The sequence below is a fragment of the Oryctolagus cuniculus genome, chromosome 3 (assembly GCF_051225735.1).
Source record: "Oryctolagus cuniculus isolate XC-2025 breed Fujian yellow rabbit chromosome 3, ASM5122573v1, whole genome shotgun sequence".
Lineage (NCBI taxonomy): Eukaryota > Metazoa > Chordata > Mammalia > Lagomorpha > Leporidae > Oryctolagus > Oryctolagus cuniculus.
In genome coordinates this window covers 121,596,441-121,740,619 of record NC_142869.1, presented here as the reverse complement: position 1 = coordinate 121,740,619, position 144,179 = coordinate 121,596,441, and the positions used below count along the sequence as shown (strand labels likewise).

At 42.9% G+C, this 144,179-nt stretch overlaps 1 protein-coding gene, 1 long non-coding RNA gene and 1 pseudogene across 3 annotated transcripts; 1 reads left to right on the top strand and 2 right to left on the bottom strand.

The window, feature by feature from the left end:
• Nucleotides 1–54,992: 54,992 nt before the first annotated feature.
• Nucleotides 54,993–55,799, bottom strand: LOC100342544 (coiled-coil-helix-coiled-coil-helix domain-containing protein 2). The gene is given in 2 exon segments (XM_089328384.1): nucleotides 54,993–55,656; nucleotides 55,659–55,799. Coding segments are annotated over 2 exon segments (459 nt in total). The 5' UTR covers nucleotides 55,729–55,799; the 3' UTR covers nucleotides 54,993–55,267.
• Nucleotides 54,993–67,453, bottom strand: LOC149127484 (coiled-coil domain-containing protein 71L-like; annotated as a pseudogene). Its single transcript, XR_016231132.1, has 2 exons — nucleotides 67,301–67,453; nucleotides 54,993–65,544 (listed from the first exon to the last, which is right to left on the bottom strand). The product of XR_016231132.1 is annotated as a coiled-coil domain-containing protein 71L-like (transcript).
• A 2,978-nt stretch (nucleotides 67,454–70,431) lies between these two features.
• On the top strand, nucleotides 70,432–104,245 carry LOC138849018 (uncharacterized). The gene is made up of 2 exons (XR_016230895.1): nucleotides 70,432–72,630; nucleotides 104,029–104,245. It is a non-coding gene; the product is annotated as an uncharacterized LOC138849018 (long non-coding RNA).
• Nucleotides 104,246–144,179: the final 39,934 nt, after the last annotated feature.

Genomic DNA, 144,179 nt, shown 5'->3' with positions numbered 1-144,179 from the left:
TAAGACAGAAGACTGGGAGTTGCCCTAGGTGGGGACTACTAGAGGGTTGGCCTTCCTCCTGGGTCCACACAGATCTAACATGGTAAGCAGAAGCTCAGGTTGCATTATTGTCTCTGCCTTGCCCCTCAACTGGTTGTCCTTGTCCAGGGCATGACACACATACCCACATGGGACTATCTCATTCTAGATTCTTCTACTTTTTTACATATGATCAGTTTGCAACGCACAGATATCCTGTAACCTGCAACTCCATTTTCTTCTTGGCTTCATTTTTTTTTTTACATTAAATAGTTAATATAGAGAAGGTGTACATGGTGTGTATGTGTGCTTGCTGTGATCACACAGCCCACATCAGTGAGCCATGAACCTCCCCCAGAGCCAGCACATTATTAACATCTTTTTTTTAAACTTTTTCATATTTTTTTAACTTTTATTTAATGAATATAAATTTCCAAAGTATAGCTTATGTATTACAATGGCTTCCCCCCCATAACGTCCCTCCCACCCGCAACCCTCCCCTTTCCCACTCCCTCTCCCCTTCCATTCACATCAAGATTCATTTTTGATTCTCTTTATATACAGAAGATCAGTTTAGCATACATTAAGTAAAGATTTCAACAGTTTGCTCCCACACAGAAACGTAAAGTGAAAAATACTGTTTGAGTACTAGTTATAGCATTAAATCTCAATGTACAGCACACTAAGGACAGAGATCCTACATGAGGAGTAAGTGCACAGTGACTCCTGTTGTTGACTTAACAAATTGACACTCTTCTTTATGGCCTCAGTAATCCCCCTAGGCTCTTGTCATGAGCTGCCAAGGCTATGGAAACCTCCTGAGTTCACCGACTCTGACCATATTTAGACAAGGCCATGGTCAAAGTGGAAGTTCTCTCCTCCCTTCAGAGGAAGGTACCTCCTTCTTTGATGACCCATTCTTTCCACTGGGATCTCACTCGCGGAGATCTTTCATTTAGGTTTTTTTTTCCCCAGAGTGTCTTGGCTTTCCATGCCTGAAATACTCTCATGGGCTTTTCAGCCGGATCTGCATGCCTTAAGGGCTGATTCTGAGGCCAGAGTGCTGTTTAGTACATCTGCCATTCTATGGGTCTGCTGTGTATCTCACTTCCCATTATTAACATCTTTTTTTAAAAAATTGAATTTTTAAGGATAATGGTCCTACACGAGGAGCAAGTGAGAATTCATCGTAAAACTAGTCCTCAAGCAGTTCTTTATACTTTATGTGTCTGTGTGGGTGCAAACTGTTGAAATCTTTACATAGTGCAGAGTTGATGCTCTGTATATAAAGATAATTTAAAATGAATCTTAATGAATAATGGGATGGGAAAGGGAATAAGAGGTGGTTTGGGGTGGGAGGGTGGGTATGGGGGGGGAGAACTGCTATAATCCAAAAAGTTATACCTGTGAAATTTATATCTATTAATAATAGCTTTCTGTAAAAAATATGGAATTCTTACTGATTTTGTATATTTGAAAGGGAAAAGGGTCAGGGGAGAGAAATCGAAATCTGTTGTTAGCTGGTTTGCTCTCCAAGTGCTGCAACAGCCAGGGTTTGGTCAGGCTAAAACTGGGAGGCAGGAAGTCAGTTCAGGTCTCCCACAAGGATGGCAAGGACTTAGTCACTTGAGCCATCATGAGCTGCCTCCCCAGGTGTGCATTGGCAGTAAACTGGAATTGGGGGCAGAACCAGGACACTAGTAGTATTTTGCCTGATCCTCTAGTTTATGTCCTCATTGGATCCTCATTTATTTATTGCTGTAGCCTCCTACTTAGATTTCAGATCCCTGTATGCCCATCTCAATCATCAATTCATGAACACTGTCACCAAGAGTATAATCCTTTAACTCTCTGATTTAAACCCTTCTGTAGATTTCCATACCTTGGAGAAAAGCTTCTTACTGCTCAGTGTGATGGAGAAGTCTGTGTAGTTCTCACCCCCATGATTTGCCCAGCCCAATCCTCTGCTATTTCGTATTTCCCTAAACAGCTCACTTGCTATGTGCTCTGCTAGAGACACGGCCTCAGTGTCTTGCCAAGCCAATCCTTTCATAATTGACTGGGTTTCTTTCTCCATGTCTGCCTCCCTTCCTAGACTGCTAGTTCTTTGAAGACAGCAGCATAGCAGTGTTTCAAAAGATTGAATTGCCATGGTGAAGGAAGGAAGTTTATCTTAATGCCTTTTTGGCTGATTCCAAACCATTCTAAATTTTTATTTCAAATTCAACTGATCTTCTGGGCCATCACTCACTTTGGTGGCCTGTTAATATATATTTACTAATTATTTTGTCATGATGTAAACACAGCCTCTGGGTTACCTTGGGGGAAGTTCCTTCTTATGACCTGAACTGAACTAAAGCACTCAAAAATTTGTGTTGTTCCCCCTACCCCTATTCCAACATAATTAAATGATTGAGCCCAAAGGATTTGGTTGACACCACGGAAACTCAGTTTACATATGGCATTGTACAAGGGCACTCTTCTATTTTTTTAGGATTCATTTATTTATTTGAAAGGCAGAAAGAGAGGGAGAGGGAGAGTGTGTGTGTGAGAGAGAGAGAGAGAAAGACAGAGAGAGAGAGATTGAGAGAGATCTTTCATCCACTGATTCACTCCCCAAATGGCCACAACAGTCAGGGCTGGGCCAGAATGAAGCAAGGAATCAGGAACTTCATCTGGATCTCCCACGTGGTTGGCAAGGCCCAAAAGCTTGGGCCATCTTCCACTGCTCCCTCAGTGAGCTGGATTAGAGGCAGGGAAGATGAGAGGTGAACAGGTGCTTCAGTGTAGAATTTAGATATTGACAGCATCAGGTTAACCTGTGCCATGATGCTGGTCCTCAGGGCACACTTGAGGAAGGGCTTAGAAGTTTCCTTAGCACCCATGTGTTTATCATGTGTTGCCTTTTTATCTTTAGCTCCCTCCTTGTCAACAACCACCCAGATTCCTAGCACCCTATAGCTGCTGTTGGGGGTTCTCTGGGGATGCTAGCAGCTCTGTGCTCACAGGGAGTTTGACTTGTTAGATTTCACTTGTTAGATTCCTCTCTACACTCTGTACCTTTAAATCTGCCCTCCCTCCAGGGTCACCATTTATTACTGGATATCAGGAAAGAAGAAATCTCATTAAATGAATTCAATTAGTATAGGAATAACTGTTGTTTAACTTGCTTTATGGACTATCTCATGGGTATCTAAATTTTAAGAGGATACTGATTTCCCCACAGGAATGGAGCTTGGATGATGGACTGCATGTGGTAGCTTGTGCATGGTAATATGTTCTAATCACACCAAGTAATGCATATGCTCATTCCTTTACCCACGCATCAGCCTACCTTGAATGTCTAAATGCTCAGGTTGATCCTTTTGTAAAAAAAAGTGATAAGTTTTAGAAATATTATGTAGTGGTAAAATTAAACATACTTACAAAGAGTTCTGAAATCAACTTGGCTGAATCTTATCTGTGGATGACAGCCAGCAAAGCAAAATCCCAGCCCCTCTATGCCTTGTTCAACTTCCCAGAAACAGGATGTTTTTGACCTACCTTTCTACTTCTCCACCCATTTCCTACTGTGAGAAAGCTTGGTTAAGCAATGTGAGTTATTCTCTTTTCTCCAGTCTTAATGTATACCATGGTGGGAATGGATGTCTGAAAATTTTAGTGCATCCTTCAAAGTAACAAGTGTTTGTTGGAAATAAAATATTCTCAGGGCTGTGTTCAATGAGTAAGTCATGATTCCTGTCCTCACATAGCCTATTAGAGTCTCTCATGCCCAGATAGAAGGCAGAATGTGATAAATGTATCAGAGGTGCAAACAGCCTTCCTAAGCTCCAAGGGAAGATTAATTCTACATGGCGAATACTGAAAAGACTTTCCAGAAGGTGGCACCTGAAGAATAGCCATGGTTGCAGAAGGTAGAGTTGCTGGGCAAAGGCATTTCAGGCAAGGGAGGAATGTGTGCCAGAAGCAAAGGCAGAGAAGAGTGTATGCAGCAGGGTATGGCTGGCGGGTTGCAGGGTAGAGAGAGAGGCCAGGGCCAAGACCACTGCCGGTGGTTCTGACTGAGAAACACTCTCCGCACATGCACAACCTTTGTTCTCCTTAACAAAAGAATTCAACCTGCTCTTTTTTGCTGCTTAACATCTTTATAATTAAGCCACTTTCCTTTTCAACTGGCCTATTGTACAGCATATAAAAACCCTCTTGTTATCAATGAAAAGAAACATTTATCAAATTGCCTCACATTTTAATATTTCACCTTAAAGCTTTATGTTGTCCAATAAGTTTAACACTTCCTATAGTTTTAGATTGTACTGGACATTGGTAGTACATTTTTTAAAGATTTATTTATCTGGAAAGGAGAGAGAGAGACATAGAGAGAGATTGACCTTCCATCTGCTGGTTCATTCCACAATGGCCTTAGCCTGGGGTTAGTCCAGGCCAATGCCAGAAGCCTGGAGTTCCATCCAGGTCTCCCATGTGGGTGGCAGAGGCCCCAGTGCTTTCTCAGGCACATTAACAGAGAGCTGAATAGGAAGCAGAGCAGCTGGGACTCGAACAGGTACTCATATGGGATGTTGGCATTGTTAGCGGTAGCTCAGCTCATTGTGCCACAATGCCAGTCCCTGCTAATAAGTTTTAATAAATCATTACTGAGGGTGATAGTCTCTGATATTTTAGAGAGACAGACATTAAATAAGTAAACAAATAAGTAAATTATTCATAGATTGATAAATGGTCTATGCTTTTGCTGTTGCAAGAACAATTTGCAAATTTTCAGAGGCATAAAACAGTGACAATTATTACTCTTTTTTTAAAGATTTATTTATTTGAAAGGCAGAGTTACAGAGAAGCAGAGGCAGAGAGAGAGAGAGAGAGAGAGAGAGAGAGAGAGAGAGAGAGAGGTCTTCTATCCATTGGTTCACTCCCCAAATGACCGCAATGGCCAGAGCTGAGCTGATCCGAAGCCAGGAGCCAGGAGCCTCTTCTGGATCTCCTATGCAGGTGCAGGGGCCCAAGCACTTGGGCCTTCTTCTACTGATTTCCCAGGCCATAGCAGAGCTGGATCAGAGGTGAAACAGCTGAGACCCATATTGGCACCCATATGGAATGCTGGTACTGCAGGCAGCGGCTTTACCTGCTACACCGCAGTGCCAGCCCCACAACAATTATTTCTTGCTGTCAGATATGAGGTTGACTGTGGAGAGCCTGTTCATGCTGTGGATGGGTTCTTGTCTGTGCCATGTATTTGTCATTTCAGGGTGTCAGTTGCAATGGCAGTGATGGCCTTCAACAAGTTCTTCTTATAGTCAGGTGAGAATGTCAGGAATACAGGAGCTGTTGAGGTTTTCTATGCCCCTTCAAGTTCATTGTCACTACCAACCACATTTTAGCAGCCAAAGCAAGTCACATGATCAAGTCTCAAGTCAGTGGACTGGGAAAATACATATCTCTCAGAGTATTGTGGAAAAACAAGTCTCCATCTGTAAACAATCCAATCTACCTCTGCAAATAAAGTGCCTGATAGTCAGATCTGCAAGAGTATTGTGTATCATAAAGAAGATAAAAACAGGTAATGGGCTGGAGTTTTTCATGATAGAGTGAGAAACATCTTTTGATGAAGAGATCAAGGAAGAGGTGAATTTGGACTTGACATCTGAATGGTGAACAAGAGCAAGTCACATTGGGATTTGGGGAAAAGGCTTTCCAAACATTGGTAGCAATAAGTACAACAGCCCTATTGTGTGAATGTGGTGCAGGGGACCGAGCACTGGACTTGGAGTCGGAAGATCTCTCTTTATTCTGGTTTTGTTTCTTAGGATGTGTTTGGCCTAAGGCAAGTTCTTAACCATTCTGGGCCTTAGTTTCCATAATTCTAATAAATGAACAAATAAGTGAGTGAATGAAGAAATAAGGAATGGCAACCAAGTTATGTGATTTTTCAGATGATTAAATATGAAGCAAATTCTTACCAAGCAGAAGCAGTCTGCTAGGTTAGCCAGTTTTCTTTGATTTAATGTGGTCATTTATTGGCATTCTCAAAAAAGGTTTCATTTATAGGCAGTTCCATAAGTTGTGCATTCTGGAAGATGGTGCAGTAGTGGCAGTACTGGCTTACACATTCACCTCAACTCTTACATAAAATATCAGTGTTGTGACTCCCAATCTCCAAATGAGTGCTGTTTCTGAGAAATGCAGAAACTGCTAAGGCTAAAAGTTTTTCTAAGCATGGATTTATGATATACATTCTTGGGAGTCACCCTCTGATGCGCTGACATATATGCCTCTACTATGGAAAAAGGATAGGAGGCTATAAGCCTTATCAGTTCATATAGCAATTTTGGCTGTAATGGAGTGATTAAACCATTGTTTGGTGAAAACACCTTAACATCAAATTGAGTTGTCAACAATTTGCAGGTAATGTAGTGATTTTTTCAGGCATGGTTCTGGCATTTTCTGATAACATCAATATTTTATATCTAATTAATACCACTGCTATTTGGTGTTTCTAAGACATGAACTTCAATTGTGTCATAAATCCCAGATTAGGGAGAAAGGTGAAACTTTCTCGTCTCTGATGTTACTTTTTTCTGCTCTTTTCATCTCACTTGAACTGGTCTTTGTAGTTATACTGCTCGCATCCCTTATGATGATAGGTGCAGAAAATATCTCTCAAGTAAACTTAAAACTAGTTACAGTTGGTGTTTTATTTTATTTGAATGGTGGTCTTCTATGTTGGCCCAACTTTTACCTCATCCACAGGTTTTAAGTGAATTAGTCCAAGAAATATATTTCTCCACCTCTGAATTTAGAATGGTCCTACACTTGACAATTATCAGAAAGCAAGATATTCTTTTAGATTTGATTAGTTAGCTGATATTTTTGGAGAAATGGAACTTACTTTGTTTATTTTCCTCCCATTAAATGAGAAGATTTTGCTAATAAGGACATTTCCTCCACTTTCTCAGAACCCATTACAAACAGGAAAGTTGATAAAATCCAGTATTGTTGGCAGCATGCCATTCCTCTCCATCACTGTTTTACAAATGGAGGCAGTGGGATGTATACAATGGAATGGCCCCTGAATCTATGCTATTCTAGGAATCTAGGATGGTTCAAACCAAACAAAAACAGCAGAAACTGCGTACATACAGATACACACTACATCTTTCTTTTCAAGGCACTGTTTTATATTCATGCATTTATTATGAATCTTTTCATGCACCTCTGTCTTCACTGCCACTCAATACTTGATTTCAAAATTATTCTCCTTTCAGAACTCAAGGGGCTTCCATAGCCTTGGAAACTCATGACTGGTGCATAGGGAGATTACTGATGCCATAAACAGGAGTGTCAATTTGTAAAGTCAACAACAGGAGTCACTGTGCACTTACTCCTCATGTAGGATCTCTGTCCTTAATGTGCTGTACATTGAGGCTTAATGCTACAACGAGTACTCAAACAGTATATTTCACTTTGTGTTTCTATGGGGGTGCAAACTGTTGAAATCTTTACTTAATGTATACTAAACTGATCTTCTGTTAAAAAAAAAAAAGAAGAAGAAATTAGCAATTCCCAACTTGACTCTCACTGGGATTAAACATGACAATAGGTCTGAAAGAAAAAATTATTCTCCTTTCCTTTAAAAATCTGTTTTGTCCATGAGCATTCCCTTAACAACTATTTTTCTATCTTCATTTCACTTAGTGGCTGTCTTTACACGTGAATTTGTGGAGAAATTGTATTGAGTGTGTGCTTAGAAGAAAAGAAATCTGCTCTTCCTGTGAGTAGGTGCGGTAAAAGCCCCGTCAGTTTGCATACATTCCCTTAAATGTACCTGCAAAGGTTTTGATGCACTATTTCCAATTCAACAGCGGTCACTAGATAGAGAATGTGAGAACCACAGTAGAGAAAAGCAGAGTGTTATTTCAGAAGCAGGCAGTAAGTATGTGAATAAACAGGATTAGCAACAGCTTGAGTTCTCTTGTGTACTCCAGGAGCGAGCATCAATGGAACTCAGGAAGATTCCTATCACTCAGGAGTGCAGTATTTCTTTGGGCTGGAAAATGCCTTCTGTTGTACGTGCTCATTAGCATCACGGTCTTGAGCACCTGTCATGAAGCCCGAATGCAACTCTGAGTGCTGCCATGGGCCTCTCAGCACCTGCCAGGCATGGATCATTGATCTGAACCAAGCTTTCATTGCCTTTGAATTCCCACCTATCAGTTCAGCTCAGGAAGGGAAGTGATGCACACGGAGGCAAAGACAGTAAACAGTGTTTGGAGGAAGTGCTGAATCAGAAGTCCTGTCAGGGCTTTGTCTTCATCCAGTGTGAGGGACAAGGGCAGGCTCAGTGTGTGTGTGGGGGGTGTCCCTGAATTTCCCCATCCCTAAGCGAGCTGAGCTGCATGCACTCCCAGGGAGAATGGTGCTTCCTCTGGAGAGCCTGCCTGTCACTGCTGGCAGCAGTAACACCAATTAGTGTCAGTTTTAATGATGACTCTTGAGACCCAAAGGGGACCAGTGTTCTGGCTACTGAAAGAGGAGTTTGTTTTTTTCATTCAAATCAAAAGCAAAATGAAATTCTTCTTGAATCTGCAGTTGTGGATGGGGGTGGGGAGTGAGTTAGTCATTTGACTAACATCAACAATGTCAGCCATGCCTAGGAGTGACGGATACTTACTTTGGGGAAATGTTCTGGGCATATAGATGTCGGAGGTGTGAATATGCAGAGGTAAGAATGCTGCCCAGTGCACTCCCTTTCTATTTTGGCACCGATGATGAGGCACACCTGTAATCCACTTTCCAGGAGCAGTGATAGCTCCTGCTGAGCCATCAGCACTCCTTTTAGACAGAGTACTTGCATTTTCATATTGTTGATATGCAGCTTGCAGCCATTGGAAAAGAGGTTTTACATTTGCATCTGTGAACTGTGTCTGCTTAGAAAGTGGTTCTGAATCACTCAAGGGGCTGATGTGTTCTTAATACGGTCACATCCCCTTGGATAGGACGTGCTTGCCCTGGGTACCTTTCTTATTTGCCTTTCTTTCATTATCTTCTGTTAAGGGAAGGAATGAACTGTTCAAGTGACAAAAAAGGAGAGTGTTTTCATCGTCCAGCACAAATTCCTTGTTGATGTTGCCAATCTGCTGGTAGCACAGGGATGGTTACACTTGTTGCCTAACACAAAAATACATGTTTGCATGCAGTGATTCCATCCTGGGGCTAACAGATTCAAGCCATGAAACTAGTTTACCCTTGAAAGTCAAGCTGACACACAAAGCTGCCAAGGCATGAGAGGACCTGTGATATTTTCTTCTAGCCATAAGAGAATTCAAGATGTTATTCTGGGGGTGAGTGGAGTCACTGTGGAGGCTCTATCACTGCCCATTTCTCATTGTTTATAGAAATATTATATACTGGCAACCATATAGTCTATTTTTGCATTATAGAAACAGAATGGGTGACTTTTGGAGTCTGTTTAAAGCCTGAGTCCATCCATACTTAAGAGGGAGTCCAGCGGCCAGTGCTGTGTTGCAGTGGGTTAAACCATGGCCTATGGTGCCAGTACCCCATATGGGAGCCATTTCGAGTCCCGGCTTCACTTCTAATCCAGCTCCCTGTTAATGGCCTGGGAAAGCAGTGAAATATGGCCCAAGTTCTTGGACCACTGTACCCACGTGAGAGACCCAGAAGAAGCTCCTGGATCCTGGATCCTGGATCCTGGCTCCTGGCTTTGGCCTGGCCCAGCCTTGGCCACTGCAGCCATCTGGGGTGTGAGCTAGCAGATGGAAGATCTCTCTCTGTAACTCTTTCAAATAAATAAATAAATAAATCTTAAAAAAAGAGTTTAGGAATATTTCTGTTTTGTCACTAGGATATATTGTTCCCCTTTTTGAACATATGATCTGGTCTAACAGAGTTTGTTGGGCTGAATCTAGATGACACATTTCCACTATTTTCCTGGAGTGAGTCTCAGAGTTCTGCTGAAGGTGTGATTTGCATCTTAGAACAGAAATTTAAGGCATGAAATGAAAACCTTTAAAAAATCCTGCCCTACCAAAGCTCTCCTCATTTTAAAAAAAAAAGGATTTTTAAAAATCTTCCATCTACTGGTTCACTTCCCAGTGGCAGCAACAGTTGGGGCTTGTTCAGGCCAGAGCTGGAAGTCAGGAACTTGATTTGGGTCTCCCATGTGGGTGGCAGGGGCCTAAGCACTTGGTCCATCCTCCACTGCCTCTCTAGGGAAGTCGCGTGTCAGAGGTTGAAAGGGCTCCTTATGTAGATACAGGGTATGGGGGTTAAATGTTGAGGCAGGTCTGATCCTCACTGGTTGACCTTTAGGCACCCATGGGGACCTTGGCAAGGACTTTTCGTTCCTGGAAGTGCGGGTAGGGACTCTCCATTCCCGGAAGTGGGATCCTTCTCTCCTGCCAATCCCAAACTTTTGATGATAGAAAAGGGGGTGATGATGAGTCTCTCTGGCTACTTCCTGCTGATTGGGGATGTCATCTTCAGGGGCCCGCTGGGAGTTTCTTGGGGCTCCACAGGGACAGGAATGTATGGATGGAGAAGCATCTGGTTGACTGCTACTCTGGTGGCTTCCTGGATTCGATCTTTTATGAGCATGAGAGCACAAGGAATGATCATTACGATTATCCCTATAGTTATTATGGGTCCCAGGGTTGGGAGTAGCCAAGGGAGAAAAGAGGATAATAGATCCCATCCTTGTTGACCCTGGCACTCCTGTTGTCATTTGGCAATACGTTCCTTAAGTTGTTGTGCCATGTTTCTAACCACTCCAGATTTGTTAGTAAAAAAGCAGGAATGTTCCCCCAGAAATACGCATGTTCCCCCTTTTTCTGCTGGTAAGAGGTCTAATGACTATCTGTTTTGAAGGGCCACATCAGCCAAGACGTCAATCTGGTCTTGTAGTTTTATCATGGAGGCTGCAAGGCTGCAACATTTTGTAGCTCCGTATTCAAAGTGTTTGCCAGTTGCTGTATCTGGGTAGTACCATATGCCAGGCTAGCTACTCCTGTCCCCACCCCCATAAGAACACCTAGTGCTGCTAGAAAGGGAAGGATAATTATGTCCCTTTTAGCACAGGCATTTTGCAGCATCAGTATCAGGAGCAACTAGTTTTCCTGACTCCTTGTCTCTTTTCAATGATTCTTCCATAGTGACAAGATGTAATTTTATTTGGAGTATATCTTTGTCACTATTTGGTTTGGTTTGGTTTCATGGTCATTTTCTCTCATCTCCACTAACATAGCTCCATTGGAAGAGACTCCTGGTTTACTTCATTTACTGATGTTTCCATGGGGAAAACTAAAGTATATATGTGAAGCCGGAGCTCAGTAATACTTAAGACAGTTCAATTGTAGCCATATTTCTGTCTTACATAATAAGATACATAATACGGAGTTTCACAGAAATAGAGAATATCAGAAGACAACATTTACAGTCAGGAACAGTGAGGGGAAAAACAGTAATTTTCAAATGAGATGTCATTGAAAATAAGATGGGAAATGACACTTTTGTGGGCCTTAATTAGAAATACCCCTTTAAATTCTTTGTGAATAGATAGTAATGAAATTTGAGTTAGGGCAATAACTAGGAAGTGATAATTGGTTCTGATCATGAATGTTGTATTATCAAGTTTTTGTACACATTTAAAAGAAGTGATTTTTACAGTATCGAAGTTCATTGTCAAAGGCTACTCAGTAAAAGATGAGGATGATTGTGCTATGTTTGTGTCAAATTGGACTTTGCAAACAAATTTCTATGATTTTAAAAATACATTTATTTATTTATTTATTTATTGGAAAGGCAGAGTAAGAGAGAGGGAACCCTTCTATCTGTTGAATCTTTTCCCCAGATGGCTGGAACAAAGAGGTCTGAGCCAGGCTGAAGCCAGGAGCTAGGAACTCCATCTTGGTCTCCCATTTATGTGGCTTGGGCCATCTACAACTGCCTTCCTGTGCACTTTAGAAGGAGGCTTGATTGGAAGCAGAGTAGCTGGTGCTCAAACCAGTACTCCATTACACGATGTTGTGGTAGCTTAAGTTTCAGGCCATGTTGTTGGTCTCAAATTCCTGTGATATAAACCCCAGCTTTGTATGACTCCTGAAAATTGGCTATCCTTCCCATCCTATAGTTTTTTTCACTTCTGAAATTGGAATAATAATGCTGCAGGTGCTGTGTTTTCCTAAGGCTGCTTGCACACACAAGATAAGAGTCGGAGAACTCAGAGGGCTTCCATAGCCTTGGAAACTCATGACTGGAGCATAGGGAGATTACTGATGCCATAAACAGGAGTGTCAATTTGTAAAGTCAACAACAGGAGTCACTGTGCACTTACTCCTCATGTAGGATCTCTGTCCTTAATGTGCTGTACATTGAGACTTAATGCTATAACGAGTACTCAAACAGTATATTTCACTTTGTGTTTCTATGGGGGTGCAAACTGTTGAAATCTTTACTTAATGTATACTAAACTGATCTTCTGTTAAAAAAAAGAAGAAGAAGAAGAAGAAGAAGAAGAAGAAGAAGAAGAAGAAGAAGAAGAAATTATCAATTCCCAACTTGACTCTCACTGGGATTAAACATGACAATAGGACTGATCTGATTTCATCGTCATTTAAAATCTATTATTTTTCACTTTATGTTTCTGTGTGGGAGCAAACTGTTGAAATCTTTACTTAATGTATGCTAAACTGATCTTCTGTATATAAAGAGAATCGAAAATGAATCTTGATGTGAATGGAAGGGAGAGGGAGTGGGAAAGGGGAGGGTTGCGGGTGGGAGGGACGTTATGGGGGGGAAGCCATTGTAATCCATAAGCCATACTTTGGAAATTTATATTCATTAAATAAAAGTTAAAAAAAATAAAAAAAAAACCTTGTTAGATACCAACCCTTAATTCTAAAGGCAAATACTAGTAGGATTTCCAGTTTACCTGTTCATGATATTCATAATAGTTGAATCATATAATATGTACATGTTGTGTTTGACTTTTGAAATTGCAATGCTTTTGAAATTAGTCCATGAGCATGTGTTACTCAATTTTTTATTGTAAGCATCATGTCACTCTAGAAAACTAACAAAATTTGTTTCTCATGAAATGGCTTGCTTTAGTATTCTGGTATGGTGAAGAAGTCTTCAGAGTTATTTATATAACAGGCTTTCAGTGTGACACCTTTTTAAAATGTAAATGCATATTTTATTTGAAAGACACAGAGAGAGGGAGACAAAAGAGAAAAGGGAAGAGAGAGGTGAGAGGAAAGAGAGAGAGAAGAGGAGGGGAGGGGAAGAGTGGGATGGGGTGGGAAGGGGAAAGGGAAGGAAAAAGAAACAGAAAGGAAAGGAAAATATCTCCATCTGCTGGTTCACCTTCCACATTCCTGCAATAGGCAAGAATGGGCAACAGTAAAGCTAGAAGTCCAGAAATTCCTGAGCCTTCCTCATGGGTGGCAGAGGATTATGTCTTTGAGCCATCATCTGCTGAGTGTGCACCAGCAGGAAGCTGTAGTTAAACCAAATATCTGGGACTCTAGCCAGGCACTCCTATAAGTGATGTAGGTGTCCCAAGTGCTGACTTAACCACTTTGCCAAACTCCTGATCCTGACATATTTCTATATTACTTTTTATTAAATACATTAAAGTAGAAGTTTGAAATCATGGAACAGGTGTTTATTTAACTTTATAAGGAGCTGCGAAGCAGTTTTCTAAGCTATTATACGCTTTTTAAAATTGATCAACAGAGGGAAGCACCTGGCTCCTGGCTTCAGAGCAGTGCAGGGCGCCGGCCGCAACATGCCGGCCGTAGTGGACACTTGGGAGATGAACCAACGGAAAAGGAAGACCTTCCTCTCTGTCTCTCCCTCTCTCTCTCTCACTAACTCTGCCTGTCAAAAAATAAAATTAAAATTAAAAAATTAAAAATTAAAAAAATCGATCAGCAATATAAGAAAATATATGAGGATTCTAGTTAATCAGTATACATCACTACATTTAGTATGGCTAATATTTTTAGATTTGCTAACTTTAATGAATAGAAAATGGTATTTCCTTTTGTTTAAATTTGTGTCTCCCTGGTGAATATTGATGCAATTTTGCATTTATGTATTGGCCACTTTCTATCAAGTATCTGTCCAAGATATTTTCTCAATTTTAAATTGTGTTTTTAAAAAATACATTTTTGGGATATGAATCTCTTGTCAGGTATATGCAGTGCAGAAATTCTCCTTCTGTAAGATTTGCATATTAGTTTCTTAATGATATATTTTCATCAGGTAGAAGATTCTGACTTTAATTAGATTAGATTTGTTTAGTTTCTCAGTGTTTTCTTTTATGCTTAATGCCTTTTGCTTTCTGTATGAGTTTTACTTTTCCCTAGGATACAAATATATCACTTCATGGTCACATTGCATCTCGAATTTCTGCTTATGAATGGAATGAAATACACTCCATATTTATTTTTTCCATAATATATCTATTCATTACTAGAACATTTGTTGAAAGGGATTTGCTTTGAAGTCTATTTGACTGTATTTGTGAATTTTCTTTAAAAGAAAAGGTAATTAACTATAGTTATATGTGTTTGGGAAACTTTATTCCATTAATCTATGTATCCATTCTTATATAAATATCACAGTCTTGTACATAATTTAGAGATGCCCATAACTCACAGTATGAGTCCTTCAACTTATTTTGCTTGTTCTAGGCCCTTTTATTTCTTAGCATATTTTAATATTAGTTTGTAAAGTACTATTAAAAATCTACCATTTGGGAATGAAGCTGGAAATTAGCAACTCAGGAATCCCTAGAGCATATGCAAACACATGGAGACTAAACAACATGCTCCCAAATGAACGGTGGGATATAGAAGAAATCAGAATATAAATCAAAAACTTTCTGAAAGCAAATGAAGATAACAGCACAACATATCAAAACTTATGGGATACAGCAAAAGCATTGTTAAGAGGAAAGTTTGTAGCAATAGATGCCTACATCAAGAAATTGGAAAGGCACCCAAAAATGAGCTATCAAATCATCTCAAGGATCTAGAAAAACTACAGCAAACCAAACTCAAAACTAGTAGGAGAAGAAAAATAATTAAAATTAGAGAAGAAATCAACACAATCGAATCCAAAAAAATTACAAAAGATCAGCAAAATAGCTGGTTTTTTTGAAAAAATAAAATTGGCACACCATTGGCCCAACTAATTAAAAAAAGGAGAGAGAAGATGCAAATCAATAAATCAGAGATAAAAAAGTGAATGTGGCCGGCGCCGCGGCTCACTAGGCTAATCCTCCGCCTAGCGGCGCCGGCACACCGGGTTCTAGTCCCGGTCGGGGCGCCGGATTCTGTCCCGGTTGCCCCTCTTCCAGGCCAGCCCTCTGCTGTGGCCAGGGAGTGCAGTGGAGGATGGCCCAGGTGCTTGGGCCCTGCACCCCATGGGAGACCAGGAAAAGCACCTGGCTCCTGGCTCCTGCCATCGGATCAGCGCGGTGCGCCGGCTGCAGCGCGCTGGCCGCGGCGGCCATTGGAGGGTGAACCAACGGCAAAGGAAGACCTTTCTCTCTGTCTCTCTCTCTCTCACTGTCCACTCTGCCTGTCAAAAAAAAAAAATAAAAAAAAAAAAAAAGTGAATGTAATAACATACACCAAAGAAATAAAAAAAAATCATCATTAGTTACTACAAAGAGTTGTATGCCAGCAAACTGGGAAATCTATCAGATATGGATAGATTCCTGGACACATAAAACCTACCTAAATTGAACCATGAAGACATAGAAAACCTAAACAGACCCATAACCAAGTCAGAAATTAAATCAGTAATAAAGGCCCTCCCAACAAAGAAAAGCCCAGGACCGCATGCATTCACTGCTGAATTCTAACAGACATTTAAAGAACTAACTCCAATACTTCTCAAACTATACAAAACAATTGAAAGAGAGGGAATCCTCCCAAATTCTTTCTATGAAACCAGCATCACCTTAATTCCTAAATGAGATAAAGATGCAGCAGAGAAAAAGAATTACAAACCAATTTCCCTGATGAACATAGCTGCAAAAATTCTCAACAAAATTCTGGCCAATAGAATGCAACAACACATCAGAAAGATCATCCACCCAGAATAAGTGGGATTTATCCCTGGTATGCAGGGATGGTTCAATGTTCACAAATCAATCAATGTGATACACCACATTAACAAACTGCAGAAGAAAAACCATATGATTATCTCAATAGATGCAGAGAAAGCATTTGATAAAATACAACATCCTTTCATGATGAAAACTCTAAGCAAACTGGGTATAGAAGGAACATTCCTCAATACAATTAAGGCAATTGATGAAAAACCATGGCCAGCATCATATTGACTGGGGAAAATTTGGAAATATTTCCACTGAGATCTGGTACCAGACAGGGATGCCCATTCTCACCATTGCTGTTCAATATGGTACTGGAAATTTTAGCCAGAGCTGTTAGGCAAGAAAAAGAAATTAAAGGGATACAAATTGGGATGGAAGAAGTCAAACTATCCCTCTTTGTAGATGATATGATTCTTTATTTAGGGAATCCAAAGAACTCTATGAAGAGACTACTGGAACTCATAGAAGAGTTTGGCAAAGTAGCAAGATATAAATCAATGCACAAAAATCAACAGCTTTTGTATAGCCAACAATGTCATGGGTGATAAAGTACTTCTAAGATCAATCCCATTCACAATACTTACAAACAATCAAATGCCTTGGAATAAATTTAACCAAGGATGTTAAAGATCTCTATGATGAGAATTACCAAACCTAAAGGAAAGAAATAGAAGAAGATACCAAAAAATCGAAAAATCAGGCCGGTGCTGTGGCTCAATAGGCTAATCCTCCGCCTTGCGGTGCCAGCACACCGGGTTCTAGTCCCAGCCGGGGCGCCGGATTCTGCCCCGGTTGCCCCTCTTCTAGGCCAGCTCTCTGCTGTGGCCCAGGTGTGCAGTGGAGGATGGCCCAAGTGCTTGGGCCCTGCACCCCATGGGAGACCAGGAGAAGCACCTGGATCCTGCCTTAAGATCAGTGCGGTGCACCGGCCACAGCATGCCAGCCGTGGTGGCCATTGGAGGGTGAACCAATGGCAAAGGAAGACCTTTCTCTCTGTCTCTCTCACTGTCCACTCTGCCTGTCAAAAAAAAATTTTTTTAATGGAAAAATCTATGCTCATGGATTGGAAGAATGAATATCATCAAAATGTCCATTCTCCCAAAAGCAATTTATAGATTCAATGCAATACCTTCTAAATACCAAAGACATTCTTCTCAGATCTGGAAAAAATTATGCTGAAATTCATATGGCGGCACAGGAGACCTCAAATAGCTAAAGCAATACAGTACAACACAATCAAAAATTGAGGCATCACAATACCAGATTTCAAGACATATTACAGGGCATTTATAATCAAAACAGCATGGTAATGCTACAGAAAAAGATGGATAGACCATTGGAACAGAATAGAAACACCAGAAATCAATCCAAACATCGAGAGCCAACTTATATTTGATCAAGGATCTAAAACCAATTCCTGGAGCAAGGACAGTCTATTCAACAAATGGTACTGGGAAAACTGGATTTCCACATGCAGAAGCATGAAGCAAGACCCCTACCTTACACCTTACACAAAAATCTACACAACATGGATTGAAGATTTAAATCTACAACCCGAAACCATCAAATTATTAGAGAACATCGGAGAAACCCTGCAAGATATAGGCACAAGGAAATATTTCTTGGAAAAGACCCCAGAGGCATAGGTAGTCAAAGCCAGAATTAACAATTGTGATTACATCAAATTGAGAAGTTTCTGTACTACAAAAGAAACAGGAAAGTGAAGAGGCAACCAACAGAATGGGAAAAATATTTGCAAATTATGCAACTGATAAAGGATCAATAACCAGAATCTACAAAGAGATCAAGAAACTCCACAACCACAATACAAACAACCCACTTAAGATATGGGCCAAGGACCTTAATGGACATATTTCAAAAGAGGAAAAATCCAAACGGCCAACAGACATGTGAAAAAATGTTCAGGATCACTAGCCATCAGGGAAATGCAAATCAAAACCACAATGAGGTTTCACCTCACCTGTTAGAATGGCTTACATACAGAAATCAACTAATAACAGAAACTGGCAATGATATGGGAAAAGGGCACACTAAGCCACTGTTGGTAGGAATGCAAACTGGTAAAGCCACTATGGAAGACTCTAAACTAGAGATTCCTCAGAAACCTGAATATAGCCCTACCACATGAGCCAGCCATCCCACTCCTTGGAATTTACCCAAAGGAAATTAAATTGGCAAATAAAAGAGCTGTCTGCACCTCAATGTTTATTGCTGCTCATTTCACAATTGCTAAGACATGGAATCAATCTAAATACCTATCAACAAAAGACTGGATAAAGAAATTATGAGATATGTAGTCTATAGAATACTATACTGCAGTAAAAAAAATGAAATCCGGTCATTTGCACCAAATGGAGGAATTTAGAAAACATCATGGTGAGTGAAATAAGCCAGTCCCAAAGGGATAAATACCATATGTTCTCCCTGATCTTTGACAACTAACTGAGCACCTAAAAGGAAACCTGTAGTAGTGAAATGGACACTATGAGAAACAATTACTTGATCAGTCCTTGTCCTGACTGTTGAGAGACAACTTACCATTTTATTCCTTTAATAATTTTTATTCTACTTAATACCTCTGGTTGAACCCTGTAACTAACACACAATTATTCTTAGGCATTTAAAATTAACTGAAAAGTGATCCCCGTTAAATACAAAAGTGGGAATAAGATAGGGAGGAGATGTACAGTTTGGCACATGCTCACTTGGAGTTACCCCTAATGGTAGAGCTAGAAATGTGCCAGGGGATTCCAAATCAATCCCATTAAGGTGGCATGTACCAATGCCATCTTACTATTCAAAGTGATCAGTTTCAGTTCATAATTGATCACAATGATAGGATTAAGTGTCAAAGGGATCACATAAATAAGTCTGGTGTCTGCTAATAAGAACTGATAGAATTAAAAAGGAGGGAAGGATCCAACATGGGAAGCATGATACACAGCAGACTCAGAATCAGTCCGTAAGTCATTCAGATCTGGCTAAAAATACCATGAGAGCCTCTCATGCATTGAAAGCCAAGACACTGTGGCAAAAAAAAAAAAAAATGACCCAAATGAAACATCTCTGTGAGTGAGATCCCAGCAGAAAGAACGAGCCATCAAAGAAGGAGGTACCTTTCTCTGTAGTTAGGAGAGAACATCCACTTTGACTAGGGCCTTGTCTAAATAAGGTCAGAGTTTGTGAACTCAAGAGGCTTCCATAGCCCTGGCAGCTCATGACAAGAGCCTCGGGTCATTACTGACATCATAAATAATAGTGTCAATTGTTAAATAAACAATGGGATTCACTGTATACTTGCTCCCCATGTAGGATCTCTGCCTTAATGTGTTGTACTATGCAAATTAACAGTAAAACTATTACTCAAACAGTACTTTATACTTTGTGTATCTGTGTGGATGCAAACTGTTGAAATCTTTACTTAGTATATACCAAGTTGATCTTCTTTATATAAAGATAATTGAAAATGAATCTTGATAAAGAATGGGATGGGAGAGGGAGTGGGAGATGGGATGGTTGCAGGTGGGAGGGAGGTTATGGGGGGAAAAGCCACTATAATCCAAAAGTTGTACTTTCAAAATTTATATTTATTAAACAAAAGTGTTTTTAAAAAGTAAAAGAAATAATGTAATAAAATTGTCTAGAATTCAATTTGTTTTCAAATAGAATAACCCATTTGTGCCAAAAAACAGTTAGTGAAAATATGTACTCACCCAGACATGTTATTTTTTTAAAGGTCTATTTATTTGAAAGTCAGAGTTACACAGAGAGAGAGGAGTGGTAGAGAGAGAGAGAGTGAGTCTTCCGTCTGCTGGTTCACTCTCCAAATGGCCTCAATGGCTGGAGTTTCACCTATCTGAAGCCAAGAGACAGGCTCTTCCTCCGGGTCTCCCACATGGATACAGGGGCTCAAGCACTTGGGCCATCCACTGCTTTCCCAGACCATAGCAGAGAGCTGGATTGGAAGTGAAGCAGTCATGATTCGAACTGGTTCCCATATGGGATGCTGGCACTACAGGCAGTGGCTTTACCCACGACACCACAGCGCCAGTCCTGACATGTTATTTTCAAAAATCAGAATGTGAGATACATAAAAAATCTTACATACTTTCATCACAAAGGGGAAAAAATCACACATAAGGGGTCTTGAATAGAATGGCTTCCAACTTCTTAATGCCTACACTAGAAGAAGGAAGGCAAGAGATGAATTATTTAAAATTCCAAGTGAGAAATGTTTCCATTGTAGAACTCTATATACCAAGTTCTCAAAATATTGCTTCCTCTGGATTCTTTTTAAAGAATATACAAAAATCAAAAACAAAAACATACCTGCTCCAGTAAAATAAAAGAAAACCAAGCGTGGAAACAGCCGTGTGGCATAGCAGGTCAAGCAGCTGCCTGTAATGCCAGCATCCCATATGGGCACCAGTTCATGTTCTGGCTGCTCCACTTCCAATCCATCTCCCTGCTAATGGCCTGGGAAAAGCAGCAAAACATGGCTCAAGTACTTGGGCTCCTGCCACCCATGTGGGAAACCTTGATGAAGTTCTTGGCTTCTGGCTTTGGCCTGGCCCAGTGCTGGCCATTATGGACATCAGAGGAGTAAACCAGCTGATGGAAGATCTCTATCTGGCTGTCCTCTCTGTAACTCTGACTTTAAAAATAAATAAATCTTTTAAAAAAAGAATGGTTTATCTTCTGGGATGAATTTCTGGTTGAGTGTTTATCATAGAATTTATCTAGAGATATAAATAGGAACAAAATCATTCAAATCAAGAAAGAAAGAATCAAAAGAATCACAAGGTGATGGTGAAGGGAGGACCTTGAATAATATTTGGACTACTGGCCTTGAGAGCCACCAGTCTAAGTCAGGAATAGAGTTCTTTAAGACAATGAAATTAATAAAAAATAAAAATAACCAATATATTGAAGATCTTAAGAGAAAACTCACACATATAAATTCATGTTGAAATATAAATAAATTTGTTGAAAAAAATAAATTTCATGTTGAAATAATAAGTACACAGAAAATTATGCAAAGAAACCTGACAAATATTGACACAAAATGTACAGGAAAGGTGAAACCATTGTATCTTAGTACATAATTGCATTTCTCAGTCAAAATAATATAAATACAATATATAACCACTTACATGATATAATTGTATTGGAATGATGGATGTTTTTGGGGAGGTTTTGTGAGTGTGTGTGTGTGTGTGAGTGTACAGGTACTCAAGCAAGCAAACAATTCCTAGTACAAAGTCAGAGTGCCATAAATATTATTCAAGTGAATAGCACCTATTAACCCATATTTCAGGAACTATTTTGCTGGGTCTAATTCTAGCTCCACACTGAGACAGCAAATAAATTAACCAATTTGCAGCTTTTTGAGTATATTATTGCTCCATTATTCAGGCGGACTGTTAAAATATTAACTTCAATTATAGTGTAAACAATGCTACTGAGATCTCTCCTGGCCTGTTATAAAAAGGACCTAGTAAAGGTAAAGTGGTGTCCCTCCAGACCAGGATTTATAGCTTGGGGGTCTAGACCATAGGAGGCCTCCAGAAAGGTCATTGGACCCCCTAAAATTTAATCAAAAATTCTGTGTTTATGGATATTATTCTGGAAAGAGACCTCCTAACTTCTGTTAGATTGGGAAACAGATAAGTAACTCCCCTGCAATTTAAACACAATTTCTCAGGGCAATACTACTTTACATTTTGTCTCATGCCATTCTTTAGAGAAGCATAGAGCTCTTTACATATTTTATTCTCTAAAATCCTTGAAACATACAGAAACGGGAAAGCTACTATTCTAATTTTGAATTCAGAAATGCCAGTTCAATTATGTAATTTTTATTGATCAGGAGTAGAACAAAGACTGAAAGAAGAGTTGGGCCATATCCAAAAGCAGGTTAGATACATTATATACAGAACCCTTATGAATATTAGAGAAATACTGTTTGTTAATTTTATGGAAAATAAGTTTTAGCATTCAAATTACTATACAGAATGTAAAAATAAATTTTGGTTTAAGTATGTATGTTTTGAGATCATTATAAAATAATTGTGGGGCCAGCACTGTGGCGCAGCTAGTAAAGCCGCCACCTCCAGTGCTGGCATCTCATATGAGTGCCAGTTCAAGTCCTGGCTGTTCCACTTCCAATCCAGCTCTCTGCTATGGCCTGGGAAAGCAGTAGAAGATGGCCCAAGTGCTTGGGCCCCTGCACCCATGTGAGAGAACCCGAAGAATCTCCTGGCTCCTGGCTTTGGATCAGCGCAGCTCCAGCCATTGCAGCCATCTGGGGGAGTGAACCAGCAGATGGAAGACCTCTCTCTCTCTCTCTCTCTCTCTCTCTCTCTCTCTCTCTCTCTTTCTCTCTCTTTCTGCCTCTCCTATTCTCTGTGTGTAACTTGGACTTTAAAATAAGTAAATCTTTAAAAAAATAATTCTGTGAGTTCCATTCCTGCCTTTTGATTACTGAAACATAATTCAAAATCAGGAGCAATGGAGCAGGAGCCAATTACAGAGGTGCCTAATCTCTAGTTTGCTCAGTGCATGGGTCAGATATTCCATTAATAAAAATGTGTGGTGTTTAGGCACAATGGATTGGAATATCATAAATGTGAAGTGAATTTTGTTTTGAGCTTGAAACTTTGGTTAGCCTAAGTGCAAATGAATTCACTGGCATAAGATTAGACTGCACCTGAAAAACAGATAAAAAGGAAGTCAGTCGATTCAGTTGTGTGGTATTAAAATATGATAAAGTGTTTTTGAGATAGTGAGGAGGAATAAGCAAAGGTTGCTATTGAGACTATTCAAATAATCCTCAGAAAGTCACAATAAAAATGTATGTTTCTCTTTGGAACATTAAATAATCTATTAAAGAGATGTTTGTTTTGCCAAAACTCTATGCTTTGGGGGTCTGGAACACCCTTCAACACATCGACTTCTTGTCTACCTGTTTGGTTTCCTTAATTTGGAAATGATAAAATGTAAAGGAAAAATAATATTGTATAATATAGGAGGCATCTGGTTTCTCATTTGCTTTGGTAATATAATCTGGTCTTTGTAAGTAGAAGCACATCATTGAATATTACCACAGAAATGTATTTCTGAAGAATAATACTAGCAACAAAACCTTTTAAAAATATTTGGAAGGTGCTGGCGCTATTGCATAGCAGATTAAGCCACCTCCTGCAGTGTTGGCATCCCAGGTGGGCACTGTTCAAGTCCTGGCTGCTCTACTAGCAGCTCCTTGCTAATGTTCCTGGGAAAGCAGTGAAAGATAGCCCAATTCCTTGGGTCCTTTCACCTACATGGGAGACCTGGAAAAAGCTCCTGGCTCCTGGCTTCCACCTGGCCCAGCTCTAGCCATTACAGCCATTTAGGGAGTGAACCAATGGATGGAAGATTCTCTCTCTCTCTCTCTCTCTCTCTCTCTCTCTCTCTCTCTCTGCCTCTCCATCTCTGTAACTCTGCCTTTCAAGTAAATAATTTTTTAAAAACATTTTTGAGAGGCAGAGTTAGCAGTATCATCTGGTGCTTCACTCCCCTTTGGCTGGAGTTAGACCAGGTGCCAAGAACTCAGTCCAGGTCTCCCGCATAGGTGGTAGAGACCCAACTACTTGACCCAATGCTGCTGCCTCCTAGGGTCTGCATTAGCAGGATGCTGGAGTCAGGACCTGAAGCTGGGACTCAAACCCGGGTACTCTGACTTGGGACACAGGCACCTTAACTACTAGGCTGAACACTCACTCAAACGTGGGATTTAAATAGAATCTGTTCAGAGTTTGTTCATAAGCACTTCTAATCCCCTACCCCCCTTTTAACCTATTCTGTCAGTGCCCTTCTTTATTTAAAGGGTTGATAGTTTGAATAATGGATTATCTCATTTTCCTCCATTTGTTAGATTTCACCAGCAAAAAATCCTCTGGGTTTGGATTACTTTTATGGAGAAGTTTTTTAAAACAAACTCAGTTTCTTTAATAGAAATGAGACTATTGGGCTTTTCTTTTTGGTTTTGTATTGCTTTGGTATGCTGTATTTTTCAGACTTTCCATTACATCCCACTTGTCAGGTTTATTGGCACATAGTTGTTCATAACATTTTTATTGTCTTTTTGATGCCTGTGGGATCTTTAATGATAGCTATTATTCCTGTTTATGATCAATCCCTGAGTTAGGTATCATCTTTACCCCCTTCACAGGGGGGGAAAAAGGCCCCAATGGTGACTTGTATCACTCTTGACTCAAGATTTGCTATTACCTTCTAACACAGAATATACTTTGCTTTCCCGTGTGTGTGTTTACCTAAAATATCTCACAAAATTTTGACAAATGGCCAAAACCATCACTGGGGTGAAAAACAGCACTAAGGAAAATCCAGGTCATATAGGTCTTAGACTCTTGGCTGGAACAGTTTAGTTCAGTCATTAAAAAAACACCTGGAGATACCCAGATATGAAAAATTGTGGATCACAGCTGCTACATATTGCAGTACTTTAAAGACTTCTTTTCTTTTGGGAAGTAGTCATTTAGTGATGGACTGCTTGGCATCAGTGGCTGGTCAGAATGACTGTGGCACAGTCATGATGGTAAACACAACAGTAGAGGACCACCATCGGTTACTTCCCTCCATGGGCAAGCATGCCTCATTCCATCAAGACAGAGGACAGTACCTATCCCTCACCTCTTCAATCTGGACCTGATTTAGTGACTTAAGTGATGTTCTGGGGCTTCCAAGTTTAGATCATAGAAAGTTTTGCTTCTTCTGCCTGGGCATGTTGAGACACTCCCTCTTGGGGGAGACGTGACGCCATGGAAGCAGACTATTTTGAGCTCACCATGTTCTAGAGCCATGTAAAGATTGTCAATTGTCCTGAGCCTAGCCTTGCTGCTGGGAGGCAGCAAGGCTGGCTCAAGTGGTTGGGTTCCTGCCATTCACATGGGAGACCCAGTTTGAGTTCCAAGTTTCTTGTTTAAGTCTGACCTAGCCCCCAGCTGCTGGGAGCTTTCAGGGAGTGAACCAGTACATGAAAAAACATTTCTTCCATCTCTCTGTCTCTATGCTTTTCCAATCAAAATAAATAAGTTCATAGGAAATGGAATTAAAAGTTTTTTGGTGCCAAAACTTGAAATCCATGCATAGTTTTTGGTTTTTGTTTGTTTGTTTGTTTGTTTGTTTTTGCACAGGCAGAGTGGACGTGGACAGTGAGAGAGAAAGAGAGAAAGGTCTTCCTTTGCCGTTGGTTCACCCTCCAATGGCCGCTGCAGCCGGCGCACCACGCTGATCTGATGGCAGGAGCCAGGTACTTATCCTGGTCTCCCATGGGGTGCAGGGCCCAAACACTTGGGCCATCCTCCACTGCATTCCCTGGCCTGGAAGAGGGGCAACCAGGACAGAATCTGGCACCCCGACCGGGACTAGAACCCGGTGTGCCAGCGCCACAAGGCGGAGGATTAGCCTAGTGAGCCGCGGCACCGGCCTAGTTTTTTTATAATATTCATTTTCCATGAGCTTTTGAAGAACCTTCAAAAATTTTAAGAGATGCTTGATATTTGTGATCTATTCTATATGTGTAATTTAAAAAAAAAAAAAGATGTATTTTTCATCTATTTGAAAGGCAGAGTTACAGAGAGAGGAGAGACCGAAAGAGGAAGGAAGGTCTTCCAACTGCTGGATCACTCCCCACAACTGGCCCCCACAACAACTGGGGCCAGGCAGAATCTAGGAGCCAGGAACTTCTTCTAAGTCTCCCACATGGGTGCAGGGGCCCAAGCAATTGGGACATCTTCTGCTGCTTTCCTAGGCACATCAGCAGGGAGTTGGATCTCAAGTGGAGCAGCCAGGAATCGAACCACTGCCCACATGAAATGTCAGTGCTGCACGTGGTGGTTTAACCTGCTGTGCCACAGTGCTGGCTCCAGCATATGCAATTTCAAATCCTCCTTTTTTCATTTAACACAGAATGAGTAGTTTCACTTATTTTCCTTTATACTTGCAAACACGGTTCTGATTAGCTGGACTGTGAATTGAAAATTTTTAACTTTATTCTAAATATTTTACAAGAATGATGTTCATGTAATAGACAATATTTTAGCTACTGATGAATGCAACAGTAGCAGACTGTGTTGTGTTTCAGGCAGAATGAGAAGAGACTGCATGAATACAATGCTAATGTGAACCTAAGAAGAGAAACTCACGCTTGCCTCAGAATGCCTGTCTTTCACAGTTCATGCACCCTGGTCAACCTGCCATTGCTCACTTTCATGATACAAGGTCAGCAAATTTTATGACTAGCATTGAAGGAGAACTTCTATTTTGGAAAAGACCTAAAGCTCCTACAATCATTTGAGTTCCTCAGGTTGGTGCATACTAAGCCTGTACAATTTTTTTAAGAAAGTTTTTTAAACAGCCCACTGTTAAGAATGAGAAGACATTTTGGGACAGGCGCTGTGGTGTAGTAGGTAAAGCTACCACCTGAAGTGCCAGCACCCCATATTGGCACCAGTTCAAGTCCCAGCTGCTCCACTTACAATCCAGTTCTCTGCTATGGCCTGGGAAAGCAGTAGAAGATGGCCCAAGTCCTTGGACCCCTGCACCTGCATAGGAGAATTGGAGGAAGCTCCTGGCTCCTGGCTTCAGATTGGTGCAGCTCCGGGCATTGCGGCTAATTGGGGAGTGAACCAGCGAATGGAAGACCTCTCTATCTCTCTGCCTCTCCTCTCTCTGTCTAACTCTGACTTTCATATAAATAATAAAATAAATCTTAAAAATAAGATATTTTAATTTAAAAAAAAAAACTAGTTATTTTTAATTTACTTACAAGACAGAAAGCACACACGAGAGATATTCCATCTGCTGGTTCACTCACTCCCCAAATCCCTGCAACAGCACGGGCTGAGCCAAGTTGAAGCCAGGAACCAGAAATTCCATCTGGGTCTCCCATGTGAGTGGCAGGGGCGTGAGCACTTGCCCCATCGCTGGCTGCTTCCCAGGATGCATTAGCAGGAAGCTGGCTCAGAAACAGAGTAACCAGGACTCCAACAGGCTCTCCCTTACTCTGATAGGGGACACAGATGTCCCAAGCAGGGACTTAAGCATCTACACCCCAACTCCCATCTCAATGAGGGATTTTTGGATCTTGGCTGTTTGGCTGGGGTCCCCTGGTGGTCGCCACTGCAGCATCCCCCGAGGGCCTAATGGTCCACTCCCCACTTCCCACTCCGCGCCTTCACAGCAAAGTGAGGAGTCTCTGTTCCTTCCCTTTCTCTGTTTACATTGTGATCATTTCTTCCTGTTCCCCTTTTTCCTTCTTTCTCTGCCTCTTTCATATACCTCTCCCCACCCTATTTAATGCACCATATTTTATTAGTTACTTTTCACACGTATCCTGAGAAGCAGCTCAGCAGAATTATTTTTCTGAGTTTACATCTGAGGATAAAGAGGCAGAACAGAGCGGCTAGATAACTGTCACCAGGCCCGGGGTTGGGGGAGGGACACCTAGGGGAGCAGCCAGCAGGAACCTCAAAGCCCATTTGGCAGGCCCTCCCTCCCTTCCTGGGCCCCAGGTCCCTCCCTGATTGCCCAGTGCCCCGTAGTACCACTCCCTGTGCCACCAACACCAGCAGCCCCTCCGAGCAGCCTTGCCTCCCTTGAAACCATTGGCTTCCTTCACACCAAGCCCTCTCAGCCCCTCTCAGCCTTGCTCTGCGGGACCTCAGCCCTCTCTGCCACCATCGAGGGGCTCACATCAGCAGAAACCAGAAAAGCACGAGTCGCATTCATCCTAGGGCCCATGGAACCCCTCAAGCCAGCTTCATGAAGCTTCTCCTGCAGCTGGTGCCCACAAGTCAAGACACGGGGTTGACATTGGTTCTGCAGCATGGGCCAGTCTGCCTGAAACCCAGCAGGATGTAGAGCCCGCGTCCCGAGAGGCAGCAGTGCCATCACCCCCCTCCACCCCTGACGCCTTCAGACAACCAGGGCAATTCAGGTAAATCTGAGGGCAGAGCTCCCTGCAGCCTCCCCCAGCGTCTGCCCGGCCACCTCCTCGGTGTCTCTGGCTGCAGACTGGACTGCGGAGAATGCTGGAGTCTGCAGAGACTTCTGTGTGACCTTGCCCTGGGTCACTGAGCCTCTGAAGAAGAAAGGCCCCTTGCTCCCAGGACCCCGATGGAGGCCTGAGGGGTCAGACAGGTGAACAGTGAGAGACGGGTAACACTTGTAACCACCAGCAGCACACAGGAGGCTCCGTGCTCCCTACATCCTTGTAGACCCCAGAGTCAGAAGGCTTTAAAAATGGAAGGGGAGCAGGTGTTTAGCACAGTGACCACTTGGGGTGTCTGAGTTCAAGTACCAACTTTGCTCTCAATTCCAGCTTTCTGCTAACATACAACTGGGCAAGCAGTGGTAATGGCTCAAGTACTGGGGTCCCTGCCACCCACATGGGAGACCCGGACTGAGTTCCAGGCTCATGGCTTCAGCCTAGCCCAGACCCAACTGTTGGCAGGCATTTGGGGAGCGAACCAGCAGATCAAAAGATTCTTTTATCTCTGTATCTGTTGGTCCCTCTGCTTTCAAATCAAAACAAACCAAATAAAGCTTTTTAAAAAGAAAGCAAAATTTAAAGAAAATAAGGGAAAAAATTCGGAGAGCATCAGACACAACCGGAAGGCAAAGTTCTTTTCTGGGTGGCTGACTCTGAGACTGGGGCTGCATATTGTGAGTCAGCGCCTCTCCTCCCTGGAGTTCACGGCCATCCTCAGCTCTCCCAGGCTCAGCTTCGAGTGCCTCCTGGCCTCCCCAGGCTGGCTTGGGCCTCGCTTCTCCTCCAGCAGTGCCGGGGGCTTCCTTCAGCTACAACTCAAGGAGGCAGGTCTCACCACACCCATTTCACAGGGGAGGAAACTGAGGCTCTGGAAGGTGACTTTTTTTTTTAAGAATATTTACTTATTTGAAAGGCAGAGTTATGGGGTGGGGAGGAGGGAGAGAGACACAGAGAAGAGAGATCTTCCATCCGCTGGTTCACTTCCCCAGTGGCCCAATGGCAGGGGCTGGGCCAGCTCAAAGTCAGGAGCCTGGAACTCCATCCAAGTCTCCCATGGGGGTGCAGGGGCCCAAGCACTTGGGCCATCTTCCTCTGCTTTCCAAGGTGCATTAGCAAGAAGCTAGATCAAAGTGGAGCATCCAGGACTCAAACTGGAGCCCATATGGGATGCCTGCATTGCCAGCCACAGCTTAACCCGCTACACCACAGCACTGACCCCAGGAAGGTGACTTTTCTAATGTCACACAACCTCCCTTCTACCTCCAGTACCTCCCACCTTCCCTGTGCACATCTCCGTTGTTGCAATCTTCTCACCAGAGTGTGGCTGTTTAAGGAGGTTTTTGCATAAGTTCATGGAATACGGAATTAAAAGAGTACTTGGTGCAAAAAAAAAAATTGAAATTCATGCATATGAGGAATCTTCAGAAATTCATGCAAAATGTGAATTATAAAAAAGCTGCATGTGTTTCAAATTGTTTTGAACCAAAATAAACTTCAAATTTCATTTTCCACAGACTTTTGCAACTACTCTTGTACACCTGTCTCCCCGTGATGAGACTGCCCGACTCTCTGTACCTTTAAGGCAAAGCTGTCCCATCTTCAGCTCCAGTGCCTGCTCTACCTACCACTGCCTGAGGTTATCTGGAGGGAGTGCACAGGTGAAGGACAAGACAATGGTTCTATTTCCCAGAGCTGCAGGCCTCCAATATAGGACATTCGGGGCTACTAAATAAGACTAGGAAATCTCTGGTTTAACACCCCCCGCCCAAGCTAGCTTCCTCTAGCTCTTGATGGTTTTAAAATGCAATGCTTATTATTCAGACACATTGTTCCCAAAAGCTGTAGAAATGTATCACAAACTTCCTGAAAACCTGCAGCATAAGGGCACTCTCTCCTCTTCTTAGGGCCTGGGTTTTCCCATTTGCACAGTAGGAGGTCGACCTGGAGGGGTGCTTTTCAGACTGGCAGTCCTGATCCCTTCATTAGCAGGTTGTGAAAGGCAAGTGACCTGCATGGAATAGAAGACAGCTTGGGTCACACGTAACAAGAGAGAATACAGTGTTGTGAGGTTTTCATTTATTTTTTTTTTTAATTTGTAAAGGCAGAGTTATAGAAGAGGGGACAGAGATCTCCCATCTGCTGGTTCACTCCCCAAATGGCCACAACAGTCAAGACTGCGCCAGGCTGAAGCCAGGAGCGTAGAACCCCATCCAGTTCTCCCATATGAGGCCCAAGCATTTGGACCATCATCTACTGCCTTCCCAGGTGCAATAGCAGGAAGCTGGATCAGAAATGGATGGGGCAGGACTGGAAGGACATTGCAGGTGGGGGCTTAACCCGCTGTGCCACACCACCAGCCCCTGAAAAAAAATTTTAAGGTTTGTTTATTTACTTGAAAGTCAGAGTTACACAGAGAGAAGGAGCAGCAGAGAGGGGGAAAGAGAGTCTTCCATCTGCTGGTTCACTCCCCAATTGGCCACAATGGCTGAAGCTGTGCCAATCCAAAGCCGGAGCCAGGAGCTTCTTCCGGGTCTCCCATGTGGGTGCAGGGCCCCAAAGACTTGGGCCATCTTCTGCTGCTTTCCCAGGCTATAGCAGAGAGCTGGATCAGAAGTAGAGCAGCCGGGACTGGAACCAGCATCCATATGGGATGCCGGCACTGCAAGGTAGCGGCCCCACCAGCTACGTTGCAGCTCCGGCCCCTCGCCCTGAAATTTTAAATCGAATATGTGTCATGTTATATTTTGTTTTGTTATAACAATATGTATTTTTGTTATATATTTTTTAAGATTTATTTTATTTGAAGGGGGGAGAGAGAGATCCATCTTCTACCACTGGTTCACTCCCCAAATGGCCACAATGCCTGGGACTGGGCCAGGTCAAAGTCAGGAGCCTGGAACTCCATCTGGGTCTCCCATTTTCGTGGCAGAGTCCCAAGCATTGGCTCCACCATTGCTGCTTTCCCAGGTGCATTAGCAGACAGCTGGATGAGAAGCAAAGCAGCCAGACTCGAACTGACGCTCCAATATGGGATGCTGGCATTGTAAGCACTGAGAGCCCAGCTTGTACTCAGACTGGGGCTTCTAATGCAATGGGGTCCAGGTCTTCCTGCCATTTCCCCTTCCCCTGGGGAGTGCAATTCTTCCCAAGGTTTTGTTAGCCAGCGTTATCACACTGGGCAGCCTGCTAGGCACCTGGCAAAGAGGCACCTTTGGGTGCTTCTCCTGGCGGAGGGGAGGGAGCCTGGGACCATCTATAAAGTCACTGGGGCCTGTGCGCAGGACTTTGTAGTGTAAAACAATGGGCTGCTTCCCAGGCTGCAGGGGCTGTGTTTTCCTAAGGCTGCTTGCACACACAGAGGTTAATTTCTATCTTCCCACCTAGCACTCCCATCCCCTTGTCCCCTCCCTCTGCAAGGAATCAGTTACCTGGCTGCAGTGCACATCCGGGATAAACAACTCACAGGTGTTTATGGCTCCTGGGGCTTCCTTACCGGTGGGCTAAGTATTTAAAAGGAGGAAAGACCTATGGCTGCAGACCTCAAACCCGGGCTTCTCAAGCCGCAGGTTACAACCTATTAGTAGGTCATAAAAATCAGTTCAACGTTTCACGATTAAAAAAAAAAAAATCCAAACAGGACAGTGTTAGATGGCAACACCTGACAGGGATGTACATGGCTTGGTGGAACTTGGATGTGATGTAAAATGTACGTTTTTCTGAGGGCTGGGGTCTGTTCAAGATTTTTAAAAGTTGGGAAAAGACGGCCTTGCGCGCCGCGGCGTAAGCGCTCCGTGAGGACGGACCCAGGCTGCAGGTGAGGGCCCTGCTCCGGGGGCCGGAAGCTTCCGCAGAACAGTGCGCGGGGCGGCGGGCTCGCAGGTTTCTCCCCGCACCCCCTGCCACTGCCGGCCGCGCCCCGCCGCGGCGCGGTCAGGGGGCGCTGACTCACCCGCTGACTCAGCGCGGGGCGCGCTGCCAGCAGACGCGGCGGCCGGAGAGCGGCGGGGCGCCGGCGGCCGCAGGGGCGGGGCGGCGGGGCGGCCCTGGCGGATCCTGGCGGATCGTGGCCCTCCGCGGCGCCGGGAAACACCGAGGCCTCGCTACAGGGCCGGGGCCCGGGGGGACGGGCCCGGAAGCCGTGCTGCCCCCGGCCACCCAGACGGCCAGGATCCCCCGACTGGCTCTTCCTCCCCGCACCCCTGGCGGGTGACGCGCGGACACCACCGAGGACCAGGCACCGGCTTGGGGCAGGCCAGGAGCTGGGCTCGGCTCTTCCCCACACACTCCAGTCCCCAAACTCCAGCCCCCACCTCCCGCTGCTGCTTGGCCACCTCCTTCGGGAAGCCTTCCAGGAGGGCCTCTCCCTGGCCTGTCCCAGGGACACCTTGAACTTCGCTCCCTGCTCGTTTCCGGTCCGTCTTCATCCCCGGACTGCGCCTGTTGGAGGGCAGCGACAGGGTCCTCCCTGGCTCTGCCAAAGCCCCTGGGCGAAGAGAAGGTTCTGGAAGAAGTAGGACTTGTATCACAGTGTGGTCAGCTTGGAAGATCCAACCCAGGACACAGCCATACCAGATAGGGGGAAAATACAATATGTGAAAAATTCCTGCACACGTGTTTTTGTTACTTTAAAGTTTGTTTGTTTGTTTGTTTTATGTGAGAGACAGAGAGAGCTCCCATTGGCTGAGTCATGCCCCAAATGCCAGCACCGCAGGAGGGAACTTAGCACAGCCCCATCACTGGAGCCATCACCTGCTGCTTCCCAGGGTCCACATTAGCAGGAAGCTCAAGTCAGGAACAGGAGCTGACTGAGAACCCAGGTGCTCTGATGTAAGGTGCTGGTGCCTTGCCCTACCAAATGCCTGCCCCTTTTATTATTTTAATGTGGAAATATGAAAGTTTAGTTGAAATCATATATGTTCTGAGTACCTGTATTAACAGAAGAAAAATCTAGTTAGGTGCAGCGGGATAAGCTGTCACTTGGGATAGTTGGGACCCAGCTAATGTGCACCCTGGGAGGCAGCAGGTGATGGCCCAAGTATTTGAGTTCCTGCCACCCACATGGGAGACCCAGATGGAGTTCCTGGCTCCTGGCCTCAGCCTGGCCCATCCTGGGCTGTTGCAGGAAACTGGGGAGTGGTCTAGGGGATGGGAGAGCCCTGGGCCCCGGGCGCTCTCACTGACTCGCTCTCTTTCTCTCTCTCCCCCTCCCCGTCTGTTCCTCTCTTTGTGTCTCTGCCTTTCCAATAAATAAAGTTTTTAAAAAGGTCCATAAATGTAAGACTTTTGAAAGGAGACTGTAAATATAGTAGGACTAATTGAACAGATATTACTGGTATTTACTTTAAAGAAGTCACAATGATGGGACTGGTGTTGTAGTGTAGCAGAAAGCTCTGGCATCCCGTATGGGTGCCACTTGGAGTCCCAGCTGCTCCACTTCTGGCCCAGCTCCCTGCTAATGCACTTGGGAAAGCAGCAGAAGATGGCTCAAGTGCTTGGGCCCCTGCACCCATGTGGAAGACCCGAAAGAAGCTCCTGGCTTCGGCCTGGCCCAGTCCCTGCCGTTTTGGCCGTCTGAGGAGTGAATCAGTGGATGGAAGATGTCTCTCTCTCTCTCTCCTCTCTCTCTCTCTCTCTCTGTAACTCTTTCAAATAACAAATTTTTTTAAAAAAATTAAATTTGATAAAAATCACAATGACACTTGATAAAGGAGGATATTTTTACTCTAAGTCACTGTCTGCAGCCTTTGGGAAATTTCGAATGTAATGATCAAACTAAAAGTGCTCAAAGGTAAAACTTTTTAAAAATTTATTTATTATTTTGAAGGGCAGTTACAGAAGTGGAGAGAAAGGGAGAAGAGAGAGAGAGAGAGAGAGAGAGAGAGAGAGAGAGAGAGGTCTTCCATCGCTGGTTTGCTCCCCAAATGGCCGCAATGGCCAGAGTTGAGCTGATCTGAAGCCAGGAGCCAGGTGCCTTTCCTGGTCTCCCATGCGGGTGCAGGGCCCAAGCACTTGGGCCATCCTCCACTGCACTCCTGGGCCACAGCAGAGAGCTGGACTGGAAGAGGAGCAACCGGGACAGAATCTGGCTCCCCAACCTGGGGTGCCGGTGCCGCAGGCTAAGGATTAGCCAAGTGAGCTGCGGTACCAGGTCTATTTTTTTTTTTTTTTTGAAAGGCAGAGTTACAGAAGCAGACATAGAGAGAGAGAGAAAGAGAGAGAGAGAGAGAGAGATTCACTCCCCAAATGGCTGCAATGGCCGGAGTTGAGCCAATCCAAAGCCAGCAGCCAGGAGCTTCTTCCAGGTCTCCCACAAGGGTGCAGGGTCCCAAGGACTTGGGCCATCTTCTACTGCTTTCCGAGGCCATAGCAGAGAGCTGGATGGGAAGTGGAGCAGCTGGGTCTCGAACAGGGGTCTAGCTGCATCTTAACATGCCTTAACATGCCTCAGGGAGTCAGCACTGGGACTGAGCGAGAGTGCTAGAGAGCTTGGTTTTGCAGCAAAGCTCCTGCTGCCTCTGTAACTGTTAACCCACCCAGGAGAGCACAGCCCCCATGACCTCTTGACCTCCTCAAAGTTCTGTTTCCAAATGTCATTAACATATGACTTTGGTGTTTAAGTTTCCAGCACATGAATTCTTTTTTTTTTTTTTTTTTTTTTTTTTTTTTTTTTTTTTAAGATTGATTGATTGGAAAGGAAGAGTTTCAGGGAGATCTTCCATCCACTGGTTCACTCCCCAAATGGCCATAATGGCTGGGGCTGGGCCAGGTTGAAGCCAAGAGCCGGAAACTTCTTCCAGCTCTCCCATGTGGATGCAGCAGTCCCGAGCACTTGGGGCATCTTCTACCACTTTCCCAGGCTCATTAGCAGGGGCTGGATCAGAAATGGAGCATCGGGGCCAGTGCTGTGGTATAGCAGGTAAAGCCGCCGCCTCCAGTGCCAGCATCCCATATGCATGCCGGTTCGAGTCCCAGCGGCTCCACTTCCAATCCACCTCTCTGCTATGGCCTGGGAAAGCAGTAGAAGATGGCCCAAGTCCTTGGGGCTCTGCATCCATGTGGGAAACCTCAAAGAAGCTCCTGGCTCCTGGATTCAAATTGGTACAGCTCTAGCCATTGCGGCCAATGGAGGAATGAACCAGCGGATGGAAGATCTTGCTTTCTCTTTGTCTCTGTAACTCTGCATTCAAATAAATAAATAAATCTTTAAAAAAAAAAAGGAATGAAGCATCAGGGACTTGAATCCTCACTCATATGGGAAGCCAGCATCACAGGCAGGGTCACATGCAGCCGCCTAGCCTGCTGTGCCACAACCCCGGCCCCACAAATTCCAGGGCCAAGCATTCAAACCATGGCAGATTTGGGCCTCTTTCCTCCATTTTCATTCTCAACACCTTTCTCTAATAGAGGACATTTGTGTCTCACACGTTGAAAATATGATTTATTGGCAAGCTAACTTTCCCCAGTGGCAACATGGGCAGCCACCTTGTAGGCCTTTGTGTAAAGGAAGTCTTCTCTTCCGTTTCTGGAATATCAGAAATCTCATTGAGTGCTTTTGTGGGTTTTGAGGAAATGGAAAAGTGACCAAAAGCTTTAGTTCTGGGGCAGGCATTGTGGCTCGTCCCTTGCAACAGTAACATCCCACATTGGAGCCCAGTTCCAGTCCCGGCTGCTCCACTCCCAATCCAGCTCCCTGCTAATGCACCTGGGAAAGCAGCAGAAGAGTCCTTGTGCCCAAGTCCTTGTGCCCTGCACCCACATGGGAGACCCGGGTGGAGTTCTGGGTTCCTGGCTTCTGCATGACTCAGCCCTGGCTATTGCAGTCATTTGGGAAGTCACTCAGTGGATAGAAGTGCGCGCGCGCTCTCTCTCTCTGTCACTCTGCTTTTCAAACAAATAAGAAATTTTTTTATTGAAGTTTTAATTCTCCAAGCCTCTGTGTCACAGGGAAGTAATCATATCCCCTTGAGCAGCGTTGGGTACAAGGTGTGCAGGGTATTCAGCCATTAGCATCTCTTCATTTTCTTTGAGAAGGAGTTCACAAACTGGATGGAATTTGCAAAAAATTTCCTTTGCACACTCCACCGAATATGCAGACGGCCGAGCAAAGTCTCATCTATATTTGGACAAGACATCATCGTCATTATTTTGTTTGTGTGTGTGTGTGTGTGTGTTTCCTGAAGCTTCTTTAAAATTTTCATAGGAATTGAGAATCCGAAAGGCCACGTTTCACAGGACATCAGAGGCAGGGGAACGTGATCTGACGCAGCACTTTCTATGGGTTGGGGTGGGAAAGCCTGGCTGCTGGCTCCACCTTGTGAACCTACACAGCTGTCATCAGAATGTCTCCTTTTGTTCGCCCACAGACATGTCAGCCACAGCTCACGTTCACAGAACAATCAATGGAAGAAGAAATGGGCACAATGGTGCAAGTTCACGTGTGGGGTATGCCCAAGCTAAGTCAGTGGCTACTCTTTGCAACTGAGAATTTGTGATGCCTTCTGGGGAGACAAAAAGGCCCTTTGACTCACCTAGAGGTGCTTGCCTGTCCCCCTGGGGACCCATGAGACTCAGTCTGTACGGGTGCTTCTGCCAGCATGCCCGATCCATACTTCCCTGCATACATGTGTGTGTTATTTTGATTCTTTACTTCCCTAACCCAGCCGTTTGTGTTATTGCAGCTGTCATCACAATTGCACAGTTGTTTAACCTTCTACATGACCACGAGGTCTGGATCATGCTGGCATTGAGACTGTAATTGTTCTCATTTTCATCTTCTGGACTGTTAAAAAAAAGGGGGGGCCCGAGGCCAGCGTTGTGGTGCAGCAGGTGAAGTCATGGTTTGCAGTGCCTACATCCAATATCCAAATACAAGTTCAAGTGCTGGTTCAAGTCTTACCTGCTCTGCTTCCAACTCAGCTTCCTGTGAGTGTGCCTCAGAAGGCAATGAAGGACTTGGGTTCCTGCTACCCATGGAGGAGACTAGGATAGAATTTCTGGCTCCTGGTTTCAGTCTGGCCCAGAACTGGCAGTGGCACCTATTTGAGGAGTGAACCAGTGATGGAAGACCTCTGTTTCTCTGTTGCTCTGCCTTCCAAATAAATAAATCATTTTAAAAAATAGCCCCAGTATTCATTCACCATATTCAAATTAAACTAGTGCTCTCAAAGCGAGGCACACCTGCTACGTTATAGGTAGAGTGGGTGTTCATGCTAAAGACTACAATACATTTAAGCCACATCACTAGGATGGGATGGCAGAATAGATGACCCACTATTATGGCAAGTCAAGGTCACCATCATCAGTAACAGACTGAGGAAGATGCTCTGTCCATTTGGCACCGAAACCAGACTTGCTTTCAGCCCCTATTTTAGGGACTGCCTTATAGGCTTGGTACCGTTCCTCTAACCTTCTGTAGCCACCACTGAAAACCAAGATTTGTCTCAAACTGAGGAGTTTAACAGACGTCGGACCTTTGGTGCTAAAAATGGGACAGTTCAAGACAAACTGGGATGCTTGATCATCCTAGCACATTTGCAAAATCAATAAATAATGTCTCAGGGCCAGCACTGTGGCGGAGAAGGCTGAGCCTCCAGCTGTGGTGCCGGCATCCCTTATGAGTGCTGGTTAGTGTCCCGGCTGTTCCTCTTCTGATCCAGCTCTCTGCTAATGCACTTGGGAAGGCAGTGGAAGATGGCCCATGTGTTTGGGCCCCTGTACCTGTATGGCAGACCCAGGAAAAGCTCCTGGCTCTTGCCTTTGGCCTGGCCAAGCACTGGCCATTGTGGCCATGTGGGGAGTGAGCCAGCAGATAGAAGCTCTCTCTCTCCTCTCTATATATCTCTGCTTTTCAAATAAATAAATAAACCCTTAAAAAAAAGAAGTGCGTTGTATTTCTATATGTTAGTAGCACATGATTATAAACTCAAATCTTTAAAAGATTTGTAAAGTCATTTAAAATATAAAAGAAGTAGGGAAAATGTTATCAAAACATGTTCAAGACCTCTGCACTGAAAACTACCAAACATGGTTGGGAGCAGTGAACAAAGACACCTAAATAGATGGAGAGCCAGACCCTGGTATGGTGGGGAAGGCTCAGTGTGTCTCTGCTCCCCAAATTAACAGGACTCCACTCAGTCCTAATCAGCATCTCAGCAAGTTTTTTTTTTTTTTTTTTTGTAGAGATGGTTAGTCTGATTTTAAAATGTATATAGATGTGGAAGGGATGCAGAATAACCCCAAGAATTTTGCACAAGCAGAACAAAGTTGGAGGCCTATTTCACGACTTACTTGAGTCTCCTGATTACAGCTAGAGATGAAAAGACGATCATATTGGCATAAGGACCTGCCGAGGTTACCAGAACCAAAAAGCTCCCCGGTTAGTTTCATGCAGACACAGTCAATTAATTTTCCACCAAGTACCAAGGCCCGTCAGAGGGGGAAAGTGAAGTGCTGGGACAGCTTGACACCTGCATGGTTTTCTTCAGTGAATCTTGACTCCTACCTCACACCATATACAACATCAATAAATTCAAGATGAGGCAAAGATCTCAATTTAGGAGCTAAAACCATAAAGCATCCATAAGAAAACACAAGAAAAGATTCCTTGTGATGACCTTGGAGTAGGCAGAGGTTTGACAGGACACAGAAACATAAACTGTAAAAGAAAATGTTGCCAATTGGACTTCATTGAAGCATAAAGCATTTGCTCACCAAAAGAAACTGTTTAAGGATAAACTGTAGACTGGGAGAAAAAAATTTGCAAATTATTTGTCTGACAAAGGGTTTGTAACCAGAAAATATATATAGAAAGCCTCAAAACTCAGTAAATTTTAAAAACTTGAATTAAAAAAGGTTAAATAGACACTCCACCAAAGAAGATTCATGAATGCCATATTAGCACACAAAAAGAGGCTTGGCATCATTAGTGATGAGGGAGATGAAAATTAAAGCTACATACCTACTAAAATGGCTAAACATAAAAATAAATGACAACACCAAAAGTTGGTGGACGCAAAGCAACTTGAACCCTTAAGCAGGGGCCAGTGTTATGGCACAGGGGGTTATGCCTCTGCTGACAACACCAGCATCCCGTGTTGCTCACTTCTGATCCAGCTCCCTGCTAACGTGCCTGGGAAGGCAGCAGATGATGGCTCAAGTACCTGGGCCCCTGCCACCCATGGTTGGGGCACAGGTTGGCGTGGGTATGGTAGGGGAGCAGGATGGAGCTCCTGGATCTTGGCTTGTGGCCATTTGAGGAGTGAGCCAGCAGATGCAAGATCCCTCTTTTCCCTCTCTGCCTCTCTGCCTCTCCCTCTCTTTGTGTCGTTCTGCCTTTCAAATAAACAAACAAACAAACAAATGCAAATTTATTTGGGGGGAATGCAAAGTGGTCCAGCCACTCTGCACTTGATCTTAGCCAAAAGGCCAAGAAGCAATTCCAGCCACTCTGGAAAATAGTTTGGCTTCTTTTTTTTTTCTTTTTATAAAAGTAAACACATATTCACCATATGACTCAGCAATTTAGTTTCCTGATATTCACCCAAGAGAAATGAAAACATATGCCTACACAAAGACCTGTACAGGAGTGCTCCCACTGCTTTACTTAAGAATAGTCAAGAACTGGTGCGTGGGTGACAAACTGCGGTCCATCCACATAACCATACCTGCTCAGCAGTATTGATAAACTACTGATATATACACAGCAACGTGGCTGCATCTCAAAATCTTTATGCTGAGCCAAAGAAACCTTTTTACTAGCAGTAGTAGTATTTGAAAAGCAGTTACAGAGACAGAGAGAAAGAGAGAAATCTCCCCTCTGCTGGTTCACTCTCCAAATGGCCACGATGGTCTGGACTGGGCCAGGCTAAAGCCAGGAGCCTGGAACTCCACCCGGGTCTCCCACATGGGTGCCAGGGGTCCAGGTGTTCTGGCCATCTCCTGCTGCCTTCCCAGGCACATTAGCAGGGAGCTGGATGGGACATGGAAGAGTACGGGCTGGAACCATATGGCTATATGGGATGCTGACAGCCAAGGCGTGGACCCACCCTGCAGCACCACAGTGCCAGCCCCAGAAACCAGTCTTCGAATGCTGTCTATTGTAGAAGGCTATTTATCTGCCATCCTAGGAAGGCAAGCTCCAGGGACAGAATTCAGATCTGTGCTCGCCAGAGGCTGAGGGGAGCACCAAACGCCTGCCTTAAAGTTTTTTTTTTTTTAAGATTTATTTATTTATTTGAAAGTCAGAGTTACACAGAGAGAGGAGAGGCAGAGAGAGAGAGAGGAAGAGAGAGAGAGGGAGAGAGAGAGGTCTTCCATCCGCTGGTTCACTCCCCAGATGGCCTCAATGGCTGGAGCTGCACTGATCTGAAACCAGGAGCCAGGTGCTTCTTCCTGGTCTCCTTTGCGGGTGCAGGGGCCCAAGAACCTGGGCCATCTTCTACTGCTTTCCTAAGCCATAGCAGAGAGCTGGATCAGAAGTTGAGCAGCTGAGATTTGAACCAGTGCTCATATGGGATGCTGGCCCCACAGGCGCATGCTCAACCCACTGCGCCCCAGCCCCGGGACATAAGTGTCTTAACCACTAGGCTAACTAGACCCAGAAAATACTTAGGGTATGCGTGTGTGTGTATGTTTGATATGACATTTTAAAAAACTTTTATTTAATAAATATAAATTTCCAAAGTACAGCTTTTGGATTACAGTGGCTTTCCCCACCCCCATAACTTCCCTCCCACCCACAACCCTCCCATTTCCTGCTCCCTCTCCCATTCCATTCACATCAAGATTCATTTTCCATTATCTTTATATACAGAAGATCAATTTAGTATATATTAAGTAAAGATTTCAACAGTTTAATACAACATTTTTTTAAAGAGGGAGGGGCCAGGTCAAAGCTAGGAGCCAGTAGTTTTTATTTATTTATTTCATTTGACAGGTAGAGTTATAGACAGTGAAAGAGAGAGACAGAGAGAAAGGTCTTCCTTCTGTTGGTTCACTCCCCAAATGGCCACTACAGTGGCCGGTGCTGCACCGATCCGAAGCCAGGAGCCAGGAGCCAGGTGCTTCCTCTTGGCCTCCCATGTGGGTGCAGGGCTCAAGCACTTGGACCATCCTCCACTGCGCTCCTGGGCCACAACAGAGAGCTGGACTGGAAGAGGAGCAACCGGGACTAGAACCCGCGGTGCCGGCGCCACAGGCAGAGGATTAACCAAATGAGCCACGGCGCCAGTCGTTAATACAACATTTAACCCTCACAACTGCCACCTGAGAGGGATGCTATTACTGACCCCATTTGACAAATGTGGAAAATGAGGCTCAGGGAACTGTAAATAACCCGGTTGGGAAGCCACATGTACACTTAAATACACGGTAGCTCGATATCCCACCTCCACCCCGCAGCTCGCTGCCTGCGGCTTTGCCCACATGTGTATCTCCAAGTCCTCGGCCTGGGTTCTCATTCGCACCTGGCACCGCGGATGCCCACACACACCCCTCCTCTCCCCCTCCGCCCCTTGAGCCCTGGAGACTCCTGTCAGGCAAAGGTAATCCCACAGACCAGGCGGACCCGCGCCCTAGCACGTGAGGCTGCACCTATGACCCGTGCGGCGCCCCCTGCTGGAAACCTGTCGCAAGTGCGCGACACGCAGCCGCCTCCAGGCGAGACCCAGACTCGGGAACGCCGGGGTCTCCCCTGCTGTTGGCCCCGGAGCAGGCCACCGACACCACCCCGGCGGCTGCAGAGGAGCCGTCCCCACCTCCTCAGGGCGGCTGATCCCTTGGGTGCGCAGTAGTGCCCAGGCTCCTGCTTGTGCTCCGGTGAACCCGAGAACATCGGGCAGAGTCCGCCGTGCAGCTGCAGATCCATGTGTGGACTCTGTGGACTTGACACGGAAGTCACCGCCTGTGCTCTGCCCGGAGGGAGTGGCGTGCTGGGGGGTACCCAGGCGCTCCCCATTTCCCACTGGCACAATTCCCTCTCCTCTCCTCTCCTCTCCTCTCCTCTCCTCTCCTCTCCTCTCCTCTCCTCTCCTCTCCTCTCCTCTCCCCTCCCCTCCCCTCCCCTCCCCTCCCCTCCCCTCCTCTCCTCTCCTTTTCTTAAAATTTATTTGAAAGGCAGAACCACAGACTGGCACAGACAGAGAGAGAAAGAGAGAGAGAGAGAGAGGTCCCCCATCCACTGATTCCCAAATGGCCACAATGGCCGGAACTGTGCAGATCTGAAGCTAGGAGCCAGGAGCTCCTTCCGAGTCTCCCACACAGGTGCAGGGGCTCAAGGACATGGGCCATCTTGTGCTGCTTTCCTAGTCTATAGCAGAGAACTGGATCAGAAGTGGAGCAGTCAGGACTTGAACCGGCGCCCATATGGGATGCCGGCACTGCAGGTGGCAGCCTCACTCGCTACGCCACAGTGCTGGCTCCCACTGGCTCAAGTCTAAGCCCTCCCCTCCCCTACTGCATATCTGCGCTTGCCTCATTCCCTCTCCATCTGAGACATCCTTCCTGTTTTGCATCCATCTCGTCTGCTTGCCACCTCCTCCAGGCAGCCTCCCCTGGCCACCTCAGCCTATGCTGACTTCCCTCCCTATTGCTACCACCTGCCCCCCACGCTGTGGATCTGCCTTGTTCCTCTACAAGGGCTTTGCACCCCCTATACTCCAGAGGAGGCTTTGTCTTCATAGGAAGCAGCTGTTTGCCAGAAACACTGCTCCAGTCAATTTTAGGAAACTTAAGGGGAAAGGGGGTGTCTTAGTGCCCTTATGATTCCAAAGCAGGAATCTACCACTAATCACCAGGAGGCAGGAGCTACCCCCCGCTGCTCCCTGGGAACCCCGGCTTTCCATGGCCTTGTGCCCTGGGCTTTTCTGTGTGTGTGCATCCTCCCTCTTACCTGCTTTCCCTGATTAGACCCGACCCATCTGTGAAGGCCCTAGCTTCAGACTCCGGGGCCCACATGCAATGGGGTGTGAGGCCCTGCTTCTGGGGGTTGGAGAGAACACCTGCACGGTGCCCTGGGGCAGGGGACTTTCCTGTGCAGTGTGCAGGGCCCAGGCTCCACTCCAGGGTGCAAACTTAGAGAAGGAGAGGGTAGGGCAGGGGTGAAATGGGGGCATTTCCAGGACAGCCAGGTCCTGGGAAGAAACACACTTAAAAAAAGATTTATTTGTTTATTTATTTGAGAGGCATAGTTACAGACAGAGAGCGGGACAGGTAGAGAGAGAGAGAGAGAGAGAGAGAGAGGTCCTTCCATTCACTGGTTCACTCCCCAAATGGCCACAACAGCTGGAGCTGTGCCAATCTGAAGCCAGGAGCCAGGAGCTGCTTCTGGATCTCCCATGAGGGTGCAGGGGCCCAAGATTTGTGTCATCTTCTACTGCTTTCCCAGGCCACAGCAGAAAGGTAGATTGGAAGAGGAGCAGCCGGGACTCCAACTGGCGCACATATGGAACGCCGGCACCACAGGTGGTTTAGTGTACTGTGCCACAGCACAGGCCCCAAGAAACACAATCAAATTAAGCCGACAGTGGGGCACAGGCAGAGGCACTGAGCTGGAGCCCTGATCACTGCCGTTCTCCCTCCCAGCATCCCAGCTGTCAATCACAGCAGCCTTCCTGGGGTCCTGCTCCTTTTTCTCTCCCTTGTGCACAGAAGTGGCCGAGTGGGACCAGGAAGACCTGACCTCTCACCTGGATTGGCTCCCCGCCAGCTCGGTGAACCTGGGTGAGTAACACAGGATGACCACATCTTCATCCGGAAGGGAGAAGATCCAGTAATGGCTGCGTGTGTATCGGGTGGGGATTTGAGCCATGGAAGCTACGGTGCTATCGAGCACACAGCTGTGGTTACATAAATGTCAGAGTCTTTTTTTTCTTCTACAGTAGCACATAAAACAGGTGTGACCTAAGGTTAATGGCCTCCTAGTTTTGATGAAATATGGGACCATTCGCTGTTAAGCTGATTGTGGACCAACTGCAATATCTCTGTGAAGAATACTCCCCTCTAGGGCTGGCATTGTGATATAGCAGGTAAAGCCACCACCTGTGGGACCGGCATCCCATAGGGGCGCCAGTTCAAGTGCCAGCTGCTCCACTTCTCATCCAGCTCCCTGCTAATGTACCTGGGAAAGCAGCGGAAGATGGCCCAAGCGCTTGGGCCCCTGCCACCCATCTGAGAGACCCAGACACAGAAGAAACTCCTGGCTCCTGGCTTCGGATCGGCTCAGCTCTGGCCATTGCAGCCATCTGGGGAGTGAACTAGCAGATGGAAGACCTCTCTTTCTCTCTGTGTGTCTCTACCTCTCTCTGTAACTATGTCTTTCAAATAAATAAAAAATGAATCTTAAAAAAAAAGCACCAAGTCTTGGTGAGAACTTGGTTAATTGCAAATCGTGAAGTAATTGAATATGTCTACTGTGTGTTTTTAATGTTCTTTTATTCTTTAATGCAAAATAACTGTATAGCTACAGGAAAAAATGGTCAGTATCTACAGTCATTGATTCTTTTTATGCTCAAAGAAGGATCATTTTCATTTAAAAAATGTAGAGAAATGTTGTCATTAAAGATTCATTTCCTAAGGATATTTTAGAAATCACTACAAAACTCAAATGTATGCTATGCTTCTAAAAATTAGTTCATTCTGGGGCCAGCACTGTGGCATAGTAGGTTAGGCCTCCGCCTGCAACCCTGGCATCCCACATGGGTGCTAGTTCGAGCCCTTGACTGCTCCACCTCTGATCCAGCTCTCTGCAATTGCCTAGGAAAGCAGTAGAAGATGGCCTAAGTGCTTGGGCTCCTGCACCCTTATGGGGGACCTGGAAGAAGCTCCTGGCTCCTGTCTTCGGATCAGCCCAGCTCCATTGCAGCCATTTGGAGAGTGAACCAGTGGATGGAAGATCTCTCTCTGTCTCTCCCTCTCTCTGACTCCGCCTCTCAAATAAATAAATATTTTTTTAAAAAATTAATTCATTTTAATTTTAATTTTAGCTTTAAAGTGGTAATATCAAATTGTCCAATCATTGAAGAACATAAAAAGTATATGAACTGGCTCACACGTCTATAGATACTAAATAGGAACTGACTGAAATGACTACAATTTTCAGCCTTATTTTTAGCATGCGGGGCAATTTTCAAAGTATTTTTCTATTGCCTTGACAAAAGTCATTAACTAGACTACAGGCTTATAAATACAATGGCTTTTGAACACTAAATCATATATTTCCTAAAACTTGATGACATGATAAGGTCATAACAATGACATTTTATTTATGTAGGAGATTGTCATTGTAGGAAATTCACTCTAAAATAGGAGGAAGTCGATAGGGTATCATGCCAAAAATTTACCCTCAAATAGTTCTGGAAAAGTAAGGTATCTGTGTTTTGCTTGCATTTTTGCTATGAGTTTGAAGTGGTTTCAAGATAATAACCTACTTTCTCACATTAATAATTGTAGTGCATGATCCTCATGAACACTTCTCTCTCCTTGGCACCTGAAGGAACCAGATTTCTCCTTTCTGGGCAGAGAGAATAGAGCTTGCTTATTATCCCCTAGTTGCTTTTGCGGATACAGGCTTCAGCAATCATAAATCATGTAACACAATGGTTGAAGAAAGATTTCACTATATTATCCAAAAGTTGAAGAATAAAGCTTTCTGAGAACTAACTGAAAGCAAAGGAAGACCCAAGTGAGGTCACTGGCTTGTTTCTGACACAATACAACTTTTTAGGATTTCAAAATTAGGGAAGTTTCCTAAATCCCCATTTTTTTTAAAAAAAAGGTTTATTTATTTATTTCGAAAATCAGAGTTACAGTGAGAGAGAGAGAGGTCTTCTATCCACTGGATCACTCCCCAACTGGCTGCAAAAGCCAGAGCTGAGCTGATCTGAAGTCAGGAGCCAGGAGCTTCCTCCGAGTCTCCCATGTGGGTGCAGGAGCTCAAGGACTTGGGCCATCTTCTACTGCTATCCCAGGCCACAACAGGGAACTGGATTGGAAGTGGAGAAGCCGGGACTCAAACTGGTACCCATACACGGGTGCCAGCATGGCAGGAGGAGGTTTTACCCACTACACCACCCTAAATCCCTGTTTTAAAAGTATGCAAATGTTATGCTAATAAGCAAGCATTAAAACAAACAAGCTAAAGATTTCCTAAATCCAGATCTTCTACAAAAACAACTGTGTACTCTTTTTTTCTTTTTTTTTATCTTTTATTTAATGAATATAAATTTCCAAAGTACGACTCATGGGTTACAATGGCTTCCCCCCCCCATACCGTCCCTCCCACCCACAACCCTCCCCTTTCCCACTCCCTCTCCCCTTCCATTCAACTGTGTACTCTTAAAAATTATCTTGTAAGGATCACTGAGTTCAATTTCAAATATTAGTTGCAACAAACAATTCTTGAAAGAAAGTACAAAAATATCTAAATGTGAGCTAAGCAGATATGGCAGAAGGAATTCATTTCAGAATTACCTTTAATCATTTAGCAAAAGAGATGTATTTTGACATGATCTCTTCTCAGCTAACTTGTAAAGGAAAATGGAATTTTTTTCTTTTTTTATTTAATGAATATAAATTTCCAAAGTACAGCTTATGGATTACAATGGCTTCCCCCCCCATAACTTCCCTCCCACCCACAACACTCCCATCTCCCACTCCCACTCCCTCTCCCTCTCCCCTTCCATTCACATCAAGATTCATTTTCAATTCTCTTTATATACAGAAGATCAGTTTAGTATATATTCAGTAAAGATTTCAACAGTTTGCACCCACACAGAAACACAAAGTGAAAAATACTGTTTGAGTACTAGTTATAGCATTAACTCACAATGTACAGCACATTAAGGACAGAGATCCTACATGAGGAGTAAGTGCACAGTGACTCCTGTTGTTGACTTAACAAATTGACACTCTTGTTTATGGCATCAGTAATCACCCTAGGCTCTTGTCATGAGTTGCCAAGGCTATGGAAGCCTTTTGAGTTCGCTGACTTCGATCTTATTTAGACAAGGTCATAGACAAAGTGGAAGTTCTCTCCTCCCTTCAGAGAAAGGTACCTCTTTCTTTGATGACCTGTTTGAAAATGGAATTTTTATGAAATGCTCATTTTGGTTAAGAGATGAAACCCGTGAGAATCTAATGCAGAGTTCTGAAAAACCTAAAATTATTTTACTCTAATTTTTTTTGTCTTTCTTTGTTATTTTTTGGATAAATTAAGCTTAAAACAAGAAATAGCTTTGAAAAGTAGATACCATTTGCCTATTTGGGCTTCCATCTAGTGTTAAAATAATATATTACTCTTTTTTCTTCTGTATATTTTTGTGCTGGGAGCATGTCATTATTTTCAATATGACAGAGTTAGAAACTATGATTGTTACTCTGAGTTTTTGTGAGATCTTGTGATGTTCTGAAAAGATATTTCCAGAGCACTACACAAGACCTTATAAACTGCAATCACCAGGGGTAGGGCCTAGGAATCCAGGTTCAGAAGGCTGCAAGTGATTTCTTATATCAGACAAACATGGATTCAAGGAATATTACATCACTTTCACTCTGCATTTTAAAAATACAACTTCTGTTGCTCTGTGCAACTATCCTTAACTTGCCTTAATTATTTTACATTCTATTTTATAAACTTTGTTCAAAGTCCAAAGATTTAGTAAGAAATTCAGCAATACTTTTTACTGACTTGGTTTCATAAAGCCACAAAATATTAAAACAATTAACTTATCATAAAAAGACTCAAATTTTGAGATATTGAAGAGAACTCAAAATGAAATGAAGAATTCAATAGAATAAATAAAAAATGCAGTTGAGAACCATAAAAACAGAATCAGTGAGGCAGAAGAGAGAATATTGGACTTAGAAGACAGAGCACAGGAAAGTATAGAGTCAAACCAAAGAGAAGAAGAGGAAATTAGAAATCTAAAAAACACTGTTGGGAATCTACATGATACTATAAAAAAAAAAAAAACCCAACATTCAAGTTCTAGGAATTCTTGAAGGCATGGAGAGAAAGAAAAGATTAGAAGGCCTTTTTAGTGAAATACTAGCAGAAAACTTCCTGGCTTTGGAGAAAGACAGAGATGCCCAAGTACAGGAAGCACACAGAACTCCCAATACACATGACCAGAAAAGATCCTGGCCAAGACACATTGTAATCAAACTCACCACAGTGAAATATAAAGATCAGATTCTAAAATGTGCAAGAGAGAAATGCCAGATTACTTTCAGAGGATCTCCAGTTAGACTCACAGCTGACTTCTCATCAGAAACTCTGCAGGCTAGCAGAGAATGGCAAGATATAGCCCAAATCTTAAGATAAAAAAACTGTCATCCCAGAATATTATACCCTGCAAAGCTCTCTGTCGCTCCCCCTCTTCGTGGAGGAACGACACTGAACCCTGCGCTGTTCTTTCGTCTGCTCGGCCCTCCCCGGGTTTGCTGCTGGTTCTTCCCGGGTTTCGGCACCATTATGTCGCTCCCCCTCTTCGTGGAGGAATGACACAGGACCCTGCGCTGTTCTTTCGTCTGCTCGGCCTTCCCCGGGTTTGCTGCTGGTTCTTCCCGGGTTGGCTACTATCCCTTCCACCTCCGTGGAAGGGCAGTTCCCCCTGGCCACATTCCCCACTTCCGCAGGGGAGCGGCACACCGCCGGCTGGCTCTCTGGGGGGCTGCACAGGTGTTCCCCTTAGATGTTCCCCCTAGATGTTCCTGGTGCATGCCGTCTCTCTCCTCCTTTATAGTCCTCCTCCGCCAATCCTAACTCGGCTGCCCACACGCCGAGTATGCTGCTCTCCTCCAATCAATAGCAAGTCCTACAGTTTATTAGTTGAACTGGAGGCAGCTGTGTGGAAGCTGTTTACTTCTCTCCCAACGCCACATTGTGGGAGAGCAGATGCATAGAATAAGTCTTAATTCCAGTAACTCAGTCTAGTCCGGTTTGCTCCCCACAGATCCCCCTTTCTTTTTATTTTTGGCGTTGATACGCGCCTGTCTTCGGTGTCCCGCGGCACACACTCTGCTCTACTTGCTAGAGTTGCCACAGGCTCTTACAAGTCCTCTCAGGCAAACCGAATCCGGGTCCTCTCTTCGCCATGTTGTGAGGAGGTTTTTAGGCGCTGATGCGTGCCTGTGTTCGGTGCCCTGCAGCGCATGCTCTGCTCTGCTAGAACTGCCTGCAGGTGCTTACAAAACCTATCAGGCAAACCGAATCCAAGCCTTCTCATTGCCGTATTGTGGGGGAGACTTATTAGTGTTGGTTTGTGCCTATCTTCGGTGACCTGCAGCTCATGCTTTGGTCGAGCTGCTTGCTGGTGCTTACCGCCTTAAATCAGGCAGACCGAATCCAAGCCTCCTAATTGTTGCATTGTGGGGAAGCCTTACTGATGTTAATTCGTGCCTGTCTTCGGTGACCTGCGGCGCATAAGCTGCTAGCCGCCCAGGTGCTCATCGCCTCACTTAATCAGGCAGACCGAATCCAAGCTCTCACATTGCAGTGTTGTAGGGAGGCCTTTCTATTTCTCTATTTCTCTATCTCCGGGCATTCCTATTTCTCCCATTTTACTTCTGTCTGCCAACATTCCCATTTCTCTCATTTTACTTCTAAACTTTTGTTTCTCTTATCCCTGCGGCTTTCCGGCTGCGCCGCTTCAGCCCGCGCCTCTCTCATCTGCGCGGCTTTCCGGTGCCCGCCCCGAGGCTGCTTCTCGGCACCCGCCCCGAGGCTGCTTCCCGGCTCTGCGCGGCTTGGCTTCGTGCGCTCCGCGGTCTCCACGCCCTTCGCGTCTGCACCACGGCCTCGCGCCAGCCCCGTTCCCTATCTATTCACGCCCCGTGCTCTCTCTGCACGTGGCGGCTTCCGCGAGTAACACAGCGTAGCTTACGTGTCCGCCACTAGCATTCAATCTAAGTTCCCCGGGCTAGCCTGGCGAATTCAACCCAGCTTACATCTCCGCCCCACGATCTGGCTTCCCGTCCTTTGCTCCCCGGGCTAATCAGACGGATCCCAATCTGGCTTACGTTTCAGCTTCTGGTTTCAACTTTTCGCCCCCCATTCCCGGGCTAACTTGAGAATCCCAAAGTGGCTTTCGTGTCCGCCTTGGCCTGCCCCCCCGCGGCTTCAATTTCCCTAACATTTTTCTCTACCCGGTATGTTTCCCCAAGCTTTCCTCCAACAATACTCCTCCCTCATTTCTCCTGGCCTCTCCCCACAGTCCGCATCCGAGTCTGTTTGTTCTAGATTTCACTTTCGCTTTTGACCTTAGAGATTTCTCCCAGCTTCCCCCCGTAGTCCGTATCTGAGTCTATGCCTAGGCTTTCAACAGCTTCCTCCGGCACCTCTTTTCGTCCGGCTTTTCCCTAGGCTGTTTGCTAGTCTCTCTCTCTGGTATTTTCCTGCTTCTTCCCGTTTCTTCCCTCCTAAGTTTGCTATCCGTCCTAGGTTTCCTATCCGAGTCACGGCACCATTATGTCGCTCCCCCTCTTCGTGGAGGAACGACACTGAACCCTGCGCTGTTCTTTCGTCTGCTCGGCCCTCCCCGGGTTTGCTGCTGGTTCTTCCCGGGTTTCGGCACCATTATGTCGCTCCCCCTCTTCGTGGAGGAACGACACAGGACCCTGCGCTGTTCTTTCGTCTGCTCGGCCTTCCCCGGGTTTGCTGCTGGTTCTTCCCGGGTTGGCTACTATCCCTTCCACCTCCGTGGAAGGGCAGTTCCCCCTGGCCACATTCCCCACTTCTGCAGGGGAGCGGCACACCGCCGGCCGGCTCTCTGGGGGGCTGCACAGGTGTTCCCCTTAGATGTTCCCCCTAGATGTTCCTGGTGCATGCCGTCTCTCTCCTCCTTTATAGTCCTCCTCCGCCAATCCTAACTCGGCTGCCCACACGCCGAGTACGCTGCTCTCCTCCAATCAATAGCAAGTCCTACAGTTTATTAGTTGAACTGGAGGCAGCTGTGCGGAAGCTGTTTACTTCTCTCCCAACGCCACATTGTGGGAGAGCAGATGCATAGAATAAGTCTTAATTCCAGTAACTCAGTCTAGTCCGGTTTGCTCCCCACAGCTCTCATTTGTGAATGAAGGTGAAATAAAGACCTTTAATAACAAACAGAAATTGAAAGAATTTGTCACCACTCATCCAGCCCTGCAAATGATGCTTAAAGACGTGTTACACACAGAAACACGGAAACATGGTCATCAATACAAAAGAAGCTTTCTATAAAAAAAAAAAAAGTTAAAAAAAAAGACTATGCTGGCGCTGTGGCACAGCAGGTTAATGTCCTGGCCTGAAGTGCCGGTATCCAATATGGGCGCTGGTTCGAGACTCGTCTGCTCCACTTCTGATCCAGCTCTCTGCTATGGCCTGGAAAAGCAGTACAAGATGGTCCAAGTCCTTGGCCCCTTGCGCCCATGTGGGAGACCCAGGAGAAGCTCCTGGCTGCTGGCTCCAGATTGGCACAGCTCTGGCCATTGTGTCCAACTGGGGAGTGAACCATCAGATGGAAGTCTTCTCTCTCTCTCTCTCTCTCTCTCTCTCTGCCTCTCCTTCTCTCTCTGTGTAACTCTGACTTTCAAATAAATAAATAAATATTTTTTAAAAAGATTCAATTTTGGTACAAAAAATGATTTCAAATACCACTGACGATCTAGAAGCATCAAAGTTCAGTGAGAAATTGGCAGAGGGAGATTAAATAAAACACATGTATTCTCTTACTTTGGTTGACTTAACTAGGTATGTGCAAGTAGAAAAGTCAGCTAATCTCACAGAATCTCATTAAAATATTAAAAAAAATCAGCTGTTAAAAAAGGGATATAGACTGGATATTTTTAGGATCACCAGTGAATCTAAATGACAGTATGATTCTAAATATCATTAATAGGCAACAGAGAAACAGATGAGATTTGAGAAGCTACTAAAGCCATAATTGTCACATTAGAATGTTAGCCAAAAAAACTATGCAACTGAGAGAAATTCAATTATGAAATTTAAAATGAAGTAAATATAGTCACTGGACCCTGAAATAATTATTCCAGTATTTCCTAATGTCATGATGGTAAAATGGAATTAAAAGATAAATTTGGGGGGCAGACATTTGCAACACTTAAGATGCCACCAAGGATACCTGCATCCCATATCAGAGAGTGTCTAGGTACGCGTCTTGGCTCCACTTCTAATTTCAGATTCATGCCAGTGCACAGCTGGAAGGCAACAGGTGATGGTTCAAGTACTTGGGTTCCTGACACTCATATGAAGGACTCGGATTGAGCTTCTGGCCTCTTGGTTATGGCCTGACCCAGCACAGGCTGTTGTAGACATTTGGGGAGTGAAACAATAGGTGGAAGATGTGTGTGTGTGTGTGTGTGTGTGTGTGTGTGTCTCAGCCTTTCAAATAAGCAAAAAACAAATTTTTAAAATGTTGAAACACAAATTTACTTTGTTACAAAAAATTTGAAGCCATGAACAATTTCTCCATAATATACCTTTTCATAAACTTTGTGAAGTCCTCTCATATGCATGGCTTTCAAAAGTTTTTTCTCTCTTTTTCTAAAAAGATTTATTTATTTGGGAGGCAGATTTACAGAGAGAGAGGGAGAGACAGAGAGAGAGGTCCTCCATCTGCTGGTTCACTACCCAAATGGCCACAGAGCCCTGAGCTGGACCAATCCGAAGCCAGGAGCCAGGAGCCAGGAGCTTCTTCTGAGTTTTCCATGCAGGTGCAGGTGTCCAAGCTCTTGGGCCATCCTTCACTGCCTTCCCAGGGTATCAGCAGGGAGCTGGATTGGAAGTGGAGCAGCCGTGACTCTAGTGGCCATATGGCAAGCTGGCGCTGAAGATGGGAGCCCAACCTACTATGCCACAGCGCTGGTCCCTTAAAAGTTTTCACACCAAAATAAAATTGGATTTTAATTCTGTTTTCATAAACTTTTTGAAGTACTCTCATACTATTATTGCCACTCATACATCAAAATGAAGGTTAGGAAAACTCAAGTTTCATAATATTGGGACAAATACCCTATATGTTACTGATTTTTTGGTTCTTTCCTTCTTTCATTATACTTATGTACAATAAGTAAAAAGTTAAGAGTCCACTAATTAAGACGAACTACCTACTCGAAGGAAAAAGACCATAAATATCTTCTCTTCAGACTGAATTTAACAAAATTCATGTATTATGGAGAAGATTAGTTATTTAGAGTCAGGTTTCCTAGAAGCAACTTTCTTCTGTAGGATTCATAGATATCTCAGTGGTCAAAATAGATAGCATAGTGTAAATTGTGATTTGTGGGTTATAATCTAATAGGAAAATATGTTGAAATAATAAAGATGAAGGCACAATGCAAAAAAGGAAATAAAAGGTCAAGTTTATTAAAAGGAAATTGACATTTCTAAACACTTACCCATGAGTGAGAGAGAGGAGATTGAAAGAGACAGGGACAAGGGGGTACAGAGTGAGGGAGGAAATATTAATCACTGGAAAAGTATATTTAAGGTAAGAGTATTTCATTTTAAAAAAATTTTGAAACCAGTGCAAGTTAGGCAAGCAAGCCCACATGTAGTCCAATGTTTCAATATAAATTCCAAACACCCTGAATTGCATAGTTTCAGAAACATAATAGTTTATAAAATCATCTATATAAATCGTGAAATCTAAACCACAGTTCTACTTGATCTGTAAAAAATCAGAAATCATCAAATATAGCCAATATCAACATAAAAACAAAGAAGAAAACAGAGAAAAATTTTAAGGAACTTCTTGTATAAAATGCCTCCTGCTACCAATAATAAACATTTTCTGTGTGCATTCTCTTCCAACCACTTTGTTATGCTAGCTTTCTTTCCCAGGTTCTTTGATTTTTAATTAAAAAGCAAATGTCCTAGAAAGTAGATATCAATTAAAAAGCTACGTACCCCCCAATGTTAACCAATGGTCTGATCATACCTGGTGAACTGTAAGCATAGTTTCTAAATGTACCTGTTTGAAGACTGTGCAGTAACTACAGGAAGCCCACTTGGAAGGAACTGGCCAATATTATGCATCATAGGATGACCAATTGGAAGAGGTGTACGGCGACAACCAGGTTCTACATTAGTAACACAAAGGGTGTTTTGTAATTAATGGGAATTAATTGAGACCCAATCCTTCGTTTTCCATTCAGACATTAGAACTATATCAAGGAGTTAAGTCTAAAGTATGATTGGATGGCCCTTGAGAAATTATTCAATCTAAACATGTTTACTTATCAATAATATACCTATTTAAATTATGCTGCTTAAAAAGGAGCTGTAAGATATCTATGTAAGTAGCATAAAGATAACCTAATCACTCCATTAAAAGTATCTGGAGGTTTTTTTGTTTTGTTTTGTTTTTTTGTTTTTTTGGTTTTTTTTTTTAGTAAACATGTTGGTTTTTAATGATCTTCCTTTAAGTATTTCCACTTAAAACAATTATAAGCATATCCCAAATAAGAAAGAGTAGGTTGACAACATAGACATAAAGATAACCTTCCGTGATGACTGGGGGAAGTTATGATACCTGAAAGTCTATTTTCAACTCCTGGAAAGTAATGAAAGTAGTTGTGATCTTCATCAGGCAAAGTGTTGGGGCCTATTATGTGTCTAACGCTGCTCTGTGGAGTTTTAGGTAAGTCGATTTAGTCTTAAGGGGCTTCCAAAAAGTTGGGGGAGCTACAACAGATATAATTATGCCACCAAACCTTTACAATTGAGTTCTTTCATCCTATTGGTTTTTGTTTTTTTTTTTTGGAAGAAAATCACTTTATTCTACTCATAAACAATAACATTACAACAGCTTGTTCAAGGAGACCAAACATCTGTCCAGCCCCAAATTCAGTATCATCTCAATGAATTTCCACACAGCAAAGATGGCCTTTCTGGACTAAGGAAGCTCTTCAAAGCAGATGACAGGCTGACCAGGCGGCTTTACACTACCGATTACATCTGTATGCCAAAGTAACTTGGTCATGAGACCCCATTTTCCGCTTCATCCCGAGCTTCTTGATTAGACTAACCCGTTTGCAATTCTGCACTGTCTCAGGACTTCATTGAAACCCTCACAGAGCTTAACGTCACTCTGGTTCTGGGCACACTCCAGAAACTGCTTTATCTCGTAGGAGCAAGGGCCAAACTGCTGCTGCTGTGCTAACTGGGCTCCCTGGGGCTCCTGGTAAGTGATGTCCGGCCTCGAGGGCTCAGCACTGCTTCCTCCACTGAAGCCCCCAGTGATGGCGTGGCCCAGCGTGTGCCCAACAGCAGAGCCCACGGCCACGCCAGCTGCAGTGGTGGCCATCTGGGCCATGAGGCCTGGCTGTCGGGGTGCCGCGGCGGGTGAGCCGACTGCAGATGGTGGGGCTGCTGCTGGCGGCTGAGCTACTGGCGCTGGCCTCGGGCGGCTCTCATCTGAGGAGCCCGGCTGGCCGGAGGGGCCATGCGGGAGGTACGGCTGCGGCTTCCACGCGGCATCTTCACGGCCAAGCTACTCCGGCGTCTCCAAGGACGAAACTCTTCATCCTATTGGGTTTTATCCACACAATCTTTGTACCATCTCTCTATTGAGTGTGCCTGAGTGCCTTAGAACATTTTTGTCCCTTGACTGATTGGTTATATCAGCAGTTTGCTGCCACCTAGTGTTCAGGACAGAGTGTCACCTATAGAACCAGGCGTTGACGGAAGGAACCAGACACTACTTGTGAACACAGCACAGAAAAAGCAAATGCACATGGGTGGAATGATAATGGCGCCAAATTAATAAGTCCATCACATGATATGCAACTCTCATTAATATGCATCTTAAATAGGACTGCATAGAGGGCTGGGGTGAGGGGTGGAAAGAGTTCCAGTTCCAAATTAAACTAGAGAATAATCCTACACATTTTCAAGTGCCCGAGTTTCAAACCTTATTGAGTTAATGATGAGAATTCTCCTAGCTCCAATCCTACTCGATAGGTTCAATTACTGCGATCACAAAGAGCTTGGTATAATTTAAGAGGGATTTACGTAGAATTGGATCTACTCTTCTGGGATACTGTAGGATACTCATTTCATAAGGTAGATTTCTCCTTATATGTTAAACCTCTTCCATCTAATGCTTTGGCTTGGCCCCAGCTATACCTGGGTCATGTGTGACTTATGAAAGCCTAGTTTTTACCAGAATGTGACACACAGTGTTTGATATCTGCTTTCACTCTGAGCCTGTTCCACTTAGAGCTGTTTTCAAGGTCAGATTCATTTTTGGGAGCCCCATGCAGAGCTGTTACATAAAGTCTGATTGATAGGAGTGAAGGTGGGCAGAAGTTATCAAAATGTGAAAACCCAGTGTTTGAAGGGGAAGGAAAGTATTCTCATTAAAGGGGTGGGAGGGCAGAACTGCCTGTGCCCACTGGATGACTGGCTGGAAGCACCAACCTCCGCTGCAGAACCCAGGAGCTGAGCCTGACATCCTGGAGGACCCGTGACCTCTGCTGACCTTTTTAGAGCATACGAATGCCACTGGTCAGAAGAGGTCCTTGTTTAGCTGCCAATCTGGTGTGAAGCAAGGTCTTGGTTGTTCGTCACCCTTTTTGTCTCACTACAGTCGTAGAAACCGTGAAGGAGCGGCCTCAACCAAGAATGAGCTACCGTGTGAGGGTGAGCAATCAGTTCACCTCTCTGGGTAACCGTCCACATCTGTGCACTGGAAATGAAGACTGCTGGTTCAGCGTCTTCACTGGCACTGGTGAAACTTCGCGCCCAGGCCCGGGCAGCTCCACAGGGGCGTCCGCTCCCGGCCAGCCGAAGGCCACAAAAGGAGACGCGCCCGAGGCCTCCCACGCAGCCTCAGCTCAGCCTGCCCAGCCCTTGAGTTCTTTATAAGTAAGATATGCTACATGAAATGTATTTCTACCTCTCAATTTTCTACTAGGCATAAGGTGAAGCCAAAATAGTTGGATGGCAGAAAAAAATTCTAAAAATATAATCATTTATAAAGTATATATAGGCGGGGCTGGCGCTGTGGCTCACTTGGCTAATCCTCCGACTGTGGGGCCGGCATTCCATAAAGGTGCCAGGTTCTAGTCCCTGTTGCTCCTCTTCCAGTCCAGTTATCTGCTGTGGCCCGGGAAGGCAGTGGAGGATGGCCCAAGTGCTTGGGCACCTGCACCCGCATGGGAGGCCAGGAAGAAGCACCTGGCTCTTGGCTTCAGATCGGCATAGTTTCAGCTGTAGCGGCCATTTGAGGAGTGAACCAATGGAAGGAAGAACTTTCTCTCTCCCACTGTCTAACTCTACCTGTCAAAAAAAAAAAAAAAGTATATATAGGCTATTCAGTGATATCTATATAATGTCACTAGTCTTCTATTTGGAGAAGCAAGGTTTTCTTTTTAACAGAAAACCCTGTAAAATGTCTTTTTCAACTTCTGAAAATTTTAAAGTTTGAACATTTTGAAATATATTTTTCAAGGAGGTCGGAGTCATGTTTTATTTTTTATTTTCTTGCATAAACATCAGATAAATGTGAAGCAAAAATTGCTCCTGCAATGTCAAAGAACAAGGAAGAGGAGGAGGAAGGTAATACCCATATATTTTTTAAAAAAAGATTTATGTATTTATTTGAAAGGGAGAGTTACAGAGAGGCAGAGTCAGAGAGAGAGAGGGGTCTTCCATCCACTGGTTCACTCCCCAGATGGCTGCAATGGCTGGAACTGAGCCAATCTGAAGACAGCTTCTTCTGATTCTCCCACAGGGGGTGGGGGTGCAGGAGCCCAAGGACTTGGGCCATCTTCTACTGCTTTCCCAGGCCATAGCAGAGAGCGGGATAGGAAGTGCAGCAGCCAGGACTCGAACCGGTGCCCATGTGGCATGCCAGCACTGCAGGTGATGGCTTTACTTGCTATGCCACAGCACTGGCCCCACCCATCCAATAATATATGCTTCTCTTTGAGTAATTAGTGTTATGGCACATTGTTGAGCTAGCGTGATCCATTTTTTCCCTTGCCTCACATCACATTTGTGACACTATTTTACTTTGAAGAATTAATTTGAAGCCATCCATTTGAGTTGTAGTGGTCAGCATACCAGCTGGCAAAGTATGAGGTTCCCAAATCCCTGGCATTTTTGGCTAAAACATAGGGAAGTTTCCTGCCTGGGCTTCCTTGATGAGATGAGATGCTCTCTTGAGTCCCATTTTATGGTTTCACTTCTTGCTCTTTGGTAATTTGTAAGGTGCAACCAGAGCTTCTGAATGTTTCAGTTGCCTTTTGGCCTGTTATGTCCACTATGAAAACTGTGACTCACATTCCTAGGCATCAGCTAGTTTTCCTAGAGTGAAGTTATTTTCTACTCCTTTTAGATAAATCTTTTTTAATATAAAAGTTTTATTTTATTGTTTAAAAAAAAAAAAAACAGAGGAGGTAGGGAGAGGATGAGAAGAGAGATCTTCAACCTGCTGGTTTAGTCCCCAAATGGCTGCAGCAGCCAGGGCTGGGCCAAGCTAAAGGTGGAGCCAGGAGCTTCCTCCTAGTTTCTCAGATGGGTGACAGGGGCCCAAAGTACTTGGGCAATCCACTCCAGGGAGCTAGATTGGAAACTGGTGCTCTAACTAGCACTCTGATATGAGATGATTGCACGGTAAGTGGTGGCTTAACCACAATGCTGACCCCCCAATTGTTCTTATAAAAAATGTCTTATCTAAAACTACTTTAATTTGCATACCTTCTTCCATTTGGAAATAATTAAGTTCTATGGCTTGCCAGCAGCTCTGCTTATGTACAGTGGCCTGATAAAATACAAGATAGCAGTTACATTTCGGTTTCAGATAAACAAAGAATTACTTAGTGTGAATGGGTCCCATGCAATATTTGTTTTGTGTATTCTCTAAAATTTATTTATAGTTGATAAGTTAAAAAGGAAAGCACAGCCAGATTGTAACTTTTAATCATGCGCACATCAAACTGTCCAGGGAAACACTTCAGTTCCATTATAAACAATTGCTTTCTAATGCACTTAAGACATTAACAATCTATCAAAAGCACAGCAAAAAAGTAAATATAAGGCATTTATGTTCATTAAAAACCACCAATTAAAGAGTGCCGTGGCAATCCATTAAAAACCAACAACAACAACAAAAAACTTTTGAGTTCAAAATTGCTTAAAATTTTTAGATTCAACTATTTTTTGGAGTTTGTTTTTTTTTTTACTCAAGTGTTTCCTGAAAAATAGTACTATTATTTGCACACAGTAAATCAATAGGTGTCAGCCACCAGCTTAACATTTGTCCAGTAAAGTACTCAGACTCAAAGGAAATAAATACACCCCACTACCATGACACTTTGCACTATTAACATGAAGCCTGCCCCAACAATCATGTCACTGGTTTTAGTAATGTAAAAATAAGTTGCTGGTTGACAAGGAGGAGAAGGAGGAGTTAAATGACGTAAAGAATCTTATTTGAGGTGCCAGTCACATACAGGCACTCAAGAGTTAACATTAAATAAAAATACAATCATGGCAATAAATTCCATCCTAGCTCCCTTCTACTTGTGCCATGATTTAAGAGAGAATAAAGGTCTCAGGATTTCTTTAGCAAACTATGTCCAAGCTGAGCTACAGACTCACGGGAGAGGACAGGAAATGGATGCCTCACTGCAAAGGCCACTGTGCCAAGTTTCTGTTCACATTCTGCTCAGAAGTTCCCATAAAATACTCTTTCCTTTCCAGGTAAAATACTAGTCAACTACATCAGATGTTTCTTCACATTTTTGAAGCTGTCACACAGGTCTTGCTAAAGCAAACCTGGCAAAAACAAAGATTTCTTCTATCTTATTTTAAAAACCAGAAATGGCAAGTTTTTTATAGCCCAGATGAACCATATTGAATTCACAATGAGTAATCAGGTTCCAACTGAAATCAAACAGCCCAAATTATCCAAAAACGCACTTATGAGAGCTCAAGCACACAAAGTAACAAGGCATAAGTGGAAAGCACGTCGAGGCTGAGTTAAAATAAATGCATGGTGTCACTGGTTATGTTTCAGTTGTGTGCTGAGCAAAGTCAACCTCTCAGCTGAGCCTGATTTCAAAATGCTCTGGGAAACTATCTGGACAAACTACATGTTAAAATTACATTCTAATATGGCCATTGGATTTTTAAAATTATTATAAACCTATGTACAATAGTGAAGTGGTACAAACACTTTTTTTGTTCCAGCTGCTAGTTAGCTATAAAAATTAACAATATGTTTTTGGGAAGAAAGTCCTATGTATCTGAAGTACAACTGGCAATGGAAACTAACAAACCAAAAGAGTCTAAGCTCTCTATCACACAAGTATAATTTAACACTCTCCATCTTCTAAGTAATTACTCACTGTTTATCTACTCATGTGACAGTGTCTGTAGTAATGTGTCAAGTAGCAAGTAAGACTGAGGCTTACTGGGCAACTGGCATAAAGTCTCATATATATTTATAGATACATTTTTAAACAAAAGAACTCTGAAATTAATGTCACTACACTCTTATTATGGACTATTAAACTACAAGGGAAAAAACTGATTTCAGAAAGCTATGCCATGTGAATTCTAGGAACCCAAGAGCCAAAATTCCAACTCTGCGTATCCTCCTAAAAAGTTGCCAAGCAGAGCTAAACCTTCGCGTTGAGGATTTCACATGTCAAATTCCAGCCTGGGATAGATCATTCTAAAGCAGAACACTTACATTTGAAATAACAGTGGCACAGGCACACTACTTGACCCTTTAGGTATTGCAGTTAAAAGCTGGTTGTGGAACCACTAGCTAAGAACCATTAAGTCTTGCTGCCACCAATGACCAAAGGCACTTGGATAATCAAAAAGTCCACACTGGGCCACATGGTATCCACACTACTGTAACAGCATAAAGAAGGGTCAGTACTCTGTGGGGCTCAGCGGGCTTGATTCTGGTATCTTCAGCTGTCAAAGACCTAACAACTGCAAACACAATTACCAATGGGAAGACAAAAAAGGCAAACCCACAGGACAAAAATGTCAACTTTCGCGATGTATATAAAAGTGATGTTAGTCTGGGCATTTCTTGTTATCTGACAACAAGGAAACAAAGATCTCTCTTGCCCAAAGTTCACTTCAACCAGTGACTTGATACCAAGAAATGTCCCCCAGCCCCTCCTGTAGATCGTTAACAGCTGTGAGACTTGTAATGCGTATTCTCTTGATGGTTTTCATCACAATCTTTACACATATTCACCCCTCTTACACAGCTCCTGCTTTCAATTAAGTGTCCCAGAATTAAGATTCTTGGATTTATATGTTGGACCAAGACATGAGGTCAAATCACATCCAGTCGGATGCCAGTCAATCCTGTAACCAGCTCTGGTTCATCACAATTTATTCACTTTTCTTTATCACAAGCCATGTGGGGTTTCAATTCTTTTTTTTATTCTTCAATTAAAAGGAATTTTAACAAGTCAACTTTTCTTAAACAAACATTTTAGCATTCTACCATTCTCTTTAAGAGCTCAGTAAATATAAACATTAGCTTTTCACATAAAATATTTAAGAAACCCTTTATAAATGTTTACACAGTTGTACTTTGCATCTCTTTGTAATCACTGAACCCAGGAAATTTAAAGTCACACAAATCCTCGCAATATTCAGAGTCATAAGCTTGAACCTTTTTAAAAAAACTTTTATTTAGTAAATATAAATTTCCAAAGTACAGTTTATGGATTACAATGGCTTTCCCCCCCCCCCATAACTTCCCTCCCATGCAACCCTCCCCTCTCCCGCTCCCTCTCCCATTCCATGCACATCAAGATTCATTTTCAATTATCTTTACATACAGAAGATCAATTTAGTATATATTCAGTAAAGATTTCATCAGTAGGCACCCCCACAGAACATAAAGTGTAAAATACTGTTTGGGTACTAGTTATAGCATTAATTCACATTGAACAACACATTAAGGACAGAGATCCTACACGAGGAGTAAGTACACAGTGACTCCTGTTGTTGACTTAACAATTTGACACTCTTGTTTAAGGCGTCAGTAATCTCCCTAGGCTCTAGTCATGAGTTGCCAAGGCTATGGAAGCCTTTTGAGTTCGCCAACTTCGATCTTATTTAGAGAAGGTCATAGACAAAGTGGAAGTTCTATCCTCCCTTCAGAGAAAGGTACCTCCTTCTTTGATGGCCTGTTCTTTCTACTGGGATCTCACTGGGAGAGATCTTTCATTTAGGGTGGTTTTTTTTTTTTTTTTTTTTTTTTTTTTTTTTTTTTTTTTTTTTTTTTTTTTGCCAGAGAGAGTGTTTTGGCTTTCCATGCCTAAAATACTCTCATGGGCTCTTCAGCCAGATCTGAATGCCTTAAGGGCTGATTCTGAGGCCACAGTGCTGTTTAGGACATCTCCCATTCTATGAGTCTGCTGTGTATCCTGCTTCCCATGTTGGATTGTTCTCTCCCTTTTTGATTCTATCAGTTAGTATTAGCAGACACTAGTCTTATTTATGTGATCCCTTTGACTCTTAGACCTATCATTATGATCAATTGTGAACTGAAATTGATCACTTGGACTAGTGAGATGGCATTGGTACATGCCACCTTGATGGGATTGTATTGGAATCCCCTGGCCCATTTCTAACTCCATCACTTGGGGCAACTCAGCTTGAGCATGTGCCAAATTGTACAACTCCTTCCTCTCTTATTCCCACTCTTATATTTAACAGGGATCACTTTTCAGTTAAATTTAAACACCTAAGAATAACTGTGTGTTAATTAAAGAGTTCAACCAATAGTATTAAGTAGAACAAAAAATACTAAAAGGGATAAAGTATTAAGTTGTTCCTCGACAGTCAGGACAAGGGCTGATCAAGTCACTGTTTCTCATAGTGTCCATTTCACTTCAACAGGTTTCCTTTTTGGTGCTCGGTTAGTTGTCACTGATCAGGGAGAACATATGACATTTGTCCCTTTGGAACTGGCTTATTTCACTCAGCATGATGTGTTCCAGATTCCTTCATTTTGTTGCAAATGATCGGATTTCATTGTTTTTGACTGCTGTATAGTATTCAATAGAGTACATGTCCCATAATTTCTTTATTCAGTCTACTGTTGCTGGGCATTTAGGTTGATTCCAGGTCTTAGCTATTGTGAATTGAGCTTCAATAAACATTAAGGTGCAGACCGCTTTTTTGTTTGCCAATTTAAGCTCCTTTTGGTAAATTCCAAGGAGTGGGATGGCTGGGTTGTATGGTAGGGTTATATTCAGGTTTCTGAGGAATCTCCAGACTGACTTCCATAGTGGCTTGACCAGTTTGCATTCCCACCAACAGTGGGTTAGTGTCCCTTTTTCCCCACATCCTCACCAGCATCTGTTGGTAGATTTCTGATTGTGAGCCATTCTAACTGGGATGAGGTGAAACCTCATTTTGGTTTTGGTTTGCATTTCCCTGATTGCTAGTCATCCTGAACATTTTTTCATGTGTCTGTTGGCCATTTGGAACAGAATATAAACACCAGAAATCAATCCAAACATCTACAACCAACTTATATTTGATCAAGGATCCAAAACCAATCCTTGGAGTAAGGACAGTCTATTCAATAAATGGTGCTGGGAAAACTGGATCTCCACGTGCAGAAGCATGAAGCAAGACCCCTACCTTACACCTTACACAAAAATCCACTCAACATGGATTAAAGACCTAAATCTACGAACCGACACTATCAAATTATTAGAGAACATTGGAGAAACCCTGCAAGATATAGGCACAGGCAAAGACTTCTTGGTAAAGACCCCGGAAACACAGGCAGTCAAAGCCAAAATTAACATTTGGGATTGCATCAAATTGAGAAGTTTCTGTACTGCAAAAGAAACAGTCAGGAAAGTGAAGACAACCGACAGAATGGGAAAAAATATTTGCAAACTATGCAACAGATAAAGGGTTAATAACCAGACTCTACAAAGAGATCAAGAAACTCCACAACATCAATACAAACAACCCACTTAAGAGATGGGCTAAGCTTGAACCTTTTAAAAACATCCTTGGTCAAAGCTTTGGAAGCCGGTAAAAATTCAGAAACGAATGAGGATTCAGAACACCATGAGCACAAACTGGTGCAACATCACAAAGCATGTTTCATCCAGAAAGAGGGTTGACAGTCAGTCAAATAAATAAATAAATAAATAAAAATAAGGGGGTGTGTGTGAGGAAGGTGATGATGAGCAAGTAAATTCTAGCTTAAAAAAAGAAAGCATGAAATCAAATTCCTTTGGAGGGGAAAAAAAAAAAAAAAAGAGTGACTTCTTTGTAGGACTTCCAGACCAGTAAGGAAGAATCCATAAGGGAGCGAACAGATCAGCCCCTACAGTCCTGGAGACGTCTCAGTCTGGGGTTAGGAAGCAGAGGGGCCTCCCTGCTGGTCCAGCTGTCGCCCCCTCCGCAGGCCCGGTGCCCCAGGGAGTCCCTCCCAGACGGCGGCGACCCGTGCCTGCGGCGCAGGGCAGAGAACACCATCCGGTGACGACTTCTTAGCGTGTAACGCGCACTAGGGACAGGGTCCTGGCCGGATTTCTAAACACTCCACTGCCACCTGTCCACTCGTCCAGACGGAAGCTCCGCGCCCGGGTCCGGGGCCGGCAGGCGGCGCCCTCGGCACCGCTCCTCACGCCCGGGGCACCAGGCAGCGGCGGAGCCTCCCCACGGGTTCCAGGTTCCCTCGCAGGCCTTGGCGCGCCCGGTGCTGCGCCGCCGCCACCAGTCTGAGGTCGCCCCACACGTGGCCGCCGACGCGGTTGCTGGGGAAGGTGGTCAGCGTCGGGGTGGCCGCCCTCCAGATCTCCCCCGGCGTGCGGCCCCCGAAGCAGGGCCCGGGCGCCGCCGCGGGCTTGGCAGGCGAGGTCTCCTCAGCAGCCGCTGCGGCGGCTTCCTCCTCCGGCGGCGGCCGCCCGGGCTCCGCGGCGCCTCCTCCTGGCCGCTGCGCGCGGAGCCGGGCGGCACTGGCGGTTCGGGCACCGGGACCGGCAGAGAGTAGCTGTGGTCTTCCTTGCTGCGCAGGATGTGCAGGGACAACTGGTGCTTGGGGCTGCAGAGGAAACTCCAGAGCTCCGTGCTGCGGGGCGTGGACACCTTGAAGGCGTCGCCCAGCGACAGTTGCGATTGCAAGTACAACCACCAACCCCTCCAGCGCCTCCCCCGCCTCCAGCGCCACCCTCCTCCCGCCCTCAGGCCGCCACACAGGGCCGGCGCCGCCCCTCTGCAATAACTGTTTTTGCTAAACCCTATCCCTAATGTCTGTATAGACTGGATCGCTGCCTCCTTCAACTCTCACAGACTCTGCTAGTTCTGTTGTTATTGAACACATTTATTTCTCCTTGTGTTGTAGTGAGTGTGAACACCTGCCTCTTCTGTGAGTCAACAATCCCTTCGAAGGACGGACTTCCTAGCTCACTGTGGCGTACAGTCAGTGTTTGTCAATGCCGTGTGTTTATAGGAAATTCATTCTCATATTCTTCAATTTTTGTGCTCACCATTGCTTTCTGTATTCCACTCCTTTCTTAAAGGTTCAAGTTCCTTCTTCCTGAAGAAAATTCAGTATTTTTTTCAACATGAGGGTCTTTGAGAAATAAGTCTTCCCAGTCTTTGAGTATAAATGCCTTTCTTTGACCCAGAGTCCTGAGAGAATTTATCTGGGTGTGAAATTCTAGACTGACAGTTGCTAATCGTTGGATTTTTTTCCCCCTCAGCACCTCACTTCTTTAGCATCTTCTCATATTGATGGTTGTTAATTGTCACAAATCTGCTACCTGTCATATAGCTGTTCCTTCCCTGTATATGTGTGACTGTTTTCCTCTGGTGTCTTTTTAGGTTTTTCTGGTTTTATTTATTTATTATTTTTTATTTTTTCCCCCTCTGTATCACCACAGGCACAGCTTGAAGTACCAAAGTGTGGATTTATCTTTCTTTATTCTGCTTGGTTAGCTGACCCACACTTTGAGGGACGGGTACTTCCTTCAGTTATTTTCAGTACACTTTCTATTCTCCATTTTGTTCCACGGAAAACCTGTTAGAAAGATGTTAGAATTTCTCAGTCTATGACTTTTAACTGTTCCTTCACTTTTACTTTAAAAATTTTGCAAAATACACATGTTCTCCTCCTGTTTTAAGGCTTCCATCTTTTTCCTTGAGGTCTGAATATCACCTGATTTAGAACTTTTAAAAATTGTTCTAACTCCCTTCAGAATACTTAAGACAAGTTTTCCATGAAATCGTCTCCTACACTGTTGGCAGGAGTGCCGGCAGGAGGAGTGTGTGGTTCCAATTGCTGAGGTCTTCCCAGTTCTTCTTTTGCCCGATCCTTTAGAAATAGCCCAGCTCCCATGTTGCAGTTCCTTGTGTGGCAGCTCTGTGTGTTATAACCTCTCCTCTTCCTTTGGTTCACAGCTTCTCCTCTCTGCCAGGTTAGTCGAGGTGCATGGCAGCTCCTCTTCCCTGCTAGGTTCTCTGTTTCATAACCATGGAGTAGGAGGCACATGGACAAGGAAGACTGAGCAAAACAAAGGAAGTTCATTGAAATAGGCAGTGAGAGCTCCCAGCGAAACAGCAACTATCCCAGAAGTGTGCCAGCCAGGAATGCCTGACTTAGGATGTTTATGTCTCCAAATGAGGAAGTTTACCCAGTTGGTTAAGGTATATGCTAATGAGGATTTCTGTGTGAATCAATCAGTGAGTCAGCAGAGCCTGAATGTGATTGGTTTGGCCAGGAACCTATCAGCAGTGGCCTAACTTGGAGTTCATGTCATGGAGGGAAGTTAGAAGTGTGCTCAACCTGGAGTGGGCAGAATGTCCTAAACATACAACGTTTGAAGGTTATGTAATATATGTTTCTCCTGTCTGTCTGGGCTCCTGGGTGGTTATACCATCCATGCTTCTTCCTTTCCTTTCCAGGAGTTCCTGGAGTCCCAGTCAGCATTGCACGGGGTTTCTGAAGTGACTGGAATTTTTGAGAAAGGTTGTAATATTTGGAATGGAGCAAGTTGTCGGAGCTTCATCATCTCATTTCCCCTTCTTCTACATCCATTCCTTTTTCTCTGTCCTCCACGGACTTCTGACCCAAGGTGCTTTCCTGCTCATTGGTACTGAAAACAGTGACACTGTCCAGGTTAAGCTGACTCTGCGAGACCTGGTTTCTCAGGTAAAGGGAAAAGCTTGTCTTAAACAGTTGCATTCGCCCACAGAAGACTGTATTCTGGGATTTAGATCATCTTCTTAGGCGCTCATCACACATGCACAGTAGATAATTTTTCCCAGAATAGAATGCTTTTAATTTTCAAGTAGCAACATTTATTTTTCACAAAAGGGAATATTGTGTCACAGTGATCCAAAGAATGGCAATACAAAACATCTCCCAACAATGCAAAAGGTATAGATGTGATGCCAATACCTTCAGTTTCTCCCCCAATAATGAAAATGTTAGCTGAAACATTTTCACATGATGACTGCTTTTATAATTTCTTCTTCTAGAACAACTCGGAAAGCTTCGTCAAGGATGTGGGTTTTGTTTTTGTTTTTGTTTCTGCTTTTGCTGCCAAGTAGCTGCTCAACAATGGCTTGATATTTTTGCTGTGCAAGGCCTTGCTGATAAGTTTCAAAAAACCATGTCTGTGCTTGGAGCAAACTGAAGAGGGGTGGCGTCAGAGACCTCTTCATGGCTGTGCATGTCCACCACAGTGCTGTGGCACCTGCCAATCATAAGTGTGAATTTAAAAAAAAAAAAAACTAAACTTAGCATTCTATATTGGTTCAGACTAGCCTCTTACTTAAAATACTGTCACTGAAAATTCTGTGAACTTCTTTTCAGCTCTATTAATTTGATTTCAGTAGCATTAACCAAATTGAAATGATTTATTTGTATTCAGTTGATGTAACATAGAATCTTAGAGTCCTTGAGCTGGCATTGTGGTGGAGGAAATGAAGCTGACACCTGCAATACTGCATGCCATGAATGCAGGTTCAAGTCCCAGCTGCTCCAGTTCCAATCCAGCTCCCTGGTAATGCTCCTGGAAAAGCATCAGGGGATGGCCCGAGTGTTTGGGCCCCTGCCATCTACATGGGAGACTTGGATGGAGTTCCAGGCTCCTGGCTTTGGCCTGACCCAACCCTGGCCATTGCAGCCATTTGAGGGATGAACCAGAGGATGGAAGATCTCTCTCTCTCTCTCTAGCTCTGCCTTTAAAATAAATAAATAAATCTTTTTTTAAAGGAATCTTATAGTCCTTATTTGTCAGGAAGTCCGTCTAGCATACTTGCTAGGGCTTTGAAACCCCTTAGTCTCATCTAATGTAAATTCCTAATTTAGTGTTGATAATGTTGGTGCAAATAGAAGGAAAAATCTGATAACAAATGATGGTGTGTTTACATTTATGTAGCTGGCTAGGACTACATATGTTTTATTGACTGATGTATATTCATACCATGATGATCAGGTTGTTAAATGTGTACTTTTAATAGTAGTAGTGGGCAGTTGTTTTTTTTTTTTTTTTTAAGATTTGTCTCTATCCTATCTTTATTTGAGAGGTAGAGTTACAGAGAGTGAGAGGGAGAGACAGAGAGAAAGGTCTTCCTTCTGGTGGTTCACTCCCCAGATGCCCGAAACGGCCGGAGTTGTGCCAATCTGAAGCCAGAAGTCAGGTGCTTCTTCTTGGTCTTCCATGAGGCTGCAGGGGCCCAAGGACTTGGGCCATCTTCTACTGCTTTCCCAGGCCATAGCAGAGAGCTGGATTAGAAGAGGAGCAGCCGGGACTAGAACCGGCGCCCATATGGGATGCCAGCACCACAGGAAGAGGATTAACCTCATGCACCGTGGCTCCAGCCCCAAGTAGTGGGCGTTTTGCATATACTATTGTCGCTCCCCGTCTTCGTGGAGGAACGACACAGGACCCTGCGCTGTTCTTTCGTCTGCTCGGCCCTCCCCGGGTTTGCTGCTGGTTCTTCCCGGGTTGGCTACTGTCCCTTCCACCTCCGTGGAAGGGCAGTTCCCCCTGCCACATTCCCCACTTCCGCGGGGGAGCGGCACACCGCCGGCCGGCTCTCTCGGGGGCTGCACAGGTGTTCCCCTTAGATGTTCCTGGTGCATGCCCTCTCTCTCCTCCTTTATAGTCCTCTTCCGCCAATCCCAACTCTGCTACCCACACGCCGAGTATGCTGCTCTCCTCCAATCAGGAGCAGGTCCCACAGTTTATTGGTTGAACTGGAGGCAGCTGTGTAGAAGCTGTTTCCCTTCTCAAAGCCATATTGTGGGAAAGCAGATGCATAGAATAAGTCTTAATTCTAGTAACTTAGTCTAGTCCGAGTTGCTCCCAGTTGCTCCCCACAACTATTTCATTTAAACCTCCATAAAACCTTTTTTAAAAATTATTTATTTATTTATTTATTTATTGATAAGCAGAGTTAGACAGTGAGAGAGAGAGAGAGAGAGAGAGAGAGAGAGAGAGAGAGAGAGAGAGAGAGAAAGGTCTTCTTTTTTCTGTTGGTTCACCCCCAAGTGACCTCTGCCAGCGCATTGCAGTGGCAGTGTCACTTACCACACTCACACGTCCAAGGATTAGGCAAGGCATTTTTTAGGTGGCCATTATTCTGCCCACCACAGTGACTATTTCTCTAGAATTTTAGAGAATTAGCTTACACTAACATGATTATATTTATTTTGCATATAGCATCAAGGTTTTTGTTTTAAAAATAAAGAGACTGGAAATTCTTAGACATTATGAATCAGGTCATAAAGGTTCCTAGAATGAGGGATTAACTATGGATATAGAAGAAGGAAAGATCTAAAATAGATAAGGAAACCAGTAAACCCTATAAATGTAATATAAATGTAAACAATTATAAATGATACAGGAGCAATGCAGATGCCTATTTTACCTAGTTACCGAAGAATATAGTGTCAAACATCGACTGTAAAAAGCCATTCAAATATAGATATTTTCCTGAAGGCATTGTCTATTTATATGCAAGATAATCTATTCTGCACACTATTGGATTCATTTTGTTTGAAATTAAATAAAATTATTTTCCAACATGAAAAGAACCACAAAGGAGTTTAATTTCCCATTTTACCCAACTATTAATCAGAATAAAATTAATGAATAGTACAGACTTTCAGAGAGTCTACTGTTTTTTGGGTATTATGCTAGACCCTAAAGATACACATATAGTCCCATTACATTCCATGCCTGCAGGAAACTGGGAGACATATAAGCAAATAAATTATAATATTGTGCAGCAAGGGCAAAAGGCGAGGTGAGCACAGGTGGAAGGAATAATGTACGCTGTGAAGTAGCAAGGAAGATTTTCCTGGTGGAAGGATAGATAAATCTCCATGGGGGTAGGGTGGAAGGAAAGCTAAGCCAGCAGCATGAACTAAAGAAACAAGTGTGAAAAGCACAGGGTACTTGGGGAAGAGCAAGTCTGAGTGGAAGGTGAAGAATGAGGGGCAAGGACCCAGGAGGTCAGCAGGGTCAGAGCCTGTCAGGCCATATTGCTGATTCTATGGGAAGGAAGCAACAGCAAAAGCTTTTTGATCAGGGAAAACACATGAATGACTTGTAATTTCCAAAGATTATGTTGGCCGCACAGGGGAGACTAACCAGGTGGGAGGTTAGCTACAGGCTGGAAAACCAGCCTAAACTACAGCAGTGGCAATGACAAAGTAGTGCAAAGATGAGAGAGATTCTGCAGTAAGGCACATCACAGGGACTTCACACGTAATTCAATGTGTGGTTGTGGGGAAGAAAGGGGAAGGGGAAGCTAAGGAAATATTGAGAGTTACTTGAAAATCTTTGACATCGGAGGAAAATCTGGATAAATTAGAGAATGAAGGAAACCAAGGGGTAATGCTATGATTTGGCCTCTTCTTGCCCACACTTTGGTTATGCTCCTCTGAGAGTCTTCTTACCCACTTTGGCCCAGTATTATATGAATGAAATGCATAGTTTGTGTTTCTTAAATAAAAGGTTTCTAGAAAAAAAGTAAAATCAAAGTAAACCTTCTTAAAGTCCAGTTTTTGCAGGAATCCTGCCAAGTCATTTTAGAAAGAATCTCCCACCCTTGATAAGAAATCGCATGCATATGCTTTCAGCAAGAATCGTTTTGCGTTGGTTTATCAAGAATGTCCCGCACCACGGATGTCACGTTAGTAGCTTTCTACCTACTGAGCACTTGCTGTGCTGATGGACTGTGAATCCCAGCTTGTCTTTGTTGTATTGGATCTGAGGCTGATCGCCATCCCCTGTGGTGGTAGTCTTGCCATCTGTTCCAACACTTCCGAATTGGGTTCCTTTGCCATTTTAACAGGGGTCAGAAGCACTTTTTTCTTTACGGAGAGAAATCTCTCTCTCAAGATCTCCTTTAAGGTGTAATTTGGCCACACATCTTTCATTTGGCCGGCTTAGACACTGAGGGGGTTTGCCAGGCATTATGATGTACACAATTCAGCCACTTGTGCCACAAGACCCTAGCAAGCTGGCTCCCCAGCCTCGATTTCAAAAAACTTGTACTGACAGTCTAGCACCCACGATGTTTGGAAACTCATACATTTCCCTGCCTTGAGGACTTCACAGAAATCGCACGGGTGCGCGTGCGCGTGGTGGTGGGGGGTGTCTGATGTTTTGACACTCAGGAGAAGTTGTGGAATGCTGGTATAATCTTGAAGATGAAGACTAGCTAAAATTACTTTTCTACTTTCCTCACTTCAACATAATTGCAAGGTCACTTAAATAGAGAAGCTGTTGCAACTCTCTAAATTCACCGCTGTAGCTGAAAAGCTGCCCTTAACAACATGCAAAGGAATGGCATGGCTGTGTTGTAATAAAACCTTTTCTTGGCCATACTGAAGTCTGAATGTCATGTCATCGCCACGTATCCCCAAACATACTCCCCCCCTCCCCTTTTTTAACCACTGAAAAATGTGAACAATCAGTCTTAGCTCAGAGCTTTTCAGAAACACGCGGGGCTGGCTGATCTGGTCCACATAAAACGTCGGAAGTAATTTAAGCAAAGAGTATTAAGTGTGAAGCCACTTGTGACAGTCTGTGCTAACTTCCGACACGCTAAAAGGTGTGAGAGGGCTTTCGTGCCACATTTGGTCCGGATGGCCATGCCCAGGAGAGGCTGGGCGAGGTGTCGCTAGGAACCGGGACAGCAGCGTGGGGGACCCTGCTGTCCACCTCCCGGAGGGCCGTGCGTCACTTCCGCTGCGGGCGGGGCGGGGCCGAGTGGATGGTGCCCTGGCTCCAGCGCCCAGGTTTGTGTGGGAAGCTCAGCTGATGCGGGCCAGCTGGGGAGGACGTCAGTGCCTGGAAGAGTCGACCGCCGCTGCCACCAGTGACCGCGGCCTGCATCGCGGTTAGTGACCGTGAGAGGACAGGAGCGGGATGATGGGAGGCCAGCTGGTTGTTCTGGGCGCCTGTCTGGGGCCACTTCCAGAATAAGACGGTGGGGTGGAGAAGTGTCTGGCGTGGGGGAGGTCCCGGGACCGAGCTTGCGAGTCTGGGGCGGATGGGTGCGCAGTCCGTCGGCTCTCTTCTCGGGGGCTGTCGCTGCCCGAGACGCGCAGGCTGTCCGGGTTCCTCATGCTGCGCCCCGTGGCTCCTGCGCCAGCGCTGGCCCTCCCAGCCCAGTCCCTCCTGGAGTCGCCGTCAGAGCGGTTTCCCTGTTCTCCATCACTCTCAGCCGCGTCTGTGTGCGCCTGTGCTTCTGCTGCTTGGTGTTTTTATTCATCAGCGATTTCTTTTTGGCTCCGCCCACAATCGACTCTGTCCCTGCCTTAAGCGATTTAGGTGGGTTGAAGTGTGAGCGCTTTCAAAGGCGAAGCTGCAGGAATCAGGGAGTCGCCGTGCTTCCAGTCCTGGGTCGGTTCTGCCTGCGTGCTGGGAGGACCCTGGGACAAGGAGAGCTTGAAAAGCTTAGGTGTGGCGTGGGGACTGCCGCAGAATCCCATGCAGTTTCCGTTGACGTTTGTATCCAGGTTCTGTAGTCCTAACTTTTGAAACTTTTACAAGGACTCAAGTGTTTTTGCAATGGATCAAGAAAATAACGTTATGCCATATTAACATTGTACTAGTAACGCAGTATCATATGAAGAATTTTTATACCTGGGGATTTTAAAAAATATATACTCAGCACGGAACTGACAGCTTATGCCTTGGAAGGATGTCAGATCAAGCCCACTGTTGTCGTTTTGTAAAATCGCTTATGCAGACTAGTTGTCCTTTCAATAGAAGGTTATCCTACTTCATAATTTTTATTAATGAAATGTCTTTTTTTAAAAAGATTTATTTATTTCTTTGAAAGAGTTACAGAGAGAGGAGAGGCAGAGAGATAGAGAGAGGTCTTCTATCCTCTGTTTCACTCCCCAGTTGGCCGTAATGGCCGGAGCTGTGCTGATCAGGAGCCAGGAGCTTCCTCTGGGTCTCCACTGCAGGTGCAGGTGCCCAAGCACTTGGGCCATCTTCTACTGCTTTCCCAGGCCATAGCAGAGAGCTGGATCAGAAGAGGAGCAGCCGGGACTAGAACCGGCACCCATATGGGATGCCGGCACTTCAGGCCAGGGCGTTAACTCGCTGCGCCACAGCGCAAGCCCCAAAATGTCTTCTTAATGTTGATCCTGTTCTTCTATTTCTGTCTGAGATCTAAGTTAAAATCTTAGAAACACCATCCTTTGGTGAGTGAGGTGGAATGAAAGGAACAGTGCCTCTTAGTTTCCAAGTTCACTTGTTTCCCACGCAGAGTTGGTGCAAGAACAGTCTGTACTTCGGGTAGTTTCTCTCCAGTGAAGACAGGGATTGTGCAGAGGCTGGGCATTGCTTCACTTGGGTGGGATGTATATTTGTAAAAAGGTCAGAGTTAGAACACCTGGCCTTTGAGACCTCTCTGTCCAGAGATTTCTTAGCTCTAACTGCCTCTCCTGTCTCATGGGTCTTATTGTGTTCGTTATGCATTATTCTGGGAAGCAGCACCGTCCTGATTTGGTTTCCAGCGTGCCGACCTTCTGGCATATCTTCTCTCCTGTGCTGTAGTTTTCTTGGAAGGCTTTTCTCCTTTTGCCTAACTCTGGATCGTACTCAAAGCTCTATCCGTGTCCTCTATTAGTCAGCATCTTAACACAGGAAACCCAACGTCTGTGAATATCCTAAAATGTCATGGAAAATACAGTGTTTTTTTTTTTCCAAATAATCATTTTTCACCGAAGAGGTGCTTTTATCAGATGCCATGATCCCCAAATACTCAAGTGTTATTACTGCAAACTGTCCTTCCTTAAGTCCAGCCAGCCTTCCTCACTGTGTTGCTAACTTAACATGTAAATCCACATTCTGTTACATTGCCATTTAAGTGTCCCACCCTTACTTCTTCCTGGAAATCCAAAAGAAAATCTACTTTGCCTCTCCAATTAACTCCTTCCTGGATTCTTTATAGTCACAGGTGACATTCTCCCCATGTCTGATTCAAATCCTCCCAGTGGGCCCGTGCTGTGGCATAGAGGGTAAAGCCGCCGCCTGCAGTGCTGGCATCCCTTATGGGTGCTGGTTCCTGTCCTGGCTGCTCCACTTCTGATCAAGCTCTCTGCTATGCCCTGGGAAAGCAGTAGAAGATGGCCCAAGTCCTCGGGCACCTGTACCCATGTGGGAAGACCCGGAGGAAGCTCCTGTCTCCTGGCTTTAGATCAGATCGGCACAGCTCCAGCCTTTGTGGCCAGTGGATGGAGGATAGATTCTCTCTCTCTTTTTCTCCCTCTGGCTCTCTCTCTCTCTCCCTCCCTCCCCTTCTCTCTCTGTGTAACTCTAACTTTGAAATAAATGAATCTTAAAAAAAAAAAAAAAACAGATGAAACCTCACAGTTCTCATGTGCCCTCTCTTTCCTTACAGCATCCTTGGTTGCCTGCTTTCAAAATGTGCCTCAGTGTGGCCCTCCTCTCCAACTGGCCTGTTAATTCAGGTGCTTGTCACTTCTGTCCTGTGAAGTCATTAAGTGGCATCTTCTGGGAATTCATTCTTTCCATCCTCAACTGGGTCTCCACTGGCAATCCCCTTAATCTCTCAGGCTAAAATTCCATTCCTTTCCCTGCTGTTTGGGCCAACCTCTGCATTCTGTATATTCCTCCCTTGCATTTTTGACAGTTCTGTCTGTCTTGCTCTTCCTCTCAGTCCTTGGTGGTACCTCTTAACTATTCATTCTTCCCCGTATCTGTTTACAGTCTAACTTTGGTTGTGGCTGACTTTACTCTCAAAACACTTACCTTCCATTTACTTGTGTTGTGATTTGGGAGCAGTTAATCTCATTGATTTTGTTGATCCTCTCTATGTTTGAAAACTTTTGCTCAATAGTTGTAGTTTCTGAGAGAGGAATACTGAAGTCTCTCATCATCACCAAGAAATTCTCTAATCTCCCTGTAATAGTTTCCATTTTGGCCGCATACACTGTATTTCAGTGTATTTCACACTGTATTTCAGATCAATGGTACATTCATCATCAGTCATGATGGTTGCATCTCATTGGAAGGAAGCAATGTAAACATTTTACCACAGTCAAGGCTGACATTGTGCTGTCTTCTGCCTGAGCCTTGCACCCATTTCTCTGATTCTTCCCTCCCTTACTTCCCTTCATCCACCTTTTCATTCTTGCTCTTCCTGAGTATAGAAAGCTCATTTCTTGCTCTGAAGTGTTGATTGCTTTTTTTCTCTGTCTAGAATGCCTTTTATTTTCCCCTCAGATTCTTTTAATAATTTCCCTCCTTGGTTCATTCAAGTCTCCACCAAAATGTCAACTGATTTCTTCCTCTGACCACACGATCTAAAAAGCACTCTGGGTGCAGGCAGCTGGCATAGCAGTTAAACTGACCCTTGGGAAGGTTGCATCCCATACCATAGGTGTCTATGTTAGTCTCAGCTCTATTTCCAATTCCACCTTCCTGTTAATGCACGCCTGGGAAGCAAAAGGTGATGACCCAAGTTCTTTGTGTCCCTGCCACCCACAAGGGAGACCTGAATTGAGTTCTTGTCTCTCAACTTTAGTCTGCATGAGTTCTGGCCGAAGCCAGGAGCCAGGAGCTTCTTCTGGGTCTCCCACTCGAGTGCATGGGCCCAAGGACTTGGACCATCTTCTACTGTGTTCGCAGGCCATAGCAGAGAGCTGGATTGGAAATGGAGTATTGAGGACTTAAACTGGTGCCCATATGGGATGCTGGTACTGCTTGCAGCAGCTTTACCCGCTATGCCACAGCACTAGCCCCCTGTTCTTTTTATTTTTATATTAATGCCTTTCCCTTACATTTACATTAAAGAGCTTTTTACTTTTGGTTGACTATATAGGCCTAGTATGCCATTTTTCCCATTTATCTTCAACAGTTCTTGTCATTATAATTTTGCTGTGTCTAAGAACTAGCATGTGGCTCAAATTTTCATTTCTAAAATTTTTCTGTCCCTGTTTACTATTGGTACAGTTTTCTTTTTGTCTCCTTTATTTTGTTCCTTCTGTTATGTCTGTGAACATTTGGACTTACTTAATTTTTTTCTAGCAGTATATCTTGGTTACACATTTTCCTGCAAGGGTGTTTGCTGCTCCTCTCTCTAGGTGATGGTTCATTTCCTTGGGTGTTTTGTAACCATTGTGAGTTAATCTTCAGTGATGATTGCTTAGTGTGGGAGTCTTGCTTCCCTGGGCTTTGGAAGCTTCTTTGCATGGTCCTTTCAGTTGATTCTGTAAGGAGGCTCATGGGTCTTTGAACCAGAGAATGTTGTGACTACAGATCCAGGCCTGTGGTTTCTCTTGAACCTATGCATTTCCCCCTGCTGGTTTTGAGCATGACTTTTTATCCATGAGTACTTTGTATTTTTATCAAGTATTTCTGTGTGTAGGGTTGTATGGAGATAAAATAGAGGAAAGAATTAGTGAACTTGAAAATAGAGGACATTAAAATAAGCAGTTGGAGGAGGAAAAAAGAGTTGAGGAATGAATAAAGCTTATGGGAATGTAGAGACAGTAAATGACCAATACCTGAGTTATTGGGGGTTAAGAGGTCCTTAATATGGGAGGGAGAGGAGAACCACTAGATTCCTAAAGCTGTACCTATGACATTCATATTCATTAAATAAAAGCTTTCTTAAAAAACACAAAAAATAAAAAAAGAAAGTCCAAGGACTTGAAAGAATATTCAGAGGTAATGATGGAAAACTTCCTAAACTCAGAGAAGGATACACTGTCCAAGTATTCAATGTAATTTGTAGATACTGTACTAAGAACATAATAATATTCCCTTCCTCTCTCCTCCTATTTCTCTCCCACCCTCTTCCTTTCTCCATTTTAGTTTTTGAGATAACATATTTTGAAATTTCATTACAGAAAAAAGGCTTACTACTTCACAGAATAAGTTTAACAAATAAAAAGCAAACAGACCCTTGTTTAGTGTGAATATAGACAATGGCAATATACATTAATTGAATAGAAAAATGACCATTTTATCCATATATAGTAAGTTACAAAGTAATCACAGATCATGAAAACTACAGTAGTATAAAATTCTTAACTATTGGTTTGACAAAGGTATAAAACAAAGTTACAAAACTAATCTGCAGGCCGGCGCCGTGGCTCACTAGGCTAATCCTCCGCCTAGCGGCGCCGGCACACCTGGTTCTAGTCCCGGTCGGGGTGCCGGATTCTGTCCCAGTTGCCCCTCTTCCAGGCCAGCTCTCTGCTGTGGCCAGGGAGTGCAGTGGAGGATGGCCCAGGTGCTTGGGCCCTGCACCCCATGGGAGACCAGGAAAAGCACCTGGCTCCTGGCTCCTGGCTCCTGCCATCGCATCAGCGCGGTGCGCCAGCCGCAGCGCGCCAGCCGTGGCAGCCATTGGAGGGTGAACCAATGGCAAAAGGAAGACCTTTCTCTCTGTCTCTCTCTCTCACTGTCCACTCTGCCTGTCAAAAAAAAAAAAAAACAAAACTAATCTGCAGGGCTGGTGCGCCTGCAGTGCCGGCATCCCATATGGGTGCCAGTTCACGTCCCAGCTGCTTCTCTTCTGATCCAGCTCTGCTGTGGCCTGGGAAAGCAGTAGAAAATGGTCCAAGTGCTTGGACCCCTGCACCCATGTGGGAAACCCAGAAGCTCCTGGCCCCTGGTGTTGGATCAGCTCAGTTCCAGATGTTGCAGCCACCTGGGGAGTGAACCAGTAGATGGAAGACATTTCTCTCTGTCTCTCCCTCTCACTTTCTTTAACTCTACCTCTCAAGTAAATACAAACCTTAAAAAAAGCCTAAATTTCAGCAATACAGATACACACAGACATTTCTGGTTTTTTTTTTTTTTAATTTTAGCTCCCACATATATGGGAGAACATGCAGTATTTTTCTGGGAACCACATATTTTTATTTTTGCTTAAATATTTATTTATTTGAAAGTCAGAGTTACACACAGAGAGAAGGAGAGGCAGAGAGAGAGAGAGAGAGAGAGAGAGAGAGAGGAAGAGAGAGAGAGGTTTTCCATCCACTGGCTCACTCCCCAGGTGGCTGCAAAGGCCGGAAATGTGCAGGTCTGAAGCCAGGAGCCAGGAGCTTCCTCTGGGTCTCCCACGTGGGTGCAGAGGCCCAAGGATTTGGGTCATCTTCTACTGCTTTTCCAGGCCGTAGCAAAGAGCTGGATCAGAAGTGGAGCAACTGGGACCTGAACTGGCACCCATACAGGATGCTGGTACTGCTGGCGGTGGCTTTACCTCCTATGCCACTTCACTCAATAAGATGTCCTCTAGTTGCATCTATTTTACTGTAAATGGTAGAATTTTGTTCATTTTTATAGTTGAATAATATTCAATTGTTTATATATACCACATTTGCTTTATCCATTGATCTGCCAGCAACATTTGTTGAAGAGACTATCCTTACTGCAATAGATGGTTTGAGCATTTTTGTAAAAAATCAGTTGGTTATATGCATGTGGATTCATTTCTGGGCTTTTTCTGTTCTGCTCCATTGATTTATGCATGGTTTTTATGCCAGTATCAAGCTGTTTCTTTTGACAAATAGACCAGTAAAATGTAAACAATAGATTTTCTTAATTGATAAGAATAAAAGAGGTAGAAGTTTAAATAGTAAACTAGAATATGAAAATACGCACAGTATAATGCATAGTCCTATAAAAGAAAGTTAATGCCTTAAAGTGTCTTTTTGCAATCTGTAAGTTTGGCACTTTTTTTAAATTGTTACTTTTGGCTGGCACCGTGGCTCACTTGGTTAATCCTCCGCCTGCAATGCTGGCATCCCATATGGGCGCCAGGTTCTAGTCCTGGCTGCCCTCTTCCAGTCCAGCTCTCTGTTGTGGCCCGGGAGTGCAGTGGAGGATGGCCCAAGTGCTTGGGTCCCTGTACCTGCATGGGAGACCAGGAAGAAGCACCTGGCTCCTGGCTTCAGATCAGCATAGTGTCGGCTGTTTGGTGAGTGAACCAGCGGAAGGAAGACCTTTCTCTCTCACTGTCTGTAACTCTACCTGTCAAATAAATAAAAAAATTGTTACTTTTTATTCATGATTGTTGGGATTAATTCAGCAGTGACATTAATTAATTAATTAATTAATAAGACAAAGAGAGACTCAGACATTGGCAACAATTTTCCTAGGGATGGCCCCCAACATCCCTAGGACCTTGCACCAGGTACCACTTCCTAAACATTTCACCAGCTCCTAACAAAACTACCCTAGAGACCAAGCCTTTTTCACTTGGGCCTTTGGGGAACATTCAGCATTCAAACTATAGCACATATTCATCTGTCTCAAATAGTAGCATTGAAGAGATGGCACACAGATACTTTTCAGCTTACACAAAATACATCAACATGATTAAATTACATGAAACCTATGTATGTCCTTAGATATCATCTGTTAGAGTAAAGCACATACATCCTTCAAATAATAAAAATAAGAAAGGAATGGGAAGCACTGGCAAAGCCAGAAAGGGAAAGGAAGGTTCAGAAGGGAATAGAGGGGCATGGGGGGAACAGGTTAACATCTTCCTTTTTCCAGGTGGGGAATGCTTATTCAAAATAGGTTATATTAACTTACAAATAGTGAGGCACAAGTGTGTGAAGCATCACATTGTTATCATAAATAAACTGAGGTAGATATGTGCAATATTTATCCAGAAAAAATAGTCATATTTAATTTTTAAACTTTCCTTAGGGTTTATTTATTTGAAGGACAGGGAGCTGCAAAGGGAGACAGAGACAAAGAAGAATTCACCATCTGCTCATTACAACTGCTCAACAGCCAGGGCTAGGTCAGGCCAAAGCAGAAGCTAGGAATCCAATCCAGGTCTCTCACATAGGTTGTGAGGACCCAACTACTTGACCTATGACCTGCTGTCCCCCAGGTTGCATGGCAGCAGGAAGCTGTTAGAAGAGCAAAGCCAGGACTGGAGCCAAGGCACTGGGATATGGTACGCAGGTGTCCCAAGCAGCTTCTTCATTGCTCAACCAAATGCCTGCCTTAAAGTTAACATTTTCAAAATAGTAATGAATGAACAGGAGTAGAGGGATTTTTGGTTTACTCCAACAAGTTAACATCATTCAAGTCATTTATAAACAACAGAAATTTATTCCCAGAATTGGGGCTGGGAATCCCAAGATTAAGAAGCCATTGGATCCTGTGGTCTGTGAAGTCCCACTTCCTGATTTACAGACCGTGCCTGCTCAGGGTCTCCTCACAGAGCAGAGGTGAGTTTCCAGGGTCTATTTTACAAGGCATTATGTTGTGATCCTATTCATGAGGGTTCCCTCTAATGACCTACTCACTCCCAATGGCCCCACTTCTAATAGCCTGGGTACCAAACTGAGGCTTCAAGATTTTGAGTTTTTGGGTAACACAAACATTCAGCTCCTAGCAGCGAGATATTTAATTTCTCATACAGAATTAATCAAGTCAATCCCCCAATTAGTTGTTCATCATGCTAAGCTATATGGGATTATTTCACCTCTATTTTTACCATTGATAAATACTGTCATTCCCTAATGGAATTTTATTTATTTACTTAATTTATTTGAAAAAGGCAGAGAGAGAGAGAGAAAGAGAGAGAAAGAGATGCCCCATCTGATGATTTATACCCCAAAGCCTGCAACAGCCAAAGTTGAAGGCCAGGCTGAAGCCAGGAGTTGGACACTCAATCCAGGTGTCTCATGGGGGAAGCAGTGACTCAACTGCTCAAGACATGATATTCTGCCTCCCAGGGTCTGTACAAGAAGAATCCTGAAATCAGGGGCAGAGCTGGAAACCAAAGCCAGGCATTGTGACTTGGGATGTGGGCATCTCAAGTGGTAACTTAACCCTGGCATCAAATGCCTGCCCCAACATTGTCATTGTTTACATTGGCACCATTGAAAACAAAGGGTGCTGAGCATGAGCCATTGAGAACATCAATTTAAAAGGACTGCAGCACAACACTATGTGCCTTCTATATATATGGAAGCCACCTCTAGCTCAGCCTCTGTCAGTTTGCTTTTAGTTCAGCCTCTCCTTTCTTTATAGTCTCCATGGTAACAGGGTTAGTATTAATGAGCCAGTTAGCAAGATGCTCATTTACCCATAGAATTACTGAAAAATGGGCTGAAATATAGTGCCAAAAACCTGTGAGCCTAAACTGATAATAAAAGAAGACCATGAAAAGTAGAATAGGGAGGAAAAGAAAAATAGGACATGTAGGGCCAGCATCGTGGCATAGCTGATGAGGCCAGCATCTCAGTGTCTGTCACACTGGCATCCTATATGGGTGCCGGTTTGTGTCCCAGCAGCTCCACATCTGAGTCTTCTCCCTGCTGGTTGCCTGGGAAAAGCAGTGGGTAAAGTGGGTAAAGTCACTGCCTGAGGTGTTGGCATCCCAAATGATTGCCAGTTCAAGTCCTGGCTTCTCCACCTCTGATCCAGCTCCCTGCTGATGGCCTGGGAAAGCAGTGGAAGATGGTCCAAGTACTTGGACCTCTGTATCCACATGGGAGACCTGGAAGAAGCTCCTGGCCTTGAGACAGCCCAGCTCCATCCCTTGTGGCCATTTGGGGAGTGAACAAGCAGATGGAAGATCTCTCTCTCTCTGTGTGTGTGCATGTGTGTGTGTGTGTGTGTGTGTGTCCCTGTCTCTTTCTGCCTTTCAAAGAAGTAAATAAAAATTTTTTAAAAGGACAATTGATTAAAAATTCTCTAAGTGACTAAGAAATCTAACATCTTTGATTTTCCAGGTAATTGACCCCATTCAATGCTGATTGCATTAGTATTAGCATAAGCTTTCAGTTGAGTTCTTTTGCTTTGTTCACACATGTATTTTCCCATGTAGTATAAATCCTAAGGCAGCATGCTCCAGGAAACCTGTTGGAAATGAGTGCACGATGTGTCTTTTTTTTTTTTTTTTTTTTGACAAGCAGAGTGGACAGTGAGAGAGAGACAGGGAGAAAGGTCTTCATTTTGCCATTGGTTCACCCTCCAATGACCACCGAGGCCGGCGCACCACGCTGATCCGATGGCAGGAGCCAGGTGCTTCTTCTGGTCTCCCATGTGGGTGCAGGGCCCAAGCACTTGGGCCATCCTTCGCTGTACTCCAGGGCCACAGCAGAGAGCTGGCCTGGAAGAGGAGCAACTGGGACAGAATCAGGTGCCCCGACCGGGACTAGAACCCGGTGTGCCGGCACCGCAAGGCAGAGGATTAGCCTAATGAGCTGCGGCGCCAGCCTGTATTTAAGTCTTAAAATATTTCAATTCTTTTTCAGCCACACATTAGTTTATAATACATTTGTTAATTGTATATGAGTGAAAGTGGTTGTTGATCATGGAAGTGTGATTAAAAAGGGCAATTGCTTAACAGTTGAGTAGAAGAACTTTTAATGGCCAGTTTGGAGAAGGATTGTTCATCCTAGTAATAATTAAAATATCTTATCCTGATACTTTCTGGTAATATCCTTTTATTTCTAGTAAAACTGAAGAGGAAAACAAGACTTGAAAAATAATGACCTATAACCACTCTTTTCAATAAAGCTTTCAGCATCATGTATGTAGTATCGAAGATGAAATTCTGAGTTATGAACACTTTAGGGGTCAATCTCAGAAGGTTTAGTTTTAGACATGTCTACATGATTCTTTGTTGCTTATATTTTTTTACAATACACCAACAATGTTATATGATAAAGTATAGAAGTTTAAAAAGTTTTTTATATAAAATGGGGCAGGCATTGTGGTACTTGGGACACCTACAACACATATTGGAATGCTGGTTTGAGCCAAGCTACTTTTATTCCAACCCAGGTTCCTGCTAATGTACCCTGAGAGAGACCAGAAGACAGCTTATGTGCTTGGGCCCCTGCCACCCATGTGGGGATCCAGAATGGAGTTCTGAGCTTCTGGCTTCAGTCTGGCATAGCCTCAGATGTTGTGAATATTTTTATGGAGTGAATTAAAGTATAAATAGAAGATATTAGATAGAGAGAGAGAGCTTTCAAATAGATAAAAATAAGTAAACATTAAAAACATAAATGAGCATAAAATAAAATGAGTGATCAGAAAGTATCATCTCATAGTATAACTTCAAGAATCTCTCTTTCACACATCGGGGAGACTCTGCAGGACATTGGCATAGGTAAATACTTCTTGGAAAAGACCCCAGAAGCACAGGCAATCAAAGCAAAAATTGACAAATGGGATTACATGAAGCTGAGAAGCTTCTAAACTGCAAAACAAAAACTCAGCAAAATGAAGAGGCAACCAACAGAATGGGAAAAAATTTTTACAAACTATGTAATTTATAAAGGGTTAACATCCAGAATCTATAAAGAGCTCAAGAAATTCAAGAACAGTATAAACAATCCAGTTAAGAAATAGTCAAAGGAATTGAACAATTTTTCAAGAGAGAAAATTCAAATGGCCAACAGTTGGAAAAATGCTCAGGACCACTAGCCATTAGAGAAATGCAAACCAATACCACAATGAGGTTTCACCTCACTCCAGTTAGAATGGCTCTCATACAGAAATCAACAAACAAATGCTGACAAGCATGTGAGGAAAAAGGTACCTTGGTCCACTGTTGGTGGGAATGTATACTGATACAGCCACTGTGGAATACAGTGTGGAGGTACCTCAGTAATCTGAATATAGACCTACTATATGATCCAGCCATCCCACTCCTGGGAATTTACCCAAACCAAAAGAAATCAGCTTCTGAAAGAGTTATCTGTACACCCTCCACCCCCATTCATTGCAGCACAATTCACAATAGGTAAGATACGAAGTCAACTCAGATGTCCATCAGCTGTTGACTGGAATAATAAATTATGGTATATATACACTATGGAGTACTACTCAGCTGTAAAGAAAAAATGAAACTCTGTCTTTTGCAACAAGATGGTCTAAACTAGAAACCATTATACTTAGTGGAATAAGCCAGTTCTAAAAAGACAGATACCATATGTTTTCCCTGATCTGAGGTAACTAATAGAGTACCTAAAATGTAATATATTGCAGTGAAATAGACACTATGAGATTATATGATTGTATATAGCCCTTGTCTCTTCCTTTGAGGAACAGTGTTTTTTTCATAATTATCATTCATTTTTATTTTTTTCTTTTGATTTTTCTTCATACTATTTGTTGAAATCTTTTACTTAGTGTAGGGTTAACTATATGATCATTAACTAAACTGAAAATATATCTGTAAAATTAAGAGCGGGAATGTGAGCAGGAGGAAGAGGAAGAATTGTAGTGTGGGTGGGAGGAAGGGTAGGGGGAAAATGTCACTATGTGCTTAGATCTGTATATATGAAATTTGCATAACTTAAATAGAATTTAAAAAATAAGCTCTTTTCTATATATATTAATCACTTCTGTATCATAATCAAGAATGCCTTAGATTTGATTAAGTATCATATATTCAAAAATTACACTGAGATTTTAAGTGTTTTTGTTATATACTCATATTTAGTCTATGTTTACACTAATATTTTTCCAGTGTGCAAAATGAACTGAACAGACCAGAGCCAGGTAGCCTGTGACAGGGTGCACCAGGACCCAGACACAGATGAACAGAAGAACTGAGAGGTAAACTTCATGATCAAGGGGAAATGAGCATTCTTCATTGTTGGAAATGTAGAAAATTGATAGCAAGTTATGGTTGCTTCATGAAATATCTTGAGAGTCAAGTGAATATGGGGTCTGATGAAAACTTTTGGCAAGGAAGCAGAAAAAAAGTAACCAAGAATCTGTGGGGCAAAAGGAGAGAAGACAGAGACACACTTGCAACCAGCTGCCACCACACAGCCAGCTGCCAGCTCAAAGCAAGAAGAAATTGCCATGCACCCCACTGCTTGCAGTATTAGCCAAGGTGGAATTCCACAGTCACCCACTGACTATTACTTCAGCCTGGAGAGCTGACTGGGGTCTGAGCAACTGCCAAGCTTGGAGCAGGAAGTGACCTTGCTTTCCTCTTCTCCCCTCCCCACCCCTGCACAGTGCCCCTCTTTTCTGCTCCTACCAGCATCCTAGTCAGAGTCTGGGCAACGTGTGGAACAAAGGTCAGATCCCCTCCATCCCGCATCTGTAAGAGTGTTTGGGCATTAGCCCCAGAGCCACACTCGTGGACTATACGTGAGCAATGAGGATTCACTTTAAGCTGCTGGGGGCTATCATCAGGAACAGCCCATAAAAAAATCTGCTCCCACCCTGGGAGATCTGTGTAATGACCCCATTATACCCTGCAAAATCAGCACTGTAATAATTCAAATTCTAAATTTCTGGATGCCACTGGGATCGAACCATTGGACATAGGGAGGAACCTATCTGTATTCCACCTCTCTGGACTCATACCCTCCCTGGTAAAATCTAATGTATATCTTGTAGTCACTCTATAGTTCTGGAACAGGATTCCTTTCACATCCTCTAGTCCTAGGACTAGAGCTGTTGATATCATAAGCCACAGCATCAGCTGGATTCTCCAAGCAGGACTTGAGGAAGGGTGCATCTGTATGACATAGTCCTAGAGCCACAACATCTGGTACCACAAGTCCTGGCATCACTCAGGCTTGTCAATAGGACAAGAGTGCAGCCACCCTTGGTCCCCTCAGCAACATGAACAAGGCTCTGGTTATGACATTCACCAAAGAGAACAATACCAAATTCTCTGTGGGCCAAAGATACACACCCAAGGAAACCCTTATTTATCTGAAAGCCATACTTCTGTCCCAACACACAGCAGACTAGTCCACTGTGTCACTTATAGATGCAGTGACATTGAGTAAGACAAAAGAAATTACTCAGAAACTACACTCCTGGGCCCACCTAGAACCAAAGCCAAAGCAACAAGCCAAGTGATACCCTGTACTCCGGCTAAACTACAAGCTCTTTTCCAATAAAGCCTACTCCATAAAGAAGAGATGAACACTCCAGATGTGCAGAAATCAACCCAGGGACACAGGAGACATGAAGAAGCAAAGCAGTATGATGTCTCCAAAAGAACACAATACTCCTCTAGAATTAGATCCTGAATTGAAGGAGATCTGTGAAATGACAAATATAGAATTCAAAATAATGATTGTAAGGAAACTCAATGAGATGCAAAATAATACAGATAGGTTAAAGAAGTGAGGAAATCAATGAGTGACATGAATGCAAATATTACTAAGGAGATAGAAAGAACCCATTAAGAAGAACCAAATAGAAAGTTTGGAGATGAAATCTTCAATCAGTGAAATAAAAAATATAATTGAAAGCATTGACATCAGAATAGACCAAATGGGAGAAAGAATTTCTGACCTCAAGGAGAAGGATTTTGAAATAATCCAATCAGACAAAACAAAGAGAAAAGAACTACAAAGAAAGAAGAAAGGCTATGAGAAATATGGGATACCATTAAATGACCGAATATGCATTTTATAGGTAGTCCTGAAGAGACAAAAAGGAAAAAGATATGGAGAAATCACTAAATGAAATAATAGTTGAAAATTTCCCAGGTTTTGAGAGAGACATGAATATCCAGATACAAGAAGCAAAAAGAACAAGGCAACCGAAAAAGGTCTTCTCCAAAGCATGTTGTCAAAACATCAAAAGTTAAAGACAAGGAAAGAATCCTAACAACAGTAAGAGAAAAGCTTCAAGTTACATATAAAGGAAAAACCAATTAGATTAACACCAAACTTCTCAGTGTAAAACTCACATGCCAGAAAAGAGTGGGATGGCATATTCAAAGCCTTAAAAGAAAAAATAACTTTCAACCAAGAATATAATATCCAGAAAAGCTATTATGTAAAGATGAAGGAGAAATAGTGTTTTCCAGATAAGCAGAAGCTGAGAGAATTCACAACTAGACCAGTCTTACAAGAAATTCTGAAGGGTGACCTGCATTAGAAGTAAACAGGAGGGGCCAGTGCTGTGGTGTAGCAGGTAAAGCCACCAGCTGCTACATCATATGCTACTCCCATATGGGTGCCAGTTCAAGACCTGGCTGTTCCACTTCTGATCTGGCTCTCTGCTATGGCCTGGGAAAGCAGTAGAAGATGGCCCAAATCCTTGGGCTCTAGCACCTGTGTGGGAGAACTGGAAGAAGTTCCTGTCTCCTGGCTTCAGATCAGCGCAGCTCCAGCTGTTGCAGTCATTTGGGGGAGTGAACCAGTGGAAGACTTCTCTCTCTCTCTTTAGTGTAGACCTAAAATATCTATACTACCTCTGCCTCTCTGTAACTCTTTACTTTAAAATAAGTAAATAAATATTTTTAAACAAACAAAAAAAGCAGTAAACAAGAGACACATGTTACCACCAAATTCATTTCCAAAGCAGGTAGAATCATCCAATCAACAAAATGGCAGGTCTTAGTTCTTATCTAACAATACTAACCTCAAATATGAGTAGGTTAAATTACCAACCAAGACTTAGGTTGGCTGAAATCCATTCTATAAACAAAACAAAACAAAACCCTGTGACCCCACTATATGCTGCCTACAAGAAACTCGTTTCACAAAAAAAAAGATAGACACAGACTGAATGTGAAGGGAAGGGTTGGAAAAACACATACCAGGGAAATAGAAACCAAAATTGAGGAGGCATTGCTATCCTGATATCAGATAAAGCAGACTTTTCTTTCAACTTTTATTTAATAAATATAAATTTCCAAAGTACAATTTTTGGATTATAGTGGCTTTTCCCCCATAACCTCCCTCCCACCCACAACCATCCCATTTCTCACTCCTTCTCCCATCCATTCTTCATCAAGATTCATTTTCAAGTCTAGTATCTGCTAACACCAACCGATAGAATAAATAAAGGGGAGAGTGATCCAACATGGGAAGTGAGACACTCAGCAGACTCATAGAATGGCGGATGTCCTAAATAGCACTCTGGCCTCAGAATCAGCCCTAAAGGCACTCGGATCTGGCTGAAAAGCCCATGAGAGTATTTCAGGCATGGAAAGCCAAGACACTCTGGCAAAAAGATCTCTGTGAGTGGGATCCCAGTGGAAAGAACAGGTCTTCAAAGAGGGAGGTGCCTTTCTCTGAAGGGAGGAGAGAACCTCCACTTTGACTATGACCGTGTCTAAACAAGATAAGAGTCGGAGAACTCAAGGGGCTTCCATAGCCTTGGAAACTCATAACTGGTGCATGGGGAGATTACTGATGCCATAAACAGGAGTGTCAATTTGTAAAGTCAACAGCAGGAGTCACTGTGCACTTACTCCTCATGTAGGATCTCTGTCCTTAACGTGCTGTACACTGAGGCTTAATGCTATAACGAGTACTCAAACAGTATATTTCACTTTATGTTTCTATGGGGGTGCAAACGATTGAAATCTTTACTTAATGTACACTAAACTGATCTTCTGTAAAAAAAAAAAAGAAATTATCAATTCCCAACTTGACTCTCACTGGGATTAAACATGACAATAGGTCTGATCTGATTTCATCATCATTTAAAAAAATCATCTATTATTTTTCACTTTATGTTTCTGTGTGGGAGCAAACTGTTGAAATACTTACTTAAGGTATACTAAGCTGATCTTCTGTATATTAAGATAATCGAAAATGAATCTTGATGTGAATGAAAGGGGAGAGGGAGTGGGAAAGGGGAGGGTTGTGGGTGGGAGGGACGGTATGGGGGGGAAGCCATTGTAACCCATGAGTCGTACTTTGGAAATTTATATTCATTAAATAAAAGATAAAAAAAAAGATTCATTTTCAATTATCTTTATATACAGAATATCAGCTTAGTATATACTAAGTAAAGATTTCAACAGACTTCACCTACACAGACACACAAAGTATAGAATATTGTTTGAGTAGTAGTTTTACTTTAATTGACATAGTACAACACATTAAGGACAGAGATCCTACATGGGGAGTAAGTGCACACTGACTTCCATTGTTGATTTAAACAATTGACACTCTTGTTTATGCCATCAGTAATCACCTGAGGCTCTTGTCATGAGCTGCCAAGGCTATGGAAGCCTCTTGAGTTCAAAAACTCTGATCTTATTTAGACAAGGCCATAGTCAAAGTAGTTCTCTCTTCCCTTCAGAGAAAGGTAACTCCTTTGATGGCCCGTTCTTTCCGCTGGGATCTCACTCACAGAGATCTTTCATTTAGACCATTTTTTTGCCACAGTGTCTTGGCTTTCCATGTCTGAGAAATTCTCGTGGGCTTTTTAGCTGGATCTGAATGCCTTAAGGGCTGATTCTGAGGCCAGAGTACTGTTTAGGACATGTGCCATTCTATGAATCTGCTATGTATCCCGCTTCCCATGTTGGATTGTTCTATCTTTTTTAATTCTATCAGTTATTATTAGCAGACACTATTCTTGTTAAATTTATCCAAAGAAGTGAAAGATCTCTCTAATGAAAATTATCAAACACTGATGAAATACATCATCAGGACACACCAAAATGTAAAGGTATTCCTTGCTCATGGATCGGAAGAATCAATATCATTAAAATGTCTATGCTACCTAAAGCAATCTACAAATTCAATGCAATTCCTATCAAAATACCAATGGCATTCTTTACAGAACTAGAAAAAGCAATCCTAAAATCCATATGGAATCAACAAAGATTCAGATTAGCCTAAGTGATCTTGAAACACAACAATAAGCTGGAGGTATCACAATATCTGACTTCAAAGCATACTACAAAGTTACAGTAATTAAAACAGCATGGTACTGAAACAAAAAGCAATACATAGATCAAAGGAACAGAATAGAGAGCCCAGAAATTAATCCACATGTATACAGCCAACTCATTTTTGACAAAAATGCTCAGACCATACAGTGGGGTAAGAATAGTATCTTCTACAAATAGTTCTGGCAAAACTGGATTTATATATGGAGAAAAATGAAATCAGATCTATACCTCTCACCATTCACAAAAATCAACTAAAGATGGATAAAAGGCCTAAACTCAAGACCTGAAACTATGAAGTTGCTAGACGAAAATGTAAGGGAAACACTGCAAGACATTGGTGTATGGTATGGCTTCTTGGATTAGACCCCTACCCACACAGGTAACAAAAGCAAAACTTAAATAAATGGGAAATATGAACTCTGAGACTTTTGCACAGCAAAGGAAACAATTAACAGAGTGGAGAGGCATCCAACAGAATGGGAAAATATAATTCCAAAACACTTATCTGACAAAGGATTAACATCCCAAATATATCAGCAACATAAAAACTCAACAAAAACAACCAATCCAGTTGAGATATAGTCAAAGCACTTTAATAGACGGTTCTCAAAAGAAGAAATACAAATGGCCAAACAGTATATAAAAAATGTTCAGCAAAACTAGCTATCAGGGAAATGTAAATCAAAACCACAGTGAGATATCACTTCACTCCTGTCAGAATGGCTAAAATCCAAAATCAGAGTGTAACAAATGCTGGTGAGGATGTGGACAATGGGGAACATTATACACTATTGGTGGAATGGAAATTAGTGCAGCAATTGTGGAAAACAGTGTGGAGATTTCTTAAAAACCTAGAAGGAGACTTGTCATATGATATACCCAAAAGATATGAACACAAAGTATCAGTGTTAGCTGCACCACCATGTTCAGAACAGCACTGTTCACAATAGCCAATTTTGGAACTAACCGAGGTATCCATCATCAGATGAATACAGAAAATGTGGTATATATGCACAATGGACTATTATTCAGCTATAACAAAGAATGAAATTCTAGCATTTGCAGTAAAATAGATGCAACTGGAGGATCTCTTGATTACCTTAAAATTTACTATGGATAGGTTAAATGGTCATTTTTCCTAATGTTTATAGCCATTGTCTACATTCCACTAAACTAGTCTTTTTGATTTTTACTTTTATTTGGTGAAATATTAAGCTTAAAATATGTTATCTCAGCAACTAAATAGTAAACAGCCAGAGAAGAAGGAAGGAGATTAGGAGCGAATGAGGTGGGGGGAGAGGAGGATGAAGGGAGGAAGGGAATATCATTGTGTTCTTAACATTGTATCTATAAATCACGTTGAATGTTAAAATCAAAAATCAAAATAAAAAATAAAATAATGAACTGAACGTGCTGTCAATTCCATTCTTCCATATCTAGAAAGAAACAGAGTTGTATTAGAACCCACATCTCTCTGATTTTAAGGCAGTTATTCCTAATTACAGTGCCTGCATATCTTACACTTATAGGTATAAATCATCACCTAGTAAGCTTGCTAAATATTTAGAGTTAGGAACTATTCTCCATGCTATTCTGCTTTAACAGGTGTAGTTCACACTCTGGAATATGTATTGGCAATGAACATTTTGCAGCAGGATGTCTGTAAACTTCGCTACTCTCTTCTAAATCAGATGATGATAAAAAGAACATAGTCCTGGTACATGATCAACAATATACAACAGCAAAACAAACTAGAGTCTTGTTCTCTAAGTTCTTTTTGCAAAAACAAGATACTTACTAGAATCTGGGGAAAAATAGTAAAGGTACAAGCAAAAATTCCAGGTACACATAAAAATTTTATAGATAAAAGTGAAGGACACTAGCTGCAGAGGTTAGGAAATTTAAAAGTAGATAGACAAGTGTATGACACTTCTAGCGAGTGTCAGTAGATGCTATCAATGATTTTACCAATTCACTGTGCATCCAACCCACAAAGATGTTAAGAATAAGTCTCAGAATATTTAAAAAAGTTCAAAATCACTGATTAATTTTAGGTGATGGGAACACAGGGGATGTTGATCAAATTGTCTTGTTTATATTTTCTTCCTATGTATGCAAATAATGCTTTAAGATTATATGACTATATACACTTTTTGTGTTTATAGAACTTTTTTTATTTTTTATTTAGTAAATATAAATTTCCAAAGTACAGTTTATGGATTGTGTTTATAGAACTTTTATCCTCACTGAGGATTAAATGTCCAATAATTGAAAATCATCTAATTTCCTTAAAAAAACCTACATTATTTTGATTCTGTTGTCTTCATAGTAAATGAAAACAGTACTTTAACAATTAAATACTTTCAGGTAAGACAGCATTCAGGTACATTCATCTAATTTCACTGCTCATGTCCCTTTAAAAAGTCATTAAAATTACACATTTTTAAAATACATAAGATTAGTAAAGTAATAGTCACAGAGTCAGAATGTTGATGAATCCCTGTTAAAAAAAAATGGACATAGAGTGATAAGAGAAAAGAGATGCCCACCTGGTAATACAAAGAAATATCCAACATTAAAGTGAACAGGAGGAAAATATGAAAGTGTTTTACTTAGAAACCTCAATTAACAAAACTGGAATGGAAGCCCAATTATGGGGCATGTACAACTAAATCCAGCACCTTGAGGAAATACACCAGACAAAGGACATCACAGTGACTTTAGATTCTGTACTAAAACTTTTATCAGCTTATATTTGATAGCAAGGATTTCTTGCTACCGAACAAAATGCAAAATTATTTGACACAAGTACCAAGCTAATAACAGCCTCTGCTCTAGCCCAACCAATCTCCATGTTCCATATTTGCCATGTGAAAACCTTTAAGAATTTTCCCTTAGATTCATTGGAATGAACTATTTGAGTATACTACAGCAGGAGTATAAGCAATTGGACAGAAATTATTGCAGTTTTCTCAAGAAGGAAATGCTCATTAAGTAATCATCATCTTAGGGTTTGGTGCTGTGGTGTAGCAGGTAAAGCCGCCGCCTGCAGTGCCAGCATCCCATATGGGCACCAGTTCAAATCCCAACTGCTCCACTTCCATTCCAGCTCTGTGATATGGCCTGGGGAAAGCAGTAGAAGATGGTTTAAGTCCTTGGGCCCCTGCACCCATATTGGGGTCCTGGAAGAGCTCCTGGCTCCTGGCTTTGGATCGGCACAGCTCCAACCATTGCGGCCGACTGGGGAGTAAACAGGTGGATGGAAGATTTTCCTCTCTCTCTCTGCCTCTCCCTCTCTTTCTATGTAATTCTGACTTCTAAATAAATAAATAAATATATAATTCTTTAAAAAAAAGTAATCATCGGCTGGCGTCCTTGCTCAATAGGTGAATCCTCTGCCTGTGGCGCCGGCACCCCGGGTTCTAGTCCTGGTCGGTGTGCTGGATTCTTTCCTGATCGCTCCTCTTCCTGTCCAGCTCTCTATTATGGCCCGGGAGGGCAGTGGAGGATGGCCCAAGTGCTTGGGCCCTGCACCCACATGGGAGACCAGGAGAAGCACCTGGCTCCTGGATTCGGATCAGCACAGTGCACTGGCCACAGCGCGCCAGCCACAGCAGCCATTGAGGGTTGAACCAACGGAAAAGGAAGACCTTTCTCTCTATCTCTCTCTCTCACTGTCCACTCTGCCTGTCAAAAAAAAAAGTAATCATCTTTTTTAAAAAAATTTATTTAGTAAATATAAATTTCCAAAGTACAGTTTATGGATTACAATGGCTCCCCCCCCCCATAACTTCCCTCCCACCTGCAACCCTCCCATCTCCCACTCCCTCTCCCATTCCATTCACATCAAGATTCATTTTCAATTATCTTTATATACAGAAGATTGATTTAGTATATATTAAGTAAAGATTTCATCAGTTCGCACCCACACAGAACATAAAGTGTAAAATACTGTTTCAGTACTAGCTATAGCATTACTTCATATTGGACAACACATTAAGGACAGAGATCCCACATGAGGAGTAAGCACACAGTGATTCCTGTTGTTGACTTAACAATTTGACACTCTTGTTTATGGTGTCAGTAATCTCCCTAGGCTCTAGGCATGAGTTGCCAAGGCTATGGAAGCCTTTTGAGTTCGCTGATATCGATCTTATTCAGACAGGGTCATAGTCAAAGTGGAAGTTCTCTCCTCCCTTCAGAGAAAGGTACCTCCTTCTTTGGTGGCCCGTTCTTTCTACTGGGATCTCACTCGCAGAGATCTTTCATTTAGGGTTTGGTTTGGTTGTGTTTTTTTTGTTTTTTTTTTTGTTTTTTTTTTTTTTTGTTTTTTTGTTTTTTTGTTTTTTTTCGCCAGAGAGAGTGTTTTGGCTTTCCATGCCTAAAATATTCTCATGGGCTATTCAGCCATATCCGAATGCCTTAAGGGCTGATTCTGAGGCCCGAGTACTGTTTAGGACATCTGCCATTTTTTATTCTATCAGTTGGCATTAGCAAACGCTAGTCTTGTTTGTGTGATCCCTTTGACTCTTTGACCTATCAGTATGATCAATTGTGAACTGAAATTGATCACTTGGACTAGTGAGATGGCATTGGTACATTCCACCTTGATGGGATTGTATTGGAATCCCCTGGCACATTTCTAACTCCACCATTTGGGGCCTGCCGACCTACAAAATAATCATCATCTAAAAGGCCTCACTAAACATACAAAAATATACTCTAAATAGAAATAGACTTTTTAAAAAAAATCTCTGAAACTTCTTATAAAATTGAATTAATTGGATAAGAAACATTGTAGAACATGTCATTTTTTCATTGTGGTTAAGAAGAAACTGCATCTGTAGAATTTAAAAGAAGTCTTGATTAGGAATACCGTAAAATTAAAAAAAAAAAACACCTTAGTGGAAGTCAACAAATAAGTTAAATTAAAAAGGAAGCAGAGAATAGCAATTTGAAATTTAAAAATAAAAAGATTCTGTGAAATAACCCTGAAGATTTTTACTTAATGAAAAGGGAAAACTTTAAATAAAAAATTAAGAAGAGCTTTAATAGAAATCTGTTTCTATTAATGTGAATATGGCTACAGGTATAGGAAGAAAAAAATCCGTAAGTCATTGAAGAAATTGTAAGATAGTGAGAGTTTGGCCAAAATTTCACAAAACCTTGAGCCAAGAGAAACAAGGAAAAAAATTTATCCAAATTCTTTGGCATTTGCTAATCCTGGTGAAATGGATCTCTTTTTTTTCCTATATTTAAGGGGCAAACGCCAACCTTGGCATATCTAAGTAGAAAAATGCAATATTAGATTCATGGACTCAAATCCAGATCCACAAAGAATTATATACTCCTTATCAGAGTGTAACTCTTGGGCAGGAATTTGGTACAAAGGTTAAGAGACTGAATAAGATGTCCACAAACTCTTATCAATGAATTTACATGCTTGAATCAACTCTGCTCCTCTTTCTAACTTTCCTAGGATGCTATATGTACCCTAGGAGGCAGGCAGCAAGTAATGATTATAGTGGTTAGGTCCCTGATATGAAAGTGGGAAACTAGACTGAGTTTCCAGCTCCCAAATTCAGGGTGTTCCAGTGCAAACTGTAGTGGGCATTTGGCGAGTGAACTAATGGATTAAAGATTTTCTGTCTCTCTTTATGTGCATTTCATATAAATAAATATTGATAAAGAAGAACGTAGCTCTGGAAGAAAATAAGTCATCCCAGATGTGTAGGTGGGTGTTCAAGAAGGGCTGGAGGTAAGTTTTCTCAAAGCAACAATTTGCAGGTCATAGGCAGTCATGTGCTGAAGTGATGAGAAAAACTGGTTGGAATTTTTAAACCATCTCATTCAAGTTATCTAAGAGTTTCTCAAACAATTTTTAAAAGAGATTCATTATATATCTGGAAGGCAAAGTGAGGGAGAGAGAGAGAAAGAGGGAGAAGGATATGCCACCCACTGGTTCACTCCCCAAATGGCTGCAACAGCCAGGGTTGGGTCAGACTGAAGCCAGGAGCCTGGCACTCAGTCTAGGACTCCCAAGTGAGTAGCAGAGTCCTAACCACTTGGGCCACATTGTGTTTCTTTCCAGGACCAGATGCCTGCATTTCAGGTGGTAGCTTAGCCTACTGAGCCACAATGCTGACCCCCAACAAGAAAGCTTAAGTCAGTATCTTGAAGAAATTTGAAGTCCAAAAGGGAAGTATGATGTTAGATGTTGTTTTTCCCAACATGCTGACTGCTCACTCAAAGCTGTTACTGAGAAGATGAAAACCTAAGTAGAAGTCCTTTCCTTTCATGGGATTGGGTGTGCATAGACAACAATTGGGAATCACATCTGCCCATGAGTCAAGATTCTGGTAAAGAGCAAAGGCTTGGGGACCTAAAAGTTCACAACATATAATTAAGATTGAACTGAAGATAAACCAGAGTCAAGGCCAGTTGTGATAATTTCAAATGCTGATTGTACTAATTAGATTTGTCATCTGCCTCCCAGATGGAAACAATTCCTCTCTGGAGAAATTTTAACATCATCTAGTTCAAGATATGTCTAAAAATTTCACAAGCAATATTTAACTTACAAACACGAACCACTAGGTGTAACCAACTTTTAAGGAAAACAGCAACATAGAAAATAAAAGAGCCATACAACACACACAGACACACACACACACACAATACACACAAAACAAAGAACGATGATTGATTTTAGGAGACTTGAAATATTCCATGGAAATGTATATTATGAAAAACCTATGTGTGGATTTCAAAAATCTTTTGTAACAAAATAAACTTATCTTTGAATTCCATTTTCTGTGAACTTTTTGAAACGTTCCATAGCCAAGATTGTAAAACACAAAATGGAGACTTTGGGTACAGAAACAGAAATATATACACAAAAATTGCATAGATCTGTTACAAGTGCGTGAGGCAATCACTGAAGGACTGGGAATAAAGACACTAACCTAACTTTGGAAATTAGTGATGTTTGTAGGACTAAAATCACAGAGACTTTGCAGAAACACTGTTCTCTATACTTCTGTCATCTGCTCTGCACTGCACTCTGTGATGTTCACTGTACGCTGATAAATTTGTTCCCAAGTAGGGCACGGATGAACAAGTAGAAAACTCCTATAAATTCATCCTGAAATTGAACAATTAAGTCAATGGGTAGCAGCAGGCAGCCAGATTCTCAATGGTCGGACATGCTGTGACAGAGAGAAAAGGAATGGTTCATGTGGTCATGGCTAAGAGTTGGATGTGTAGTATTAATTCATGCTTCTTTAAGGTAGATATCTAATCTGTGATAAGCCATATTAGTCATATATGTCTTTGATATGCTGCAGTGAGAATGGTACGTTTCTTCTCTTGTCTTTCTTCCAAAATGCATAGCCCCAGTCCAGTTATATGGAAGTATTGCACCTGAGGGACATTCTACAAAATACCTGACTGGCAATTATCAGAATGTTAAATATAGGTCATCAAAAATGTACATTCTGAAAAACTGTCACTCTAAAGACAAATCTTAGAGACACAATGATTATAACAAAAAAGCACACAGTAGGAAATACTGAATTTAATATGAATTTAGTTAACAATGTATAAATATTGTTTCATTCATTATAGTAAATTTACCATTCTAAATTTAGGGGAATTACGGTGGAAAACACTGAGTAGGAGGTATATGGAAACTTATGTACTATCTCCGTAATATTTTAAGTTTACTTAAGAATACAATAAACATAAAACCATTCAAATTAGCACCCAAAATGAATATAATTCTTAGTATATATATATATATATATAAAATATATACAAAATCTAAATGGGAAAGATAACAAAATACCAATGAAAGAAATGAAACAACATAAATTAGAATGTGAATAGAATATATGAGAATATCATTTGATCACATATAAATGCCAAAAATATACTTATGTTGAACATTTCTTAACTGGCTAGAATTACAATTACAATCCTTTAAGTGATTAAATTATATGTACCAAAAATAGTTGTTTTCTTAAAAATTTTTTATTTATTTGAGAAGTATAATTACAGACAGTGAGAGGGAGAGACAGAGAGAAAGGTCTTCTATCTACTGGCTCACTCCCCAAATGGCCACAACCACTGGAGCTGCACCGATCCAAAGCCAAGAGCCAGGAGCTACTTCCTGGTCTTCCACGTGGGTGTGGGGGCCCAAGCTCTTGTGCCATCTTCTATTGCTTTCCCAGGCCTTGGCAGACAGCTGGATCAGAAGGGGTGCAGCCGGGACTTGAATGGGCACTACAGGTGGTGGATTAACCTACTGTACCACAGTGCTGGGCCCCCCAAAAAGTTTTAAACTCACTAAAACCAACAAACACAGTTAGATGTGAAAAGTCTTCTTCCAAAAATCAGGAATAAGGTAGCTATATTCACTTCCACCACAATTTAACAATATATTAGAAGTCATGGAGGCCGGCGCTGCAGCTCACTAGGTTAATCCTCCACCTTGCGGTGCTGGCACACCGGGTTCTAGTCCCGGTTAGGGCGCCAGATTCTGTCCCGGTTGCCCCTCTTCCAGGCCAGCTCTCTGCTGTGGCCAGGAAGTACAGTGGAGGATGGCCCAAGTTCTTGGGCCCTGCACCCCATGGGAGACCAGGATAAGTACCTGGCTCCTGCCATCGAATCAGCGCAGTGTGCCGGCCGCAGTGCGCCAGCTGCAGCGGCCATTGGAGGGTGAACCAACGGCAAAAGGAAGACCTTTCTCTCTGTCTCTCTCTCTCTCACTGTCCACTCTGCCTGTCAAAAAAATAAAAATAAAAAATAGAAGTCAGGGAAAATAAAGCAAGATACAATGGATGTATGAAGATGATTCATGGATGACAGTATTATATAAATACAATGTCTAAAGCACTACAGATAATCTGTGAAGTTTAAAACCGCAAGTGAGAGACCTGCACTGCAAACTGATAATGACTGAGTTTAATGCCCAACTTTGGTTCCTGACTCAGCTTCCTGGTAATACAAATCCTGGGAGGTGCTCTAATGGCTCAATAGTCAGATTCTTGCCACTTGTGGGATACATGGACTATGTTCCCAGCCCCTGGCATTGACGTGGGCCAATTCTGATTGCAGTGGGCATTTGGGGAATGAACTAATATAAGGTAGATCCCTCCCCACTTTTCTCTCTCTCTTTCTGTCTGCCTCCCCATCTGTCTCTTAAATAAAATACATAAGTAAAACTTTTAAAAATATTTATGTGAAGTCAGCAAGGATGCTGTAAGCAAAAGCAACAAAAAGAATGTTTTTCACATAGTTATCCTAATCACATGGACTGTGACACATCTTGAAATAGGAACATTGTGAGAGTGAAGAATAAATCAGATTTCATCAGAAAGGTGTTGTTAGGAGAAATTTTAATGGTATTACTTATTTGAGACTAAATATACATGGGTTGATACATTTTTTGCTCTGTTCTAATCTTTAATATTGAGGGAAATGTGCTCTTTTGTTTATTAGTTTCTTTTGGACATGAATCAAAGAACTAAAAATACCATTTTTGATTCCATAAAAAAGTACATGTACCAAGTAAACCTAATTTTTCTCTAATAAGTTTTAAAAATAAAACAAAAACTATTTTCAGAGGATAAAAATCCAAATTCATTTCATTTGAAATAAGAACCAGAGATACTTTTTCACTAACATTGCACATTTTTTTAAAAAAGGATATCAAATGCACTGATAATGTAAAGCAATGAAAATCCAAGAATTCTACTTGTAGAAAGAAATTTCATTATGTCTATGAAGACGATATCAAGTACCAAATATTCAGAAATTTCTCCTTTACACATATGGCCAAGCAAAACTCAGACAGCTCTGTATGAAGACATTCCCAGGTATTTATAGCACCATTAATTGCAGTGAAGAACAAAATTCCTGAACTAAACTTCATCAACAGAAAGATACTAACTCATAAAATTAGCATCATCTTACTATAAAAATACTAAAACTCTCTCTACATACCAGTACAGAGACATCCTAAAAGACTGAATTTAAGTAGCAGATGAGGAAACAAGCTATGCTATCATTCATAACAGTTTATATAAAAATATATACTTTGTTGGGATATGTTATACCGACTTTATTACATCCCCACACATTCTCTGACAGTGGGTGTGGAAATGCTTTGTGACTTGCTTTTAGCGAGTGGACAACGTATAGTTTCTAGATCTAGATAAGAGGACATTGTGTTTTCTAGTTGCTCTCATGGCCCACATAATCTAGAGGAAGCCAGCTGCCATGTCATAAAGACATTCAAGGTCACAGAAAGGTTCAAGTTTTGAAATATTGGTAAACTGCCATTTTCAACAGGATACCCATGTGAGTCCAAAAATAAATTTATCAAAAATGGGAACTCCATTAATATAATGAACTATATTAACAATTAAAGTTCAGTATGAGATAATTTAAAAATTGACAAGCTGGAATTAAAAGGCAGCTCTACTGCCCTAGTAATATTGGTGTACAGATTTAAAATGTGAAATTGTACATAAAAACAATAAAACTGAAAATTCAAGAATCTTAATTTCTCATTTTAAAATATTTAATGCTTATTTATTTGATAGGCAGAGAAACAGAGAGCTTGAGGTAGAGGAAAAAGAGAAAGAGAAAGAGAAAGAGAAAAAGAAGGGTCCCTAACCACTGTTTGACTGCCCCAAAAGCCTGCAATGTCCAGGACTGAGCTGAGTCAAAGCCAGAAGGGTAAAGTCAATTCAGATTCCCTAGGTGGGTGGCAGGAACCCAGGTACTTGAGACATCACCACTGCTTCTCAGGGTCTGCATTAGCATGAAGCTGGAGTCAGAAGCCATAGCCAGATTCAAGCCCTGGTACTTGATATGGGATGTGGGCATTTCAACTGGTATTTTAACTGCCAAGCCAAATTTCTGCCCTAATTTCTCATTTTTAAACAGAATTAAAGAAGTAGACAGATGAAATGGCTTCTTTGGGAGGCATTAGATTTAAATGAATTGAAAAGTTTGGTACATGTGTGAAATGTACATTAAAACTGTGCTTTATTTACTTTAACTATATGGTCTCTTCTTTCTGCTGAAAATCCAATATATGTGTGTTTGGACTGCACAAGTGTTAGAGAGCAGTGCTAAAAGGATTTTAATACAGCCTGGCACACTGCCTTACAGAAAAGCCACAGTGCTGCAATCGTTTGATTTATTTAGGAATTCCTGCATGGATGGACTTTGGCGTGGTTTGGAATATTTTGTTAGTGCAAATTGTGGGTTAGTAAACATCATTGCACACATACTTTTGCTTGGAAGTCCTGAAAAGGACTACTTTAGAAACTGTATTAAATTTTGATAGATTCTGCCAAAATGACCTCCCCAATAAATGCATCAAGTCATTCTTTCATTCAACTTTATGAAATACCAAATGTCTTTTTCAGCATTGTTTGTGACTGTTTATGTTTAGGTTTAGAATGGCTAGTTGAAAGTTGCACCTTATTTTTAAAATTGTTTTTGCCCAGATTCCTTCAAATATCAAAACTGGATTGATTTTAGCAATTTTTTATGTATTAGCAATTTAAATTTCTTTTATATATTACTTCTTTATACTGGAGCATTTTTATTGGTAGTTTATTTTTTCCTGATTAATTTATGGGAATTTCTTACATTTTAAAGATGTCAATACTCTTATTTATTATAAACGTTTACCCTAGCCATGTCATACACCTAATTTTGCTTTTGGCAATATGAAACTTTTAAATTTAATATAGCTATGTCAATCATTCAGTTATAGTTTTCATAGAAGCTTTGGATAAAATTAAGATGTGCTGACCTGGTGATGGCCTTCCTGACCAGAGTTTGTTTGAAGGGAGGCCATTTCTGCTACATTATCAGAGTCTTGGCAGCAAATCAGAACTAGAAGTTCGTAAGGTTCGAGGACTTGAAAGTTTGCTTTTCACTCTGGCCTCAGAATCAGCCCTAAAGGCATTCGGATCTGGCTGAAAAGCCCATGAGAGTATTTCAGGCATGGAAAGCCAACACACTCTGGCAAAAAGATCTCTGTGAGTGAGATCCCAGTGGAAAGAACAGGTCTTCAAAGAAGGAGGTACCTTTCTCTGAAGGGAGGAGAGAACCTCCACTTTGACTATGACCTTGTCTAAACAAGATAAGAATCGGAGAACTCAGAGGGCTTCCATAGCCTTGGAAACTCATGACTGGAGCATAGGGAGATTACTGATGCCATAGACAGGAGTGTCAATTGGTAAAGTCAACAACAGGAGTCACTGTGCACTTACTCCTCATGTAGGATCTCTGTCCTTAATGTGCTGTACATTGAGATTTAATGCTATAACGAGTACTCAAACAATATATTTCACTTTGTGTTTCTATGGGGGTGCAAACTGTTGAAATCTTTACTTAATGCATACTAAACTGATCTTCTGTAAAAAAAAAAAAAAAAAAGAAATTATCAACTCCCAACTTGACTCTCACTGGGATTAAACATGACAATAGGTCTGATCTGATTTCATCATCACTTAAAAAAAATCATCTATTATTTTTCACTTTATGTTTCTGTGTGGGAGCAAACTGTTGAAATCCTTACTTAATGTATACTAAGCTGATCTTCTGTATATAAAGAGAATCGAAAATGAATCTTGATGTGAATGGAAGGGGAGAGGGAGTGGGAGAGGGGAGGGTTGTGGGTGGGAGGGACGGTGTGGGGGGGAAGCCATTGTAATCCATGAGTCGTACTTTGGAAATTTATATTCATTAAATAAAAGTTAAAAAAAAAGTTTGCTTTTGTCAGAATTCCATTGCACCATTGAACTCCCACATCAGTGAAGAAGCTCTCTTAGGGTTGTCATAACAGGCAGCTGGGGAAGAGCTCCACAAAATGAAGAGAGCTAGTTCCTAATGGAGAGCTCTGGGATGGAAAGGACTCAATGAACAGGGACCGGAGCAGACAAATAGTAAATAAACAATGCTTATTTCTCAGTTGGCATAGGCAGGGATTTGTAAAGTCTGCATCTGATCAAAGTAACTATTCACTCTATTGACAAGACAGCAGAGTCCTTAAGACATAACTGTGGAAGCTAACATTTTAAACAATGTTTGCTTGATGTGTGGTTCATTTGGGTATGGGATGATGAAGTGGATATACCTTTGATAGTATTACTCTGTAATAGATATTGTAGATGTGGGGGCTGGCACTGTGGTATAGCAGGTAAAACTGCTGCCTTCAGTGCCAGCATCCCATATGGGCACTGGTTCGAGTCCTGGCTGCTCCACTTCCAATCTAGCTCTCTGCTATGGCCTGGGAAAGCACCTGCATGGGAGACCCAGAAGAAGCTCCTGGCTCCTGGCTTCGGATCGGCACAGCTCTGGTTGTTGCAGCCAACTGAGGAGCGAACCAATGGATGGAAGACCTCTCTCTCTCTCTCTCTCTCTCTCTCTCTCTCTCTCTGCCTCTCCTCTCTCTATGTCACTCAGACTTTCAAACAAATAAATAAATCTTTAAAAGAAGATATTGTAGATATGGGGGCTGGCATTGTGGCACAGCAGGTTGAGCCGCCACCTGCAACACCAGCATTCTATATCAGAGCACTGATTGGAGTCCTGGTTGCTCTGCTCCTTTTCTAGCTCCCTGCTAAGCATCCAGGAAGCACAAGATGGCCCAATGGGACTGTGTGGGAGACCAGATGGACTTCCAGATTCTGCTTTGGCCTGGCACAGCACTTGCCGTGGGTATTATTTGTTGGGGGGGTGGTGAACCAGTTGATGGAAATGTTCTCTCTCTCTCTCTCTCTCCAGCTTCTTCACTGCCTTTCAAAATAAATAAACCTAAAAAGAGAGCTCTAGATCATATGCTTTGGTTTGTGATACAGAACACTCTGCTCACTGTTCCTAAGTTACTCAGCTATTATTGTGCATTGCACTTTCAGATACATGTAATTCTGCCTGGGAAGTTTCATAAAAGTCTGGTAGGGATTTATAGCGTAATGGAAGGAGAAAAGACATTTTTGCAATAGTGAATTCTCCCTTACTGGAATATGGTCTCTCTAAGTTCACTGAGGTCCTTTTTTATGACTTGCAGGAAAGCTTCATAGTTTTCCTTCTTCACTCACACATGATGATTTTTTTGTTGTAATGTTAATTCTACAATGGTTTTCTATGTGTACTGAACTTTTTCCACAAGTTTTTCCTTCATATTTTCTGTTATAAATATGACACACTCATGAGAAAACTGTCTATGAGTATTAGTTTTCTTCCAAAAATTTTATGATCAATAATTGTACATATTCGCCTTGCGGCACCAGCACACCGGGTTCTAGTCCCGGTCAGGGCGCCGGATTCTGTCCCGGTTGCCCCTCTTCCAGGCCAGCTCTCTGCTATGGCCCGGGAGTGCAGTGGACGATGGACCAAGTGCTTGGGCCCTGCACCCCATGGGAGACCAGGTTCAGAAGCACCTGGCTCCTGGCTTTAGATCAGCATGGTGCACCGGCCGCAGCGCGCGGGCCGCGGCGGCCATTGGAGGGTGAACCAGCAGCAAAGGAAGACCTTTCTCTCTGTCTCTCTCTCTCACTGTCCACTCTGCCTATCAAAAAAAATATAATTGTACATATTTAGTGGCTATAGTGCCGCATTTCAATACACGCATACAATGTATATTGATCAAATTAAGGCAATCAAAATTTCTCCTTCATTGACATTACCACATGATGGGAGATTTAGAGTGACTTCCTTCCATTAGTTCATTAAATACATATACCAGATTAGTGTGAACTAGAGTCACCCACCATGCTGTGTAACACTAGCAAGTTACTGCTTCTATGTCACTCTGGTCCGGTACCATTAGCCAAACTCCCTCTCTTCCCCTCTGCCCTCCAAACATCTAGTGAATCAGTTTTAATGCTGGACACTTTGGTAAGTTCAGATAGGAAAGATTGATTTCTTCCATCCAGGAGATTCTGATTCAATAAACATCACTCGAGTAAACCAGCTTCATCCTAGAAATTTTCAGGTTAAAACAAAATCAAATGTTTATGATGAACTGCTACATTTTTCTCTCCAGTAAGATGAAGTATTTTATTTATTTATTCTGACTTACTCATGTTGAATGTCTTAATGTTTCTGGACTTATCTATGGAAATTTGGGACAGGCAGTTCAGTTTTCTTGGCCTTAGAGTCTTCTTGAATAACATTTCATAGGGTTAACTACATAACATCAACATATTTTTTTATCATGAAATGTTAATAATTTTATACTTCTTCAGATCACTGAGGCCACATATTTTTCAAGTGAAACCCAGATGAAATATGGAGAAATAAATTAAGATTACCATCTTGAACTTTTTATCCTGTGAGTCCTTAAATATGATAATATTTTGTTAATAATCTATTAAATCACAATTGTAATGTAGATTCATCTATGCTAAAATTTGGGATAAGTGGGCTAGGTTTAAATCAAACTCTATCTTGTGCCTCAGTTTCTTATCTACAAAATATGGGTAATACATAATTTCTCTATCAAAGGGATTTGTGGTATAATTCAATAATTTAATATGTTGATATTGATACACAGGGGTCTTCAAAATGTTTGTGGAAAATGTTTTATACGAGTACTATGTATGGACTTTAAACCTTCTGTACCAAATAAACCCACCTTTTAATTTCATTTTCTATAACTTTTTATATTACATGTACATACTTCTCAAAGGAGGTGAGCACATGTGAGTTCAATATACAGAACTTTTTATTTTCTTACATTAAATATACTTAAATACTTGTGATGTTAAGTTAAAATGGTTTAACATGAAACTATGCTCTTTCCAAAAATATTTGTTAGAAAAAGATTCTCCACAACAATGATTTATATTTATTTGATGATGAGAGCTGAACATTAAATTTATTGTTACTGAGCATCTTGGTTTCATTGAAGTATAAAAAATACAATATAGTTATATATGTAATTAGATCAGGAAATTACATGAATCAAATAAAAACCCTATCTTTTGGACCAGAAAAAAAGCAAGGGACACATAGGCAGCCTAGATCAGTTGCTGTCTAAAGAGAGGAGCCCTTTATGGTAGAACAGCAACTTAATATAGGTCCCTGAAGGAATCCCCAAGGAAGATCTTGCAAGAACAAAAAGGGGCCTGCAAACCTATCACCAGTGCTGTAAACTGAGAGCCTGGACTGGAATCTGAATAACCACCAAACACAGCAAAAACTCGCTTATCATGAGAATTCCTCCATATGTCTCAGATTTTCCTGAAAAAAATAAGAATTTGTGTAGTGCTGCACATCCTCCTAGTATTTGGAACTAGGGAATCTGTTAGCATTGAGTTCAATGTTAAAACATAGCCCAAGAGCATGTCAGCCTCAAGCCCAGAGAAGATCAAAGACATGGCTGCTGAGGCACAGGGTATTGTTGGTGAGGTTATGAAGTGAGCTCATTCTTACTGAAGCAGAGGCCAGAGCCACCTTAACATGAATCTTGATGAAATCTGAATGATCAACTTCTTCCCTTAGCTGCCAGATATCAGAAAGAGGTCATGTTGTCTGGGAAAAACCAAACAGCATTACACTTGAAAGGCCTCTCTTGTATACACAAAGCCCAATGTAAAATGAAACATTTCAAAAGGCAAGGAACAGAAAGATTGATCCTTTGATCTAGAAAATAAATCAACGAGTAGAAAGTAGCTACTATATAGGTTTTTATGAAATTCCAGTGGGGAAAAAAGAAAAAACAATAGATTTTTTAAAAATGTAGTTTCTTTTCCCTTATTCCTCCTGTTAACTGCAACTAAAGACCCTGAAAATTATACATAAATGAAATTATAGGACTGGAAAACATGGTGAAATTAAGAAGCGACATGGTGATAAGCTCCTTTGGTCTTCTCTTTATTAAACATGCCATTTTGGATATGAACCAGATTTGAATTTCTAAAGATGATGATAACTGGGAAACATTAACAAGTATAGTATAGGTATAGGCAAAGTCCCCAACAAAAGTTTATCTTTTTGCAAAAGAGGAAGAAAAGAGATGGCCTAGGAAGGCACAATGCTCTCAGATAATAGCTAGTCTTCTTCAGCTAAACACTCCAGAAACACCTTGGTTCCACTGTGACCTAATAACAGTTGTCACTTGGAAATCGCAGACTTCCATACTGGCTATGGTACAACATAGCCCCTGTGCCAGGCCAGGGTTGTGTTAGAGGAAGGCAAGTAAGGAGAACAGTTTCATCTCTGCCAGACCACAATGAGCCATCCTCCTCTGTGTCTAGGAGATTATGCTGCACCCTGGATCTCAGTCCCCACCCAGGGGTAAACCTCTCCCCGTCTCTGCTGGGATGGGAAGCCTAGCAAAACATCATGACTTTCACCATCCCCTACCATAGGAAGTTCATGCTTCACCCACCCACCCCTCCCATGTGTAGTCTGTGTGGGAGCAGCAATAAATCACTCTACCCTCTCCCAGCCAGGGAAGTATCAGTACAAACGGAAGCCAAAGGGAGAACCTGAACTTCCACCATGTCATGGCTGTAATGGTGTGCCACCTTCCTGCTTCACCTGTGAGAGTGATGTTAGATCAGTTAAAACAGGATATTAAACATTTAAGTTAAACATTTAAGTATGATTCAGCGATTCATGTTAGAACCCTAACATGTCCAGGTTTCAATTTTTGAAAATTCACCAACATCTAAGAAGCAGGAAGACTTTTAACAAAAGGAAAAAAAATGCAAATTGATAGATGTCGAAGGACACGGATATTAGAATTATCTGAAAAATATACTTTATTTATTTATTATGCTTTATTTATGCTTTTTATTTTATTTATTATGCTTTAACAAATAATCGTGAACATACTTGAAACAAAGGTAAAAATTGAATATCTCAGTAATATGTTTATATATGTCTAGTTGCATATGTATTATATGTATATATACATATATATGCATATACATGATATATATACATACATAACAAATAATCATGAACATACTTGAAACAAAGGTAGAAATTGAATATCTCAGTAATATATCTACATATATAACTGAGATATTCAAATTATATATAACTATTCAATTATATGTATATCTATTATATATGTATATAATATGTAAATGTAACACACACATATACTACATTATAATATATAATATTATATTAATAAATTATATATAATGTAATATATAATATATATGCATATATTACTGAGATATTCAATTACATCTATATAATTGTTCAATTATATGTATATATGTGTATATAGAATATATAGAATAGAATATATAGAATATATATTTTATATATTACCTAAAGAAGAACTAGCTTTCTCTATTGAATTCCTCCCAAAACCAGGTCCTCTTTCTACTGACAAGTGTCACTGTATTAAAATCTCTTTAGGTGGGTGTATTTCTAGAATTATTTTTAGTTAACCTAGATTATTTTGTGCCAATTATCTTAATTACTCTCCTTTTTATAGTCATAATGTCTACTAAGGAGAAAAAGAGACTTTTTTTCCTCTTCAGTTATATGTGAACTATTCTTACGTATTTGCTTTTCTGTGTAGTTTTAGAACTAGTTTTTCAAGATGTAAGCAAAATCTATAGATCTGAGAAGAACTGGTAACTTCAAAATCTGTGCTCATTAAATAAAACATTTCTTTGGAAAAAAACTTTTAGTCTTGGGGCCGGTAAAAGCAGCAGAAGATGGCCCAAGTTCTTGGGCCACTCTACCCATGTGGGAGACCTGGAAGAAGCTGATGGCTCTGGCTTTGCATCAGCTCTGCTCTGGCCATTGTAGTCACTTGGAAAGTGAACCACCGGATGGAATAGCTCTTTCTGTGTCTTTCTCCCTCCCTCTCTCTCTGTAACTCTGCCTCTTAAATAAATAATTTTTTAAAAAATATTTAATCTTGTTTTCTAAGAGCATAGCATATCTAGCTCTCCAGTATTTTCTGTAAAATTTATTTGAAACAAAACAATGCATTTTAGATATTTACTTTTGTAAAGATTTCTTTATTTGCAAGGCATAGTGGGGGGGGAGAGATCTTCCATTTGCTGGTTCAGTCACCCAATGGCCGCAACAACCAGGGCTGTGACAGGCTGATGCCAAGAGCCAGGAACTCCATCCAGGCCTCCCATCTAGGTGGCAGTGACCCATGTACTTGGGCCACCTTCTGCTGCTTTCCCAAGTGCATCACCAGGGAGTCTGATTGGAAATTGGAGCAGCTGGCACTCAGACTGGTGCTCATATGGATGCCAGGGTCACAGGTGGTGTCTTAACCCACTGTGCCATGATGTTGGTCTCCATCTCTCCAGTTATTAATGTCTTCAAGAAAGTCTTATAATTTCCCACACCAAGAAGTTGCATATCTTTGCTACTGTATATTCATTCAAAATCTACATATAGGCATATGATATTCAAGCTACAAAAATCAAGGGCAATGAGAAAATCTTTAGAGTTCTCCCTCTCCCTAGAGTCTGATCTTTTTGAGGAACAAAGATAAGAATTAAAGAGAAGTTGTCATCAGAATCCACGTAAGCAAAAAACCCTGCCAACCTTTAAATATATACCCAATGAAATGCATAAAAAACAAAGGGAAATAGAAGTATTTCGCAAACAAATAATAATCAAGTGAACTCATCAGCAGCATTTCTGCATTCTAAGAAATGTCAAAAGCAGCTCATTAAAGTGCATAAAAACGATACATGTCAGAAAGTCACCAATGTGTAAAGAAAAGATCATTGCAAAATGAAGGAATAGAAGTAAAATAGCATTGTTTATCCTCTATTTGCATAGCTTATGCAACATTTTGGAGAAAATATGTGCTGGACAGCCACAGATTTTAAGATACGTTTATCCTAACAAATCATAATTAGACTACTAAAGAGCTTTCCATAAATACTCATTCTCCAACCAGCAATATCATTCCTTACTGTGTTTACAAGGGATTTGACCTGGTCACCTTCCATTTTTTTTTTCCTAGAAAACAATAGTATGCAATCATCTATTGCTAAATTTTTCCTTCCTAGGAATCAATGACAAAACCAATATATTAAGAATTCACAAATATTTGTAAATTAACAATGCATTTTAGATATTGCAGAGGTCAAGGAAAATTCAAGATAAAAGTGAGAAAATAAATTGAACTGATAAGGAATGAAAATATGATAGACCAAAATTTGTAAAGTGCAGTTAAACTGTATCAGTTGGGAAATTCATAGCTTCAAATTTCTAAATCGGAAAGAAGAAAGGTTTAAAATGATTGAGGGAAGCTTACATTGTAATGACATGAATTTATAATATCAAACTCCCACAAATAAAACACTTTAATACAGCACCTTCCCAGGTAAATTCTATTAAATCTTTCCTTTAAAAATATTTTTGTTTGAATTTTATTTGAAAGGCAGACACAAAAGGAGATCTTCTACCCCCCAATCACTTCCTGAAAGCTTCAAGAGCCAGGTGTGGACCAAGTCAAACTCAGGGGCCTGGATCTCAATCCGGTTCTCCCTGGTGGGTTGCAGGGACCCGGCCATTGGAGCAATCACCTGCTACCTTCAAGGATGCAATTAACAGAAAGGTAGACCAGGGAGCAGAGCTGGGACACAAACCCAGTCATTCTTTTTTTTTTTTTTTTTTTTTTTTTTTTTTAATTTTCATTTTTGACAGGCAGAGTGGACAGTGAGAGAGAGAGAGAGAGAGACAGAGAGAAAGGTCTTCCTTTGCCGTTGGTTCACCCTCCAATGGCTGCCGCGGCCGGCGCACCGCGCTGATCCGAAGGCAGGAGCCAGGTACTTATCCTGGTCTCCTATGGGGTGCAGGGCCCAAGCACTTGGGCCATCCTCCACTGCACTTCCCTGGCCACAGCAGAGAGCTGGCCTGGAAGAGGGGCAACCGGGACAGAATCCGGCGCCCTGACCGGGACTAGAACCTGGTGTGCCGGCGCCGCAAGGCGGAGGATTAGCCTAGTGAGCCGCGGCGCTGGCCCACAAACCCAGTCATTCTGATATGGGATGGCGTCATTACATCTGGCATCTTAACTGCTGAACCAGACACCCCCTCTCTATCAAGTCTTTAAGAAGTAATTAATACCAATCTTACACAAAATCTTTCTGAAAAAGAAGACTGAAAACATACTACATCGTTTTAAGAGAGTAAAACATCCTATACAAAAATCTGGAAAGGGCATTACAAGAAGTGGAAAATACTAGTGAGTGCCCCTTTTGAACAAAAATATAAAAATTCCTTAACAAAATCTTAGGAAATAATTTAGTGAAATAGTAAAAGAAAAATGCATCCTATCCAAGTGGAATTGATCCTAGGAACGCACATTTGCTTTACATTGAAAAATCAGTTAATATGCGGCCGCGCGCCTCTGCCACCCCCAGGGACCCGGCGAGGAGGAGCAGGGCGCCAGCCAGCCCTGTGCCCGCCGGGAGGAGCCGCCGCCTTCGCTGCCCGACGGCTTTGAGCAGTTCTGCTTGCTGCTTCGCGGTGGCCAGCACACTCGGGGCTCTGCCTTTTGCGGGAAGAGGATGGAGCTGGGGCCGCCAGGGCCGGAAGATGCTGGCGGAACCCGGCCAGGTCGAAGCCCTGGGCGGCCTCTCGGTCCCCTGCCCAGGCTGCTGCCATCCCCAGCTCAGACACATGCGATTGCCTGTTCCCACCAGCCCCCTACTTCACGTTTGTGCTTTGTTTTGGGGGGCGTTTTAAGTAACTATTTAAAAGAAAGCAAGGGGTGCCTCAGTCTAGAATCAGAGCCGCGGCCAAGTGCGGGGCTTTGGCAGAATCCCGAAGGCCTGAGCGGATGCCAGGGCCTGGTAGGGGTGCCACTTAGCTGCTGCGGCCCTGGCCCTGCCCTGAGGTTGGGGTTGGGGGCTGAGGCCACACCCACCTCAGGGTTGATCTCCTTGCCTTATGTCCCCGTCAAGAGTTCCAGCAAGAAAAAAAAAAAAAAAAAAAAAAAAAAAAAAAAAAAAAAAAACACCTCGAAATGGAGTGAAAATGCCCTTAAAATATGACAGCACTGAAAGATGAAATGGTGTATATCAAGAGCAAAGAATGCATAGATAGCTCTAAATCACAGATGATCTTCATTTAAGCAAATAAAGCAAAAATAATGTCATAGTATTAAAAATATTCCCAAGATTTTTAAAAAGTAACCTGTTGACTACAAACTTTATTTCATCACTAAATAATGCAAAAATAATTTCAAGTATGACATATTCTTAAGTTTTGAGTTTTGATGATAAAGAATATGTCATAAACATGTATACATAAAATGTGAATGTTATTTTATGCTTACTATTTATTCTATTATGTACTTAGTGTAAGACTAATTTTATAAGTATAAAATAAACTGAAAGTACATCATTGGGGCATGCACGGTGGTGTAGCAGATAAAGCTGCTGCCTGCAGTGCCATCCCATATGAGTGCCAGTTGGAGTCCTAGCTGCTTCACTTCTGATCCAGCTCTCTGCTATGGCCTGGGAAGGCAGTGGAGGATGGCCCAAGTCCTTCAGCCCTGCACCCGCATGGGAGACCCAGAAGAAGCTACTGGCTTTAGCTCGGCATAGCTCTGGCCATTGTGGCCATTTGGAGAGTGAACCAGCAGATGGAACACCTCTGTCTCTCTCTGCCTCTACCTCTCTGTATAAATAAATAAATTTCAAATAAAAAAATAAATCCTTAAAACAAAGTAGATCATTGTAAAAATTAAAATAAAGAATAAGAAAGGATGGAGGAGGGATGGTGTTAGCATGAGTAGGGTGGGAAGGATCACTCTGTGCCTAAATACGTATATATGACAAATATGAAATTTTTCACTTTAAAAATTAAGTAAATTTTAAAATAAAATATTAAAAATGTGACTGTTTTCAGGGTAAATTGATATACTCCTGCTTTATTATTCAGGCTCCTATTAATGTGTAAAGAAAATAAAAAGACATTTATGGTTAGACAAAGTCAGAACAGATTATAAAAAATGCTCTACCTGACTCAGGGTGTACTACCTGAAAATATGAGATCTGAAATAGAGAAGTTGTGTTGATAAGAGAGCATACACCCTAATTTGATATATTTTGTATCATTGTCTCTGTGATGGCTACTCCACACATTTAAAATCACTCAATAGATGTTTCTGAGCACCAATATATAGGGACCACAATAGCATACTACAATGCTAGTACTGACAGAGATAGTGAACAGGGTCAAGTGGAAGGTTCTTGAGAAAAGCCCCGAGGATTAGTTGTAGCTGTGATTGGTCCTTGGCCTGCACTGACTTCACAAGGACCAACTGCCATCAAGTACAAATTCATGCTTTGCCACTGGACCATTTCTTGCTCTGACTTCATAAGCAGCTCTATGGTTACGGAATTCCACACTCCTATATAAGTGGCTGCCCAGCCCAGGTTTTTGTCCATTTTGCCAGGGAGCTAGTGCAGTGACCTGAGTGATTTGGACCCGCTTTTGCGATTGGTGGTGGTGGTGGTGCGATTTTGCTTATTTGTTTGTCTTTTGTTCTGTTTATCCTTTTCCCCATGCTGTGTTAGTTTGTTTTTTTTCCCACCCATTTGTTGTTTTGCCCATTTTGTCTTTGTTTGTAGTTTTATGTCATTTTTGGCTTCCCCCACCTTTAGTTAAGCAGTGTTGGTAGATTTCATAGTGTTAGAATAGTTATTTAGAGTTCGTTTTTTGAAAATTTTTCTGGTTGTTGTGTTCTGTTTTGTTTAGAGAGTATTTATTCTTGCCGTTGCATTTCATTAGAGTAGTTAGTGTAGATAGTTTGATATAGTCATTTTCATAGAGAGTCCCCTTGTTGTCCCTTTTTCCTTTTTAGATATCATAGTAAGGATAAGTCATTAGTTAGTATTTGTGTACATATAAGTTAGAGAGTGTAGAGAGCGAGTGTAGTGAGTGCCATCACAATGGAAAGCCGTGACAGCAAGGAGGCTGCAGACAGACCTCGGCCTGAGCTCCAGCTGCTGTCCGTCCTGGGCTACGGCAGCTTCAGCGTTGTGTTTCTGGCCCGCCAGGAGTCCAGACAGCAGAATGTAGCTGTCAAAGTGTTCCGGCAAGATGTCTGCGACCCCTTTAACATCAAGCAGACGCAGAAGGAAGCTGGCATCATGCAGCTGCTCAACCACGAGAACATCCTGCAGCTGCTAGAGGTCTGTCATGTCCGGGGTCACCGGTGCCTCGTCTTAGAGCTGGCGGACAGAGGCACCCTCTATGATCTTGTCATGGGCCGGGGCGGCCTGCCAGAGCCCAAGGCCATGGCCCTATTCAAGCAAATCCTCGCGGCCGTGAGCCACTGTCACGCCCAGCGTGTAGCCCACAGGGACCTCAAGTTAGACAACTTGCTGCTGAACTCCGACCACAGAATAAAACTGTCGCACTTCGGGTTCAGCTGCCACCTGGCCGAGGGCGGGTTGGTGCACGACTCCTGCGGCATGCCTCTATATACTGCCCCCGAGGTTTTTCAACCTGGGGGCTATGACCCCTTTCCAGCAGATGTCTGGAGTCTTGGTGTCATCCTGTTCACTATGATGGCGGGGGCGGTTCCCTTCAGCGGGGAGGATGAGGCGGAACTTACACAAAATATCAGGAGGGGCTACTATGAACTGCCCTGCCCAGCCAGCCCCGCCCTGGAGGAGCTCCTGAGCTCCCTCCTGAGCTTGGACCCACGGGAGAGGCCTTCGGCAGAAGAAGCAAAACACCATCCCTGGTTCAACACCATTGGGGAAGAACTTGAGCATGAGGCGTTGACCCAGGTGTGGTCCCTGGGGGTTGCCAAGGACCCAGAGGACCAGAATTACCCAAGCTCTGGAGCCTCAACAACATCTAGCTCTGGGCAGCCCAGGTTCCTGTCCCTGGAAACACATTCACAGAGCCTGGAGCAGATGAGGCCCTACAGGCAGAGTGCCCCTGTGGGCGTGCCTACGCAGCACAACTTCCTGGTTCTACAGGGTGCACCTCTACATGCCAACTTCAGGGAGGTGTGGAGTGCACCTGCCCTCCTCAACTGTGAGCCCATGTCACCCCAGGGCTGCCGGGAGCCCAAGCCCAAGTCGGAAGAACATCCTGAGGAGAGGAGCCCTGGTGCCAGCCCGGCCCCCGGGTCCACCCCTGTGGCTGCCTCCTCCACACCCTCCTCAAGGAGCAGTGGGGACCCAGTGGAGCCAGAGGACCTAGGACCTGAGCCTGAGCCTGAACTTGAGCCAGAGCATGAGGAGGCTGAGACCTCAGCAGCAGCCTCTGTCCGGAAAGGGTTTGGCAGGATTCTCAGAATCCTGCTGTGTGCCTGCTGCCTGCCAGACCAAGCCAAACCCCCTGGCCCCCGCCGCCAAAAAGTGGTCCCCCAGGAGCCTACCCTGGGGGGAAGTATAACTTCTGAGGTGCATGACATGGAGCCTGAGCCCAGGCCTGAACAGGAGCCGAAGCGTGAATCCCCCACCACTGACACTCTGGTTGCATCTCTCCACCTTGCACTGCTGAAAGACAAGAGGAGCCCTGGTGCCAGTGCAGCCCCTGAGCCCATCCCTGTGGCCACCTCCTCCACCCCCTGCCCCAGAGGCAGAGGGGACCCAGTGGTGCAAGAGGTCCCAGCAACTGAGCCTGAACCAGAGCCTGAGGAGGTTGAGGCCTTAGCAGCAACCTCTGTCCGGAGCAAGGGCCGGCAAGGGGTTGGCAGGAGGCTTCTCCAACGCCTATGGTGTGCCTGCTGCAAGCCGACCCCAGCCAAACGCCCCGGTCTCCGCAGCCGAAAAGTGATGCCCCAGTAGAACTGTCATGGCACTTCCAGTAAAAAGAGGAACTACCTCAGGGGCTTGAAATGGATCCTGAACCTCAGCCTTAGCAGGAGCCGGATCCTGATTCCACCACCGCTGCCACTCTGCTTGCATCTCTCCTCCTTGCACTGCTGCAAGACAAGAGGAACCCTGGGTGCAAACCCAGCCCCCGAGCCCGTCCCTGTGGCTGCCTCCTCCACCTCCTGCCCCAGGGGCAGTGGGGCCCAGATGGTACCAGAGGTCCCAGCACCTGAGCCTGAGCCCTAGCAAGAGCCAGATCCTGATTCCGCCACCACTGCCACTCTGCTTGCATCTCTCCTCCTTGCACTGCTGCAAGACAAGAGGAACCCCAGGATGCAAACCCAGCCCCCGAGCCCGTCCCTGTGGCCGCCTCCTTGACGCCCTGCCCCAGGAGTAGAGGGGACCTGGTGGTGCCAGACTTTCCAAGCCTGATTCTGAGCCTGAGCCCGATTCTGCTACCGCTGACCCTCTGCTTGCGTGTCTCCACCTTGCACTGCTGCAAGACTACAGGAGCCCTGGTGCCAGCCCAGCTCCTGAGCCCATCCCTGTGCCTGCCTCCTCCACCCCCTGTACCAGGAGTAGTGGGGACCTGGTGGGGCCAGAGGTCCCAGCACCTGAACCTGAGCCTGAGACTGAGCCTGAACCTGAGCCTGATTCCACCACTGCTGACCCTCCGCTTGCGTCTCTCCACCTTGCACTGCTGCACAACTACAGGAGCCCTGGTCCAGTGCAGCCCCTGAACCTATCCCTGTGGCCACCTCCTCTACTCCCTGCCCCAGGACCCGGTGGTGCCAGAGGTCCCAGCACCTGAGCCTGAGCCCGAGCCAGAGCCTGAGGAGGCTGAGGGCTCAGCAGCTGCCTCTGTCCTTTCTGGCTCTGGAAAGGGTTTGACGGGAGGATTGGCAGAATTCTCAGATCCCTACTGTGTGCCTGCTGCTTGCCGGACACAGGCAAAAGCCCCAGCCTCCACCGCTGAAAAGTGGTGCCCCAGGAGCCTACATTTGGGCACATCCCGAAAAGATGTGTAACAACTGAGATGCTTGAAAAGGAACCTGAGCCTGAGCCCGAGCCCGAGCAGGAGCCCGAGCAGGAGCCGGAGCCCAATATTTTCACTGGTGCCCCTCAGCTTGTGTCTCTCCTCCTGGCACTACTACAGTAGGAGAGGGGCCCTAGTGCAGGCCACTCCCGAGCCCAACCCTGTAGCCACCTCCTCCACCGCCTTCCCTGGAGCAGTGGGAACCTGGTGGTGCCAGAGGTCCCAGCACCTGAGCCTGAGCCTGAGTCAAGCCAAGGCCTCAGCTGCCTCTGTCCAGATCAAGGGCTGGAAAGGATTTGGTACGAGGATTGGCAGGAGGCTACACAGATGCCTACTGTGTGCCTGCTGCCTGCAGGACAAAACCAAATGCCACAGCCCCCGAAGGTGAAAATTGGTGTCCCAGTAGCCTATGTTGGAGACTTCTAGAAAAGAGGTCTACCCTCTGAGATGCCTGAACTGGAGCCTGAGCCTAAGCCTGAGCAGGAGCCGGAGCCTGATTCCACCACTGCTGAACTCTGCTTGCATCTCTGCTCCTGGGATGGCAGCAAGAGGTAAGGAGCCCTGGTCCAGCCCAGCCCCCGAGCCCGTCCCTGGGGCCACCTCATCCAACCCCTGCCCCAGGAGCAGTGGGGACCCGGTGGGGCCAGAGGTCCCAGAGGCTGAGCCTGAGCCTGAGGAGGCTGAGGCCTCAGCAGGAGCCTCTGTCCAGAGCAGGGGCTGGAAAGGGTTTGGCAGGAGGATTGGCAGGAGCATTCACAGATGCCTACTGTGTGCCTGCTGCCTGCAGGTCCCAGCCAAACACCCAGGCTCCTGCAGCTGACAAGTGGTGCCCCAGGATCCTATGTCGGGACACATCCAGAAAAGAGTTCTACCATCAGAGATGCCGGAACTGGAGCCTCAGCCTGAGCCTGAGCCTGAGCCAAAGCCCTAGCAGGAGTCGGATCCTGATTCCACCACTGCTGACCCTCAACTTCTGTCTCTTCTCCTTGCACTGCTGCAAGAGGTTAGGAGCCCTGATGGCAGCCCATTTCTGGAGCCCATCCCCGTGGCCGCCTACTCACCCCTTGCCCCAGGAGCAGTGGGGACCCAGTGGTGCCAGAGATCCCTGCAACTAAGCCTGAGGAGGCTGAGGCCTCAGCAGCAGCCTCTGTCCAGAGCGGGGGCTGGAAAGGGTTTGGCAGGAGGACTGGCAGGAGCATTCACAAATGCCTACTGTGTGTCTACTGCTTGCAGGTCCCAGCCAAACACCCAGGTTCCTGCAGCCGACAAGTGGTGCCCCAGTAGCCTACTTTGGGGCATGTCCAGAAAAGAGCTCTACCACCTGAGCTGCCTGATCTTGAGCCTGAGCCTGAGCCCAAGTAGGAGCCTGAGCCTGATTCCACTAGCGCTGACCCTCTGCTAGTGTCTCTCTTCATTGCACTGCTACAAGAGAAGAAGAATCCTGGGTGCAAACCCAGCCCCTGAGCCTGTCCCTGTGGCCACCTCTTCCACCCCCTACCCCAGGAGCAGTGGGGACCCAGTGGTGCCAGAGCTTCCAGCACCTGAGCCTGAGCCCAAGACAAATAGGAACCTGAGCCTGATTCCACCACCGCTGACCCTCTGCTTGCATCTCTCCTCCTTGCACTGCTGAAATTGAAGAGGATCCCTGGGTGCAAACCCAGCCACTGAGCCCATCCCTGTGGCCACCTCCTCCAACTCCTGCCCCAGAAGCAATGGGGACCAGGTAGTACCAGAGGTCACAGCAGCTGAGCCTGAGCCTGAGCCCAAATAGGAGCCTGAGCCTGATTCTGCCACCGCTGACCCTCTGCTTGCGTCTCCTCCTTGCACTGCTGCAAGACAAAAGGAGCCCTGGTGCCAGCCCAGCTCCTGAGCCCATCCCTGTGGCTGCCTCCTCCAGCCCTTGTACCAGGAGCAGTGGGGACCTGGTGGTGCAGAGGTCCCAGCACCTGAGCCTGAAACTAGCCTGAGCCTGAGCCAGAGGAGGCTGAGGTTTCAGCAGCTGCCTCTGTCCAGAGCAAGGGCTGGAAAGGGTTTGGCAGGCGGATTGGCAGCAGGATTCTCAGATGCCTATGGTGTGCTTTCTGCAAACTGACCCCAGCCAAACTCTCCAGCCCCCGCAGCCAAGAAGTGATACTCCAGAAGCCTATGTCACAGCACGTCCAGTAAAGAGGGCAACTATCTGAGATGCCTGAAATGGAACCTGAGCCTGAGCCCGAGCAGGAGCCAGAGCCAGAGCCTGAATCCGCCTCCACTTCCCCTCTGCTTGCATCTCTCCACCTTGAACTACTGCAAGAGAAGAGGAACCCATTGCGAGCCCAGTCCCCGAGCCCATCCCTGTGGCCAATCCTCCACCTCCTGCCCTAGGAGCAGTGGGGACCCGGTGGTGCCAGTGGTCCCAGCACCTGAACCTGAGCCAGAGCAGGAACCTGAGCCTGATTCTGACTCCACTGACCCTCCAATTGCGTCTCTCCTCCTTGCACTGCTGCAAGACAAAAGGAGCCCTGGTGCCAGCCCAGCTCGAGCCTGTCCCTGTGGCTGCCTCCTCCACCCACTGCCCCAGGAGCAGTGGGGACCCGGTGGTGCAGAGGTCCCAGCACCTGAGCCTGAGTCTGAGGAGGCTGAGGCCTCAGCAGCTGCCTCTGTCCAGAGTAAGGGCCAGTAAGGGTTTGGCAGGAGGATTCTCAGATGCCTGCTGTGTGCCTGCTGCCTATAGGCCCCAGCCAAATGCCCCAGTCCCCGCAGCCAAAAAGTGGTCCCCCAGGAGCCTATGTCAGGGCACGTCCAGAAAAGAGCTCTACCACCTGAGATCCCTAACTGGAGCCTGAGTCTTATGGGAAGCAGGAGCTGAAACCTCATTCTACCACTGCTGCCCCTCTGATTGCATCTCTCCTCCTTGCACTGCTGCGAAAGGTGAGGACACCTGTGCCAGGCCAGCCCCCGAGCCCTTCCTTGTGGCTGCCTCCTCCATGCCCTGCCCCAGGAGCAGTGGGGACAAGGTGGGACCAGGGTCCCAGCACCTGAGCCTGAGCCTGAGGCTGGCTGAGGCCTCAGCAGTTGCCTCTGTCCAGAACAAGGGCCAGTAAGGGTTTGGCAGGAGGATTGGCAGGCAGCCTCTCAGATGCCTACTGTGTGCCTGCCACCTGCAGGTCCAGCCAAATGCCCTGGCACCCGCAGCCGAAAAGTGATCTCCCAGGAGCCTATGTCGGGGCACATCCAGAAAGGGGCTCTACCACCTGAGATCCCTTATGGAGCCTGAGCCTGAGCCCAAGCAGGAGCCAGAGCCCGATTCCACCACCGCTGACACTCTGCTTGTGTCTCTCCTCCTTGCACTACTACAGTAGGAGAGGGGCCCTGGTGCAGGCCACTCCCAAGCCCGTCCCTGTAGCCATGTCCTCCACCCCCTTCCCTGGAGCAGTGGGAACCCGGTGGAGCCAGAGTCCCTAGCACCTGAGCCCAAGCCTGGGCCTGAAGAGGCTGAGGCCCCAGCTGCCTCTGTGCAGAGCAAGGGCCTGAACGGGTTTGGCTGGAGGTTTGGCAGGAGGCTTCTCAGATGCTTACTGTGTGCTTGCTGCCTGCAGGTCCCAGCCAAAAGCCATAGCCCCAAAGCTGAAAATTGGTGCCCCAGTAGCCTATGTTGGAGACTTCTAGAAAAGAGGTCTACCCTCTGAGATGCCTGAACTGGAGCCTGAGCCTAAGCCTGAGCAGGAGCCGGAGCCTGATTCCACCACTGCTGAACTCTGCTTGCATCTCTGCTCCTGGGATGGCAGTAAGAGGTAAGGAGCCCTGGTCCAGCCCAGCCCCTGAGCCCATCCCTGGGGCCACCTCGTCCAACCCCTGCCCCAGGAGCAATGGGGACCCAGTGGGGCCAGAGGTCCCAGCACCTGAGACTGAACCTGAGCCTGAGCCTGAGCAGGCCAAGGCCTCAGCAGCTGCCTCTGTCCAGAGCAAAGCTGGAAAGGGTTTGGCAGGATTGGCAGCAGGATTCAAAGATTCCTACTGTGTGCCTGCTCCAACCTGGCCCCAGCCAAACTCTCCAGACTCTGCAGCTGACAAGTGGTGCCCCAGGACCCTACATCGGGGCACGTCTACAAAAGAGCTCTACCATCTGAGATGCCGGAACTGCAGCCTGAGCCTGAGCCTGAGCCAGAGCAGGAGCCTGAGCCTGATTCCGCCACTACTGACCCTCTGCTTGCATCTCTACTGCTTGCACTGCTGCAAGAGGTGAGGAGCCCTGGTGCCAGCCCAGGCTGCAAGCCCGTGACTGTGGCCGCCTCCTTCACCCTCTGCCCCAGGAGCAGTGGGGACCCAGTGGTGCAGAGGTCCCAGCACCTGAGCCTGAGCCTGAGCCTGAGGAGGCCTCAGCCTCAGCAGCTGCCTCTGTCCAGAGCAAGGGCCAGAAAGAGTTTGGCAGGAGGAGTGGCAGCAGGATTCAAAGATACAAACTGTGTGCCTGCTGCCTGCCAGCCCCCGCCAGGCACCCCAGCCCCCACAGCAAAAAGGTGGTCTCCCAGGAGCCTGCATCAAGGCACAGCCAGAAAGAAGGTCTATCATCTGAGCTGCCTGAACTGGAGCCTGAGCCCGAGCCCGAGCAGCAGGAGCCAGAGCCTGACTCCACCACCACTGCCCCTCTGCATGCCACTCTCCTCCTTACACTGCTGCAAGAGGTGAGGACCCCTGGTGCTAGCCCAGCCCCTGAGCCCATCTTTGTGGCTGCCCTCTCATCCCCTGTCCCAGGAGCAGTGGGGACCTGGTAGTGCCAGAGGTCCCAGCACCTGAGCTTGAGCCTGAGCCTGAGGAGGCTGAGGCTTCAGCAGCTGCCTCTGTCCAGAACAAGGGCTGGAAATGGTTTGGCAGGAGGATAGGCAGGAGGTTCTCAGATGCTTACTATGTTCCTGCTGCCTGCAGGCCACAGCCATACTCCTGAGCACTCCAAGCCAAAAAGTGTTCTACCAGTAGCCTACATCGGGGAAGGTCCAGAGAAGCTGTCTACCATCTGAGATGCCTGAACTGGAGTCTGAGCAGGAACCAGAGCCTGATTCTGCCTCCACTTCCCCTCTGCATGCATCTCTCCACCTTGCGCTACTGCAAGAGTAGAGGGGCCCAAGTGCAAGCCCAGCCCCCGAGCCCTTCCCTATGGACGCCTCCTCCACCCCCTGCTAGGAGCAGTGGGGACCCAGTGGTGCCAGAGGTCCCAGCAGCTGAGCCTGAGCCTGAGCCTGAGCCTAAGGAGGATGAGGCCTCAGCAGCTGCTTCTGTCCAGAGCAAGGGCCAGCAAGGGTTTGGCAGGAGGATTCTCAGATGCCTACTATGTGCCTGCTGCCTGCAGGTCCCAGCCAAATGCCCAGGCTCCAGCAGCTGAAAAGTGGTGCCCCAGAAGCCTAGGTTGGGGCACATCCAGAAAGGAGGTCTACCACCTCAGATCCCTAATGGAGCCTGAGCGTGAGCCGGAGCAGAAGCCAGAGCCTGATTCTGCCACTGCTGACCCTCTGCTTGTGTCTCTCCTCCTTGCCCTGCTGCAAGACAAAAGGAGCCCTGGTGCCAGCCCAGCCCCCATGCCCATACCTGTGGCCTCCTCCTGCACCCCCTGCCCCAGGAGCAGTGGGGACCCAGTGGTGCAGAGGCCCCAGCACCTGAGCCAAAGGAGGATGAGGCCTCAGCAGCTGCCTCTATCCAGAGCAAGGGCCAGAAAGGGTTTGGTAGGAGGCTTCTCAGATTCCTACTGTGTGCCTGCTGCCTATAGGCCCCAGCCAAACTCCTGGCCCCTGCTGCCAAAAAGTGGTCTCCCAGTAGCCTACATCTTGGCACGTCCAGAAAAAAGGTCTACCACCTGAGATGCCTGAACTGGAGCCTGAGCCCGAGCAGGAGCAGAGCCTGATTCCACTGCTGCTGCCACTCTGCTTGCATCTCCCCTCCTTGGACAGGTGCAAGAGGAGAGGAGCCCAGGTTCCAACCCAGCCCCACAGGCAGTCTCTGTGCCTGTGTCCTCCACCCCTTGCCCCAGGAGCAGTGGGGACCTGGTCATCACAGAGGTCCCAGCACCTGAGCCTGAGCCTGAGCCTGAGCAGGCTGAGGTCTCAGCAGCTGCCTCTGTCCAGAGCCAGGGATGGAAAGGGCTTGGCAGGAAGCTTCTCAGATGCCTACTGTGTGCCTGCTGCCTGCAGGTTCCAGCCAAATGCCCCAGCCCCTGCATCTGAAAAGTTGTCCCCCAGGACCCTACAATGGGGCATGTCCATCTGAGATGCCTGAGTGTTTTCATTTTCTAGAGACTTTCTGCATCTTCTCATAAATAAAAACAATAACTGTATGTAAAAAAATAAATAAAATGTACTATTCTCATCATGTTCCCCCCTCCAAAATAAATGGTGATGACAAAAATTAATTCTGATCATTTGGGTGTAAATACTCAGTTTGGCTGTTGAAATCCTTACTTAATGTATACTAAGCTGATCTTCTGTATATTAAGATAATCGAAAATGAATCTTGATGTGAATGGAAGGGGAGAGGGAGTGGGAAAGGGGAGGGTTGTGGGTGGGAGGGACGGTATTGGGGGGAAGCCATTGTAATCCATAAGTCGTACTTTGGAAATTTATATTCATTAAATAAAAGATAAAAAAAATACTCAGTTTGGACTGCATTGGGAGAAATGCAGGAGTAAGAGAATATTATGATTAATTCTTTATTGTTGGGGACATAGACATAAAATTGATCCTGAACAGAATCATTCTGCAAATAAATCATGTGTTATTCTTCTATTGTATAAAATATAAATAATCTGAAACAAATGTGAAATCAAATAATACTCTTATAATGCCATAACAAAAATGTTATATTGTATAAACACCAGTACATTAAAAAATTCATACCAACATATAAAAAGAATTAAATCTCCATTAAGAAGCAATAACGGGGGCGGCGCCACGGCTCACTAGGCTAATCCTCCGCCTTGTGGCGCCAGCACACCAGGTTCTAGCCCCGGTTGGGGCGCCGGATTCTGTCTCGGTTGCCCCCCTTCCAGGCCAGCAATCTGCTGTGGCCCGGAAGTGCAGTGGAGGATTGCCCCAGTCCTTGGGCCCTGCACCCCATGGGAGACCAGGAGAAGCACCTGGCTCCTGCCTTTGGATTAGCGCGGTGCGCCGGCTGCAGCACGCCCGCCGTGGTGGCCATTGGAGGGTGAACCAATGGCAAAGGAAGACTTTTCTCTCTGTCTCTCTCTCTCTCACTGTCCACTCTGTCAAAAAAAAAAAAAAAAGAAGAAGAAGAAGCAATAACGGGCCAATGCCGCGGCTCACTAGGCTAATCCTCCACCTTGTGACACCGGCACACCAGGTTCTAGTCCCGGTCGGGGTGCCAGATTCTGTCCCGCTTGCCCCTCTTCCAGGCCAGCTCTCTGCTATGGCCCATGACTGCAGTGGATGATGGCCCAAGTGCTTGGGCCCTGCACCCCATGGGAGACCAGGAGAAGCACCTGGCTCCTGGCTTTGGATCAGTGCGGTGCACTGGCCGTTGCACGCCGGTCGCGGTGGCCATTGGAGGGTGAACCAACAGCAAAATGGAAGACCTTTCTCTCTGTTCTCTCTGTCTCTCTCTCACTGTTCACTCTGCCTGTCAAAAAAAAAAAAAAAAGAAGAAGAAGAAGCAATAACTATCTGACTTGCACAGAAACAATAAACTTCAGAAATGTACGGCTTAAACAGAAGTATCTAAACCACAAATGTAAAAAAAAAAATGAGATATGAACACAGTGTTAAAGATACACAAATATTTAAATATGGTGAATTTATAAGAATAGATGTAGGCTGGCTCCGTGGCTCAACAGGCTAATCCTCCACCTTGTGGCGCCGGCACACCGGGTTCTAGTCCCGGTCGGGGCGCCAGATTCTGTCCCGCTTGCCCCTCTTCCAGGCCAGCTCTCTGCTATGGCCCGGGAGTCCAGTGGAGGATGGCCCAAGTGCTTGGGCCCTGCACCCCATGGGAGACCAGGAGAAGCACCTGGCTCCTGCCTTCAGATCAACGCGGTGTGTTGGCCGCAGCGGCCATTGGAGGGTGAACCAATGGCAAAGGAAGACCTTTCCCTCTGTCTCTCTCTCACTGTCCACTCTGCCTGTAAAAAAAAAAAAAATAGATGTAGATAAATATCCCCTAATATCTGTACCAGTTAAGATTGTAGCTGATTTTTATTTTGTGATGTATAATTTTCAATTTTTCCTTAAAACACATACTTTGATTAGGAGAAAAGTAGACAAGATTTCATTTTTGAAAACAAAGATTTCTGCATTGTTTGCTATTTTTTTATACTATTTCTCTTCTTCCTCACCTAATTAACCAGTTAGGTTAGGAAAGATGAATAGATGTGGGAATTCATGATTATGAACAGGGAGTGTTTTTAGCTATCATGACCTGATTTTATTGTGTCTCTGGCAATATCGGATATCAGATTAACTGGAACTTGTTTATTTTTCATCATCTGAAAGAATGTTTATTCTTACCTGATTAATTGTCCCCAGAGCTGTTGAGATGCACTGTTCTACTTTCCGATTAGCTATCAGCTTTGAAGTGTTTGTTTCATAAAACTCCATCACAAGTTTTAACACGACAGAGAAAAATGATTCCATCTTGAATCTAAACTTGAATTTTACAATTGGTATCTGAATCATATTTTCAAGACTACTGTGGCTAGGTTTGAGCTCCCTCACATACTCTGGTTCCTGTGGCCATGCAGTCTTGTTCTCCATTGGGCAGCGAAGGACTCTGTTGGCCAGAAACATTTATTTAAAAAGATGTATTTATTCATTTACAAGTCAGAGTTACAGAGAGGTAGAGGCAGATAGAAAGAGAAAGGTCTTCCATCTGCTGATTCACTCCCCAAATGGCCACAACAACTGGAGCTGAGTCAATCTGAAGCCAGGAGCCAGAAGCTTCTTCTGGGTCTCTCACATGTATTCAGGGACCCAAGCACTAGCGACATCTGCTGCTGCTTTCCCAGGCCATTAGCAGGGAGCTGCATTGGAAGTGGAGTAGCCTGGACTTAAAACAGTGCCCTTATGGGATACCAGCACTGCAAGCAGTGGCTTTACCTGCTACAACACAGTGCCAGCCCCCTAGAAGCACATTTGACTACTTATTCTCTCACATACCCATAGCTAACAACTTAAACATCCCTTATACCTTGTTCTTTTCCTAAAATCCAACTTAGGAATACCACTACTAGAGATTTATTTTGGCTTCTTTTCCTGTATCTGTGTCAGTGTTTCCTGGTCTCTCTTAATTTATTCCCAAAATCTTTCCATTCTTCACCCCCTTTTCAGGCTGAGAGATTAATATCAGCCCCAGTTTTGTTCCTGTAGACCTGCATATCCTAATGTATGCAAAGCAAAAGGGCTTTTAATGAACAAGACTGTCATGAATTAGATAGCATCTTATTAAATACTGTATACTCTCCCCAAAGGACGTTTAGGTGAATTACTAATCCATGCCTACAAACTGAAATTTTGGAAGTTTCTCTAGCAATCCTGATGCACACAAAAGTGAAAAAAGACTGAATTTAGCCTGCAGCCAGAGAGATAAAAGATGTATGAGTTCATTAATTTGTGATCAGGCCATGGTAAGAATAGAGGTGGAAACAGAGATAGGGCAGTAGGGAGATACCTGCTGTGATCTGATGGCTAATTTTCGATGTCAACGTGACAGGTTAAAGGATATTTGTAAATTTGGAGGAGCATTATTTTGTATGTATATGTGAGGGTGTTTCCAAAAAATATGAAGCTGTGAAATCTAAGTGGACTGAGTGGATCAGACCTGTCCTCAATGTGGACAGGCAACATCTCATTGGCTGAGGGCCCAGAGAACAAATGTGACTGGAAAATTAGTATTCCCATACCCAATAGAACAGAGACATTTTTTTTCCTTCCTTAGACATCACCATTCCAGGCTTGCCAGCCTGTGGACGCCAGGAATTACACCACATACCCCTTGAAACCATGCTTCTCACATCCCAAGGTCTCCAGGTTGCAAGCAATCTGTGATGGGACATCATAGCTGCCATGGTTTGCAAGCCAGTTCCCCAATAAAGCCCCTTTTATGCACCTGTACATAATCTACTAGTTCTGTCTCTCTGGAGAACCATAATAAACCCAAACATTGAAAATTACAATCCTGGTGTGGGTGTGTGGCACTGTGGTTAAGTTAGCTTGGTATCAAAGTACCTGGTTCAAGTCCCACTTATTCCATTTCCAATACATCTCCCTATTAATGCACACCCTGAAGGCTTCAGTACTTGGGTTCCTCTCACCGAAATAAAAGACCCAGAGTGAGTTCTGGACTTCTCACTTTGACCTGGCCAAGCCCTGGCTATTGTGGGCATTTAGGAAGTAAAAAAGCAGATAAAGGATCTCTCTTCATCTGCCTGTCTCTTTGCCTTTCAAATAAAATTAGTTTTTTTGTTTAAATAAAAACAACTGAAATTAGAGTTCTGATTATGCTGCTCCACACATGTCTAATTCCCAGATTTGACATTCAATATGTCCCTTAACCCAGTTTATTGTAACCCCATACTATTCCTCCAGTCACACAACTTGTTCATTGCTGGGTGCCTGCACACCTTGGCTAGATTTGAATCTGCCTCCCCCAAAACTTTCTCTGTGCTTTACATGCACAGTTCATCTCCTTCCCATGTGACACTCGCCTCCGCAAAACACAACCAATCTTCATGTGCTAGTCTGATAACAGAGAATTGGTCTAAACGGGGGCACTACCCTTTGATCTAATGAACTTTCTTTTTTCTCCTTCCTAAACTAATTCTTGCACCAAAAGGTTAATTTGGGCCAGATTGCTCAGAACCTTGAAGGCATAATAATATTTTATCTTTGGCACTATGGTCAGAGTTGAGGATTTTGAGGCTGTCCTTGGGTTAAGGGGCAAGAACTACTAGCATGGAAACAAAACTGAAGCCTTTGAGTGAGTTAGATGAGAGATTATAATAGTAGCAGCTCTGTCTGGGGTTTAGAAAGTAAAGTTTCAATTCAGGAGATAAAGGTGAGTTGCTTATGAAGGAAAATACATGAGGCTCTTGTTCATATAGAAGTTTGAGGTAGAGGTACCAAAGGGAGTTCTCAGACTTCTACCTCAGTGTTGGATGACAGTGGAATGATTTGAGGAAATGAGACATCCTGGAAAACAACAAAGTTATTAGGATAGGATATGTGTTTTTCTGCAATAGTCACCCAACAGGTCCTTCTTGTCTACCCTCTCCTACTTACTGGAGAAACAGCAGTCTCCACTGCTTTTACTGATGATTTCCTAGACACAAAGTTTTGATGTGTGACAGAAGAACCATAGATTCTCCTTGTCCTCATGAGAAGCCTAAGTATGTGTTTCTAACTCCAAGTTCCATAGAAGAGAAAATGGAAACACAGAATGAAATGGCTTGTTCAAAGTCACATAGCTAACAAATGGTAGAACTCAAGCTTTACAGATCCAAAGTCTAAACTTTGGCATCTAAGTCTCTTTAAAATCTACCCCTACTCTCAAACTGGAAACTGATGAACATTCATCATTGATGAAACTAACTCAGTCTAACTCTAATATTAACTGATTACTTTCCTGTAATGTCTCTTTTCTGATTATTGCTTCTTGTCACCAGTGTCCTAAATAAGATGTCCCTATCCATATTGTTGATTTTTTTAGATTTCCTCATACTGAACTTCTTCAATTAAAAAAAAAGCATGAATTAGCACATTTTTCTTTCTTTAAGGGCACATCAATTGATTCATCTTAAATTCTGCAAAATAGGATATATTCTTCTCTCTAAATCTTGATGACATCTTTAGATATGCTCAAACACTAGCATTAAACTAATTGATATCTGATATTATTGAGCTACTATAAACTCAAGTGGCCATAACACTGTCAGACAAAGGATCAGTTTCTCTAATTTAATCTATTCTAACCTGATCTAATCTGTAATCTAAACAGGTCCCTTTTCTTGTCTCTTCAGATTTAAAGTAATGTGCTTCCTATGTTCAATGAGGTTTAGCAAGAAAATAAAGTAGCTAGCATGCTGAGGTTGTTGGAGAGTTTTCTGCACAGCAACTACGTACCTTTCTTAGTTGTGTTCCTAGATGCACCCATTAATATTTTCTATTTGTTTGATTCAGTTATTGATAACAATAAACTGACATCTCCCAGAATAGCTATTCCATGTTTTTTATGTTTTTTACTTGACACGTCTAAAGCTGTAGCTTTACAAGTCCATTTTAATATACTTGTAAATTGAAATGTTGCTTCAATCTTTTCAAGTATTAATTTATTTACACTTAATGTAGGAATTGACACTATGTGGTTGTAATCTACTATCCTACTCTTTTCTATTTGTCCAACCTCTGCCTTGGTCTTTGGTTTCTGGGTTTTTTGTTGTTGTTGTTGTTTGATTTTTTTCTATTTTTCCATTGTTATTGTTAGTGCTAGCTTTAATAATTGCCTATCACAGTATAATTCTCACACAGTATTTTACATAAAACATAAAAACCTCCATACTGTTATCCTCTTTAAGGCTCACATTTTGTGATAAAATCATCAAACTATCTTTACATATCAATTGTATAATTGTTAATAATTATAATTATATATTTATGTATGCATATAATTATATACATTTATAATATATTACACATAAAGTATAATATGTAATTATATATTTATTATATATAATTAGATATATATAAAGTTATATATGTATATTAATTATACAATGTGTTCATCTGCTCAGGTTGCCATGACTACCATAGACTGAGTAGCTAGAACAACAGAAATTGGTTCTCCCAGTTCTGGAGGGTATATGAGTGTCATCATGGCTGCATTTTGGTGAGGGCTGTCTTCCCAGCTCACAGAAGGCCACCTTCTTGCTGCCCCTCACATTTGGGCCAGATTGCTCAGGAGGAAAGGGAGGAGGGAGGTGGGAGGAGAGAGCAGGCTCTCTGAGGCTTCTTCCTCTTATAAGGATCCTAATTCCAACATGAATCTCATCTAACCCAAATTACATCACGAAGATCCCATCTTTGCATACCATCATATTGGGGGTAGAGAGTCAACACACAAATTGAGACATGGAGGTAGAAGAAGGAACACAATTCAGCCTACAGCAACAATGCAATCCAGCTCTGTTTCCATTCAATTAGTCAATGGCTATTTGAATAACTTAAGAGGAGTAAAAGTGAGTCTCTGCTGTTTGCTAGTATATTTATATTATCTCTTTTTATTTTTACCTGCAAATTTGAATTTCCACCTGCTATGATTTCCCTACAACTTAATCAACCTCATTTAACATTTCATGCTGTGCAGTTCTCACAGGAAATTCTTTCAGCTTAAGCTTATCATTCAATTTCTTCATTTTATATATATTCTGTAATGGAGTTTTACTGGATACAGAATTCTGAACTAAGTTTTTGGGGTTTCTTTCAGTATTTTAAATATGACATTCAGCATTTCTTCAGAGACTGATCATTTATTTTGTTTTATAGATATGTATAATTAGTGTAGCCTTCCCTCTGCTAACTGCTCTTGTTGCCTACCTTTGTTTTTTAGGATGTTTCTACCTCGTACATATTTTTCTAAGCCTCCTCATTCCGAAGGTTAATACTTTTAATCAAATGTGGGAATCTTTCACTGTTATTGTTTTCATGATTTTCTGACCTATCATCTCTTTTCTACATTTCTAGCTTTAGACTGTTTGCTCTGGTCTCAAAGGGAGCTGATGATACATTCCTTTTTCCTCCCGTCTTTGTGCTTCACCTTGGATTATTCCTATAGAAGTGTATTCAAGTTCACTATTTCTATGGCATGTTCAATTTACTGTTCATCTTTTTTTCAGTTATAGGAAGACATATTTAGCTTTATAACTTCCATGTTTTATCTGAGTTGTAATTTCCTTCCCTCTACTGAGGCCCCTCAGCTTTTTGCATGTCATTTCTATATCTCCTTCATGTACATTAAAGATTTAGAATGGTCGTTTTAAAGTCTTTGTGCTAATTCTGTAATTGGATAATTTGTGGTTGGCTTTTACTCACTCTGTTTTCTATAGATCACATTTCTCCTGTTTTTCTGTCTAGTAGTTTCTAGTGGTATGCTGGATAATGTGGATGGTGTGTATTGTACAGTCTGAATCACACTTTCTTCAAAGGTCGCCATGTTTAGTTACAGGAAGCTATTTGATTATTGAGGGCTCCTCTTGATTTTGTCAAAGGCTTAGCTTTTTGCTGGTGGGCGGGTTGGATTTTGTCTTATCCTTAGTCTTAGATCATACCATTATGGCATAATCCTGATTCCCAAGATCTGATTGTTATGGTTTCTCAGCTGGATGGTTTAGGTCCTTAGCAATTCTTTTCCCTATGGCTGCATTGGAGCTTGACCAGCTCTTGCACTGCAGAGCTTCTTGTATCTCCAAGCTGCCTCCATCCACAGCAGGCAAGCTCTACTTGTTCTTACTGAGTTGTTCTCTGTGTGTTCACGGGCCAGCCCATGGCCCAACACCTGAAGGGAAACCTCTCACAGACAGCCAATGCCCTCCTCTGCTCAGTGGCCTTTCCTCTCCTACCCTGAGCCACAGTCTCTTCACTGGCTTCACATTTGGGTCTGTGTCTCCTCTGCTCAGTAGAACTATCACTTTCCTTTCAGGTTTTACCTCCACGCTGTACTGTCAGAGGGATCCCCACGGAAAAAGCCAGGAGAAACACGAGAGGTAATTTGCAGGTTTCCCTTCCCTCAAGCATCACTGTGCTCCACTGTCTGTGGTCAAAGGACCAAAGTCAAATATCAGTTATCCCACTGACACTGAGAGTGAACAACTGAATATTGTTTGGAATTGTTTGTTTCCAAGCTATGGTTTTGCTTTGAATTTTAACCTTATCTAACAACCCATAAAATGCTAATTTGCTAATTCTGAACTATTTTACAGTCATGATACTTTTTCACAGACATGATGCTCTAGAAGGAGAGCTTGATGTGAGAAGTCTGTGAGAGCAACATATCAAGGGAAAGTTCCCATGCAGAAGAGCATGAAGGAAGCTGCGACAGGGAAGGAATCGAGACAAGCAGGGGTGGATGTGGTTCCAGCTGGAGATTGGCTTCATCCTGGAATGCAGACTGAACCAAATGAAGAACCCAGCTGTTCTCTGGCTGGAGAAAAGGGCATAATGATGAGGTACTCTCCTGTCAGTAAGTCATTGGCTGATGGTTGTGCTGGGCAACAAAAGTGGGAGTTTTGGGTGTGAAAAGCCTCCTGGGCAGGTTTGCTTGATGAAAAGGAGGGACTTGCTTGCTTTTTGTGGCCAATCTTCATCTTGCAAATAACAGGATCTTGAGTAGGAACAAAACCAAAAGGCACTGACTCCTGTCTTGGAAGTCAAATAAGGAAAATTTGGAGTGTAGTAGGTATAAATGGATTCTAATTAAAGGCAGTACTAGGGTACTAGGACTTAGCATTAGGCTTTTTTTAATGTAAGAAGCAGTCATTGCAGTTCATTATTCTATGAGTTTATGGGAAAAGTACAATGCTATCATATATATCTTGTATAAATATTTTTATAGATGTCCCTATAAACCACATTTCTAGTTAGTCAGAGTGCTTCTAAATTATTCAAGTCAAACCTGAATATTTTATCTTGGAATATCTGAAGTACCTAATACAGAATGTCAGTTATCTTTGTTATCTTTGTTAAATACCAGGGAAAGTTTTATATTTCTGTTTCAATTGAATAAAGTTTTGAATTTTAATAATTTCCAATTCAGAAGTAATTTCCAATTCAGAATTTAATGATTTCCAATGTCTTAGAAACTGGATAACATCCACAACTTAAAATTAACAATTCAGATTTTTACAAGGATAGCAGAACCATCAATTTTCCTTATCTATCAGCATACACTGCCTCCATAAATAAATGATTTCCAGAGAATTCTTGAGTCGCTGTCTTCCTACAAGTTGTAGGTAACTCCCTTCTTACCTAGCATTATAACTTGCCACAGTGTTGGTGATAGTTGCCATCATCAAACTACTTATTTTTCATGTATTTAAAATGCTTATGACTGTCAGTCTTCTTTTTAAACACAATTTGGTACTGAATATTTTGGAAAACCCCAAGGGCATTTTTATGTTTAATATCGTAAAGATCAACAATATTTTTAAAATCAGGCAGATTATGATTGATATTTACCATTTATGGAACATTCACCATGCTGCATTCAGGGATATTGTCTGCTTTTTTTCCCAACCAAAAGAAACTGAAATCATTCTTTGACGTTCAGTAAGAAAGGGAGAATTCTTACCAACTGTGTATGCCCTTATGCATACTTAGAGTCTTCTGAGGGTGATCTGTAATACCCGCTTTCAATTAAAGTGCAGAGAACACCCTGTTTAATGCATGTTCTGTCAGAAAAGCAATATGGGAAACAAGCACTAACATTTCCTGAGACTGCTATATCACTTCAGATTGAAAAGGTAGATCTATAAATCTTTGAGCAAAAATGCTGGTATTCATTCTATGTAAAACTTTATACTGTATGTGTAAAGTGAAAGAGAGAACCTACTTTTCAAAGTTCTTGCATTGTAACTGGTGGTATCCTAACATGATTGGAGTCAACAAGAAAAATAACAACGCTTCATTTGGAGACTTGAGTCAGAAGAAATAGGCTTGACAGAAAGTGAAACTGGAGAGAACTGGAGTAAAAGAAAGCCTAGAAAGGAAAACAGGTGCCTTTCCTATCATCTACTTAAGATTGAAGAGATACTTCCTAGAGTAAAAAACTCATCCATCTATCAACTTGTAAGAGACAATACAAACCTTAAAATCCATTTCACAAAATAAGTAAATCTTCACTCACCCTAGCTTGTCTTGAAAATGGAACTGTACGAGTTTTCAGTGTTAAACATTGCATGGGGCACAATGCTACAAACCCTCTAAGAGGATCTACGAGATGAACACTCACAAGTCAGCTCCATGGCTTCTGAGACTTATCTTGAGTGGCTTCTGCAAACATTAATCCACTCCCCAAAGAAGAATCTGGACAGACTCAAGAATGAAAATCAAGGATTGGTCAGTGATCATTGGCTAGACTTCCCCTGCAGCTCATTTGGCTTTGTGCAGACCTGTACCTAGAGCTTGGCATGAAAGGCATTCTGAAGAGCACTTAAAATGTTTGAAAATTTCAAAGGACTTAAAAAGTTGGGTTAGCCTGGCCTTATTTTCCTGGTCAGGAAAGGCTTTTCAGGGAGCTAAAGCCTTCATTTTCACAATGTGTTCCATGTGAATAAAAGAATCTTCACACAAGGCCTCTGTTTTAATTAAAGCTGGAAAAGAAATGCTTCATTGGAAAAACAAAGCTATCTCTTTTCCCAGGTTTCTAGTCTGCAGTTACTTCCCTGAATTTAAAATCAGAAATGTTAAAGTGGTAGGGTCAATCCCTTGGCAAATTCCCCCAGCCCTTTGAAATATGGAGGGTCATTTAAATTTGAGAGTGTTCCTAATTGCTTACTCTACCATTTAATTAAGAAGCTAGAGAGTCTTTCTAAGAATTCTGGCAGAAATTTGAAAAGGCACTATTTGCTAGCTGTAATGTTTAAGCATCTAACAACTGAGGACTTTGTCATCATGCAGGTAGATCATCATGCAGATAGATCCTGACATGGAGCCAGTGTCAGGTCAAAACAATGAGCTGGAACTGAGTATCTCACCCAAAGAGCTAGGAGAGAAGAAACAGGGATGCCACTCAATCTCCATCCCGAGAATACTTGTTTCAAGTCTAGAAAAAAAACAAAATCAGAGTAAATCCAAAGGTCAGTAAAATGCAGGCAATGTGGAGAGGGGATCCCTGCAATGGGAGAAGGGTAGTGAGATGGATGGGAAGCTCCTGCCAGTGTGGTTGGACTGCCTTGACTTCTTGGCAGCTGAGACAGGCATCAAGTTGCAAAGGGTCACATTGGATTGAAGGTATGAAGTTGATATACACAGGTAAAAGGCAAGTGTGAAATCTAGAGATTATATAATCAAACAAATCTTCAACTATGACACATTAAGCAGCCTAGTGAGACTTTAAAATTTTTGTTGTTCCTACTACATAAATAGATTTCAGAGCATCTGTTAATGTTAACGTTCTTATTTGCTAAACTTTTCATTATATATCAGTCTTCTTTTGCTAGTTGAGAGGTGCATTTTTAAAAGTTTAACAACAAACAGTATTCTTTAATATTTGCTAAATGAATTCTGCTTCCCATAGTCTTCCACAATATCTATTATCCTAGTAGTCAGATTTGAAGATGGGGCTATCCATTTTGGGGAGAGGGGTAATTATTTCACCACCTATAGGACACTACAAATTACAAGCATACCCAGACTACAGAGGATACTGCTAAAAGAATTCAGTGCTGTGTACAATGACATAATGCTGAAACATCTGGTGAACAAAATTGGTAAAAATAAGCACAGTGTGATAGCTGCTTTCATTTCCAAATGAGTACAAACAGCCTGTGTGAATTTCTTCATCCAATGTGTCTAATGTGATTCCGCTGGTGCAATCAACACCTCAGCACCTGATTGTTCTAAATATTTTATTTTTGACACATCAAGGTTCTCTAAACTTTTATTAACAAAAGCAAAGCCAGTTTGAATTTATTCCATATGTAAAATTATCAGCACTTCCCAAATTCATGGTTCATTTGAAATATTAATATTCTGATGTTATATACTCTCATCATGCTTTTCATGATGTTTACATAAGTGAAATAAAAATACAATATTACATAAGTGAAATAAAAATACAAATATTACGTATCATAAAAAGTATGATTTAAGATAAATAACAGATAATTGAAAATCATGGAAAACATATCACAATGTAGGCTTCAAAATTCCTGTCACTGTGTTATTAACAATTTAGACCTAGGACAATACAGAGATAAAACCACAAATGTTTGTGGGTAACCTTCAGGATGAGAATGTTAAACCTAGAAAAATGTAAGCTATAATTTAATCTCAACCACAAAAAATGTTTTTAGAGGGTTCTCCTTTCATCAAATTCTCTCCTGATAAGAACTTGAGTATCTGGAAATTAAAGAAATCAAATTAAATGATATTTTGGGGATACCAACAATGATATGCCTTTGTCTATAAAAGATAAAAGAAGTGGGATTTTTGTTTTTACAAAGTCACACTGGTACCAAATTAGATGTACCAAAATTATTTCATTATTACGCTAGACTTTGTTTCATATAATATAATCATCAGAGAGTTTAATATATTTGGAATTTTATGTTCTTCTTCATCAGAGACTAACCAATGTTAAGAAAGCAAGATCTCAATATCCTCCATCTATCCACATCTGTAAATATTGCAGAAGTGATCTGTATTCATAGCAATGCTCCCTATGCTTCTGCCTTCTGAACTTTGAATTATGTTTCCTAAAATATATTGAATCAATCTTGAAGGATTATATGACGGCAAAGATCCTTGAAAGTGTAGCTGATTTATCCTGTTGGTTTCAGCTGGAAACACATAAAAGAGATACCAGAGAGGTGAGTCTTATTATTCAATACCTACACAGAAGCAGACTCCACACATTCTTTTCTGAATAAGTCAATTTTTGAATTTGTTGACCCTTGCCATCACAACAGTCTTTAATATATGTGGCTGAGTTTATGCTGCTATATCATAAATTTGTCTCCTCAGGGGGAAGAGAGTACAACATGAGACTGTACATCTAGGATTTTACCTATTAGTTCCATGATACCTAATCACAAGAATTCACTCTAAAAGTCCCTGTGGTGTTAAAATTAATGTTCAAATATTAGTTCACACTGTATGTGTGTGTTACAGTTTTTTTTCTTAAAAAGAATAAACTTGTTCACTTATCCAGATTGATCCTATTCTGTATTGTAGAATTAAGCTTGGTTTCAAGTTCAAGCAGAGTTTCGGTGTTGTTTCAACTTTCATATTCCAAGGAACAAATTATGAGTTCTTTACCTGGATTTCAGTATATTGATTTTCTTTAGCATTTTGAATTCAATTTTCTCTGTAGCAAGAGAATAGTACACTCATTACCTGGGTAGATTTGCCCACATGTTGGTTAGTGTTATAGCAAAACACTCCAGAGAGTAATATCCTCTTAAAAAAGTTTGACTAGGAGAGAAAAAAGCTGGGATGTTTTTCTTAAAAGTTCTACTCAACTTGTGTAAAGTCATAAAGAAAGGAAGTCACAACATCTTTCAAGTATTTCTCAGTGATATGGAGTACCAACCAGCCATAAGGATCTGATATTTAAGAGTAATGCCTATGTTTTATTTGGGAGTGTTGAGCTTAATGACATGCTTCATCGGAAGTGAATCATCATCAGAATTTGGAACAATAGTTTCCAGGTTTATTCATCCATTCTCTCTCTGATTTCTGTGTTCACACAAGCTTTTTGTAGTATTTTTTTTATAACCTAATGATTTCATTTCTAAGAAAACACTGCAGTTTTCCTAACCACATCATGGTTTCTGAGTTGGCTAGCATACAGAAACTCTTTCCAAATGACAATCCTTTTTTTTTTTTCAAGAGCAATAATGCCACACACTTTGTAGCAGGGTACTGCTTTTTATTCTCTCCCCTTCTATTCCTTTTTATTTGACTTTACTCCAAATGCAAAAATGTTTAGGTACATATAGCAAATCTGGACCAACTACCTTAATAGAAATCACTCCCTAAAACATTCATCCGATCAATAACAAGGTTTTCTATAGCATGTTATATGTAGGGCATTTTGATAAGTATAACAACTTTACAGATAAAATTTTTGAAGATTTATTTTGAAAGTCAGAGTTACAGAGAGAGATGGAGAGATGGAGAGATGGAGATCTTCTATCTCCCGTTTCACTCCCCACAATGGTTAGCACCGGGCCAGGACATAGCCAGGAGCCAGGAGCTTCATCTGGGTCTACAACATGGGTGTCAGGGGCCAAATACTTCCACTACTTTTCCCAGGCCATTAGCAGGGAGCTGGATCAGAAGTGGAGCAGCTGGGGTACAAACTGGCACCCATATGGGATGCTGGCATTGCTGGCTATGGCTTTATCTGCTATACCACAACACCAGCCCCAGCAAATTCTGTTCTATTAACCCATGTATACCCATATTGGAAAACAATTTTACCTGAAACATATATGTGCATTTGTTCCTTTGAATTAATGCATTCTTTAAACATAAAGTGTTTGTGTTTGGATCTTTTAATCAGCATATGCTTCCAGAAAATATCCACGTGTAACTCTAGTTCAATGCTTTTTGTTCCAACAGTTGCACTGATTAATTATATCACAAAAGTTTATCCATTCTATTCTAGATGGTTGTTTGCATTACACTCAGATTTGAGCTACACTGTAAACATTTTGGGCATGCCTTACTGAGTATGAACATCATATATGTTGCAACTGAAATGGAACTTCAAAATCACAAAAATATTTACTTTCCAAAATCAATAACAAATAGTTTTTCCAGTATACTAAATTTTAGTTTGACCAGCATTGTATGAGAGATCCTATTGTTTCAGATTCTTATGGCAAGTTGGAATTGTCGCTCTGTGTGGTTATTCTGTACAGTGTCATATATTGCTGCATTGATTTGATTTTCTCCCAAAGATTAATGAGGAGGCACATCTTTCCATATTTTTGTTGGTTAATTTGAAATTCTGTGTCTTTAAAAAATAATTTTGCATTTGAAAGGCACAGTTAAAGGAAGAGAGACAAGAGATATCTTCTATCTGCTGTTTTCACTCCCTAAATGATTGTATCACCTGGAGCTGGACCAGGCCAAAGCCAGGAACATGAAGTTCAATCTGGACTTTACATAAGATGGAGGGGTTCCACATACTTGGGCCATCTTCCTCTGATTTTCCAGACACATTAGCAAGGAGCTGAAGTAGAAAAGGAGCAGCCAGCACTCACATGGAATTTGTGTTAACTTGCAAGGTCAATATACCAACCCCAAAATTGTGTTTCTTGAGGTGCCTGCTCAAGCTTCTTGCATGTTTTTTTTTTTTATTCTGTCTTCTTCCTATTGATTTGTGGTTTTTTTCTATATCCTGAGTATGAACCTTTTTTAGATTAAATAGGTTGCAAATATTTTCCCACATATCTTCTCTCTTTGAATGATGACTTTTGATTCATGATTATGTAGTTGGAATCATCAATATTTTTATTTTTAGTACTTTCAGAGTTTTTTTAAATGCTTCTTCATGCCACTCATTAAAGGTTACTCCATATTCTCTAAAATTTTTCATGATTTTCCTTATACATTTAGAGCTGCAATGCACTGGTGATTGTGACTTTGTATATGATATTACAATGGGTCAAGCTCTTTTTTCCACATGAGCAACCTGTTGGCACTGCCCCTCTTTGAAACAATCTTTCCCCACTAAATTACAGTGTCACCCTTATCATGTCTATATTTTATATATTTGTGATGTGTTTTGATTATTCTATTAATGTATTTGTTTTTCTTAGTCAAAATATTCTCGTAATTATTATTGATTAATATAAAGTCTATCACCTTATTACATTCCTTAAGGCTATATTGGCTTGGAAATATACTCTTTGCATTTTCAAAACTGTATCAGTTCACCTAAGTTTTTTTACAAATCTGCTGGTATTTTCATTGGCATTACACTGAATACAAAAGCCAATTTAGAGAGCAATAGCATTTTAAATAATTATTTATTAAATTTTTTTTTGACAGGCAGAGTGGACAGTGAGAGAGAGAGACAGAGAGAAAGGTCTTCCTTTGCCATTGGTTCACCCTCCAATGGCCACCACGGCTGGTGCACTGCGCTGATCCGATGGCAGGAGCCAGGTACTTCTCCTGGTCTCCCATGGGGTGCAGGGCCCAAGTATTTGGGCCATCCTCCACTGCATTCCCTGGCCACAGCAGAGAGCTGGCCTGGAAGAGGGGCAACCGGGACAGAATCCAGCGCCCCGACCGGGACTAGAACCCGGTGTGCCGGCGCCACCAGGCGGAGGATTAGCCTAGTGAGCCGCGGCGCCGGCCTATTTATTAAATTCTTAAGGGGTACATATTTCCACTTATTTGGATCTTCTTTAACCTGTCTTCATATTTTCTAATGCTTTCTGTGGCAGTCTTTCATAGGATATATTCCAGTGCCTTTGAAATATCTAGATGTTGTTGCTAAGGTTATATATGCATGCATACAATTCCCTTCATACATTTTTTAAACATTTATTTATTTATTTGAAAGTCAGAGTTACACAGAGAGAGTAGAGGCAGAGAGAGAGAGAGAGGGAGAGAGGGAGAGAGAGAGAGAGAGCTCTTCCATCCGATGGTTCACTCTCCAGATGGCCACAACGGCCAGAGCTGTGCCGATCCAAAGCCAGGAGCCAGGAGCCTCTTCCTGGTCTCCCACGTGGGTGCAGGGGCCCTAGGGCTTGGGCCATCTTCTACTGCTTTCCCAGGCCATAGCAGAGAGCTGGACAGGAAGTGGAGCAGCCGGGATTTGAACTGGCGCCCATATGGGATGCCGGTGCTTCAGGCCAGGGTGTTAACCCACTGGGCCAAAGCACCAGCCCCTCCCTTCATACATTTTGACACTGTTCCAGTAACTTCAAATTCACATAAATACTAATAACACGTGAGTATTACAATCATTCTTCATTGTTTAATCTTCTTTTTCTTTGCCACAACTAAGATTTTTATTATGCTTATTATACAAGTGTAAATTGAGGGCATCCTTGTTTGTCTTTTGATTTCTGGGAGAAAGTGCTCAATGCTTTCACTATAAAATTCAAGAATCTTTGTTTTATGCTGCTACTCATTATCAAATAAAAGTTCTTTTATCCATAATTTGCTAGAGTTTACCTTTTAAAGATTATGAAGCGATGTTGAATTTTATCAAATGCTTTTTCTATATTAATTTAGTAGATCGCATGACATTTGGCTTATGTAGTTAATATGGAGATTTAATTTGATTAATGAAAGCAATTTCAACTTTGCATTCCTGGAATAAACTCAACTTGATCATAATACATCATGTTTTCATTTACTGCTAAATTGTACATGTTTTTGATTTGCTTAGAATTTTTTTCATTTATGTTTGAAGTAAAATTGGTCTGTAGTGTACACTTATTTAAACATCATTATTGAGTTTATGCTCAAAGTATACCCAGACTTCATATAATGATATAAGAAATTTCTCTATCTGTATCATGGGAGTGTTATTTCTTTCTTAATCTTTAAAGGCAATGGGTAAACTAGCTAGGAACTACTGCTTTACAAGTTGAAAGTTATATATTTAATCATTTCAGAACATTAAATTATATACAATTACTTTTTCTCCTAATGTCAGGTTTATACGTACTGTAATAAATTGCTCCTCCTTTTTTATTTATTTTTTTCCACTTGAAAAATGACACATTCAGATAGAGAATCTCCCTCTGCTGGTTCATTTCCCCAAATGCCCAGAACATCTGGGGCTAGGTAGAAGCCAGGAGCTGGAACTTAATTTCAGTCTCTTGCTGAAGTGACAGGGACCCAGGGATTTGAGCCATCACCTGCTGCTCCCAGATTGCACATTATCAGGAAGCTGGAATCAAGAGCAGAGCTGGGCTTTCCTAGGTACTCCAATGTGCATGGCCCAAGTGGCATCTTAACTGCTTCTGAAAAATTCCACCCCTCTCCTCTCTTTTTGCGTTTCTATTTGCATATGTTGTACAATACTCCGCTACTGCTCGTAAGTTTATCACTTTCTGTTGTCTGTAGTCCATCATTCCTTACCCCCCTTTCTGGGTTTCCTTCTTACCATATGCTTCTGATTCATCTTCCAGTTTAACTTCATCCTCACTTTAATTGTATCTAATATAAAATTATATCAATCTGCATGTAGTTTAAGTTTTGTTGTTTTAATTTTTAGTTCTGTAGCTTGTTTACCTTAAAATACTCTTTATTAACACACACACACACACACACACACACACACATGCACATGCACCCATGAGGCTACTTCAATATTCATGGAAATACGAAATTCAAAGGTATGATCAGGAGTAGGCATTTGGCCTAATCGTTAAGTTGCTGTTTGGACAACTGCATCCTATGTTGCAGTGTCTGGATTTGAGTCCTGGCTCTGTTTCCCTTTCCAGTTTCCTGATTAGACACACACCCTGGGAGGCAGCAGATGATCCTCATATACTTGGGTCCATGTCACCCATATGGAAGCCTGGTTTGAGTTCCCATTTCCTGGCTTCAGGCTGGCCCAGTCAAAGCTGGTTTGAAAATCTGGGGAATGAACCAGTGGATGCTATCTCTGTCTGCCTGTCTCTCTGCTTGTCCAACACACATACACATTTAAAAATAAATTTAATTTGGTGCTAATTCATGTATTTTAAAATACACATTTCTATGAATTTTCAAAAACCCTGCATGGGCATGAATTTCAAGTTTTGGACAAAAATCTACTTATCTTTTAACTTAATGTTTAATGAACTTTTTGAAGTAACAATATATATTTTCATATCCTACAGTGCTAACTTCATGCTTTATTTTCTTGAATTTATTAGTAGTGATTGTATATTTTGTGTCTGGCAACTTCATTAAATAAACACCCCATGGATCTCTTTCTATATCCAATCTGTATTTTTCTATACTAATTTTTACTTTTCAAATTTTAGCTACTTATATGCCTGCTTTCTTGATTTCACAAATAGATATGCTGAAGCTGAGGACATGCCATTATAGTCTTACAAAGTGGGGCTAAGCTTGATATTAGTGCATGGGGTGAGGCACAAGTAATTCAAATGACCTTGTTCTAACTTTGGAAATAAAGCTGAAATACTTCAGATGTCAGTCTTCCACATTTACCATTACCCAAAAGATATGGGAATTACCAGTCTCCCTTGATGTTCCCTGTACACCAATTTTTGCCTCCAAATCTTACAAGGTTATCAAACTCTGCTCATGCTCTCAGCTTTTGAGATTTAGCTATAGAAATCAGTATGGCCAGCTATGAGGTCACATATTTCTGTATTGTCTGATTTTGGCCCCATGATCCTTCACTGCCTTGACAGTTCTATATCAAGCTGAGTTTTAATAAAATTTTTCACTAAGTCTGAATGTTTTGGGTTAATTGCTCTGATTGCCATTACACTAAGGTTGCATATTTTTTCACTTAGGTAAAATTAAGAAAGGTGGGTAAAAAAAGGCAAAAGAACAACGAAGATATTCATAAGATCATACCCCTAAAAAGTAGGATATAATTTTCCTTATGGTATGACTGATTTTCCTCTGAACCAAAGCACTTTCTCAGCGTGTTCTTATCCTAAAAAATAACCTTAAAATTTGCTAATTGCAGTAACTTTCTAGAGCTATGTTTCCCAATTTGCATTATGCAATGATCTCTTCACAGCACAAGAAGTTCATATTGGAGTTTACAAAATCCATATCTACTTAGTGCATTTGTCAGATTTACTGTCTGTTCCTCCTGGAAATATTCCAACTGATACATTCAGTAGACTCTTTTTAATGTGCCCCTGAATGTCCACACTCAACAATGTGAATGATATATTGTAAAACTGATATCTGAGAAACAAATATTACTTTTTTTCACCATTTTCTGTAGATTCAGCAGTGTTCTTGAACTTCCTTTTCTTATAAATTCCAAGAAAGGAAGAAAGTGTGGGCAAATGCTTGTTATGCTTCACCAGAAAGAAATAATGTGACATTTATTCATTTATTAATTTTGGGGTAAGTTGAAGACACTATAAGCATGTGAATGTCCACAAACACATACAGGCACACAGATTTTTTCACCCCATGATTCTTTCACTGCGTTGATAGCTCTATAATGGCTTCAACATAAGCACACACACACACACAAATTCTACAGTCTTACCTTATTTTTCTATTTTTTTAAGT